The sequence below is a fragment of the Pavona decussata genome, unplaced genomic scaffold (genome assembly GCF_977016875.1).
Source record: "Pavona decussata unplaced genomic scaffold, jaPavDecu1.1 SCAFFOLD_238, whole genome shotgun sequence".
Lineage (NCBI taxonomy): Eukaryota > Metazoa > Cnidaria > Anthozoa > Scleractinia > Agariciidae > Pavona > Pavona decussata.
Window position 1 is genome coordinate 855,001 of NW_028145643.1, and position 122,500 is coordinate 977,500.

Here is a 122,500-nt window from a genome sequence, read left to right on the forward strand (position 1 = left end):
TTTCTCTGGTTTTAAAGCACGTGGGTTACATTTCAAAACATGGGTTACATTTCATGAATAGTTGCAGCATAAAAACGTCAGCATTGCAGAAGCCACGCAAATGGCAATAATGAGGAGTAGTTTACTGTGTCACGCTTAAAGACACGACCGCTAGGTAAAGAAGAAGACATGAAATAGTGATTGGCTCAGTTATTCAGTTGAAATCGGAGATCACGTAACATTAAATTCACGCTTACATCAACTCTGACAAACTCCGTTCCAAGGCTGTTAGTGGATAGAAATATCAGGCTGTCATTGGTTCCTGGTTTTGCCTTCATCTTTAGCGCAACATTAGTTGAGTGTTCACTTGTTATTGGCTGTGGAGCTGGGGCCACCTGACGTCTTTGTCTTGAGGATGATGACGATGACCAAGACCATGATGAAGACGACGATGATGATGAAGATAATGACGCGTCTGGCGTACTCCACGATGTCAATGAATACTGGGAATAACTGTTTTCTAAGTAGTAATTTCCAACAGCAGCTGTACAAAAAAGAAATTAAGAAAAAGAAATAAAAGGAACTCAAGTCATTCATTTTGATTGGCTATGCTGAGTTACAGGCTGAACGTTAAATTAATGAAATAATTTTCCTAAATATCATTATTTTGTGCCTAACCTCCATGATCAATATGGCGCGGAATTATTCAATGCGCCTGTAAACCAAAACGATGACAAAGTCATGACCCATTCAAATTGAAGACATTTCTGTGGCCAGGGAAGACAGTTCAAGCTGACTAGATTCCTGTAATCCTCACAGTCTTTTCCAGGCTTAATTTTAATCTTGATCCCAACGTTACACTTTAATCCCTAACCTCAATTACAGAATAAATCTGAATTTTAAACTAATTTGTCTCATTTTCAAGTTTCTCAATTTCATTTTCAATCTTAATTTCAATTTTAATCTCAATGTCAAACTCAATCCTAAAAACTTCAAATCCAACTCAGTCGTAGCTCAATCTCAATTTTCTCTTAATCGCAATCTCGATGTCAATTTCAATCTTAATTTAAATTCTTTTAAACACAATCTTAATCCTAATCTTAATTTCATTTTCAACTGACTTTCAATCTCAATGCCAATTGCAGTTTTCTCAATCTTAATCTCAATTTCAATTTCAATTCTCTTAAAAAATCTCAATCTCAATCTTGATCACCGTTATCTCAATCTCAGCCAACATCTTTCAGCCTTACATGCGGAATACAACAGATTTGTTTAGAGGCCCTCAATGAGGAAGATCATCTAAAATCGTAAACTGGCTATTTTGTCATGAGTGCATATGCTAAATAACTTGTAATTGTCTTATCCTAAAGCTTCTCACGTTGTAAATTTCGGCCCTTCGAGTTTGGATTCCTAACTATTGCTGCAACCTTGTTGAGAGATTATATGTTGATCACAATGCCCACTTACTTGTCAAACAGTCCTGCCCCGAGTATCCCACATCACAGACACACACGCTCTTCTTGGTCAGGTACGGTTCACAGTATCCGTTATTATTACAGTAGGGGCACATCTCAGCTTTCTGGCAGCCCACGCGAGAATTCAAAACTTTCAGTGGTGTTTTAAGGTCGTACATATGTTGGTTGTTGGTTATCCTTCGTATACAGCCATCGAATCCCGTATAGTTCAGATTGGGATAAGAAATGCCTGGGTTCTCTACACCTCCGATTTGAAGCGGCCAAAGGCTGTTCAGGTAACTGAAAGTGACCAGATACAGTGGAATTAAACGAGGAAAGAGTTTTAAACTCTTTCATAAGGCATTAAAAATTCTCCTTTTAATAAAAACCGGATATTATATCTCCAGGCTTCTGTCCTTTTTCAAGGGTATCTAAAACTTAAAACAGTTTTTTTTGGGTACAACTGGACTCTTCGGATAATTTGGAAGGACAAAATCAGTACTAGTACACTAACAGTAAACTCGAAATATAACGTACACTTGATGCTCTAAGAGAAAGCGATACTTACTAGTTCTTTCCTCTCACTTTTCCTGTTATCTTACAGCCACTTTCATCTTCCACCAGCTCATCGCCTAATTGTGTCAATCGTGCATTCTTGCATCGGTCGACAATTAACGTGATCATCTAACGAATAACAGCAATTTATAGGTAAATTCACATTTCGTTGCAGAGCAGATCTTGGTGAATAACATATATGTGTTGTATTGTATTTTATTTTATTGCAACAATAGTTCATTTTTGACAGTCTTCACGATCAACTGATGTGACGCAGGTAAAGCGTTATATATTTTATACTACATTTTCTAAGCCTAATGCAGGGTCGTTAACCATGTATCGGGACATTTTGCACGTTATGTCATTAAGGAGCAAAGCGAAAAGCAAAAGTATTACAAATAAAATAACCACATCACTTAATACAAGTTTTTTTCTGCGTTATCATCAAGTCCTTATGTCTTTGGGGAAGCACGGATGGCGGAGTGGTGGGAACACTCGCCTCCCACCAATGTAGCCTAGGTTCGATTCCTGGACTCGGCGTCATATGTGGGTTGAGTTTGTTTTTGGTTTTCGTCTTTCCTCCGAGTGGTTTTCCCCTCTCCTCAAAAAACAACATTTCCAAATTCCAATTAGATCTGAAAAGTGCCCCCAATTAGTGCTCTGCGCTGAATCCATTGGCACTTAAATAAAGTGATTTATTTATTTTAAATTTAGTTTTGCTTTGAACTGTGATAGATTGTTCACGTTAGCTACCTTATTTGAGATGAATTTGAACTTGGTCGAGAGTAGAAAACCGCGGATGCATCCTGCACTAATTTTTATAACACCATACCTTTAACTCCTGCCGCACTTCAATATGATGCCATTCTCCATCATCCAGGCTGGCACCACGAGACATGGTAAGTATTAAAGGCTCGGCTCCTAAGGATATGACGACACGGATGAACCCACCATACAGCACAATGGCCATGAAATCACGTGACTCGCCTGCAAGCACTGCAAAAGGAAAACCAATGATGTCACTGCAGGACACAATCAAGACTCTCTCTTGCTCACAATATGAGCAGCTCCCAGTTGGCTTGATAGCTCAGTTGGTAGAGCACTGCACTGGCATCGCACCGGAATCCTGTTCAAGCGTGAATTTTTTTCAGGCTTTCTTTTCGCAACTGCTTAAGTTGCGTACTAACTGCGAGGATCTTTCTTCTATTTAACCTTTCATCCGCAGTTCAATATATGATGTTTCATATATTCATATTCACTCTCTCTTGCTGTACGTTCTTTAGTGGTTATGGTATTGGTATTATGGCATAGTAATGTTTATGGTATTATGGTATGGTAATGGTAATCTTGCATCCCAGATCTTAGGTTTGATATCGTGGGGTAAATTTTATGGCCTGACCGTTCAATTAAATGTTGTGGGGCACTGCTTTCCGATGTGTAAAACGAGTTGACAGATTGTTCTTCAATAAAGAGACAGGCAAAGAGTTTCATTCCTTATTTTTCTTGATACTGTTAGAAAGGGATGGAATAAAGTGACATGTCTATCCTTTTATCACAAAATAGTGATTTTGTTATACAAGGTGTGTTAAACGGGCAGTGCACCCAGTTTTGGTGCATCTTTAAATCTTTCTCTGAGAAATTGCTTGGTATTTTTAGACAGAAGGTTCTTTATCAAATATTTGAGCAGTTTTGAACAAAATACAGCAAAATCTCTGTGAAAACGCCCCTTTAATAACAAACATGTACTCAGTTAAAACATGAGCAGCAGTGCTTTATCGGGATTTAAAGCCACTAGGCGCAGCCGAGTGGTTTTAAACCCAATAAAACACGTGCTGCTCGTGTTTTAAACGGCTTCAAAAACATTCCTGGAAAAGAGTGTGTCAAGAGAGTTCATAATAATGATGCTTTTGTGTAAGTTAGAAATTAGCATACGAGAAAAACATTAAACACCGCATACTGATATGGAGGAGGTTTTATCGGGTTTTAAAACCACTGCACGCGATGTTTTATCGACCATTTGATAGGTCAATGAGCTTATGAATTATCAATGAGTTTTTGAATGATATTTAATGCAGGAGACCATCATGAAGGAACGAACCTTCGACCAAAGGCCCTTGATAAAGTAAAAGTCCATCTGGTACAGATGTTGTAAACTCCAGCTGCACGACGCTCCTTTCGTACGCCACAAGCGTCTGGAGCCAGATGTAAGATGTCCCCAGACCTCCCTCAAACGTGCGCGTCGTTTCCTGGCATTGAGGCCCGGTGACGAGACCATCGAACTTGTGTTCACATTTGCATATAAAACCTACATGAAATAAATTGAGAAATGAAGATGTCATCAAAAGCGGACACGTGATGCATCCTTTTATATTTCTTTCCATTTATATACTGCCGTGACCTACAGAACGCTTTATTAAAGGCCCACATTCACCCAAGATGTATTGCGCGCCGCTAGGAACAGTTTTCATATATGAACCCCCCCCCCCCCTTTATTTGAGCAGGAGTCGAGTGAGAAAGCAATAAGCGATCACGAATATTCTTTCCCTCCAGCACTAGTCGTAGAGGAAACCCGCATGAACTGCTTGAGTTCGTACAGCCAATAAGATCACGTGTTTGGACAATAGAGCATTTCAAAACAAAAACAAACGACCGCAATGATTCTTGGGTGAAGGTGGGCCTTTAAACAACCGCGAAAAGCCCGTATATCGCAGGGATTCAATTCATTCTGGCTGCCTAATCACTTAGCAAAACTGAATATCTTCACAAAAACATTATTGATGCTAGTAGGCTTGTTTACCTGTTTTGTCCCCTTCTGTTATCACTAGTTATGTAATCCTTTTTTAAAACTTTTATTTAATTGATGTAGGATTTTATTGTCTTTATTGTCGCGTCTTTTTGTCTTTAGCTGTTGTTGTTTTGCATTTTAATTTAAGTAGATAAATTATGATCATCCGGGTGAGTGTAGTCCTGAGAAGGACTGTTTGTGGTGACTTTGATTGACGTTTCGACAACCTGGGCGGAAGTCATCTTCAGAGACTCTGAAGATGACTTCCGCTCATGTTGTTGAAACGTCAGTCAAAGTCACCACAAACAGTCCTTCTCAGGACTACACTCAACCGGATGATCATAATTTACATACTTATGACATGACTCCTGGGTTCAAACCATTTACAATTTCATTTTAATTTAGAAGTTTATCTTGCTGTAGGACACGTTGTATCGCTAGTAGTGTTCTCTAGTCGTTTCGCTGTGGTTTTAAGATTTTTGTTCTGTAAAATCACTGATAAGATACGTTTGTTTTTTCTAGTTTAGTTTGGGTTTTCATGTTCATTTAATTGTATTTCGTTTCTTTTAACTTTATTTATTTCTTTTTATTTCAAAGAACTGCTGCGGGGCAACTTTTCCTCGTGTAGGAAATGAGTGATTAGTATACGGTGAATTCAAGAACAGAAAGTGTGCTGAGTTGATTGCCGGCGGCTACACCGTCTCTCTTTAGAGAAGATTCAAGACGCGAGTTGTAAAGTCACGTCGGAGTCCAACACGAAAAGCAGTCAGTCAGGGAGCTTACTCCTCATGCAACACGGAAACAAACTGGGTATGCCAAACCACTTGCATTAGCAAAGGGGTGGGGGGTCGCTGGGTGTGTTTTCTCGCTGTAGTATATAACAAATTTTTGGCTTACTTGTGACTGCAGTATTTAAAACCCCAGGCCTTAGAGAATCGTGCACCTATTTCGTCTGGAAAGTTTGTGTTAGCAAGTGAAATGCTAATATTATTCTTGTAATAGGACAAAAAAACATACAAGAAAATGCCTTAAAGGTGCCGAAAAAAATAACGCTAGTGAAATAATTAGGTCCACTGATGCGCATGAAAACAGATTGTGGTAATGGTTTCATAAGGACTCACACACTGCATTGGCCAAGCACGAACCACCGACTTTCGAATCTTCAGACATGGAGAGTTCGATCCAAAACCAAAAAAGCGAACGCACCTCCAGAAAAACTAAGGTAACAACGCAGGAAAAGGAGAATTTGTAATAGTGAAAACAATACAAACCTTCTGGTTGTACATCATGACATATTCCATTATTGAGACAAGGTTTGTCTGCGCATGTCCGCGGAAGCGATTTTATAAGGGACTCGTACGTGGCTTCCAGCTTCAGGTCAATTGACACAAACGTCAAAGATACTGGGGGCGCGGGAAACTGGCCGTAATCACCGCTGATCACAGTAAATGCATATCCAGCTTGCACTTTGTTTTGGCAGGCACCTGTTTTGTTGGCTTCTTGAGCGCACTTGTCGATTCCAAAAGCACTAACTGTTAAACCTAGAATTGATAAGGAAAGCAGCATCAGTAATCATCCGGGTGAACAAGAATGCGACCACCATGCTTCCGTTAAAATATTATCAAGCTATTTGATATCTACAGTTTACGGGTGGTGAGTGAAAAATCTATACTGATTAGAGCAGACGGTTCCGTCTATTTTCTCGCCGGCTCTCTTAATAGAACATTGTCCGTTGACGACTTTTTTCCCTTAACTACTTAACTTTTAAGTACGTGACCGAGATTGTCTTTCTTCAATGAAATCTCTCATCCCCAGTTTAAATATACTTCACACACTTCTATAAAACTCCTATAAGGAAGTTCTTGCCCTGGACTCAACACAAGCGGTTTTAGAGGGGGTCGGCGGAGTAATATCTAGAAAACTAAAAAATAAACAACAACATTATATTCAGTTGTGACTGCGGACTCACCAATTTGTTGCAGAGATGCCCTATTTTCCAGCAGCTTTGTAAGGACATCTGTTGAGCTCATGAACTTAGAGGGATATAGAATGTTTCTGACCGCAAATTGTACGTTAATAGCATGATTGTTCACCAAATCCCTTTGAATGCTAAATATAAACACATCTGATGGAGCGCTAACGCCTCCAAGATTGGCCGTGAAGAACCTTGGTAACACTGTGTCCAGAATAGAATAATAGTCACCAACAAAGATGGTTTCTTTATGGATGTTCACGAACTGTACTGTACTGCTCATGCGCACGGCTACCTGGGAAATATTTTGAACGATGACGTAGATAGCAGAAAATGCAACCTTAGGTTGTGCCACATTTCTGTTCTTCTCTGTTATCTTTACAAAAAGACCGTAGAAGCCGATGGGAATGTCTTTTGGTGCAGACAAATTTCCTGTCCTAGTATCAATTGTAAAATAAGATCCAGGATTCTGGCTTGCAATTTGATAGCCGTTTTGATCCACTTCAAAGTCATTGTCTTGGTAGTAGGCTTTGCCTATTACACCGCCTGCAAACTGCCCCTGATACGCGTTCAACACGATTGTCATTGAAGCGTTAAAAGGCTCGTTATTGTTGATGGAGTCTTTAATTTGGATGTACACAATGGTGAGATTAGACATGGATGGATTACCACTGTCCGTCGCTTCCACCCATATTTCCCATTCTTGTTTTTCTTCGTATTTGAACATCCCATTAGAGTATATTTCTGCTGTGTTAGGCCTTACAACGAAGTTGTCATTAACTGTACCATTAATTATCCTGTAAGAAAACGGAGCGCCATTGGACGGTTCATCCGGGTCATAAGCGTTAAGAGTGACAACAAACTGAGGATCAGCGATATTTTCGAAAATGCTTCCTACGTAGAAAGGTGGGACGAAATGCGGTCCATTGTCATTGACGTCCAGAACTGTGACTGTTACGACACAAATGTCAAAGAGTCCATCTTCATCTTTGGCTACTATTTCTAAAGTGTAGGTATCCAGTGTCTCGCGGTCTAGTGCTGCTGTCGTGTATAAAATTCCCAAATGTCGGTCATTTGGATCCGATTTGACATCAAAGATGTCTGCGCGATCCCCGAATATAACTTCAAAAAACAGCGGCGTCTCGATGGCTGTGTCGCCATCCGTGGTTGTGAGAGTCAACAGAGATGTTCCAATGGCTACATTTTCGTAAATGGAGGTAAGATAATTGTCTGGTTCAAACACCGGGGGATGATCATTAGCGTCCAGTATGGTGATATCCACAGTTGCAAGTTCCGAGGTTGTCATCTGGGGAATTCCTTGGTCAGATACGTTAATCTTCAGGGTGTAACTGCTCTTTGATTCAAAGTCCAATGCACCTGAAACCATGATCTGTCCAGTAGAAGGGTCGATATAAAACGCATAAGGCTCGTTACCAGCCACGATGGTGAACTCAAACTTGGCATTGAATCCGATGTCACCGTCCGTAGCATTGACAGTGGTGACGTAAAATCCAGGAAAGGCGTTTTCCGGCACAGAAGTACTATACTCCTTGGGATTAAACTGCGGTTGGTGATCATTGGCATCTTGTATTTTTATGGTCACGACTGTAGTTCCACTGAGCTCGGGCACGCCATGGTCAGTCGCCCTGATAGTGATGTTATATTCGTTATCTTCCTCCTCCCTGTCAAATGTCGTTCTGGTGGATATAAGCGCTGTTGTTTCGTCAACTGCAAATCTTCCCTCGCTATCGTCATCTAAAGTATACCTTATCTTGGTGTTGCCGCGTGTTGAAGGGTCATCTTCATCTACGGCCTGTACCACAATCACGCTTGTCCCCGTGGGTTTGTTTTCTTCTACCGTGCCGATATACGGTGGGTTTGGGAAATACGGAGCTTTGTCGTTGAAATCAACGACAACAATCTTTAAGCAAAGAAAAGATATTGCAATGTGTAAGAAAAGAGAATCAGACTAAACTGGTTTGAAGGGGTAAAACCATTTGTCCCCGCCAAGAGTAAATATGGGGTCCCAAATTTCAACCTGTCCTTGCTTTGTAAAGATCTGGCCCTTACCCGTTGTGCCAGGGACCTAGGAGTGATTTTTGATGATCAGCTTACCTTCAGTGATCATACTGTTAAGACCGTGTCATCCTGTATGTCAAGCCTGACCCAAATAAATCCTGCCAAGCATGCTTTCGACAAAGACTTACTCGTAACCATAATTAAGGGTTTAGTTTTCAGTAAAATGTTTTATTGTTAAAGCGTATGGTCAAACACTTCCGTTACTAATATCAACAAGTTACAGGCTATTCAGAACTCTGCTGCCCGCATAGTGACCAGATCAAGAAAATTCGACCATATTACAACAGCTTAAACAGCTTCGTTGGATGCCAGTTAAATACTATTTAGTTTATTTGACGCCTTATTGACATTTAAGTGCATGAACGGTATGGCACCGAGTAACCTTGGTTCCAGATTTAACAAGAGGGGCATGATTAGAGGCCGCTCGACTCGCAATGCAAATTTACTGGACATACCACGCCATAAGACTGCTACGGGCCAGCGAAGCTTTTTATACCGCGCAGTAACCATTTGGAATAACTTACCTAGTGATATAAAATTGAGCTTCTCAACGAACATTTTAAGCGCAAGTTAATAAATTATCTTCTAACGAGTCGATTTTAATTTTTTTTTAATATTTTATTTTTAACATTATTATTATTTTTTCTTTTAAATTGCATTGTAATTATTGTAATTATTAGATAGTTTTTAGGCTCTGAAAAGCCCCCCCCCCCCCCCCCCCCGGGAGAGTTTAATAAATTATTGTATTGTATTATTCCTCGCGGAGCGAGGTTAATAAATTTGTCCGGCCGAGCCGGCCCGAGCGGCGCTAAGCCGAGCGAATGCGAGCGAAAAGTATATTTATATATATGTTTATATTTTTGAAGGTGTCCGCACTGTTGCCTAGCAACAGTGAAAAACAAAGTATGAATGACGTCAGACTGTCTGGCGTCATCTGGAGCAAAATTTGCATACATCGGGAAAAAAAAGCGTGCATGATCAAATTTCAACTGCAATGTTTATCAATATTCACTGGATACAGAACTATCTCTCAAGAATCTTTTCCCTTTCTTTTAGAAATCTTTTTTGTGAAAGATTGCATTGAAGAAATTACACGTTTTGTGGCCGCGGTAAAATAATTTTCCGTGGGAAATAAATTCATCAAACACGACAGCGCTGCATGCCCGTTGTACATTACGTCGCGTCAGAAATAGATTTTCAACCGCAAACTAGCCTGTGGAACTACGACAAGACCATGCTCATCAAAAAATCCTATGCCCCATTTAATCTCCTCATTTGATGCTGCAATACGAGTAAAGAGGGCTTTCCACCCAGCCCCAGCTTCGCGAGGTTTTGCGAGTCACGTATTTCTAGTTGTATTGTCTTCGTTCGTCCCAAGTAGTCCAAAAGGTACCGTTTCTGTTGAATAAATAAAGTGAGGCATAGCCTTGCGACCATCTTTTTTTGATCGTGCTCAACTTTGCCTTCGTGTAGACAATTCGCTACCTTAAAACCTGTCCGACCTTCTTGAAAACACGACCAAATTATCAATCAAGTGACGAATCCTGATCAGATATAACTAAGTACGCCTTCCACTACTGTATAGAAAAACGAAAATAGAGCACATAACTGGTGTTAACCATACCACACCTTAATTCCAGCCACTCCAATGTGCTTTCCATCTGAAGCTAGGACTGTGAAATACAATACCGGCGTCTTTTCTCTGTCCAGCGGTGTTCCTCCAATGTGTATGTCCCCAGTCCTCCTCCCAATAGTAAAGTACTGCTGACCCACTTGGTCCAAGGAATATGTAATGTCTTCTTGTGTGGTGTCGATGTCACTGGCAGACACAGTAAGTATAACTAGGTTCGGATTCCGTGGACTGCCTTCCAGAACTGTCGCCTGGTAACGAAGCTGGTTGAACACTGGTGCGTTGTCATTGACGTCACGCACCTAACAGCCAATGACAACAAACAAACAAACAAAAGCATTTAATCTCTTTTGTTTTGCTTATTGGTAAAATAGTAACAGATATTCTGTCATTGCCATGTCGCTTTACTTGCTGTCACACCTAACTGGGAGCCTTAGCAACAATAACGACGACGACGGAAGCGGCTAAACATCGGTTGCGCCCTTCCGTGAGATTCCCCTTGTAAAATTAATACATGTTTAATTTCCTTTTTTCTTCGCCGTATACCCTGGAAATATAAAAATAAAAGTGTCAAGACAAGGACCTCTATCAGATAGAGTTTGAACCTTTGCGCCGTTTATACTGTGTTAATGTCATCCAGATAAAAATTTCCTTCTTGGAAAAGAATCATCAATATGGTAAAAGAACGACAAGGCAAATAGAATTCCAAAGCTTCGTACTTGTTGAAAATTGACGACAACTAATATTTTTCTCATTACTTGAACACAATAGTTACCAGGAAACCTCCTTACTTTGATGGAAACTGTTGCAGGTTGGCTGATTGATCTGCCATCTGTTGCCATGACTGTAAGGGTGTACTCCTTAGTAGTTTCATAGTCCAGTCTGTTTTCAGTAATAAGTTCTCCTCCAATGGGAGAAATCTTATTTATTACAGTAAATGCATGCCCTTGATTTCCTTCCGAAATAAAAAAATTCACTCTTGTATTGAGACCAATGTCACCGTCTGTAACGGTGAAGAAATGTAAAACTTCACCCAGAGGAACATCTTCATTAACTGCTAGAGAATACTCCGTAGGTTCAAACGTTGGTCCCACATCGTTATCATCAACGACCTCGATGTCCACAAACGTGCTAGACTTCAATGGTGGATTTCCTTTATCACTCGCTTCTACAACTAGAAGAAAGTGGGACTGCTCCGCGATCTCACGATCAAATGGTTCTGTAGTACTTATGACACCCGTGACGGGATCAATGGTGAAATACTGATGGTCCGATTTCTGAACGATGGAGTAAGTGATCTAAAAAGAAAAACAAAAATCTTATTGATGTGGTATGTCCAGAAATGCATGCTAATAAGATGCATGAACTGTATGATAGACATCACAAGCTAGGTGTACCCTAACCTTAACTCTTACTAAATCACTAATAATTCTGTTAAACATGAAGTCATATGAAAATGACAAAAAGTTCTGTCTTATACACAGTACTCAAACTCGGGGCTAGGTTTATTTTTGGACATAAATGACACATCTTTCAGATTTTTCTAGCGTACAACACCAGTCACTGAACTGATTTTCATGTTTTTTTTTTTTTTCAGCTTGAGAAAAGATTCTGGGATCGTCCTTGTTAAACGAGAAGAACAGATCAAATAGTATTAATTCAAACTCTTTGAAACTTAACGACGACGTGAAAGTATATTGTCTATCTATAGACTGGAGGAGTCGGACAAGGTGACTCCTGCAAGAAAGGAAAAGGGTTTGAAAGTCCATCGTACACGCATGCTCTGTTTTAAGAGTAACTCCTCTTAAGTTATCCTTAGATCAATCGAATGCAGATCGTAGGAAAGCGTTGTAAACAAAAGTGACTTCCTGATGAAAGCGGTGTTATCAGTTATCAAGGGGAGCAGCCGTGTGGTAACCCCTCGTGGAAAACGATGACATGACTATGACATAATACCCAAACCGTGGCGCGCTAAAATAAAAAAAAATTGTCAACGTTGTATATTATAGTATTTCACTACGAGGTCACTCTTATTAAAGGGGAAGTATCATGGGGATTTGATCTCTTTTGTTAAAAATGGTGAAATAAGACCTTCACTTTGCTACAAAATAATTCTAGAGCAACTAGAGGAGAGAAATCAACTCAGTTCTTGAAAGGAACAACTCGTACACTGTTCTAGCGCATTTTGGAAACAAAAATAAGAAAAACTTGAAAAACATTAGCCTAACATTTTTCAAGTTTCAATCCATTCCGACCTACTCTGTCTCTAGCCAGAGGCACTAATCGACAGTTTTATTACACTGGGGTGATAATTTATAACAAAACTAGACAATTATTTTTTTTGTTTCTGTTGACAGACAAACATTTTAGGGTTTTAAAATGACATCAAATTATCGTGATACTTCCCCTTTAATGTTGGCTTCTAATACCAGCCAGGGGTCTTGTTGCTGCCGGCATTGATCATGACTAGTCTTCAATAAGATAAAATGTCAGTGAAACAATGCGTGTATTGGGCATGGTGGTACAGAAAAGCATGAATGAAATAAAATAATTCCCTTAGTTATCTTCTCTTGGCAAGTTACTCATACATTACCTCAGCCGCTGAACCTCCGTCGGCGTCATCGGCGCGAACATGAATGACTGGCGTACCTGCAGGCGAATTCTCGAGAACTCTGCCGTCGTAACTTTCCGTTCGGAAAATTGGCGAGTTGTCATTTAAATCTTTGACTTCGATCTCAACAAGGCAAGTAGAGAACAGTTGATCACTCTCGCGAGCTCGGAACTGCATTCGATATATCTCGCCCATTTCGTGATCGAACGATTTCCCTCCTGAAAGGATTCTTCCGTTTGTGGGCTCGATATGGAAATACTCAGAGGCATCTGCCCAAGTCCACATAGGAATGTATCTTAAATCTTTGTTATTCATAGAATTTGCCACGAGTTGTACAATGAACGTATCTGCCAACAAATAAAGAAGATAAATATACTATTTAGAATTACACAGAGTAGCCGTTCTTAAAATTACCACAGTGTTTCTAGATCTAGCAAGATTTTGTGGAACGATGAAGAGTCGCAGTTTGCTTTACTTATATTTCAAATGCGGATCTGGAGATCAAGCAACAGAAACAACGGCTAACGAGAGCAACAACAACAACAACAACAACAATAACAATAACAATAACAATAACAATAACAATAACAATAACAATAACAATAACAATAACAATAACAATAACAATAACAATAACAATAACAATAACAATAACAATAACAATAACAATAACAATAACAACAATAACAAAAACAACAGGAAACAAAACAAAACAAAACAAAAGATAGCAAACACTGACCCAATCAAAATGTGTCAGTGAAAGTAAAATTGATATTTCCACGTGGCAAGTCGACCTTTCAGCAGATCATTGGTCGATTACATTTTTGCACTTCCCTTTCCCTTATATTATTACCCTGGAATGACGGCGTATTTCATCGAGAAGAAAACTGAATGAACTTGGCTTAAACCCAGTCGCAAACCTGCCATCACAACTCCCAAAATGTAGTGAACGACAGTGAGGCTCCATGGGAAACTATATGAAAAACTTCAGGATCAACAGTTATGGAGGACACAATTATAGAGATTAAGCACCACGTTTACGACAAACGACAAGCGTAAGACTCGCATTCATGTTTTCTAGAAAAATATGAGTACATAGATGACAATAGTTTAAAATAATCCTGGCCTTTGGAGCTAACCGGAAACTACTCAAATTTACTGAGAAACTGACAACAGCGAGTGCTTAATGTAGGCTAAACATGGTCACGTGGTAATTTCTGCCGTTTGCCGCAAACGTGGTGCTTAGTCTCTCTAACGTAGGTAAATCTAGGATCAGGGTATGTTGGCGAGAAGTGTTCTCCCTGGTAAACCTCCACGACCACTAAGTTAATATGAAGTAATAAAACTGATGAAAACGCCTTCCATACATAATTAGACTTTATTATGTGTGCCATTAATTTTGATTATCTTCGCTCTGGTGAAAGGTTAACACTCAAAACGTCAGCACTCGAATCTCTTTGCGGTGGCCAATTTATCTTTAGTTATCAACTCTGCTGATACACCAAACATTCATTTCTATCCCCCAACGATGCAGCACCGCAGTTTCTTTAGAAACTTACCCTCTTATCCGTTTGGTAAAATCACAGTTATGTGTGACTATAAAGCAGAGAGTATAAGAAGAGAAATTAAGCCGGCTTCCGACATAGCAACCCACGGATTTTTAGGCAAGATTATTCAATGCAATCACTCTGAAGAACAAAAGGGAACGATCCCGGCTGTGAAATATGAATAAAATTATTCAGATTAAGTTATGCATACGCTGTTTGTTAGTCACCGTTAACTTTGCAGGCATACCTGGCTTGCTATTTTCATTTATGCTGCCTCTGAACACTGACTGTGTGAACTTAGGAGGTTGCAGGTCTGTAACAAAAATGCGAATTTTCGTTTCTCGTCTACCGTAATTCGTTTCTCCCACTGTCATAGGCTCTGTATTCGACGCTTCCACGTGATAATTCAGTTCTCCAACGAACGACTTTAATGATACTTTGGTTGATATTACTCCTTTCTCGGAGATATCAAACTTGTCGTTAACTTCGGTGAAGCGGTATGCGACTTTGCTGTTGATTTCTGAATCCAAGTCAAAGGCATGGACCGTCATAATCGAAGTTCCAATGCTTGCGTCTTGCCACACACTTCCTTCGTATTGATGTGTTTTGAAAAAAGGATAATTGTCATTGACGTCTTCGATTGTGACAATGATCTTGCAGTACCTGAGAATATGATAATTCCGCAAAAACATGAGACGCACTACAAGCATTTACTAAATACGAAAATCATATTGTGAGAGTTGATTCGATTGCTAAATCAATACTTTTATAAACTCTTAATAATAAATTCACGAGATAACTGCAGCTGAAAGAAAAAAAACCCACTGATCTCCGTAGACACTGCAAAGACCATCGCGTTATATTTCAACCAAATTTCACATTTATTTGATAACCAGTCATGATCAATACCTGAGGAGTCGCTCAGACGAGCTGCGCCCATGACCTCCATCCTCAGCTTTAATAACAACCGAGTAGCTCGGCGTATTTTCGCGATCAAAGCTCACCGCACTCCGTATCACACCAGTGGTGTTGTCAATCTCAAAGTGTTCATCACCGTGCACAATGCTGTATTCAACTTCCCCGTTTTTCCCACGATCTTTGTCCGTGGCCAGCACCTGTGTCACCCGTTGTCCTGCTGGGAGGTTTTCGGTAACGTTAACATTCTCGCACTTTTGAAACTCAGGCCGATTGTTGTTCTTGTCTTTGATGGAAATAATGAGTTTGGTGTCACTGTAGGATTCTGAATCTCTTGCTCGAATAGTCAAAGTGTATTCCCACGGCTGACTGGGAAGACTTCGTTGTAGGGATATGATACCAGTACTGGAATCTATCTGGAAAGGTCCGCTTCCGGCTACGATAGAGTAAGTTAGAGTCTGGTGATCAGGGTCATGTGCAACCACTGCTCCTAGTCCCTTTCCAACTGTTGCTTCTTCGTCGATGGTAAGTCTGTACTCTGAAAGTTCAAAGTGAGGTTTATTGTCATTTGCGTTTGTCAGTGTGATATTGACCAACGCGAAATCGGATTTGGTATTGTTTATCAAAGTGTCTGAAACCTCAATTTGAAAAACAAGATTTTTCTTGACTTCAAAGTCTAAAGACCTCGTATTGGAAATGACTCCAGTGTCAGGATCAACAGTGAAATGCTCGGGGTCTATGACTGAGTAAAACAAATGTCCTGATGTACACCTGCAGTCCAGGCTACAATCACAGTCTGTAGCACTCACGGTCAATATTGGAGTCCCAACAGCCACGTCTTCTTGTACAGTCGCTTTGTACGATCCTTTCTCAAACACCGGATAATAATCATTAGCATTCAACACTAAGATCTTTACTTTGACGGTAGATGTAAGCCCCATGGGAATTAGTTCCATTGCCTCGACAACCAGGTTATACACTTTAGCTTGAGTTTCGTAGTCCAACAAAAAGTTAAGTTTAATTTCGCCGTTCTCGGCAACTTTAAACTTGTTATCGGAATTGCCTTCCAGAATAGTGTATCCGATCCTGCTTCCAGAAACGCTGACAGCGGAGATCCTCCCGATGACTGTTCCGCCTTTGGCATCTTCCGGTACCTCAAACCTATAGCCATCGTCGTGAAAATCAATGAATCTTGGAGGCAGCTGCCCTACGTCTAATCTCACTTTGACAGGAGTGTTTTGGCGTCGAGGGATTCCGTAATCGAATGAACGTAAGTCTAAATCATATTGATTCTTTGTTAATTCACCGCCAACTTCAATGGTATCATCCAACGGATTGATACCAAATGGAGTGTCAGTAGACATCAGTTGATAACCTGCCAGTCCATTTGGTCCGCTATCCGCATCAGACACTTGTAATTTAAAAGCTGCTGCACCGGCTCGTGAGTTGCCATTGAGCCTTGAGTGTCTCACTTTCATTTCAAATCTGGGGTCGTTATCGTTTACGTCTTCCACGGAAATTTCCACGTCAATGTCATTGGACATCGGACGCGAATTTGTCCAGCCTTGCTCTCTGATCGTCAAAACATACTTGGCTTGTGTTTCAAAGTCTAGCTCTCTTGCTAGTTGAAGTATTCCTTCTCCGTCCACCCTGAAAGGCGAATCCTCTGGGTACAGGATGGACATTTTGCCACCAGGAATGTATCTAGGGATCTCAGCTACTGTTCTTCCAACGCGTGCGTTTTCCGGAACTGTTACAGCCATTGTGGGTTGACCCGAATTATAATTTGCAAAGGCTAGACGCACTGGTGTGGTGACTTTATTAGGAGGATCGGTATTATCTGTAGCTTCTACATTGAACGATAAAGTCGATAGTGGTTCAATTGCCCTTTTGCCTGGTATACTATCTACCAATGACTTCTTTGCGCGAATAATGCCCTCGTTATCAATTAAGAAGAACGCTTCTGCCTCGGGAGACAGCTTGTATTCCATGGATGAATCCTTGTCAAGATCATAGGCTTCTATTTGCGTCACTTCATCGCCTTTGCGGATACCCGCCTCCACTTTCCGATCAATCTGCCCATTAACGGAGTCAATAAAGAACGGACTGTTGTCATTGATGTCTTGAACATTTATAGTGACGCTAACGTCCGCAGCTCGTCCCTTGATGTCGCAAGCTCTGACGTGTAGTTTGTACTGCGAGGACTTCTCATAGTCCAGCTCTTGTGACGTCACTAGATCGCCCGAGAATGGATCAATCTGGATGACCCCATCCTCGTTTCCTGACAGTATTTGGTAAATGACGTATTCAGTTGTGGCTGCAGCCACGGAGACAATCTTATTTCCGGCTTGAAGACCCTCTGTTATGTTAAAACTCAATGATGACTCTGGATATTGTGGGGGACCATCCGGTGGAAACAAATTTACAAGAACCGTCGCTGAATCTTTTTTACTTACATCCTTTTCATTAGAAGCCTCAACAGTGAGAGTAAAACTCTCTTGAGCGACAGACGCTACTGACCGATTGCCGAGCGTGATTAGTCCATTTGTACTGTCTATTACAAATATACCGTCCTTATTTCCCCCTGTAATGTTGTAGTACATCAGACTGTTGACACCACTGTCCAGGTCTGTTGCCGAGGTCTGAATTACACGATCTCCTGGTTGAGCGTTGGCTGGTATTGACACTTGATACGAGGTGGTTGAATATCGTGGTGGGTTATCATTGATATCCAAGACTATGATAATCAGCTTGGTAATATCTGAAAGAAAAGGCGATATTGTAACCTTATTTAAAGTTGTAAGAAAGGCTGTCCTGTGGTGTTTTATAAAAGGGTTATTTTCTAACAACATAATGCACCAAATAAAATCCTGAACTTTTCAAAATAATTGTTTTCAAAGAATTCTCTGTTGCGTACTTTATGGAGGAAAGAAGAGTTTGGTTTGGTTACTGTTTTGGTGCTCTTTTTCCGGGTTGTAGAGGTGGGTGGTGGGTGAGGGGGGAGAGGGGGGGGGGGGGAGTTAGTTGAAATGCTGTCTAATGTCTGACTTTGAATCTGAAAGATGTAACATTTGACTGACCTAACCTGATGCTATACTGCCATTCTAAAACAATACGCTGTACACTATGTTATATAAATTGGTGCCATCCTCGCAATGTTTTTATTATTCCTACCGGCCTTCTGCAGTTCGGGAAGTCCGTTGTCTTGAGCTTTGATATAAAGCACATGCTCAGCAACTTTTTCACGATCCAGCGGTCTCTTAAGTTTGACCATGCCCGAGCTAGGATCTATCGCAAAGACATCCTTGCTTTCATCCATGACTGTTTGTAGAATGGAGTACGTCAAACGGCCATTGTCTCCGTTGTCACCGTCTGTGGCTGTCAGCAGTCTCAAATTTGACTCAACAACTGTATAAGAATAAGAATAGAAAGTGAACTGAGCCGACAGCAGTTGCTTACTCTGTAATTGTATCAAATTTGAAACCAGAGTTAAGTTTGTTCAGTTTTCGATAGCAGTGGCCCATCCTAGCCATCCATAGCCACTGATTTGTGCAAAAACGAAATGCATATGTGCATATTAGTCCTTCTCACGGCCCCATTCTATATTACATCTTGATTATTGTGGGGACTTTCAGCAAAGCTCGCAGGTAACCTAATAAATCATTATTAAAAAATGATTTTTGCCCCAGTCTGCACACTTCCATCCACTGGAAGTACTAGTTTTGTTACGGGTATCCGGTTTTCACTCCACCAAGCAAATTTCTTGGCCAGACATCTGAACTTCATTAATTCATTTCATTAAGTATCCTTTGGGCATCAGGGTGACATGCTTACTTATGTAAGCTATTGATGTAAACGAACTTGCCGTGCATACATTCAACGCATGCGTCGCGGCCAAAATGACGCCCAACAGAATTTAATAGACCTTATTCACTTTGTTGTTTTGTAGCCCCATTACCGATCACGTGACGTTACTCTAGGGAGTAGTCTCTTTTAGAAGTAGTCATATTTACGCTGGCATATATTCTTTACTTGCAAGAAGACAAAGGATCGATTCTCCTGAGAATGCCATACGGTTTTTAATGGGTAATTAGTATATAGAGCGAATAAGGTCTATTGCGTCACGCAAAAAGTCAAAAGATTGCATCCTGAGCTATCCTATCACACAGTCGAGTTTCTTGTCATTTGAATACATTTGTTTTGTTTTAAGCAAGTACTAAAGTTCTGAAAAGAATACTTGGTGTGACTTGTTGGGATGTTTGTTTTGTTATTATGTTTGAAATCGATAACCTGAGTTTTCTATAGCTTCCAATAAGCTGTGTTAGAGCTCGACCTCGATCGACCACCGTGGTACGTGCATCATGGTTAGTAGACGTGGAGGCCAAAACCGTATATTAAAAAACTTTATCTCAGTCTCTGTTCTTTTTAGTTCTAATGTCCTTACGTAAAAGAAAAATTTCTACTTTCAGAACGTTCCAGTTACTGTAACTGTTTTATTTTTTTCTCGCCGTTTTAGGGGTGTTTTCGGTCGTTTTCCAAGTAGAGTGATAAGGTAGGTATATAAAGATTACGTCTCCTCGCGAGGATGGAGTTTTGGGCTGTAGAGAGAAAGATTAATTCGATCAGTTGATGATGGCGGGTTTCATCGAGAAAACCATTTGTAAGAAAACCACCAGGGAATGAGAGTCAGTGACGATTCAATCTCACATAAAACGTGGGGAAGTGTTACGGGGATTTGGTGTCATTTCAAAAAACCCTGAACATTTTTCTATCAACAGAAACCTAAACAAATGGTTCAGTTTAATTTTTGTTGTAAACTACCACTGCAGTGTACTAAAACTGTCGATAAGTGCCTCTGGTCACAGATGGACTGTACTGGAATGAATTACAAGTTGAAAAAGTACCACGTTTTTGTTGGCGTATTGAGCTGGAGCAGATTATGAGTAGGTCCTTCTAAGAAGTCAGTTGATTTCTCTTTCTCGGTGTTCTAGTATTATTTTGTAACTTGGAGAATGTATTGTGGTATCATTTTTACTCGAAAGGTCATAATTCCCATGGCCCTTCCCCTTTGAAAGGTAGACAATTCTTGTGGTCTTTTATCAAGCTTTCTTTAAAATTATTTCATGCTCATTGGGTCATCAACTGCCTTGGTTGCTTTAAGCAGTCTATGGTGAAAAACATTTGGACTTTGATTGGTAGTTGATCATGATAGAGAAGCCAAAATGTCAAAAGTATAAAAGTGGGGGCATAATAAGTTTCAAGTAATTCATTGAAATATCAACAAACCCTTATCCTCGGGAAGCTCAATGACGTAGAGCGACTTCTCAAAAGTAGGAGCATAGTCATTGACGTCAGATATCGTGAGTTTAACAACGGTGGTATCGTTCTTGTTGTGACGGGACACCATTACGGAGAGCTCATACGAGGGCACACTCTCGCGATCCAGAGGTTGGGCCACGCTAATAACACCCAAGTAGTCAATGCAGAACATGTTATCTTGGTTTCCTTGTATGAAGGAGTACTTCAGCAGTGCACTGGAGTCATCATAGTCCGCTTTAATATCCAGCACAGAGGTGCCAACTGGACTGTTTTCACTGATGATCTTAACGTACTCATCTTGTTTGAATGTTGGGGGCTTGCTGGTGTCCAGCACTGTGATTTGAATCGTTGTTGCGCTTTCTTTTCCACCTCCATCCGTGGCTTTTACGACCAGCATATAACTACTTCTATCTGAAAACCTAAAGCCAGACATAGAGCAATGAGGCACAGAGATATACAGATAGACGTTAGAGACCCTAACACAGACAAGGCTTTCTGTTATGGCTAACTAGAACCAAACTCGTGGTGGAGTTGAAAACAGCACTTGTCAGTTTCCCCGTGCCCATGTTCACACTATTGTAGATGACGAATTTTCGTTATCGAGAAGCCTGCATTTTATCACGTTTATCAACTGAATACAGTAAAACGTTTACATACTTGATTTCTTTATTGGTCTTTAGTTCGCCTGTGTTTCTGTTGAGGGAAAATGGTATATTGGTAGAAGGACTGCTAGCAGCTTCATAAATGGTGTACGTTATTTCGCCAGATGTTTCCACGGTGTCCTTGTCTATTGCTGACACCTGTGAAGGGTGACATTCAATTACATACTGAAACATACAGGAAATATTTGTTTTTGGTACCTTCAATTGTTTTGTTGTTTCCTACTGTGATTTCTCACAAACCGGCCATTACTCTGGTAAAGTTACACTAGGGCAAAGTAGACAAAATCCTCAAAGTGTTGAGGTATTCGTTGCATTCAGAGAGCCAGGAAGGAATGGTATGATTTTTGGTGCGATTATCCGCGTTCGTTTTTGCAAAAGCATGGATTTTCTGTTTTGTTTGAGATCGAGAATATAAAACTTGTAAAATGCAACTTGTCAAGGAAGACATGTTCATATTTGGTTGAGTTGCCGCTGCTTATTTTAAGGCATCATTCTTTCAAATGGTAACTTGAACTTTTCTCCAAGTGGTATTTGTCCCCAATATTCTTTTTTGCAATGAGCTTTTGATTCATAGCTAAGAATTTGTGCAAAAACAAACAGACAAACAAACAAACAAACAATACAGTTAACGGTGATTTCGTGAAACTTCTTTGTTTCGTGTCACGAGAAAGTAGACATTTGATTGTGAGACTGCATTTGATTGTAGTAAGCGTTGCCACAGAAAGTTGACAGAAACAAGTCAGTCATTTGCAGTTGAAAACAGGAGCTATGTTGAAGACCTGATTACATAATTTACTTTCTTTGTAAATAGTGGGCGCATAGAAAAAAATCGTTTTAGAGCAAAATTATTGATAGAAATAAAAATGTATGCTTATTCATTCATTTCAGATTTATGCACCTGTACAACTGTAGTAGCGCTTGGTGTATAACTTTCAATGGCGATCTGAACAACAGATTGGTAAAGAAGGAATCTGGGGCTGTTATCATTAACATCCGTCACTGTAACGTCGCCTGAAACGTCGGCTGTTACATCCGGGACATTGTTGGAGGACGGTAAGGTTGCCCGGATGATCAAATTGTAGGACGTTATTGTTTCATAATCCAGTCCCTGTGCTAAGGTAATTGTTCCACTGTCTGGATTGATTTTGAAATTATTTGTTGAACCTCTCCCAACCAAGGAATATTTAATTCCGACATCAGATCCGGAGCGCGAAGCTTTCACAGTAAACACCGTGGAACCAATTGGAGCGTCCTCAGGTAGAGATTTGGAGTAACTTGCACTTTCAAATGTCACAGGAACGAAAAGTGGGTTGATCACAGAGATTTTAAGTGATACTTCACTCTCCTTTGGTTGGTTAGTACCTAGGTGAGAAAAAAAGGAAGTATAAAGATTAGAGGATTGAGTGATCTCACTATGTGCACTGCCATTGCATATATTGTAAGATAAACGTACCTTTGGCTAGCATTGATGATAACCCATCCATAGGAGCTTAAACTGAGATGTAATTTTGTGAATTTCTCACACCAAATAATCATTAACAAAATCTGCTCGTCATAGACAATTTTCCTCATCCACCCTACTATTTATGCTACTGGAGGGATGCACCGATGACTCACAGAATCACTTGCCAGTATTTTCTTTTTAACTCTTACACTGTAATTTTTTTAAGTTATAATTATTTTATTTCAGGACCTCCCTGAAAACCCCCAAGGTGAGCGGAGCCTCCTGACTAAATATTATTATTATTATTTTTATTATTATTAGTAAACATTTTTTTATTTCCTTTGTTTTCAACGCAGAGTGAATATATTTTTTTAATAAATATTTTAATGCTTCACGTTAAACATGTTTATTCATATACCACAACAATTTGGATACGAGAATTTTATGCAATGCTTAAAACAAGAGCAGCAGTGTTTTATCGGGATTTAAAACCACGAGGCGCAGCCGAGTGGTTTTAAACCCGATAAAACACGTGCTGCAAGTTTTTTTGAACGGCTTCAAAGACATTTCTGGAAAAGCGTGTGTCAAGAGAGTTCATAACAATGATGCTTTTGTGAACGTTGGAAATTAGCATACGAGAAAAACATTAAACACCGCATACTAATAAAGAAGAGGTTTTATCGGATATAAAACCACTGCACGTGATGTTTTATCGACCATTTGATAGGTCAATGGGCTTATGAATTATTAATAAGTTTTTTTGCTGAAAATGTACATAATTTTTAGGGGTGCATAGGGTTGTGTTAAGAGTTGGTCATTTTTAATAAAGCTTATATTTATTATTTGAAAAAAGTATTATTATTATTATTATTATTATTATTATCATTATTATTATTATTATTATAGCAATATGCAAACATTTGGATGCTATGTCCCTAAAAACGTACATAGGGCGCGAACGTAGCCTATGACGCCTGTCTAAAACGATGCAGCTCGATATTAATACCTTTGATTAAAAACTCACCAATAGACCAAAAAAAAAAGTTAAAAGTGCTTCTAACTCAAATGTTCCTAAAACCAACTCACTGCTAAAACCAGCGCTGCAACGAATATCACTATAAAAGTCCTAATATCACATCAGAATTTTAAAAGTACGAGCAATTTGTAAACTGTGTGACAGAATCACTTTCTGTATCCGCCTCAGCATCGATCTGGAAACTAAAACTTATTTTCTACTGAAAGAACATGAGATAGTATTCAGAACTAACTTCAGGTCCCTTCAGGCCCCAGTTTATTTAAAGAGTGGATATAGTTTTATCCAGCCCATTGAAAATATTATTTTGAGTACATTTTATCTGCTGGATAACGACTTATCCACTCTTTGAACAACTGCGTCCAAGTTATCAAGGCCGTTGTCGATACTTGGTCACCGCTCCTCTCGTTGACCGATGAGATAATTGTTAATATTACCTATTTCTTTGGCTTTGACCGTGAAGTTGTACAGTGTATTTTGTGGCAAATTGGAGGAAGTGGTACGTAGTATGTCGTGATTGTCTATTCGGAAGCTGTCGAAAGAACGAAAAGAATACAAGAAAGTTAAACAACTTGTAAATAACAAAACATCACTTCGAAATCAGGGCGGGTTTGTCGCGTCGCATTTTCAAGGATGGGTACATGTGCGATTTTGCTCGCGCTGGCGAAACTACGTTTTCGAAAAAATCGCATTACCTTTGCAAGCAAAAATAAAGCTCGTGGAGCCTGTGTTGTTTAGGGTAGAGAGATACTATGGCCGCTGATTAGGTCGTAGAGATCTGTACTTCGTTCAGCTTTTACATAATGTTTTTGAAAAGTTTGGGAAGTTGCTCTTTGATTCTGTTGTGATATCAGGTACAAGTACAAACCTGCTGAGATCCTCTGGTGCACCTCCCGAAAGAAGCTCCAAAACAATTCCAGCACTCCCCTGGGTATCCCTGTCAGAAGCAACAACCTGTAGCAAACTAGTTCCCGTGGGAGTGGTGGTCGGTACCGTCACCCAGTAAGAAGATTGTGAGAACTCAGGGGGGTAGTCATTAGTGTCGGTAATTATTACTGTCACAGATGCCGAGCCAAATAAGTTTCGTTGTTTGTTGTTTGTGACACGGACTTGGAAGTTGAATTCTCGGTCGGGGAGTTGGACAAAGTTTTTAATCACGCGTAACTGACATTCTGAGTTCATGCGCTCGACTCTGAAATGGTCGAGAATTTCCACTTTCGTGATGTCCTCGAGTGTGCAGTCAAAATCAGCCAGACGTTTTCCATCAGTCAAGAAGCGAAACCCGTCGGTATTGTCAACAAGTAGCTTAGTTCCTGCAGCCACATTCTCCTGAGTTGTAATCTCATAACTGTTTTTCCGGAAAATTGGCGGGCCGTCTTCGTTTTCTATCGTCACCCTCACTGTCGTTAAGGCTGCTTTCAGGGAACTTTCACTCTTTGCTTGGACTCGAATATCGTAGCCTTTCTCAATCATGTAGTTGAAAGAAACCTTCACGGAAAACATTCCTATTAAAAAAATAGAACAAAAGGTAAAATTCTACAACCTATCGACATGCGGCAAATTGAAGACAAAATTCGAAAGTAACATTCTTTCCACACGTCTGAGTATATTCTGAAACTTGTTTGCTCTGCTAAAATCGGAGAGCAGAGCTTAGAAAAATCTAGTCCACTCAAAGTAAGTTGACGACGTAAAAAAAAAAGTTACAATCACGTGATATACGCCTGTAAAAAAAATTATAAAAGGTATACAATAGACCGTTTAAGAAGGCCAATCTCGTACCCAGAGTCCTCAGGCCTTTTGGTCAGCGAGTAGGCGCCAGGAGAGACTCTAGAGAATTCGAAAAAAAATTAAATTTTCTGATTGGCTGCTCTGTATAAGCTCCGTCACGGCTTCCATTGTTTTACCGCAAAAATCTTGCGGTCATAAAATTCCAGTACCCCAGAGTCTCTCCTGGCGACCGACCGCTGGCCAAAGAGCCTCAGGACTCTGGGTACGAGATTGCAAGAAGGCTGCAAAGGCATGGCGTTTTTTCGCCTGCATTTCACAACAGCCAAATGAGCACACTGAAATCGCAAGATAGTCAAACTGATTTTAAAAGTGATAAAAAGTGGCATATAATTTAGAAAGCATTACAAAAAGGAAAGTGGGATTTAAATAGGGATGATCAAAGGAAAACATCGTTGGCAAAGACCAAACATGTGAGTCTGCCGGCGAAAGATATTTTCATTTAAAACTATAACTAAATCGATTTGTCACGGTCTTGGTTTCTTAAGGCCTGGTTATTAGTATAGTGACAACCAATTAAATCTCTTATTTATTCCCTGTGCGGGTTAGAACACAACACACACCTGCAACTTTAGTAAAGCCAATCATTTTTAATTATAGCAAAAAAAATAATTATTGACCATTATTTCGTCTCAACAAAATCCCCAGGAAAGATTTCTAGGGCGTAGATTGGTTTTCAACTTGAAGTGACGACTTAAAACCCAATTCAATTTATCATAAAGTAACAAGTCCATGCTTAATCTGTATTGTCTTCTGTAAAACGACAGCTTTGGAAAATAGCCTGGTTCTATTAAATATAAACTGAAACAAATAATTCACTCAAACTCCCTTGTTCTATGAACTATATTTAATTTTAAGTTGATTGGATTAGTGTCTGCGGGTTTTGGAAGTGTAACCAATCGTTTTTGGCGAAGCTCGGAAACGGAAAATGTCTGTTTGCTTGATTACTCTTCACAGATTTGAAATATTTGTCGAATTTCCTTTTGGGAAGGTTGAAAGCCAGACAAGGTCCATTTGAAATAAGTAACTCGGTTAATTAGTCAGTCCTTATCTTGGGCGTCTTCCACCTTAAAGTTACATGTTCGACTCTGCGAGAGGTAAATGTTGCAACACTTGTGGTTCATCTGGCAATTTCCCCAATTTGTCGCAACGAAGTTTCAAAATTCATTCTAAAATTTTCAATTACTTTATGTACGATTTTTAATAAATCTCCTTAAAAACGCAAGCCTCCTCTGGGTATTAATCTTATTCTCCTTTTCGATACTAACAATATTTCATGCCCGTCTTCCGGTAAGCAATCGTCTAGCAATGCAACAAGAAGCCTTGCGTTTAGTCTCCCGCCGGCCCCATAAAAGTCTTACTACCCGAGAGAATTGAACAAGTCTACTGACAAAAGTCCATGATATAGTAAGCCTCTACTTAATTTTTGTATTTGACGATGGCCTTTGATGAACATTAGTTTCATATCCAGACAAGGCGTAAGTCAAGGTGAGTTTGTTAGGTAGAGAGGTCACAAATTATGGCATAACAGGTGAATTCGGACAATTAACCACAAGAAATGTGCTAAAACGGATAAGGCCATGGATAAATTAATTAAGAGACAATTATACAAAAGAAGCCTTGATTGCTGATTCGACATACAGTATCACGGTAGAAACTCTCTTTAATCGAAAAGACAAAAATATCGGAATGAGGTACAATGCGTAAGGTTCAATGATGCCAAAGGAGCCGCCTTAGCCTGCTTTTCGATTCCGTCACCAACTAGTTTTTTGGAATAAAGAACGGGACTATTTGTTATCAATTTTTTTATTTTAATCCCGGGAGGTTATTTCTCGTTTCTTAGGAATACTATTCAGATTTTAGTTTATGAATAAGGCAGCAACAAAAATAATTATTTACACTTACCGGTAACCGGATCAATTTCAAATTTCTCGTCCAGTCCTATGGCTGTTATTGAATATCTCACTGCTCCATTGCTTCCAGTTGCTGCAATGCACAACAAGTTCGGTACCCTGCCCTGTCCTTCTTTCAGAGACACTCCATAAGATGGCTTCTGAAATTTGGGAACTGAATTGCGCGCGCTGGTGACGTTAATTCTCACAATAGCTTTGGATGACTTTCCACCTCCGTCATTTGCTATCACATACAGGAGAAATTCCCTGTCGCCTGTTGCTCGGTCAAGAACTCGCTTTGTCCTTATCACACCAGTATTAGATTCCATTTCAAAAACCGAATCAAAATTTAAAATGTCGTATGTCACCACTGGGTCATCTTTATCTATAGCATGAATAACAGTAACAAACGTCCCCTTAGGGCTCCCCTCAGGAACAGTTGCGTCATAAGCCGGTTTGGTAAAGTCTGGGTAGGCGTCATCTACATTTGTTATGTCAATTGTGAGGTAAAGATGAGAATGGCGTGGAAGTTTCTCTTTGTTTCTCGCCTCTATTATCATATCATAAACTGCATGTGTTTCTCTGTCCAATGGGGAAGCAGTTTTCATCACTCCTGTGGCCTCGTCTACCTCGAAGTACGGCAGCCCAGAACCGGAGATTGCCGAGTACACGACACCTTTACTCGTACTGGAATCGGACATTACCGAAGCTTGAAACACAGATTTCCCGACTTCCGAGTTTTCTGCAACCCTTATAACTTGTATAGGATCACTGAACACAGGATAGGTCTGAGAAAAATCTAAATCTTCAACTTCAATCTTAACCTCAGCTTGCGCTTGTTTTGAAGGGTTTCCCTGATCTTGAACTTTTACCGTCAACGTGTATGTCTGGACATTGAGTTCTTTATTTACTGATAAAACACCGCTGAATGTATCGACGCTAAATTCTCCAGAAGCGCTGACCAATGAATACCGCAGGTCACTGTTGGAGCCTGGAGGATCCTCGTCCACTGCAAAGATGACACCAAGACTTCCCTTTACTGGAAATGACTTGTGAATTGTAAAGTGATATGGTGCATGAGGGAAAAATGGTGCCGTGTTTTCTTTTGAGTCGCTCGGAGATGCAGGGAAGGGAAAATTGAGGATATCTTGAGGTACAGTTATAGTAACAGAAGTTGATGTCTCTTTGCTAGGATTCCCAGCATCACGCGCCACAACAGTCAATTGATGCAAGCGTTGTTCACTCTGGGAGTAGTCCAGCTCGCGAACAAGCGTTATTACTCCTGTAAAAGCATTGATTACGAAAAAATTTGAAAGAGTTTGAAAAAAATAATAAACTTGTCCACTTACTCCCTCGTCTTGATCTGTAGCTTGAACTTTAAACAGTGGCATCATCTTCGGCGTGTCTTCACTTATTGTGCGCTCGTAACTGCTTTTATCAAAGACGGGTGCATGGTCATTCACCTCCTCAATCAATACCCTGATTGTCGTTTGCGCAGTTAATGCCGGGTTCCCCATATCTTCAGCTTCAACTACCAGTGTCATATAGGGCGTAGTTTTGCCTCGCTGTATCGGTTTACTCGTTGCTTTCAATTGCAAAAAGCTTTTCTCACCTACATCTCGTTTTTCCGCCTTTAGATATCCTTTCTCGTTGCCTTTGATGATTTTATAAGCTCGTATCCCCGAGGTATCTCGCTCCTCAGCATGGCACTTTGCCAAACCCATGACAATTGTATTTTCAGGTGAATTTTCCTTAATTGTTCCACGGTACGATTCAAACGCGAATACGGGCGGAAAGTTATTCACGTCCAAAACTTTAACTCTCAGTGTAGTTGCCAATCCTCCGTTTGTCTCCTTTCTTTGTTTTTTAACGATTGTTAAGTCGTACTCGTTCGGTTTTCCTTTCTCGTAAATAAGCGGCTGGACTGTTGTTATAACTCCCAAAGGTGAGACCTTGAATAATAAGACTTTGTCGAGTGAATCTCCTTTCTGAGCGAAGAATAATGTATATTCGTCTCCACCCGTGGGTAGGGGTAGCCTGTCGTAAACTGTGTAACCGCCAGGTTTTCCTTCCGGGACGTTAACTTCAATGAGGTTCCTCCACTGCGCACTTACGTAAAAAGACAAGTGCCAAAAAATCAGAAACACGGCTTTGTTTTTGGATCGGGACATCATTGTTCAGATACAAAGTTTGATTTAAATGCCCCAAAACATGTCATGCAACTCATCCACCGATCTTGTTTGAGGACTTTCCTTTACTCCTTAAAGAAATCAGAAAAAATGCTGTTCCTTCGAATTGCGTCCTCTGAGATTATTTTGCATGACGGGTGATGAAAGTGAAGCAATCGCGTGGGAACTGTTTAACTAACGAATCATTTGATACCGCTGTGCTGGCCGTTTAGTTACACCCCTCTGCGGTTTTTTGTAGCAAAGTGTTTTATCTCCGAAATACTAGTTTCAACCTGCAGACATACGTTTTGCTTCTGTTGTCCGTGTCTGGGTATCCATGTTACGAATTTCGCAATCCGTAATTTAGTTCCCTCCAAATCAAAACACTGACTGGAAATAATTCCGTTAGCTTGGTCGGCATTGTTTATACTCCATCCTCGCTTGTTTGCTGCTAGGATTTGCTACGCAGACACAACGCCCTAGTTTTCCTAACGATGGCAGGTAATTCTTGCTAGTGATTGGTTAATTTTCGTTTGTGAGTGATTTGTGGTGGCTTTTCGCTTGGCAAAAGCGTGTAAACAAAGCAGGTGGAATAGCTTTCCAGACGCAAATAGTCGTGATTCATTTTCAGGCTATAAAGGCCTACGTCCCAGAATTTCTTTATATCAGTAAATTCATAGCATCTTAGTTCACCGAGTAATACGGTTGAACTTTGAATAAATCTATTGCGGTCGATCAAATATGCCAATTGTGTCACCTAATTTAATTCGTTGTCTTTCCCAGGTTTCTTCACCCAATCTCGTTTAATTTAAAGGTTCGCGGCACTTTCTTGTAAATTTGATTAAGACGACTTCTCGTATAATTGTAAAGATTTTCTTTTCCGAAATGGGTTCTTTTAAAAACAGACGGTCAAATATAATCCACTATATTAAACAATTATTGCGGTCATCCACCCCGCTGATACTTTTGTATAATATTATTTCAAGGTTAAATAGCCGACCTTTAAAACGCTCGCCTTCAGCGGGTTAATGCATTTAGTACAAGGTTCAAGGAGGGAAAATGAAAAAGCTAGACGACGATTTTAAGGCCAATCTAAGATTTTATAGGATTGGCATTCATTACTGAAATATTCTTCCTGGTTAAACAACTTTGGTATTGCTTGGAGAAAATAAAGCCACAAAAGTCTTTAGTTAAAATTTAACACAAGCAATAATTGATTCGATAAAAGCGACTGGACTGAGATTTTTCCACCAAATATTTCACTAGATTCCAGTTGTGAATGGTGTGGATTCAAACCAAAAAACATTTGCAGTCAGTAGTCACAACAATAGGCCATTTACGAGTTGGTTTGAACTTCATTATGAAAGCGACGCTTCGTGCATAGTTTTTGACATATTACATGCAAACAAAACAAACTTTCACATGAAAAGTTCTGCACTTAGCACTTAGCCTCGCTTTCATAATGAGATTCAAAGCAACTCGGAAACGGCCTATTTAAAGAAATCATCCACTAATGAAGTGAGATTTCGACGGCATTTCGATAAAATTATTTTAATTTTAAGTAGGAAACCTCTCTGCAATTTATTTGCAAAGCTTTTACGTTAGACAACACAATCAGAACTGGTATCAGCAATTTCTAAATTTTGTAGTCTGACCCCTAAAGGTGAAAAATCTGACAAATTAAAGGTATAATACGTGAATTTCGAGTTTGTTACTGTAATGCTAGTGTTCCGACAGTTTTGCGTGGGTGTTTTAATTCGTTGTTTCTACTAAAATAACACTGTCAAAAAGAACGCGAAACTGATTAAATCCGTCAAAATTAATCCGCAGAAAGGAAGCGTAAATATGTTTTTACACTAGAAATCAATGCGTCCACCCGGATAGATAATAGGGAGCTTAAGCAACGACGACGGCGACGGCAACGACAATGCCGCAAGGCAAAAGGTTCAACGAGCAAAAACAATCGCTCTGTACGTGCGTTTTACATTTTGGTACATTTCTTTGCCGTCCTCTGCAAAACAACAAAGTGAAATGACCACATTTAGGGTTATGTGGAGAACGTGAAAGCACGACAGTGAACTTTTCATTTACCTTCTTTAACTTGTACGACACTCCTACCAATTCGGTTCCCGGATAGTTCGCCATTTTTGTAAAGTTGAGCGAGTTGAAATAATCGCGTAGTAGCATAAATGAAATAAAGTTATATTTTCAGGTGACGTTTCGTTGCCGTTGCCGTCGTCGTTGCTTAAACTCCCTAATGCGTCTGTTACGTTATAAGTCTGGTTATAAAAACGAGTAAAAGACGCAACATTCGTCTAGACGAACTATCTTCCGTTGTGCGTCGTTCAAAACGCACACAACGTCTTTATACTAGAGACGTATAACCAGACGTATAATGTTACAGACCATTAGCCGTCTGGACGGATTATGCACGTCCTTTAGTATAAAAACGGCCAATGTAGCCCACACTTCAGACCCGTAACCAGTTTAGAGGCATCCAAACCAATGAGTTTCCTCAGCAAACAAGTCCAAATTCAACATAATCAAAACTTTTGGAATTTAGCTAAAAACTTTCCATGAAAAATATTTTAGAATGATGTTAAAGAGATTTTCAACTCGTGTGAAACATTCTGCCGATCGTTACGGACATGATGGCTACTAATTAATGTCAGATAACGTATTTTTGTTTAAAAAATTTAAATTGCTGCACGAGATAACTGTTGTAGTTTCTAGTATTCGCTACGTGTTCATCCAGTAACATTAACAGTTGTAAATCTTTGCCCAGGTAGTTTCTTTGCAGTCTACAATATTTGACAATGCCTGAAAGTTTTAATCTCTTGCCGCTCTTATACCAAGTAATACCAAGTACATTTGCTGTTGTAACCAATAGCAGAGAGTCAAGCTTACGATTGAAGTCACTACCCCGCTGCTCATCCGAGAACCGTTACTAAGTAAACAGCTGACGAATGCATTTCGTAATTCGCTTATAAAGAAAATGCGGTGATCGTGAGGTACCTGTAATTCTTACGCTTCTGAGGTGAAATAAATAGAGACGCCCAAGGAAAGCTATGGAGGGCAATCATCATATCATCAATCAGCCCCCTAGAACAGTGGGATTTGGAGTAGAAGATCCCTAATAAAAAATACGCCAGATCGAAAGGGGTTACTCAAAACACAGAAAAGGTGGGGAATAAAGTAGCTTCTCCCCCTGCGCGGTCCCTAACTCAAGCTTTCGATAGAGATCACTCCTTTTGGTGGATAGTACCTATAAAGTTAACAATAAACAATTGGTTTCAGTTCAGAATTCGTTTTTAAAGAAAATGCCGCGATCATTAGGTACCGCCTAGGTCTTATGAGATGCCCGCGGAAAACTGTGGAAAGGATCAGAAATGTTTAAAGTTCTGTATGACTGGGACTGGTACTGAAAACAATTATCAAGTCAGCTGTAGGGAAAGGCCTGGGACCAGAGTCACGAGGTCTTCCTCACAAAAGATGTAATCAGTACTGTTTCTTGACAAAAGTTTATTGTTGTTTTATCAATAGCCTATTAAATAAGTGAATGATCATCGCAGTTGTGTACGCAACTTAAGTATTTACGCAAAGAAAGCCTAAGAAAAAATTCCGGCTTGAGTTTTTGTTTTCAGGCATTTTTTTTCATTTATTCCACATCCATTAGCCTAGTACTGGTAATAATCAAGGATTAGGGGGTGCATTCAATGATCTTGATCCCAGGCTCTCTCTCCTTTGCCAAGTTGGTGACGATGTCATCCGCCCCAAGATCCATTCATTCGTTGAGAAGAAGAAACAGACTAGATTTATGGTTCCCTACTTCCTGTTTTGGACCAGGGCAATGACTGTCTAATATGGAGATTTGAGTGATACTGTACTTGTTGTACAAGTTATTTTTAACATTTTTATTCACTCGTAGGAACCTTGAAATTTATGAGGTACAAGAATTGTAAATGGAAAAATGATAACCTTAATAAAACGGTAAGCTAAATCGAAATGTTAAAAACTGAATACCGTTCATGTACTGCATGTAATTTGGTTGTGAAGAATAAAGAGAGGTACGGGCTTAATAACTTTTTTCCTCTGTGAGGGGGGCCTATTAGAGAGGCTTAATAGAGAGTTTACGGTAAGAAATAATGGACACCCATCCTGGAATTTGCATCGCTTGTGTACGGGTGAACTTATTTTTTGGCAGTTCCTGCAAAATCATATTAACATCAATGAATTACTAATCTGTTATCGTTTTCTTTCTCTCTTGCATTTGCCCTCTGGGTCGTGACTCGGAATTTCTTGTGTGTTATTAAGCAAAGGGTCTTCCTGTGCACTTCCTGCTTTTCTCAGAAATACTATGTTGGGCCGATATCATGAAAGCGAATACTGAAGCTCTAGGATGTTTTGCCGCTGAAAAAACCCATTTTCAGACATTGCTTTCTCGGTCTTCAATAACAGTATTCCAGCTACACTAGCGCAAACAACAACTGGAATTATTACAGGCTTCGACCATCTAGAATGTTCCCTCAAATGAATAACAAGAGACTCTTTATAAACTAGACAAGGAGGACTAAGGCTATGTCTGCACTATACTGGATAGCTCTTGTGCTGGCACCAAAAACATATCGGATAGGGCTTTCGTTCACACAAAACGCCGATTTCGGATCGAATTTTGTGCCGGGGCGATACTGCGCTGCTTAGGTCTTGAAAGTGAATCATCACATTTCGGATAGGTTTTCGTGACACGTTCTTGAGAAGCGTGAACACAGAATCGAACCGAAACGGAAGTGGAAAGATGGCGGCATTGTTGAAGTTTTGGGCCACTTGTGTTCACACCAGGCCAAAATATTTTTCACAACGGCCTAAAAGGCTACCCAGCATAGTGTAGACATAGCCTAAGCATGATCGATACAGGACGCTCTAGAACATTCTTGCGCATTATTTACACTACATCCGACTTTTCCCGGAATTGCTATGTTGGGCCGATATCAAAGCGAACGCTAAGCCTCAAAGATGTTTTGCCGCAAAAAAACTCGTTTTGAAACATTGGTTTCTCGGTTTGAAGTGCCAATTGTTTTGTTATATTTGCATTAAGTTGTCAGAATTCAGTGAATTGATGTAAGGCGGTCGCCTTGATCCAATCAAGTTTGGATGCATAACCACGATTTGACCTTAAGTCTACAGGCCATCACTTAATTCGAGCGACTTTGAACGTGTAACGTGCTTGTTGTTTTTGTCATGGATGAAGATCCTGAGGCTTTACAACTCGTCGGTGACAACAACAGACCAACGGTAGGAGAAGCAGTTTGTTGCTAGCAATATTAGTTAATATTAATCACTGTATTAGTATCTGTAGTTAATCAAGGGCCACCCAGCGGCTTATTTCGGTGGATATCTGTTTATATTTGGATATAGTCGTTAAAAAATCTGCAGTTCCTTCGGCAAAATATCAGCTAAAAATCCCATAATACTGGAAAACCTATTCCTTTCGTTTTCGAAGGGGCAGATATGTCGATAAAATACGTGAAAACGTCAGCTAGCAATGATTTTCGTGAACCAACCGAACAGCAAGTCAATTCGGGGAATAAAATTCCGTTTCCTAGAAACGTTCTGCAACTTTAATTGTTTTTAGCTAAAGCATCCGAAGAGATCAAATGTGTCTTTAAAAGGGCACAAAACGATCTGGGAACACAGGAGACAACATTTGGAGTATTTCGCTTAAAACCTTTTCGCTGGGGTCCCCTGATTGGTGCTTGGTAACCTTTGCAACTAGCATCAAACACTGATTAAACATCGGTCAGTGTAAAATGCAGACTGCAGACTGCAGACTGCAGACTGGGGGTAAAATGCAGACTAAACTATAAAGACTATCTTTTTAAAGTTACACGTAAAACATTCGAAGTGATTTTGGTCTGTATAGAAAGTTAATAAGAAAGTGTAGAATTCCAAAAAGATACATGTAGCGTTGTAAGCGAAAAATGAATTTGAGGCTTGCGAAAAAAACTTAGGATTTCATTGCGTGACTTTTGGGGACGGCGCCCTACTTCTTCCAATACTTTCAAAAATTATTTCTCCATGAATTCGCTTCGAAATAAAGAGAAAAACCGCTCAACAAGATTTTTAAATGTTTTAGTATTGAAAAAAAAAAATGCATTTGACGATGTGCTTTCGAAATACAGCTGTTTCGACAAAGGTTGTCCAAAATAAGCGTAAAAGCGTACGCGACAATGCCGAAAGGCAGCCTGGGAAATACCCAATAAATACCCAAATACATCCCCAAATACCCAGTAATTTTCAATAAAAGCTCAGAATCCATATTGTCCACCATCTCAAGTCTTCCTTGTACGGTCGAGGCATTATGGATTCTGAGCTTTCATTGAAATTTATCGGGTATTTCCCAAACTACCTTTCGGCAGTGTCGCGTACGCTTTTACGCTTTTTTGGACAACCTTTGTCGAAACAGCTATATATCGGTGAATTTTAAAGTGCGCGGATATTTGGATGCATTTTACTACCGTCCCCCGTGTATTAATTACGTTGTAAACAAACCGAGTACAGAAAACTCAAAAATTCGTATCTCGGTAAATATATGTCCTATCGAGCTCATTTTAATCTCTATAGAAAGCTGAGTAAATCTAGAATTCAAATATGAAAAGATTTCTGTTGCGCAGATAACGAGAAAGGAATTTAGCGCTTGCGAAAAAATCGTAGAAAATGAAAACAGTTCTCGCGGTTTAAAATGAATGAATACTTTCCGGGATACAACCTGCCCAACCGAACAAAATTTAATTTAATTTAGTCTGCATTTTACCCCTGATCTGCAGTGTTCAGTCTGCATTTTACCCCCAGTCTGCAGTTTGCAGTCTGCAGTCTGCAGTCTGCATTTTACACTGACCGGATTGAACATCGCCGGTCAGGCATCAACTAAATTGAATCGAAATACGTTAGACAATTCCCGTTACAAACTTTGTGCATTAAATGTACTTTATTCTCTTGGGTTCCCTGATCAAATTCATTTTTGCACCAACCCCCGATGCGGAGGATGGACTAAGCATCGGAACTAGTCTTGTGGAATCCCCATGAAAGAACTCTTCAGTGGAGATTACATTTATTCAAGTTTTAATCAGGCCGATCTTGCTCTTTTAAAAGTTGTCCTCCCGTAGTCACTCGAGACAACGCGGTTATATCAGCATGCATCTTGTTTCCATTGATCTGTACATAATTTTTAGGATGTAAATCGTGAGAATTTGTTCAAACATTAACATCACGAAATTTACGTTGGTGATAACATCATCTATTCTCATGACGTTTATGCATGTTTGATCAAGTTTTGATGCAGATTCTCTCAACTCTCTTTTTTTACAGCTTTTCACCGCAGTGATCGCTAAACGACTCTTTTATGGTCTTCTGGCTTTTCTTTATATCCTCTTGCAGCTGTTCAGATTGGCATGTTTGGTAATGTTCGCAATATTTGTGGCGGATTGCACGTTATACCACAATTCATCAAGTGTTGACTGCAAGAATTTTACAGTTTATGACGTACCCATGTGTGATGGTTACTGCTGGAAGACTTTATGGCTGACTTGCTCAATTTTAACATCAATCATCTGCATTTTTTTGTTGAATGAGAAGTTCCTGCCTGAATTGAGACCAGTACCATACACTGTGATATTAAAGTGTCTCATTTGGAAGCCATATTTTTGGTCTCTTAACAGTATGACAGTTGCTGTCACTGTATACGACGGCTTGATAATGAAACAAAACCAAGACGCGAGGATCCCCATTGAAATCTTCGTGATTGTCTCCAAGGTTTTCACTTTGTATTTAATATACCAGCTGAATTTTACCTATCCTCCTTCTAAGACGAAGGGCTTTAGCTTTACTTCAAGAGCTTTATATTTCATCAGTCTGTTGATTTTCGTCCTGGACAATCTGTGCAAGGCCTTGGTGTTATCAGCTCAAGTCGCCTTTAAGTTTTACACAATAAACCCCTCTGCACCTAAACCACTGACCATAATTGATCTAATGCTGATGATAATAAACGCTTCCTTGTACTACAGCTTTCTTCAGTTCTTCTGGCTGAAGCTTTTCATAGGTGACAAGGATATACTGACCGTGAATAAACAGAATTTTGTGGACTAACAGGACGATGCGGTTTAAAATTATCAGGCATAAAAGAATTATCACTCTTAAAATAGTATTGCCAACTCATGATTAAGAGAACTGACAATATGATTAGCCACGGAGGATTTAAGTTAGGGGTGGGGTACGCAACCGTTGAATTGGTAAATGAAAGTAAAGGTGGTAGTTATAGCTGACCAGGCACTACAGACTGGCTTTGTAAATTAGCTACACTCGATTGCAAAAACGTTGACACCTGCAAAGCATAAACCGTAAACGATGAGGCCCAATGGCTTTATGGGTATAAGTGTACTAAAGTTATTTGCATATTATTCTATTCTCGTGCGACGGTTGATGACCAAAATTAGTTGCGCGTGGTGAATGATGGAAACTGTACTGTCCAAGCTTTCCTTAAAGTGTCCATGTTGGCCAACGGGGGCCAATTTGAGTGATATACAATTCGCGATTTGCTTAAGTCTAAAACAGGCAGTTAACTTAAGCAATATTTGGTAGAAAATTATTCGGAAGAATTAAGTCAGCACTGTATTTTCTTCTTGCAAAGAATGAGAATGGTAAATTATTGATTATGGAAATGAGGTTATTGTTTAAACACTACCCACAAATCCGTTGGGTCTCATCGTTCACGGTTTATGCTTTTTAGGTGTCAACGTTTTTGCAATCGAGTGTATATTTATTTAGTTTTCATGCCACAATTCTCATTATCTGCTAATTCGAATGGCAGAAAAGATCTTATTTTATTGATGGATGATTGGTATGTATGAAATACATACCAATAAGGTTCTAGCCACAGGATTTGTATCACTCGTGTACGGGCGATCTTGTTTACTCGCAGTTTAAAATCATAGTGACATTTCCCAAACCACTAATCTTTTTATCGTTCGCTCATGTCTCTGAATTTCTTTGTTTACTCTGGTCGTTTATTTTGAGTCTTTCTGTGCATGCGCACTTCCGACTTTTCACGGAAATTTTAATTTAGGCCGCCGGATATGAAAGCGAATGCTGAAGCTCGAAGATGTCTCAAAACTAGCATTGCTTTCTTGGTCTTTTAAAGTGCGATTTGGTTGTTTCAGTTGCATTAGGTTGTCAGAGTTCAGTTATCATTAATAAAATTCAGCTAAGACGGTCGCTTGTTTCAATTGAACACTTAGTGGATGCAAATTCACTGATTTGACCCGACGTCTACAGGCCATCACTTTCGAGCGGCTTTAAAAATGTAACGTGCTTGTGGTTTTTGTCATGGATGAAGATCCTGAGGCTTTACAACTCGTCGGTGACAACAACAGGCCAAGGGTAGGTGAAGCAGTACCAGTTTTGTCGGTCGCAATTAATATTATCACTGTATTGTTATCCGTAGTTAGTGTTTTGCGACTGGCATCGAAATATCGATCAGGCATCAACTCAGTTAAATCGAGTTATCTTAATTCAGACAATTCCCTTTCGAAACTCCATGTAAAGTCCCTACGTCAGATAGACTTAACGACTTAACATCGGCACTAGCTTGTCAGTGTGGAATATGGAAGAACGCTTCAATCGTGTTCAGTGGTGGTCACATTTGTATCAAAGAAAATGCTGATTACAATTTTGTTCTTTTAAAGGTTGTCTCCTCGGAGTCTAGCCTCCAGAGACGCGCCTTGGTTCATTTACGTGAATATCTGTCCTGATGACAGTCGACAGTCTTAGAAATTCAGATTAACTGTGATGGAAAACTAAATTATCGTTGGTGAAATGTTACTTCTGTCAGAATGTCGTGGCAGGGAAAATGAATCCCTTTCGTTTTCGAAGCGAGAAAAACAGTTTCTAGTGCAAAATAAAGCAAGCTAAGATTTCCGGAAAGCCAAAAGTGGCGCATAAATTCGGGGGAAGCACCTAAACAATCCTGGCCAACAGACCTGTGTATAAACAGAATTTTGTGGACGCTTCAGGATGAAAGAGTACATACAGGACGATGCGGTTTAAAATTGTGAGACAAGATCAATTATCAGGCTAAAATTCAGTAGCCGACTGACTCATGACTAACTGGCTATATAACTGGTGGGATTTAAGTTTTGGAGTGGAGTTGGCTACCGCTGAATTTATAAACATTTTCATTAGTTGCTTAATTAAATTCAGTATATTGTAAATGGAAATCCTAATGAAATAAAATAAATATAAATAAAATAAGAGGCTCGGTAGGCTTATGTTCTACAGATCTTGTCAATACGCTATGTTAGCTTTTTATGCCACGATCCTCATTATCTGGGGCCAGTTGTTCAAAGGCCGCATAACGTTATCCCGTGGATAAGTCACTATCCGACAGTTTCAATCTGGGAAAAGATTTCAGTATTTCCTCTTGTACAAGCGAATATGCACACTCTAACCACAGTTAAGTTTGGGAGTGTACGAAAATCGTGGACAACGTTGACCGTGAAGTATATTTTAGACCCTGAATAGTGCCTTATCCAGCGGATAAAGTTATCCGGCTTTTAAACAACTGGGGCCTGAACTACTTACAGTTGTCTGACTGATCGATAATTAAAATAATTTTCCATTCTTTTCTCGTTTTTATGCTTGTTTTATGATGAATGGAATTGTAAATATTTAAAAATTTTAGTTGTCTTTTGTTTATCGTAGCATACCTGTAAACTAGCTCACAGCTATCTGAGCTGTATTTTTAGATTAGCGTACTGACCACGTTAATTACGTTGTTGTTGTTGTTGTTGTTGCGAAAACAAAAAAAAACCTGCGACGCAAAAGTTTTTATTAAAAACTAGATCATTGTATAATGAAATTCCAGGGATTTGATTGGCTTAGCGGCCATGATAGATGAGCCATTATACCATGCCCGAGAAATAGAGACCATTAAATTGTCTTCTGTTTGTTCTTGTAGAGCGAGATTAGCAAGATCCAGCAATATTTATTGATTGTTTTTAATAAGGCAATTGTTCCATTCGGACTTGTTGGATATGAGATGATTATCGCCAGGTCGAAGCTTCGCGCATTGTTGGCTATCTATCATCTCATATCCAACGCTCGCTCATGAAATAATTGTTAATTATTATTATTAAGATTCTTTTATTTATTTATTTATTTATTTATTTATTTATTTACTTTTATAATGACAATACTTACAATACTTATTACTAAACTTACAGTACTAGTAAAATTTATTATACATACTACAATACAATACTTACACAACTTACAGTACTACCACTGAATATTTACAGGTACTTACAATATTCACAATGGAGTAATCCTTAGTGACAGAAAAAGTTGCAAAATAATTGTTAATTATACACCGGCCATGCCGGAGAAAAAACGGCCATTAAATCGACTTGTTCCCTTTTTCTTTCAAAATGATATCAGTGAGATGTAGCAATACTTCTTGTGATTAATGAAATAATTATCCCGCTCGCCCTGGTTGGACATAAGATGATTTATAGCCAAGTCACTAGCCGCAATGGCAACTAGCGGGTTCCGGGGACATCTAGGCTCCCTCGCAGCTGTTTTAGTGTCGTCAGGCAACGCTCCCTAAAACAGCTGCGAGGGATCGATTTTTGTACCGGGGCGATGCTGCGCTGCTTAGGTCTTGAAAGTGAATCGTCACATTTCGAATAGGTTTTCGTGACACTTAATTCTTGAGCCGTGTGTGAACAGATACTCGAACCGAAATGGAAGTCTACGATGAGGAGCGAGGATTGGATTCTGGTGGAAAGATGATTTGGCGGCGGTTATGGACCACTTCTGTTCACACCAGGCTGGAGTATTTTTCACAACGGCATAACTCCTGTTATCCTACATAGTGAATAAATAGCCTAACCATGACACAGGACACTCTAGAACGTTCTTAAGCATTATTTACACTACATCCGACTTAGCCTACCTTAGGGGACTCGTATTACCTCCTCCACACTATGCGAGTCCCCTAAAAACGACTGCGTGGGGGCTACATCCGACTTTTCCCGGAAATCTATGTTGGGCTGATATCAAAGCAAACGCTAAACCTCAAAGATCTTTTGCAGCAAAGAACTCGTTCTGAAACATTGATTTCTCGTATATTTGCATTAAGTTGTCAGAATTCAGTGAATTGATGCTAAGGCGGTCGCCTTGATCCAATTGAATATTGGATGCATAACCACGATTCGACGTTAAGTCTTTAGGTCATCACTTAATTCGAACTGCTTTGAGCGTGTAACGTGCTTGTTGTTTTTGTCATGGATGAAGATCCTGAGGCTGTGCAACTCGCCGGTGACAACAACAGACCAACGGTAGGTGAAGCAATTTGTTGTTAGCAATATTAATCACTGTATTCGTATCTATAGTTAGTCGAAGGCCACCCTGCAGCGGCTGATTTCGGTGGATACCTGTTCAGATTCGGGTATAGTCGTTAAAATATCTGCAGTTTCTTCGGCAAATTGTCGGCTAAAAATCCCATAACACTGGAAAACCAATTCCTTTCGTTTTGGAAGGGGCAGATATGTCGATAAAATACGTTAAAACGCCAGCTAGCAATGATTTTCATAAACCAACAACAGCAAGTCAATTCGAGGAATAAAATCCCGTTTCCTCAGAAACGTTCTGCAACTTTAATTTTCAGCTAAAGCATTCGAAGAGATCAATCTGTATAAGTTTACACAAATATGTTTTTACAAGGCCACAAAAGACCTGGGAACACAGGAGATAACATTTTGAGAATTTCGCTAAAAAGCTTCTCGTTGGGGTCCGCTGGTTAGTGCTTAGGTAACTCAATATGCAACTAGCATCAAACACTGATTGAATATCGCCGGTCAGACATAAACTAACTTGAATCTACATAACTAAGACAATTCCCGTTAAAAACTTTATGCATGTAATGTACGTTTTTCTCTGGTTCTCTGATTATAACCATTTTTGTACCGACCCCCGATGCGGGGAATGGACTAAACATCGGAACTGAGTCTTGTGGAATCCCCGCAATGAAAGAACTCTTCAGAGGAGATAACATTTATGCAAGTTTTATTCTGGCTTAATTAAATTAAGCCTCATTTGTCTTCTCGTAGTCATTCGAGACAATGTAGTTATATCAGCATACACCTTCTCTCCACTGATCTCTACATAATTTTTATGATGTAAGTTGTGAGAATTTGTTCAAACGCTAACATCACGAAGTTACCTTTGTTGATAACATCATCTATTCTCATAAAAAGGAAATTTTTTTGGTGTTTGTGTGTGTGCGTGTGTGCGGGTGATGCATTAGTATTGTAAGTAGTGTAAGCATTGTAATTATTATTAGTCCGGTGAGCATTGAAAGAATGGTATTGTTAGTATAGCTAGTATTGTTAGTAGTGCAAGTATAGTGAATATTGTTAGTAGTATTTAGTATTATTAGAAGTGTTTAGTACTGTAAACATTTAATATATGTCTGTAAGGCAAATGGAAAAAAAATCGTCTATTCTAATGACGTTTATATTTGATCAAGTTTTGATGCAGATTCTCTCAATTCTCTTTTTTGACAGCTTTGCACCGCAGTGATTGCCGAACGACTTTTTTATGGTCTTCTGGCTTTTCTTTATATCCTCTTCCAGCTGTTTAGATTGGCATGTTTGGTAATGTTTGCAATATTTGAGGCGGATTGCACGTTATACCACAATTCATCAAGTGTTGACTGCAAGAATTTTGCACTTTATGATGTACCCATGTGTGATGGTTACTGCTGGAAGACTTTATGGCTGACTAGCTCAATTTTAACATCAATCATCTGCATTTTTTTGTTGAATGAGAAGTTCCTGCCTGAATTGAGACCAGTACCATACACTTCGATTTTAAAGTGTCTCATTGGCAAACCATATTTTTGGTCTCTTAACTGCATGACAGTTGCTGCCATTTTAGACGACAGCTTGATAATGTATCAAAACAAAGACGCGAGGATCCCCATTGAATGTCTCGTGATCTTCTCCAAGGTTTGGACTTTGTGTTTAATATACCAGCTGAACTTTACCTTTCCTCCTTCTAGGGCGAAGCATTTCCGCACTACTTCAAGAGCTCTATATTGTCTCACTTTATCGATTTTCGCCCTGGACAATTTGTGCAAGGCCTTGATGGAATCAACTCAAGTAGCATTTAAGTTTTACACAGTGAACCACGACGCATCTAAACCGCTGGTCATAATTGATGTAATGTTGATGTTAATAGAGGTTTCCTTGTACTACAGCTTTGTTCAGTTCTTCTGGCTGAAGCTTTTCATAGGTGACAAGGATATACTGACTGTGAATAAACAGAATTTTGTGGACTTACAGGATGATGCGGTTTGATATTGTTTGACATAAAAGAATTATTACTCCAAAACGAGTACTCCCATATATTGTCAAACAACAGTTTTGTTAACAATACTTAACAATACTATACTTGATGAGATAATGGTTACACATTTATTAGTTACCCCTAACAGGGAAGGGGAAGGGAGTAAAGGACCCATTGGAATCCTTGGAATGTTCAACATATATATTTTATAGACTTGTCCTTTTTTAGCAATTATTGAATGAAGTTTTTTTGCAAGCTAGTATTGTAAAGTTTTTCCTCTGTTTGTTTATCAGTGAAAATAACTATAAACGATATGATTCACTGGGAAGTATAATTTTTATGCTTAAACCTGCTGGCTACCACAAATTTCTTGTTAATATTTACCAGTAATAATAATAATAATAATAATAATAATAATAATAATAATAATAATAATAATAATAATAATAATAATAATAATATAAAAATTTATATAGTGCAACTTTCCATTAAAGATGATCAAGTGCATTTAAAATATGTGAAAGGATAACAGAAAAAGAATAAATATATAATTCTTACAGTCTTCTTTTTGGTGATTTTTTTATTGAATATCCACTCTTGCAATAACTGTGTTTACAATCTAATAATAGCAATAATAATAATAATAATAATAATAATAATAATAATAATAATAATAATAATAATAATAATAATAATAATAACTAATTATAATAATAATAATAATAATTAATGATGATGATTATTATTATTATCATCATCGTAGAGAATTAATATTTTGCCTGTTTAAATGAATTAAAAAGGGAAACATTTTTAAAGTGGGTAATTGGTTTTAGTGTTCTTTGTGTTAAACTTATTTAAATAATTACATAAAGAAATGATAGGAGGGGTCGTTTTCACCAAATTATTCAGTAAAATCCATCCACTGCCAAAATAATTATGTTAGTAAATTTTCGAATTACAAGTGGAGTGTTTGACAAGGATATATGATGAAAGTGCTCGCTTTCTGCACAAGGCTGTGCAAGCATCATCTGCAGGTCATATGCCACACAAACTGGGGGTACTTGGCTTCCATGTTCATGTACAACAGGTACACTTGCAGAAGAATGAAATCGAGCAAATCAGTGACCTCCTGTATCTCCTCAATAATAGCGTCCCAATTGAACCCTTTAAGGAAGACTTGGTGTTCTTCCTTATAACATAATTATAACACGGAAGGTCACACCACTGCTCATCTATTTTTTATTTGCCAACAACTAGTTCTTTCACACTTTGCAACAGCATCATTGCTTTGGCCTTTCAACAGGAATATTTGTCTGCAAGGGAACCTACAGTTTCCTTGTCTCATAATTCTTCAATAGAGCATTAATGTACAGCACATCTACAGAGTACAATTAAACTAACATTTACCTTTAAATTTTTGCCATCTTAATTTTAAACTCAGTGTACATTATAATTATGTTTAGTTATATAAAAACTCTAAGCAATATAACAACTTTTGTATATTTTTAAGATTGAGGGGGCTTAAAATTCATAAGCCTCATGGTTTCTTTTATTGAGCCACTTAAGTTTTTATTTATTTGTTTGTCTGTGTACGTGTGGGAAATAAATAAATGTAAAGATATTTAAGGTACTTCTGCATTTCGAAGTCCAGCTTCAGGCTTCGGTATTTTCTACCTGTTTTTTGAATGGTCAAGATGAGTGGCTCTTCACTGTCACAATGTGTTGACTTTCTTGCAGAGGAGATGGTTGCAAGTAACAGACAACAAGTCTTTATTCTCTGCATTCGTGTCTGTAGTTAGTCAAGGGCCACCCAACGGCTTATTTCGGTGGATACTGATCTGTTCAGATTCGGATATAGTTGTCAAAAAAATCTTCAGTTTCCTCGGCAAAATATTAGCTGAAAATCTCGTAACACTGGAAAACTAATTTTTTTTCGTTTTTGAAGGGGCAGATATGTCGTTAAAATGCGTAAAAACGTCAGCTAGCAATGATTTTCGAAAAACTCACAACGGCAATTTAATTCGGGGAATAAAATTCCGTTTCCTAGAAACGTTCTGCAACTTTAATTTTCAGCTAAAGCATCAGAAGAAATCAATCTGTATTAGCTTACAAAAATATGTCTTTAACAGGCCACACAGGAGACAACAATTTGAGCATTTCACTTAAACCTTCTATTGTGGTCCCCTGCCTAGTTATTTCTGAGGTAACTTTTGCAACTAGCATCAAACACCGGTCGAATATGTCAATTTTTAAGCAAAAATTAGTTAAAATTTCAGGGGTCAAAGGGTTAACTTGAGCCTGAATAAAACTTGAATAAATGTAATCTTCACTGAAGAGTTCTTTCATGGGGATTCCACAAGACTAGTTCCGATGTTTAGTCCATCCTCCGCATTGGGAGTCGGTGCAAAAATAATTATAATCAGGGAACCAGAGAAAAACGTATATTTAATGCATAAAGTTTGTAACGGGAATTGTCTAAGTTATTTCGATTACATTTACATGTAAGCCTCTTTTTCTTTTAAAAGTTGTCTTCCCGCAGACAACGCAGTTATATCAGCATACATCTTCTATCCACCGATCTCTACATAATTTTTATGATGAAAGTTGCGAGAATTTGTTCAAACGCTAACATCACGAAATTTACCTTTAGTGATAACATCATCTATTCTCATGACGTTTATGCATGTTTGATCAAGTTTTGATGCAGATTCTCATAACTCTCTTCTTTTACAGCTTTGCACCGCAGTGATTGCCAAACGACTTTTTTATGGTCTTCTGGCTTTTCTTTGTATCCTCTTCCAGCTGTTCAGATTGGCATGTTTTGTAATGTTTGCAATATTTGAGGCAGATTGCACGTTATACCACGATTCATCAAGTGTTGTCTGCAAGAATTTTACAGTTTATGACGTACCCATGTGTGATGGTTACTGCTGGAAGACTTTATGGCTGACTTGCTCAATACTTACATCATTCTTCTGCATTTGTTTGTTGAATCAGTTTGTCCTGCCTGAATTGAGACCAGTGGGATGTACTGTAGTATTAAAGTGTCTCATTTGCAAGCCATATTTTTGGTCTTTTAACATCACAACAGTTGTTGTCATTGCATACGACGGCTTGATAATGAAACAAAACCAAGACGCGAGGATCCCCATTGAAATCTTCGTGATTGTCTCCAAGGTTTTCACTTTGTATTTAATATACCAGCTGAATTTTACCTATCCTCCTTCTAAGACAAAGGGCTTTAGCTTTACTTCAAGAGCTTTATATTTTATCACTCTGTTGATTTTCGTCCTGGACAATCTGTGCAAGGCCTTGGCGGTATCAGCTGCAGTAGCATTTAAGGTTTACACAGTAAACCCCACTGCGCCTAAACCACTGACCATAATTGATCTAATGCTGATGGTAATAAACGCTTCCTTGTACTACAGCTTTCTTCAGTTCTATTGGCTGAAGCTTTTCATAGGTGACAAGAACATACTGAGTATGTATAAACAGAACTTAGCGGACACTTCAGGGGTAAGAGAACACTGTATACCAGACGAGGATCTAGACGGAGGGGAGGGAGGGTCCGGACCTCCTCCCCCACACCCCCAAACCTGAGCTTTTATTATTTTTGTTATTGAAATAGTGTTTTCCAGGGGTGATGCAGGTTTTGTTTTTAAATTTTTACAACTAAACGATCGCAATGAGTATTATTATGTGACAACAACAACAAAACCAAAACAAAAACAAAAAAGAACTTGTGTGGCACCTCTCTCTCTCTCTCATTTCGACTAAAGCCTACAACTTTATGTCAAGCGTGTTGATATGCTTCAATTGATACTGCAGCTTCAACCTGCTTTCACCGTCCTCGCTTCTTTCAGAGTTGGAAAGTGCCAATACTTTTAGAAACAGCTAATGTCAAGTTCATCATAACCAAGAAATCTCATCGAGTATCTGAAATTATAATGCTGAGAGGTTAGATATCCAAAGATAAGGGTCTTACCTACAACTGTTTTCACACCGACTCCCCGTCAGTTCTGTTGAAGCTGAGCAATGATTTTTCAGTTTACAAAGAATCAAGTCGTAATGATCTTCGAAACAGGATGTTCGAAGAGCGCCTGTCGGGAGTTACTTCAATGCACATTCATCGCGACGTTGACTTCATTTAATATTGATGACATTTGGGCCGAGTTTACATCTAATGCAAGCACAAGAGAAAAATGTTTCACACCTCTGTGTGACTAGAACTCTGTGACATTTGACATTTAAAGGTAAAGTACACTTGAAGATATTATATTAGCTGTGAAAGTTTCTACAGTAAATCTAATGTTAAGTTTGGACCCCATCATTCTCAAACTTAGTAGTCCCGACTCATGATTAAGAATATTAGCTAGGCAGGATTTATGTTTGGGGTGGGGTAGGCGACCGCTGAACTGGTAAATAAAAGTAAAGATGGTTGTTATAGCCGGCCAGTTACCGCAGACTGGCTTTGTAAATAAGTTATGTTTATTTAGTTTCATGCCACAGTCCTCATTATCTGCTATTACCACTACTTACAGTTGAACCTGACATTAATAATTAATAAGAAATTAATATTTGTATGGCGCAAATTAACATGTGCATATGATCAAATGCGCATAAAGTTCTTATTTTATAGACGGCTGATTTGCAAAGAATAACACTCAGCGATGCGATGAGACTCCCCGTTCCCCTTCATTCAATGTTACTTTGAAGGCCGGATGATGACCCAGCCTATTTTCAGCGGTGGACCAAACGTCGCTTGGAAATATAAGTTCTCGTTACTTGTACTACTTCACAATTATTTCAATTCGTTCAACTTGTAAATTGTGGCTGAACTATCCAGTAATAGAAATGGTGGGAACGGCGTTCAAGTTGAGACAGAGAATGAAAAATTTAACCCCTGAACCCTTGAATTTGGTAGGGTTCACGTTTTCGTTTGGCCGAGGACGGCGAAGAAATGAGCCAAAATTTAAAACGCACTTTCAGGGCCTTTGTTTTTCTCATTAAAGGGGCAGTGTCACCTATTTTAATGTTACTTTGAGTGGCCAAAAAACATACTTCAATCGATGGAATCGTTAAAATAATGGTTCAGTTTTGTTAACAATAACACTATGAGTGCAGAGAAACTAGTTTTAGTTATGTTTGGCTGCGAATGGCTCGGATGGAAATGGATTGCAACTTGAAAAAATTGGCCAGTTTTTTCAAGTTCTTCTGGTATATTTTAGAGAAATCACCAAAAAACCAATGATAGTTAGTTCTTCCTTGTAGAAATCCCTTAAGGTTTTTTCCCCCGGTTTTCTAAAGCAATTTCATGTTAACAAAGACGTTGCCATCCCCGTAGTAGCTTCTTAAACTCCCTAATGCCTTGTGGAGGGGGGAGGGGTGAGTTGTTGATGGATCACTATAGCAGTCGAATTTGTAGGTCGGTGATACGTTTCTTAACAGTTTTGTCCAAGATTGTAGTTCCAGTTCAATAACTAGGATACTAAAACAATGTTTGTTTAGTTGCTTTGTTCCTTTTATTATTTGTTCATTCCTTTGTATATTGTTTGATAGTTTATTAGTTCTTTAATCATACACGCAAAACAATTTAATGACGGGAATCGCGCACTGAGTCTCACCGTAATGAGCTCAAAAACACCACGTTACGTTATTTTGTGCAGCATGATTATAGTACAAAATTACTTGACTAAGAATGGCGACGCATATCCTAAAAGTAGCTAGGTGTATTAATTGGGGGTTATATGCTAATTAAAAGGCTGGATAAACAATCAGTTTATCACCTTTTGTCGTGAGTACATGCCTTAAACACCACGTTAATGGTCTTCAATGAATACCTGTTACAAGTCTCTGGCAAAGGATATGCAATATAGATCTTAGTCTGACAAATAGCTTCCTTCTACCTACTAATTGTTATTTTCGTAATATTTTTACCGTAAATTACCGATATTTTTTGATGTTATTTATCACGTTATAAAACAGATGTCACAAGCAATGTACATTGTTTTCATTATTTTGGCATTGTTTGCACGGATGTAGTTTTGAAGGCTAATTTGAATTCTCGTTTGACTTGGTGTCTTGTTAATGTACTCCACTTCAGAGAAATCGTGCAGGTTAGTTCTTTGCTGAATTTTGAATTTTTGTTTGCTAGAGCTTGCTGAGCCACGTCATTTTAAAAGCTGAAGTTGTTTAATTGATTTAATTATTTTTGCCACACAAAGAAATTACAAGACACAATAAAATAATTTAAATTAAATTACAAAGAAAACGTGGTGAGGAGACCGAGAAGAAACTAGAGAACTTATGCGTGATTCGGCCTCCCGATTAAACTAAGTTGACTACAAATGATTAATTAAGCTACTTACATGGCACAAGAAATTAAATTAATAAGCTTGAAAACCAGGTGTTTTTCATAGTTTTTAGTTATCGATTTCTTAATGGCTTAAATTAAATTATAGGTGATGATTTCGCTGTCAAGGGAATTATAAAATTTGGGTCCTTGGAAAAAGATAGAAAATTTCTTAATATTTGTACGACAGTAAGGTACTATCAGGCATGAAAGTTTCTAGATTGTGGGTGTGAAATTGGTTGCTGTTTGTTAGCTCAAACAATAAACGAACACTATCTTTAGTGATACGAAGTTCAATAAAGTTCACGCTATCGATTCATCTTGCTGTTGAAGTGTGACTTTGTTTGCTTGGCGATGCGTATTGTTCTCAATTTTCTATCAGTCCTCAAATCTCGTAAGCAGAAAATTTGTGACTTTGTTCTGTGAACGGTAGTGATGTTAAAGATTCACATTAGTGGAGAGCGACCTCTTGCAATCAGATCAGAGATAGAAATTAACTACTAAGAATTCCTGACTATTAAATTTACTTAGTTCCGTCTAATGCAAAATGAATCATGAATCCGCTTTCTTTGACGTAAGCGCCGGGTAGTCCGTTCCTTCCATTGTTTATCTACCGGTCCTGATTTCAGTGATTTTTTTTCTAAAATTAAAATCTAATGCCATTCAGGTGACAAAATGTCTTTGTATATTGCATTGTTTGGGGTAGTTTGCATTAGGATTATTAGACCCTTAATAAGCCACTCCCAGTGAACTCAAGGCTGCTTTATTTAAAGTTATGTTACGGTTCAGTTGCAACGGTTGAATCGTTTGCTGTACCTCCGCTTACTTTGTAATTTACATTCAGTATATCTCGTCAGTACCTACGTTGTAACTTTATATTTAACATATGGCTTATCGCAGTGGTTATATGCTGTAACTCAGTTTATTCCGCATATCTCTTTATTCCGCATATCTCTGAACCTGTTTGTATTAAAACCCGATTGCTTGCGGCGGCTGCGTCCATGAGTTATTATGTTGTTTGTGTTTATACATATAACAGCAATATTTTATATTCGGCTGAGCGAAGCGATAGAGAATAGAAGGCTTATTCTTTTGTCTCAAATGTTAAACAATATAGTTGTCCATTTGGGATGTGACTGGATGAACCGTCAAACTGTTTGTCTTTATTTGATGACAGCTAATTCACTTTCCTTCAGGAGGCTCGGGACAATTGTCTTTTTCAATCATGAGAAAGGCCCATATTGTTTCACTGAAAAATCGTTTAATGTCCCGTGGAGTAGTAGACTCGCACTATAAGTCATTTATCCAAATTTCGTGCGTGAAGTGAAATACAAAGTTGTTGTTGAACAAGAAAGAGTGAAAGATGTCGGTCGACCTGATTGCAACCATACCAAGCTTTCTTTGGTTGCTCAGCTTGTTATTTATCATTACAGCGCTTATTTACTGGATGGGTGTCTCAAACTATTCTCTGATAAGTCATGTCCGTCTACCGGGACCGAAACCTTGGCCTTATGTTGGGAACCTCTTCGACGCCATGTACAAACATGGCGGCTTGCACAAAGCTTTTATGGCGTATAACAAGGAATACGGCAAGGTTTACAAGATGTACCTGGGTAGGGATCCTATCATAGTTGTCTCAGATGTAGAGATGCTCAAGCAGATTTTGGTGACGGATTTTGAGAAATTCAGAAACAGGCCAGAGTTTATCAGCGGGAATGCTCCACTTAACAAAGGATTGTTCGGTGCAAGAGATAACGACTGGAAGCGCGCTCGTTCAATTTTGACCCCGACATTCAGTGCGTCCAAACTGAAGGAGATCGTACCCATCATCGAAGAGGCAATCGAAATTCTGCTGCCAAAGTTCGAACAGTTTGCAAAGGAAGGTTGGTGTCAAAACTGTCTTATTCCGTTCCTTATGTGTAAAGTACGGTAGCTGAAATTGGATGCTTACCGGTCATTTCGCTACAAAGTGACTCGTTTCGCAACACCGCAGTTTAGTCGATTCGCTACATTTTAAAATTGACATATTCTCTAATATTTGAGCTCAATTTCATGTATTCCTGACGCTAATAGTGTGAGATACAGAAACAGCTCAGATAATTTTTCACACGAGCTCACTTTAAGAATGAAAAATAATCCCAGTTTTTACTTAACGATGGAGCGAAACGATACCAAAGGATACCAACTGGAAGCCCATCAGATGGTTTCGGTGAAACATCCACCCAAAACTGCTTTTAACCCCGTCTGAGTACCCTATTTTTTGTAGTGAAATGTCACATCCATTGGAGCTTTATAAAATTGATGCTTAAGCAGCCTTAAAATGGTCTTGAGACCCAGATAACTTTGTTTCAAGTATTTTGCATGGCTTTTCTCGTTGGACGGCTACTGAGGTATTTCGAGGTCATATATCTATGAATGCGACTGACCCAAACCTCGCTCAACCAAGACTAAAACAAGATGCCCCTCTAATGGCATTACACGGAATGCTTAATGTAGCCCCAATTATTCCCCATTGTATGTTTCGTAGATATTTAAAAAATATCCTCCCTTGGCCATTGAAATAATTGTCTGAATGGTTTTATTCAGATATATTGCGTGATACTTATCGTTGTGTTACTAGGAATCATACCAGAAATAACTATGCAATAACGTCATGACCCCGCTGAACTGGTCTGGCCTCCTCTAGCTCTAATCCGTCGCGTTGATCATTCGATCTGTTTTTTAAAGCGGATTTTCTTTACTGTGAACTCTCCCAATTTCCGCCGTTTCAACTGTCGAGTACTACCTAGAAGTTATTATTTCGATTTACTGCTTGAAAAAGGTTGGTTTTCTCTCTGAAAACGGCAGATCCGGAGTCTTAAATTCAGACACGTGGCCGCCATTGAACGAAAACAACTTTTCCAAATGATGATTTGCTTTGACGTCACACAAGTAGAGATGAGTGGGTCCCCTCCCTCGTGATATACGCGCAGATTATGGAGTTTGATTGGGCCGCTTTTGTTCAAGACAATCAAAACAATAGATCCCTTCTGGGAGAGGGAAGAATTTAATCTAGTTTTAATGAATAAATCAAATGATAATTTGACGTCACACAGAAGTGATGAGTGGGTCCCCTCTCTCGTGATATGTGCCTGAAAAATAGATTTTGATTGGGTCGCTTCTGTTGAAGACAATCAGAACAAAATATCCTTACTAGGGGAGGACAGAGTTTAATGCATAAATTAATGTGCACATTTGCGACACCGATGAAAAAAAAGATACCCGACCGAAACCTAGACACGTCATGCCCTGCGGGCATTCCGTGTAAAAATAGGTAAAGTGTACAAATAAAAATCTCAAAATAAGAACGCCCCCGCACCAAACACGTTAGGCTACAGACAACCTTGTTAAATTGATATGATGTCGATGTCAGTTTCACCAGAAAAATATGTTTTTTTAGAAAACTGCATCGCAGCTATTGTTTCTAAACCTGTGTTAGTTTAAGTACACCATCACAGATTCTCCTGGGGCCAGATTTGGGAAGGGCTTCCAAGGGCAGTGATAACTCTGAAAGAAAACGGCTGCAAATATGATTTAGACGGTGGAACGCTACACCATGATTCTCGAGAAGATTCCTGAGCGTCTACTGGCTCAGTATCACTGGTGGTTAAACGACATGAAGCATCAAGAATACCTCGAAACCTTGAAAGACTGGGTCTCTGTGGAAGCGGCGTACCAAATTCAAGCCACCGAGAAAAAGCATGGAATTGCACTTAAGGACGGTGCCTACTAATACCGAAGTATTTTTGTCCGGTTTATGACTTTGCGGGAAAAGCAGATCTCAGCAAGGGCTATTGAAATCCAAAAAGAAAATTGGGGGTAACCATGCATTTTTCAAATTATTTCTGAAAAATGCATGGTTGCCCCCAATTTTCTTATGAGATACCAAAAGCATTTGCTAAGTTCTGCTTTATCCGTATAGTTTTAAACCGCGCAAAAATAATCCGGTATTAGTAGGCACCACCTATAGGAAACCCGGTATCTCGAGATGCGCAGAACGTATGCGCAATAACAATAGTAGGCACCGTCCTTAATAACCAGGTTGAACGACAAAGAAATAGAAGGAACCCTCAAAGCTTCTTCGGTCAAAGCGGTGGGAGTAAATATCAAGAAGTGTTACACATGTACCGGCAGGTAACCATCCGTTGTGGAAATGTGATGCGTTTTGGAAACTATCCAACGAGGAGAACGACTAAACAATTTGGACTTTCCTTGGAAAATCTTGTTCAAGGAGCAAACAGTGCAACGTTAAAGGGTGCAGAGGAAACCATCACCATCTACTTAACTATGACAAGATGCCACCGGTCGAATCTCGCTTACTACCAGAAGCAGAACCGTACGTTAATTGTCCGACCACACCCATCCAGATACAGAACATAGTTGGTGAAAGATCAGACTGAAGTAACCATGCAGGGGAATAGTGCTCAAAGTTCAGTTACCTTGGAAACGTACGAAGAACACGAGTGACAACAGGAAGTGACACTTCGAACAGTCACGATTATCTTAAAGAATGGATCAAGAAGAGTCCTCGTAAACTGCCTGTTAGACAAAGGGAGCGATACAACCTACGTTAATGAAAACGTCGTGGAAGAACTTGGTCTAGGAGGAAAGAAATAACAGATTACAGTCAAGGTTGCAAATGATCAGAGTATTCGTTTCCTCTTAGGGACTGTCAAGATTGGCCTGGAGAGTACTGACAGTCGCGACGAAACGGAGACAGCAATCAAAACGTCAGACAGGACCTGCAGCGGTTTGAAAGCTGTAAACTGGGTGAGGATCCAAGACAAGTGGAATCACTTAAGAAGAATTCCATTCTTAAAGCAAGGAGGCAAGAGGAAACCAAATTCACTTCCTTCTTGGAGCAGACCATTTCGAAGTTGACGTACTCAATGAAGGAAGTAACGGGACGACCGACTACAGGAATACGAAGATGGGATAGTCACTGTTCGGCTCATAGCATCCAAGACTCGCTTGGCGCCGGTAAAAGCTATCAGCATTCCAATGCTTGTACTCATGGGGGCTCTTATCGGAATGACACTGACCAAGCAAGGTGGCCCTGCGCTCGATATCACAACTGATGGAGTCACTTACGGGGTGGACAGCGTAAATGTGGGATCTGGATTCGGGGACAGAGCCTGGAATACAAGCCCTTTGTCGCTCACAGGGCCGGTGAGATTCACGAACAGTCCAACCCCGAGCAATGGCGCTATGTCCCAGGCCATGAAAATCCAGCAGTCCTTTGCACCAGGGGAATAACCGCACGCGAGTTAGCCGTGAGTGAAAGATGGTGGAACGGGCCAGAATTTCAACATTGCCCAGAAGCAGAATGACCAAACTGTAAATTTGACAAACCGTCCCGCGAAGCAATGAAGTAGCTAAAATCCGCGCCGAGACCGAACAACGAGGCTTCAACGAGTTTCAACGCCATTCACCAGGTGCCCGCTGAAAACGAAGCCGACGCGCGCAAGACTAAAGACAACGACTGGCGTCTAGATCCCAAAAGATACTTCAAGTGGTATACAGCTAAGTTGAAAGGGGAGCCAGAGTTCGGACTGTGACTAATGCGCGTGAGAAGCTGGGAGCAACGATTCATCAACATTTCCGGAGACCGCTGAATCAAAGAGAACTGGGGAAGCTTACCGCTGCTGAATTGCAAACGATAGAAGGAAAATCATCAAGGAAGCATAAAGAAATGCATTCGAAGCTGAAATCCGTGCCTTGGAAAACAATCAGCCCCTGCCGCGAAGCCGTTTTCTTTTACCGTTGACGCCAGTTTTACCATGAAAATGACGGACATCGTATGGGCGTTAACTACACCATAAAGCGCATTCGAGAAAAATTCTTGGTTATTTACGTTCGTCAGGAAGTTAAACAAACAAACAAAGATTGCAGTGAGTGTGTCAGACGTTTCAAGGTGCAGCCAGTCCAGCAGCAAATGGCTCCCGTTGCCACACATACGTCTTCAGATGACAACAAGACCCTTCACGAATTGCGCAGTGGAATTCGCCGGTCCATACCTTCCAGTTAAAGGGCGTGGAAGGACTCGGTGCACACGATACCTATGCTTGTTTCTATTCCTGCAGACCCACTGTTGCATTTGTAAATGACTACCTAACTAGAGACCGGACTTTCCTGAATGCCTTTCTGTGAATGGCAGCACCGAGAGGATGGCCGACAAAGGTCCGGCAATCGGACCAATTTCGTTGGAGCAGAGAAGATCAAAGAGTAGGTCAGCCAGCAAGACCACGATCAAATTCAACCTATGACGTCCAATCATGGTGTAGACTGGCATTTTAATCCTCCAGTAGCTCCACATTTCGGTGGAGTTTTCGAAGGCATGATCAAGTCAGCAAAACGGGACATCTCCAGCGTCCTTAAGGTTACCGGATACCTTCGAGAGTCGTTTTTTTGCCAAAAAAAATTTGAGGCCAAATTAGACATTACTAGTCTCGCTTCATTTTCAAAAAAAAAATATTACAAATCTTGAGGCGTGCGTGAATTATCAACAAGAAACTTTTTTCAAGTGAAATTCTATCACCCGCCAGAGTGCTATAAGCCAATTAAAATGTGTCAGCGTCAGGGCTTCCCGTGATGTTTTTCGCGGTAAAACATCCGGAGTCGTTCATTTCATGTCGCCTCTCTTCCTTTTGTTTACACGTGCAACTTGTGATTTATTCACACCAAGTTTTCGCTTCTGTTCGTTTTGCGTATCGTGTATGGCGAAATATAAGAAAGAAAAGAGTCCGTGGTTGAAAACTAAGAAGAAAACTGGTCCTAAGAAAAAGAAGAAGAAAGTTTCCGATGAAGGATGGCGAAAAACTCTTGCCGAAACCGCATAAGCGCGTAGCGCATAAGCCCAGGCACAATAATCGATATATCGAGTTTTTTGAGGCCCTTTCCCTCCCCACATATTGCGCTCAACGCTGGCCTCCAGGTTGCGGGTGAAAATATCTCCATCAAACCTGCAAAGCAGAAAAACTCGGATATTGAACTGCAAGCTTGCGACGGCAATTTTTCACATGGATAATGGTATATATAAATAGTCCTTCAACGTATCCCAGTGATCGCATTTCTGCCTGCAGCTGTTCTTCTGGATCGATGGGGCTCACCGTAAAGGCCACTGCAGTTTTCCTTTTCTTCGAAGAATTTTTTCTCCCCGGCATTTCGCAAGGAAATCCGAGAAATTCTGACTGGTAATAGAACTGTAGTCACGCACTCAACTATTTTCCGGCGCGACACCAGTAATCTCAGGGGACTGAGCAGTAGGTCTCCTGTAATTCTATTGGCTTTCGACGTTGGCGGCATCCACAGTGTTGAAATATGGCGCAGCAAGGGCGTGACCTTTAGAAGCGCAAAAAACCTACTTTGTTTTTACGCGAGTGTGCTTTCTCTAAAGTAATATATATGGTACATGGATTTGACGGATTGCCTTGAAATTTGACCCGAAGATTCCCAAGACACCGAGCAAAAAAAAACTGCGTGAGGGATTTCCGTTTTGTAAAATTGATTTCCCGCAATGGCCTTCGTCGTAAAACGTATCGGTGAGTTTTTGATCATCAAAATTGACAGTAAAATTACGAAGCAACCAATAGGAATATCGAAAAAGCCTCACACCGTTTTGAAGATTAATGCCTTGTGACGGATATGATGCAGTAGTTTTGATTCATCGGTCGAATTCCATACCTGATAAATTCGCTCAAAGAGGCATCAGTCGTTTTGGGCTTTTGGGACGCACTCTCCTTAGGGCTAGAAAAAATCAAAGCGAAATAATTTTTACGGGATAGTACATTTCATTAGCATTGTACTGATATAAAGTTTATGGTTGTTGCATTTAAGACAGCGAGCAAACATTTTTTTCGCGAAGGACACCCGTAAAGGTATCCGGTAACCTTAAAGAAGCCGATATCAACGATGAAGAGTTACAAACTACGTTTGTTGGGGTTGAAAGTCTAATGAATTCGAGGCCGCTCACCGTCTTTAGCGGGGACCCCAATTCCGAGCTATTGGTTATACCGAATCATTTTCTTATTGGCCAGATGGGCGGTGATTTCATCCCTGGAAGCGTTGATACAGCGGCAATCAATCCGCAGAGGCGCTGGAGACGAGTGCAAGAGTTGATCCGGCGGGTATGGCGGCGATGGATGAAGGAGTACCTCCCAAATATTAGTTCCCGGCGCAGGTGGTTCTCTCCTGCGGTTGATCTTAAAGTCGGAGCTGTCGTCATGGTGATCGATCCAAACACAGCCAGGCGAGAATGGACAGTTGGGAGAATCGAATGCACGTACCCAGGGCGCGATGATCTCGTGAGGGTAGTTGACGTGCGAGTTGGAGACAAGGTCCTCAAGAGGCCAATCTCAAGAATTTCCCCCCTAGAAATCGCAAGCTGTGATAAATGAACATTGACTTCGTTAACACTGAATACAATGTTGCATTTGGTGTGTTTTGTAAGCGAATTTCAAGTTAAACCCCTTCAATTACGTTTAAGAGGTTTTCAGTTAACGTGACAGATAATGCGTGACTCTCGTTTACTTATTAACTTGTTAAGTGAGACCGAAAAAACTTTGTACCCGTGCTTAGAACGGAGATCGTCAAGACAAACGTAGATCGTGAATGTTTTAATCGTGTTAAAATAAAAGCAATAGTTGGAAGTGAATTATTCGTGTGTTGGATCGAAAACCCGTACCGTACCGTTAACAAAACTGTGTAACATGCTCACATATTAACCATGGCAATTCCTTTCTTGTATTTTAGAAAAGAGCGTGGACGTTTCCAAAGCCTATAGTCAGTTCTAGCTTGATGTCATTCTTTCTGTTGGTTTTGGACTCAAAACGGACATTCAAACCAATCCAGATCCAGAGCTGAAGGAGAAGCTTCTATCAGTGTTCTACGTGCCAGTGTATATTCGAGCGTTGTCTATGTTTCCTCTCTTTCGCCAAGTGCGGAAAATCTTCCATTTGAATCCCCTTCAGCATGTCTCGTATATGGCAAAACTGGCAAAAGAGGTTCTGAACTTAAGTAGAAGAGGCTTATCAGGACGGAGAGACCTGGTACAACTCATGTTAGAGGTAGAGGAGGTTAATGACAACGAAGTCAGGCAAATGACAGATGAAGAAATCATTGGTCAGTGTATTGTGTTCTTCGCGGCGGGCTCGGATACAACCGGGGCTACTCTAGCTTTCACAGCTTACTACCTCGCCCATCATCCGGATGTACAGGAGAAACTGCTCCGTGAAATAGATGACGCAGTCAGGTCTCGCGGGGATGAGTCAACGTATAAATTCGTGCAAAGCCTTGAATATCTTGAGCGAGTGATCTGTGAAGTGCTTCGCCTTGCCACAGTTGGCTATGTGAATGTTCGTGAGTGTATGGAGACGTGTGTAATCGGAGGAGTGGATTTTCCTGCTGGGGTCAGCGTATATATTCCATCATTTGTCATTCACCGCAATCCTGAGTTTTGGCCTGAGGTAAAGAAATTTAACTGAAGGCAAAATATCACCGAAGTAGTCGTTTTTTTCTTCTTGCCACATCCCGGGTGTGCCTATGCGTGAGGTATTGGCCAAAGCGCTGGGCTGTGTGGTCTGATCGTTGCTTTCAGATGGTTTTTACAAATACAGAGGTTACCGTATTTTGCTTGGTTTATAACTATGCGTGAAAAGATGATCCATACCAAGGGGTATTGAAATCCAAAAAGAAAATTGAGTGTAACTACGCATATTGCGGAGACAATCAAACAGTAATAATCCGTTTAAAAAGCTTAAAAAATACATTACAATGAATAAATAATAAAGCAAGGAATATTCGATCTATGTCAATCAGCCATATCTTCACATAAGATCACTGTAAAAAAATCTGTTATATGTGACAATTTTTTTTAACTTGAAGCTTAATTATTTGTGAAAAATGAGTGGCTACGCCCAATTTTCTCTTTGGATATCAATATCCCGTCGTAAGACCGTCTTTTCCTACATAGTCATAAGCCGCACAAAAATATCTTTGAATTCGTAGGCATCGGCGTTAAAATCTCAGTTCCGAGATGCGTAGAAGGTATGGGAAGTAAACAGAGGCACCGTCATTGATGATAAATCAAACATCCCGTATACCTTCGAGAAGTAAATTGTCGGAAGTAGACGAAGTATCAGTCAGCACTAATATTGATTGTAATCCATCCTTTTAATCATGGAAAAGGTTCCCTGGATTTTACCAGCTAGCTCCATACTTAATTATGCTAATTATGTGTGTTATTGTTGTTTTGCAGCCTGAAAAATTTGACCCAGACCGCTTCCTTCCAGAACTGATCAGCGAGCGGCCAGCGTTCTCGTACTTGCCATTCGGCCTGGGACCTAAACAATGCATTGGAATCAGATTGGCTCAATTAGAGCTTAAGATGGTACTGGTTAAAATTCTGCAGAAGGTGAAATTTGAGAAGAGAATGGATAGCACTGAAAAACTGGAGTTTCGTGCGGCCACCATCCTACAACCACGTGGCCCTGTTGCCATCAAAGTCGTGGCGCGATTACGTGATAAGGACAACAACAACTAGAACTCTTGCTCATACTGGCAGTACAAATAATTGCGCGTGTGTTATAAATTCTCGACCCCATAGCTTTCTGACTAGACTGCAATGCAAAAAAGATAAGGATTCTGGGATCAAGAATATTACTCAGTACTGTTTGTGAAAATACACACTTTTGTAGCGTTTAGAACATATGACCAAGCCCAATTTCGTATAATATCAGAGCTGATACACCGCTTACCGCTTTGCCAGGCTAATGGATAGTAAGGTATTGTGATTAGAATGTGTTATCAGCCTTTCGTTGATGTATCACTGTAGCGGTGGAATTTGTAGATCGACAAAACGTTTCTTAACAGTTTTGTTCAAGAATGTGGTTCCAGTTCAGAATACCGAGGATACGAGAACAGTGTTTGGTTAGTGGCTTTGTCCCTTTTATTATTCCTTTGGATATTGTTTGATAGTTTATTATTTCTTTTATCATATACGCAAAACAATTTAATGACGGGGATCGCGTACTAAGTCTGACCATAATTAGCTCAAAAACGCCACGTTGCATTATTTTGTGCAACACGATTATAGTGCAAAATTACCTACGTATGGCGACGCATATCCTAAAAATAGCTAGGCGTGAAAATTGGAGCTGTATACTAATTAAAAAAGAGTTTGGACAAAGTGTTTTTGTCACCTTTTGTCGTGAGTATACATGCCTTAAACACCGCTTTTTAAAATGGACTTTAATGGACACTTGTTACAAGTATCTGGCAAAGGATATGCACTGATAAAGATCTTAGTCTGACAAATAACTTCCCGTTACATGCTAATTGTTATTTTCGTAATATTTTAACTGTAAATTACCGACATTATGAATGTTATTTATCACGGTATAAAACAGATGTCACAAGCAATGTACTTTACTTTGGTGTTGTTTGCATGGCTGTAGTTTTGAAGGATAGGTTGAATTCCCGGTTCACGGTTGGCTTCGCCTTGTTGATGTACCTCACTTCAGAGAGGTCTTGCAGGTTAGTTCTTTGTTGAATGATTACTTTGCTGAACTTTCATTCACTAGAACTTGCTGAGTCATGTCACTCTTCAGTTAAGCTGAAGCTGTATCAACAAACTGAATAAACGAATGTTAATACGATGCTCCACAAAGTTGACAATATCATTCCACCTTGTTTTCTTATGTGTGTCTTTGTTTGTTTGCCTGGAGGTGTATATTGTTCTCAATCTGCAGTTGATTTCCTATCGGTCCTCAAATCCCCTTAGCAGAACAGTTTTGACTTTGTTCTGTGAAGAAAGTTTTGTTAAATTCACATTAAGTGGAGAGCGACCTCTTGGAACAAGATCAGAACGTAAGAAACAACTGAGTATTCTTGACCATTAAATTCACTTAATTCCGTCTAATGCCAAATGGATAATACCTTGTTTAACGTTTGACCTTCCATTGTTTATCTACCACCCTGATTTGAGTGATTTATGTTCTGAAATTAAAATCTAATGCCACATTGTTTGGGAAAATTCGCATTGGATTTATTTGACCCATTACAAGCCACTCCTTGGGAATATCACATGCACCACTTCACGACGACCAGTTATACTTGAGGCTGCTTTATTCACGGTTATTTTAGGGTTCTGTGTGTAGATATTTTACGCCTATTTTTCCACTTGTATCGGGATTACATTGTTTTCTCTACCTCCCCTTACCTTGTAATATTCATTCAGTATAACTCGTTAGTACTTACGTTATGAATTACATTTAGGTTACTCTAGTGCTTATATTGTTACTTTTAATTCGCATTTGGCTCGTCTCAGTGGTTATGTTGTAACTTTTATTTCGCACATCTCTCTGCCTGTTTGCAATAAACTCGATTGCTTACGGCTCCTTCCATGACTTATTATGTTGTTTGTGTTCATACTTATAATAGAAATATTTTCTGTTCAGCTCAGTGAAGCGAAAGAGAGTAGAAGACTTATTGATATTCTTTTGTTTCAGATGTTAGACAAAATAATTGTCCATTTGGGATATGTGGTTGAATGAACCGTCAAACTATTGTCAACATTTGATTGCAGCAGCTAATTCACTTTCCTCCAGGAAGTTCGCTTTCATAGGTTAGCCTCGCTTTCATATTGAGGTTCAAAGCAACTCGGAAATTGTCTATTGTTATAGGCCTCGCTTATATAGGTATGCTTCTAGAATGTTCCGTCAAATGAATTACAAGAGAATATTTATAAACTAGCAGTTCTCATTGAGAAGTGAGTGCTGCCGTTTAAGGTGTTTTTGAATGCAAATACGACAATGGGAATTTTAACAAAAATATAACTTATTTTATTTGCAAAATAACATGGTTACACGTATGTTCTTTGCGTATAACATTAACAAGTAACTATTAGTGTTCCTAAGGCTTTTTGTTGGGATTATGCTTGTAGCAATTGCTAAAAGTGGTAAAGAAAAATATTGATTAACGAAAACGGAAGGCGTATTAAACGAATAACAATGTCTAACGCAACATGTAATAATAAGGGCTTTTTAACTGATTCTTAGAACGATTAGTAACACTTTCTTTTGTCTATCTAGCGCAACGTGGAAATAAACTAAATACTTGGCGATCTCCATGACATGAGATGTCATCGATATTTGTTTGTGTCCATAAATCGACGGAATTCGATCGATTGAAAAGCAAAGCTGCACGTGACATAAATGCACACTGTCGGCCTCTAGAAAGCTCACTGAAAGCTTCATGACCTTGATGAATGCTTCCTCGAATAGAAGTAATCATAATAGATCAGCAAAGAGTGCCAAAACTCACTCGTAAACAGCGAAACCTTGACTCTGATCAACTGTATTTATATCTTGCTGCGAGCACATGCGATTTTCCGCTGAGCGAGCACGATTTTCCGCTGAGCAAGCACATGTCAATTTTTCTTATAAGACAGCTGCTGATTGGCTAGAATTGGCTGCGCCATAAACAGGATTTCTGATTGGCTGTTTCTTAATGCGAACGATGATTCGAACGGTCGAACCAAACCGTCGAACCAAAATTTCTCGATGGCTTCAAGAATATGAAGGCTGCCTATTGGCAGCAACTAGACAAGGACGACTAACGTTATGTCTGCACTATACCGTATAGCTCTTGTGCTGCACCAAAAACATATCGGATAGGCTTTCGCTCACACACAAAACGCCGATTTCGGATCGATTTTTGTGCCGGGGCGATGCTGCGCTGCTTAGGTCTTGAAAGAGAATCGTCACATTTCGGATAGGTTTTACGTGACACTTTCTTGAGTAGCCGCACCCTGGGTACCAGAGGTTTTCTCGCGTGCGACGAGGAGCATTTGTTGTTTTCGGCGGAAGGTCAAAGACACGCGCGGCGAATTCACGCGGTCACTTTGAAGACTCGAAACAAGAAACCGCGCATGAAAAGCCTCTGGCACCCAGGGTAGAATAAACGAAACGGAAGTCAACAACGAGGAGCGAAGATTGGATTCTAGTGGAAAGATGGCGGCATTATTCAAGTTTTGGGCCACTTCTGTTCACACCAGGCCGGAGTATTTTTCACAATGGCATAAAAGGCTATCCAGCATAGTGTAGACATAGCCTAAGCATGATCGATACATACAGGACGCTCTGGAACATTCTTAAGCATTATTTACACTACATCCGACTTTTCCAGGAAATGGACCGATATCAAAGCGAACGCTCAACCTCAAAGATGCTTTGCCGCAAAAAGACTCGTTTTGAAACATTTGTTTCTCGGTTTGAAGTGCAAATTTGTTGTTATATTTGCATCAAGTTACCTGAATTCAGTGAATTGATGCTAAGGTGGTCGCCTTGATCCAATTGGAGTTTGTTTATTGTGCGTATCAATTCCAAGCCCGAGTCAAGTTCGAGTCACGAGTCAAGTTCGAGTCAGGTTCCGCTTCTTCTCAGTGTTTTCTTTTTCCTTTTGCTTCGTTTTTGTCTTTATCAAAGGTTGTGATTATGAATCTTGCTTTCATAATGATGTACCAACTGATGTAGGAAGCATTAAACATGAACGAGATATTATTGTCAATGCGATCGCGAGAATTTAAAATTGGTACCAAATTAACCACAGTCCTCATTCATTCTCGCCATCTATAATTTCCCTGAAGGGGTTTGTCCAATGTTGATGGTGATTAAAGCTTCAGTCACTATGCCTTGTGAAACCCATGAGTTGGGAAAATTAAAAATTTCTGTGGCCGTCTACATTTGCCCGCGCAGGGTAACCCACCATTTTCTCAGTCGTGGAAATGGGATCTCTGCTTCAGGTGTATGCAGCTACAGGTCTTAATCTTCCTAGGAAATTCATGAACACTAAGGGATGTCCTATATATCTTCCACAGTAGCAGCGAGTGGCTCTAGCGAAGTCGATAACGAAAAATGTTGCAAGCCTGCAAGTTAATTTTTTCCGTTTACCACTAGCACATCATTATATAAAGAGAGTAACAACCAGAAGACCTAAGAAGAAGGGAAAATAAGAGAAAAATAAAAGTTGGACCCTGACTCGAACTTGTCTCGTGACTCGAACTTGACTCGGGCTCGAGTTTGACTCGTGCTACGAGTAAGCTAATCCAATTGAACATGTTGATGCAAATCCACTGATTTGACCCGAAGTTAGCTACAGGCCATCACTTCATTCGAGCAGCTTCGAACGTGTAACGTGCTTGTGGGTTTTGTCATGGATGAAGATCCTGAGGCTGCACCACTCGTCGGTGTCAACAACAGGCCAAGGGTAGGTGAAGCAGATTTTTGTTAGCAATATGAATCAATCACCCAGCGGCTTATTTCGGTGGAAATCTGTTCAGATTCGGATATAGTCGTTAAAAGCTGCAGTTTCTTCGGAGAAATGTAAGCTGAAAATCCCATAACACTGGAAAACCAATTCCTTTTGTTTTCAAAGGGGCAGATGTCGTTAAAATGCGTAAAAAACGTCAGCTAGCAATAATTTTCGAAACCAACAACAGCAAGTCAATTCGGGGAATAAAATTCCGTTTCCTAGAAACGTTCTGGGAAGTTAATTTTCAGCTAAAGCATCCGAAGAGATCAATCTGTATTAGCTTACACCACGGTGTCTTTAAAAGGGCACAAAACGATCTGGAAACGCAAGAGACAACATTTTGAGTATTTAATTCGCTTAAAACCTTCTCGTTGGGGTCCCCTGCATGGTTAGTGCTTAGGTAACTTACAACTGATCAAAAACTGATCGAACACCGCCGATCAGGCATCAACTAAATTGAATCGAAATAAGTAGTATAGGAGTTGACGGTATGAATTCATTTTTAAAAATGTTCTTGTACAGTGCCAACTCGTATACTACTTGTTCATCCGTTGGACCTAAAAAAATGAAACTATATGTTTTTCAAAATTTGAAATGCGTTTGAATATTTACGTAATCGAATAGCGTGACATTCTCAGAAAACAGGAAGTTGATGATGTAATACGGTAGGGACTTTCCCAAAGAAGTTGATTATCAAACAGCTATATAGTGCATAAATAAGTCATATGACAGTGGTGTGATTTTTAACTCGTGAATGCGAACGGCTTTTTTACTCGTGAATGCAAACAGCTATTGTATAAACTAGTAGTAATCAAAGATTAATAAGTGCGTTCGAAGTTCAATGAATTTAGCTAAAATCATACAAAAACAGAGGAGGAAATTAGTTGAGAGATTAAATGAGAAAGACGAAGTATTTAAAGAGCAACATGAACAATAGCAACTTTAATAGTGAAATCCAAATATGTAACCAAAGATGTCTATCTACTTAGTTACAATGTAGTTTAGATACTGATTGTGGGAGACTAACTTTTGTAACAGTAACATGAATGATAGTAACTTGAATAGTTACAAGGGATTGGTTAGTTGCAAGGAAAAAAATGTAACAAAACATGTTAGTCTACTCAGTATCTTGAAAAACTGAAAATGATAGAGTAGATTTTATAACAAGAACATGAGGCTATGATGAAGTTCAAAATGCTATGAAAATTAGATTTTTCCATGTCTAAACGTTTTGTGTCTGTGTGTCATAGCATTGTTTAACAATTTTTCTTAACTTAACAGTAACCTGGATGATACTAACTCGATTAGTCACAAGGTAAAATGCAATAATTAAAACATGTCAATCTACTCATTTACAATGTAGTTCAGATACTAAATGAGTGAGACTAATTTTTGTAACGGTAACATGAATAATAGTAAATTGAATAGTTTCAAGAAAGTTATGAAGTTGGTAATGTTATGAAACTTTTTGCAATGTTTAAAAGTTCTGGTGTTTGGATGTCATACCATACTTTAACAAAAAAATTTTAATAGTAACATGAATAGTAACTTGAATAGTTGCATGGGATTGGTTAGTTGCAAGAGAAAATGTAAAAAAACATGTCAATCTACTCAGTATCTTGAAAAACTGAAAGAGATAGACTAAATTTTATAACAACAACTGGAACATGAAGCTGTGATGAAGTTCAAAATGCTATGAAACTTAGATTTTTTTCCATATCTAAATATTTCGTGTTTGTGTGTCATAGCATTGTTTAACTATTTTTCTTATCTTAACAGTAACCAGGGCCGGGTTGTTCAAAGCGCGATTAAGCAAACCCAGGGTTAGCGTCAATTTTTATTCCAGTTAAATTAATAACCAAAAGAGATTTTCTTAAGGATTCTTGGTCTTTAGTTTTATTTTTCAATTTGACTTAGTGTGGAGATTATAATTAGCTTTTGAAATCTTTTTAAACAAAAGAGATTAAATCTTTGATTAAGCTTTAATCGTGGGTTAGCAGTAATCGTCTTTTGAACAACTGGGCCCTGGATGATACTAACTTGATTAGTCACAAGGTAAAATGCAATAATTAAAACATGAGAATCTACTCATTTACAATGCAGTTCAGATACTAAATGAGTGAGACTAATTTTTCTAACAGTAACATGAATAATAGTAAATGGAATAGTTTCAAGAAAGTTTAATATGAAATTCAAAAATTAAGTGCTATAAAAGTTTTTGCAATATCTAAAAGTTTTAGTGTTTGTATCTCATAGCATGAATTATTAGTAACTTAAATAGTTACTAGAGAGTGGTTTGTTACAAGGGAAAATGCAACAAAACATGTTAAATAGCAATTTTTTCAATGTCCACAAGTTTTCGCGTTTGCATGTCAAAGCATACTTTAACTGTGTCTAGGTTTAAGACAGCCTCTGTGATTTCTTCCGCTGTTGTTTCATTTGCAATTAAGTGACAAATTGAAAACAACTTTGGCACTGCTTCTTGATAAACCTGTAGCTGAAGCTTCTGCAGTGGTTGTTTGGAGTTTTGGATATGGATCTTGAGTGTCCACTTTACACTGCAGCTGGTTGCCTTTTGTGTTACTTTGCAGTTATCGCAGACTGCAATTTTTCCCTTGATTGTAACTTTTTTTGAACATGAACAACAACAGTTGTATTTGGTGACACTGCTTATTCCTAGTATTTCTCCAATGGTTTCTGTTGTTGTTGAGATGTCACTGACTTCAGGTAATGTATGTTTGAAGGGTTCAGCGTCCTTGATGGTGTATAAATTATCTTGTTTTGGTGTGTTCAAGTATCTTTGATTCTGAGATACTTTCATTCTCAAGTTGTTGAAGAAATAGGTGGACTGTGGTGTGACGCTGTCAACATGCTCACCCCAGAAAATAACTTTTATGTAGCCAGATGGATCAACTATATAGCCTTCCTGTTTTTTGACAGGAGAATCTTGGATGACTATAGTTTTGGTCGCAGTTAGATGTGATATTGTTGGCCGGGGTCGACAGCACACGCACTAATGATAGCTCAATGAACTCAACACAGTCTTTATTCCTCAGTCCTGATCGACCACGAGGGATTTCTACAATAACAACCGTTCTGGGTAGCCCGGATGAAGTTGCCCTCAGAGAGGGCCTGAGTACAAGCAATGGGCCAACATCCCCCCGTCTTTGAAAAGAAAAGAAAAAATAAACGGGATAGTTCTAAGGGGCACAGATTGCCTTGGCAATTACAGCATTTCTAGTCGGTTGTGACTGCTATTAGAAAGTAACTGTGTAGCCCAAATGTTAATGGCGAGCATTACTTGAGTTCATAGTCTTTAAACCTAGTTGGTGGTTTGGGCAAGTATTACTTAAGTTCATAGTCTTTAAACCGAGTTGGTGGTTTGATGAGTCTTGTGCGTGTCCTCACTTCAGGATGGTGATCCTGGGGTGTGTTAGTGGACAGCTTACTTGTGCCCATGTCAGGCGTGCTTGCTTCTTGTTGTGGTGGTGGGGGGGGGGGGGGGGGAGTGTCGAGACCCGGGCCACTATTACTTGTGTCTAACTTGGGTAGTGGCTGCTGTGGAGGTTGGTCAATGGGCGTGGTCAGCACTGATCCTTGGGGATTGAAGGTAGGTGCCAAGTTGTGTCCCGTTGTAAGCAGGAGTGTAGGTGGAGTGTAGCGTGAGGTAGGAGGGGGAGGTGCTGCACGCCTGATGTGTATCCGATTCCTTCGAATGGTGCTGCTTGGCGTTTTTATGGTGTATGACCTGGAATGGCGTTGGTCAGTTACACAGCCATATGCCCATGGGGTGCCTTGTTTGCTAGTCGGCGGACGTGCATATACAAATTCACCAATGTTGATAGCATTGTGCTCTGGGCCGGCAGTCTTGTCGTAGTAGGCTTTACTGGCGTTGCGTTTGGCCTTGATCTCGGTTGATATGGTGTCGCAGTTGATCAACATTGGTTCTAAAAGGTGGTCAGGCGTTGGGAGTGATGTTCGTGTCCGACGGCTCAACATACGTTGGGCAGGAGAGTAAGTGTGGCCTTTGGGGGGTGTGTTCCTATAGTTAAGCAAGGCGATTTGGAAGTCATCTGATTTCTTTAGCATGGACTCCGACACTTTCACTGCCGCTTCCGCTCGACCGTTGCCTTGGGAATGGTAGGGGCTGGAGGTGGTATGTGTGAACCCATATTGAGAAGCAAAGTCCATGTAGTCCTTGCTGGCAAATTGCGGACCGTTGTCCGTGTGACAGATACGGGGAATGCCGAACCTGGCAAAGTGGGCTTTGGTTTTGCTGATAACGGTTGTGGCTAAGGTGTCATCAAGTTCATCCACTTCAATCCAATCAGAGAAGTGGCATACTGTTACGAGGTAGGCTTTCTGTGTATGTATGAAGATGTCTTGGCTTATGATCTGCCATGGTAGTGTTGGGATCGGGAGCGATCTCATAGGTTCTTTTGTTGACGTCGAGCCATACTGTGCACAGGTACTACAGTTGTTGCACATATCAAAGACTGCTTGTCGCATCCCCGGCCAGAATAATACTTCCCGTGCCATGCGTATATTTGACTCAGGACCAAAGTGGTTTGCATGGATTTTGAGCAGCATCTCAGCTTGCATGGATTGTGGTATCATCACTTGTGCTCCTTTGTAGATAAGGCCATTGTCGATCGTGAGCTCATCCCGGTAAGGCCAGTATGGCTGTAGTGGTTGTGGTACCTGGTTTCTGCTGTCCGGCCAGCCTTGAACGATTGTGGTCATTAGTTTGGAGAGGTGTTCATCCTTTTTGGTCTCATCGCGTAGGCGAGATTCGGTGGTTTCTGTCAGACGTGGGTTGTGTATGCCGGAGTCCTCTGTGAGTTCAGCCCTGAAGACTTCGAAGCCTGTGACGCGGGCGTATACTGGGGTAGGCAGTGCGGCTCTCGAAAGGGTGTCAGCCAGGTGGAGTGAGGTTCCCTTCTTGTATTTAATGGTGAAGCGGTATCTCTGCATGAGCATTTTCTGTAGCCGCGCTGGTGCTTTGTGTAGGGGCTTTTTGCAGATGGTCTCAAGTGGCTGATGGTCGGTGTGGACTTCTATGTCTGATTTTCCATACAGCCAGTGGTCGAATTTTCCGAATGCGTTGCAAATGGCTAAGCACTCTTTCTCTATTTGTGAGTATCGTTGTTCGGTGGCGTTGAGGCTGTTTGATGTGTATGCTACAGGTTGTAGGCGTCCTTCACTATTCGGCTGGAGGAGGGCAGCGCCCACGCCAACCTCACTTGCATCAACTTGAAGTGTCACCGGTTTGTTGAGGTCATAGTATTGGAGCACTGGTACAGTGGAAATGAGGTGTTTAGCTTTCTGAAAATGCGTCATCTTGTGCTTGTGCCCACATAAAGGGGGTATCTGACTGGGTGAGTTGGGTGAGAGGTCTGATAGTGTTACTGAGGTTGGGGCAATAGGGTGAGAGGTAGTTGGCCATCCCCACGAATCTCTGTACGCCTGCTTTGTTTTGGGGTGGGGCCATTGTCGTGATTGCTGCTATCTTGTCTGGGTCTCCTTGCATTCCTTGGTCAGTTATGATGTTGCCCATGAACTTGACTTGTTTCAGTTTGAACTGTAGTTTGTTCTGATTTAGGTTTATGTTCTTCTGTGAGCAGCGCTCCATAAGGGCAACAAACTGGCGGTCATGGTCTTGCTCGGCTTCTTGGTAATTTGAACCTTCTCCAAAGACGAGGATGTCATCTGCGATACACAGGATGCCTTCAAGGCCCTCTAGAGCGGACATCAGGCGTTTCTGAAATTCCTCCGGGGCACTTGAGACACCAAATGGAAGCCGTAGCCATCGGTATCTCCCGTAGGATGTATGCATTGTTGTCATGAGTGACGATGCTTCATCAAGGGGTACGTGCAGGAAGCCTTCTCTAACATCGACTAGTGAGAAGCATTTGGCATGGCAGAGTTTGTGAAGTTGCTCAGACAGTGTGGGCATCTGGTATACTGGTCGCAGAATGCCCTTATTAATTGTTTGGCTGGGGTCAATGCAGAGCCTTGTTTTCTTTGGTGTCTCTTGTGAGGGAAAATATTTCGTCTGCTTTGATGATGATGAGCCCCAGTGTCTCACAGTCGGACCCAGAGAGAAGGGCTGGTTTGTCCAACATGACGTCTCGAGGGAGTACCTGGAATGTGAGTGTTTCGTATCTGCTGTTTCGTTCGCATAGGAGGTCGATCTGCCCCAATGGTTTCAGTGGCTGGGCGTCGCCGTAGGGGTGGAGGAGGTAAGGTGACTTTGTTAGCTTCATGTTTGGCATCAGCCTGAGAAGGGTGTCTTCAGACAGGGTATTGCAGGTGGCGGCGGTGTCTATCTGAAATGTCATTGGGATGAATTTGTTCCCAGTTGCAGATATTGGCAGGGTAACAAAGTACTTTTTCTTTGCGGAGTCTGTGCGGACACTGTGTATTTGCCGTGTTTCCAGGGAGTAGCACTGTTCTTGGTAGTCATCAGTGTAGTATTCTACAGGGAGGTGATCATTGGCGGTGTGTAGCAGATGTACGTTCTGTTTTCGGGGGGGTACCGGTTGGGGCCGATCACGAGGGGTTCTGTCGCCTCGGCCTCTGCCCTGAGCTTGCCATTGAGTAGTTTTCCGCGGTTGTGCTTGTTGGGGGGAGGGCCCTGTTTCAAGACAAACTCTGGAAAAGTGGTCGTTAATCCCACATTTTGTGCACGTTTTGCCATTGGCAGGGCATGTTTTCCAGGGGTGGGGTCCTCGTCGGTCCCCGCACCAAAAACAGGTTCCAGGCTCCCGCTTTAATTTCATTTGTTTGTGGCTAATCCAGTTCACTTGTTCTTCAATTCCTTTTGTGGCGTCTGTAATGAGTTTGTTCGCTTTCTGAGCCGACTCAAGGGCCTTGGCTTCGGCTACGACGTCTTGCATGCTCTTAGGCGTTCCATCCGACTTTAAGTGCGTTTTCAGTAACTCAGCTCTCATTGTGTCATCGTGTAGCCCAAAAACGAATTTATCGCGGCACATTTCGTCTGTCGACGTGTTGTAGGAGCATAGGCTGCCTGCCTGTCTGACTTTAACCTCCCATTCTTGAACGGATTCATGTGGGCTTTGTTGAGCGTGCCAGAATTTGAATCTGTCTGCCAGCAGGGAGCTTCCGATAGATCCAGTGTAATGAAGTCGTAACTTGTCGATCCAGATCCATGGTTTTCCCCTATCATCAGCTGCGATCTGCGGTTCAATGGTGTAGCGGATCACCTGCAAAGCTTCGTCTGGCATTGCCGATCGCAACGCCGATATTTCTAGCAAAGGTTTCTTGTAATAGTCCGCTCTCTCCGTGACCGGGTTTTTCGCCAGGTTTCTGTAGTCTGCTTGAATGCAGTAATCGTGAAATCTAATTCCCGCCGAGTTTCAATTCAGGTCGTTTGAGGTTCGCCATCTTTGTTTGACGACTTGTCTGCGATTGTATCGTTTGGTGTGCGTTTAAGCTCCGTGAATGTTTTCTTTGTCGATTTGTCGGGCCGATCCCACTATTCTGACACCATGTTGGCCGGGGTCGACAGCACACGCACTAATGATAGCTCAATGAACTCAACACAGTCTTTATTCCTCAGTCCTGATCGACCACGAGGGATTTCTACAATAACAACCGTTCTGGGTAGCCCGGATGAAGTTGCCCTCAGAGAGGGCCTGAGTACAAGCAATGGGCCAACAATATCTTTCCTTTTATTGACACTAGCTGTTGTGGTGCTACTTTTGACAAGGATGCAATTGATGTGACATCATCTTGTGCTTTGTATGGAAAATCAGCTGTTGTTGAAGTGATGGTTGTGTTCCTGTTTATTACTACATCACTTCGTCCATACTTATTGCTGATGTTAAAATTTGAAATTTTAACCGGTGATCTTTGTGCGGCCATTGCATCAAGAGTTTCCTTCTTTTCAGTTGCAAAGCATACACTGCCAATGAGATCTTTCTCTGTCTGAAGGTGGCAGTTAAAGTAGCTTGTTGGTCCAGATTTTTTTACTGGTGAGACATTATGCACAAAGCAAGTTATGTCTTGTTTTTCTGTAGGAGGAGGTAAAAAGATATTTAGATTAATGTAATAAATTTGGCATGGATGGGATTACTGCATAAGGTAGCTTGTGTTATTTGAAAAAAACATATGTGTAGATACTAGTCTCCTTGTTTCATGTACTGTAAATCCTCTATTAAGCCCCCAGGGGGCTTATTGTTTTAAGGCGCATGGGGGGGGGGGGGGGGGCTAAATAGAAAGGTAGGGCTTAATAGAAGGGGAAGTGTTAAAATTTAGCAAAACAGGAGCAGTTCACCACTCATTAATTACTGTAATTAAGATTATTTTTAGTACAAATAACAGTGATATTTTGGCCAAAGTTCGCCACCAACATGCAAGAGGTGTGGGAAAAATAAATTGCATCATATAACTACATGAGAACATTAAAGGGTGACAAAAGTGATAGGAAACAGTGTACATCTAATACCTAGATGTTCAAAATAATATGTTTTATTAATGAGAGCATATAGAGCAGGTAAGGTTATAAAATGATTTTAAAACAAGAAGCATTAGTTTAATAGAAGAAAGGAACGTATAACCATAATATTTAAGTATGACCGGGAGATACATACCTGAAGCCATATTAGATCTCAGGCTTGTCTGTCGAAAAAAAAAATAATAAGGATGTATACAGATGTTTTAGGAGGGTGTTTAAAATACCTTTAAACCCTAGTTAATACAACACTCTGAAACATTACATGGAACTTTGCTTTAAATGTAGTTGGAAAGTGAACTATTTATAACCATAAAAAAAAAATCATTTATGTATGCATGTGTTGAAGGCCGTATAATCAATTTATTCTAATTAATCAATTTTGGGTGCTGTACTGTTGTGAGTGACTTTGTTCGCATCACTCAACTTGGGATCAATTTATGTTTGCTAGATTATATAGCCTGCTTTCTTCTTCAAGTCTATATTTAAATTAGTGGATTTCTTAAGACTCTTAAGTCTTTCAAAAGTCATTGGTTCAATAATACAAGATGAAAGTGTTTTCACTCTGCTTATAGCTACATATGAAATGCCTGCAGTAGTTTCAGTCTGACCAATGTCAATCCATGCTTTTGGCAGTGTTAACCCTTGGCTCTTGTGTATTGTGATTGCCCAAGCAAGTTTGAGAGGCAACTGTTGTCTCTCATGTAAACCATCTAGTGTCTGTGAGGTTATTGTTATTGGGCATATAGGCACACATCGTGGAATGCTATCACTGATAGATGGACCTCTATACTCATTAAATTTTACTATGACAGCGACAGGCAAGTCTGGTGGTTGCTGGTTGTTTGCATAGATGAAATCTTCAACCGTTCCAGTTGCACCGTTACAAAGTCCAACATCTATCCATAGGTTCATGGTAAGCATTACATGTGCACCTTTTGCAAGGAAAATGGTCGGTTGTAAACCTGACATGTCATCCGAACTTGCTTTCTTAGCTATATCACTAGAGTGACGTGCAGTGATGCAGGCTATTGGCTGATGAAGTTCTGATAACTGTTCAAAGTTATAATTAGCAACTTCTTCATTGCTGAAATAGAGCCTAGTGGCATCTTGAAACTCATTCACGTTCAATGCTATGGAAGGCTGTCTTGCCAAAAGAAGTTTCCAATCTTGCTCATTAGAATCTCCTGTGCGAAGGCGTATGAGTAAATCTCTAAACTGAGCTTGCTGTTGATTTAAGCCTTGAACCCTCTGGTTTACTGACAGTTTTACAACATTGCCAAACATGTGATAAGCTAAATAGCCTTGTTCACCTGTAGAACTGGAGGGTCTCGAATGATATAATGGCTTATCTGCCACTGGAGGCAATTGAGCTGGGTCACCAACTAATATCATGGATTTACCACCAAATACTTCGTCATTTTTGCCTGTTGCTTGTCGGCAGCGTCTATCAATCCAGCCAAACAATGTTTGTCCTAGCATAGAGTATTCATCAATTAGGATATAACTGATATCTTTCAGCTTGGTTTGTAATGTGACAAGCCCTTGTCCTGTTAATTCTTTGTTATGTCTTGGGCCAACAGGAAATTTTAATAGTGAATGGATTGTACATCCGTTTATGTTAAATGAAGCTTTGCCAGTTGTGGCAGTCACTGCACAAGAGTGTTGGAGCAGGTTTCGGATGGCATTAATGAGGTAACTTTTCCCTGTACCGGCAACTCCAAGTATAATAAGAAGCAATGGATCTTTAGGGCAAGCTTGTTCAGAATGTGCTTTCACCATATTGTAGGCATGTCTTTGCATGTCACTGAATGTATTAACATCAATATTTTGTTGTTGCAAACCCAAGGTAGAATCCAAAGTATCTTTCTTAGTTTTTATCCAGGATGGCATTTCCTGTATTAAGTGATTTGCATACTTAATCTTGTCATTTTGCCAGTCATAATCAGGCTGAGAGGTTTGTTGTGTTATATTATCTTGGTTAACAAAATACCCAGGTATGAGATCTGCTAAATCCATCCACTCTTCACGCTGTGGAAGCTCTTCTGAAGAGTGCTCTATATTTGGTTCCTCTTCTGTGTTATTCTGTACACTTTGTAGTTTTTCATACCAGTCCGGAACATGCTCTTCAGCATATGGTGTTTGTAGAAATTCCTTCCATTTGGTGATGTATATTTCATCAGTGCCTTCCTGACAATCCCAGGCATTGTCTTGTGTAGTATGCCAAGGTTTGTGCTTAAGAGCTACTGACTGTAAATATCAAAAATCCCACGACAAAGAGGAAATTTCAGATTTCATTTTATTTCACCTAAATGTTCCCTTTGGTAAACTATTTTCAAAAATCACAATCAAAAGTTCCATCGCTCTTTCGTTTTTCTAAAAATTAGAAAAGTTGAATTTACGGATTCACGCCCGATTCAGCCCTCCGGAAAAACGGGAAAATCGTGCATCTTTAGCAGCCTCGCACACATCAACGATAACTACTCCCGTTTTTCTATCTCGGCTGCAAGTAAATCTTTCTATTATCTCTCGTTTAGTGTAAAAATGAAGTCGCAAGTCTTATTTTTAATGTACTAATTCACTAGTTGAAGACAGCGACCTTCGAGGGTTAGATTTCGAATTGAAATTAGGGCCGATTTCAGAGGCCTATATCTGTCCCGGCATATGTTTTCTGGAGCAAAACTATAGGTGAAGTCTAACCTTAATCCTTCCTTTTCACGCTCTCGAAGTGCCTTTTTTGGCCCGCTAAAAGCGAAGTATCCAGAATAAAAAGTGTGCAGGGTATTTTGACTAGTTCGATGGCTCGCTGTCACGATTACCGTCACGTAAATCACTTAACTAAATCCATCCACTCATCTAAAGTTAACGTTTTTTTGTCCTCAACGACAAATCTCGAAGGCAGGTATTTAATATTTCAGTTCCTTTACAATACCACGTCATTATTTCAAATTTTGAAAGTAATAAATATTAGAAACCGATCCACCGTGGGACTCGATCTACATGATAAATTTTGCCGACATATTTTAAGCGCCCGTCATAAACGTTGATGTCGCACTATACAAACTTCCTTTCAAATCTCACCAAATTAACTATTATACTCTTGCTATCTACATCAAAAAAATATTTCAAAAGAAAAATGGCTCATCTTCAAGACATCTACTAGCTTTCTGTGTCAATTTATAGAGTTGAAACACAACAACAACGTATTCACATACCGCACAGGCAATCACGGCTTAATTAAATTTTATATCCGAAAATACAAAAAAAAGCTTTGTACTCTACGTGCTGTAATTAGTATTTGTTTTATCTACTCAATGACAGAGGGCTTACCTCACTTTCTTAACTGTTTGACTGTAAAGTTGTATTATAAAGCGACAAGATTATTTGCATTTCTACTAAAGAATATACTATCCATAATCGAATCCTGAAGGAACTAATTATAGAACTCTGACTGATTGTCTCACCACTAAACAGGAACGTATTCGTTTCCTTTGGTCGATTTTATGACTCTTGAACCCCATTTAACACTGCTGAAAATCCGTTAGTTATGCTTATCTGCAGGTTAAATCAGCACATGGCACGGTCGTTTTCATTTGATGCCGTTTGTGATTAGCGTGACACAAAGGTCAGTTCCGGTAGCGCGGGGAAATACAGCTAAACTGAGCTAAGTTTCCTTCCACCAGTGAACTAAACCCTAACTGAAAAACAGTTTTTGAGTTTAAAAATCCAGGTATGATGTCGTATCTGTTATTTTATCTTTCATTTTGATCTTCTGTTCTCTTTGTTCCCCTTTAATTACGGGCTCAGTAAACGGAAGTAACGGGAACTAAGGTGGAGGGGGGAATATAAGCGGAATATAAGCCGGTGTGTTTCTTCTTACTGACCCTTATTTATGGGAGAATTTTGGGTTTCTTTCCGAGTTTCGTATTGGAGTCTCCAGTTCGAAGTTCTCTGATACGTAACTGAAGATTTCCAAGTCAGTTCCAGGCCTGTGCCGTTCTTCACCACTGCACAGATACTACCCTGGTCATTTTCTATGGTTGTTCAAGCAAGAGCCATGAAAGGATCTCTTGTCGGGCAGTGGTATTTGTAATATCCCTCGCAGCCGTTCTGTGTCTTGTCACGTAACGCTCTATCTGCTTCTTTTTGAGATTTCTGGACGTCGTCATCCACAGGATGATATTTATACCCTCGCGGGTTTTGTCGCAAGCAGGACGCGAAAAGAAGGAACTGGTTTGCTGCACTGTGAGAAATTCCGAAGTTTTAAAGAGAAGTTTCCCATTCGGAACACCAGACGCCTCATTTCCTTAGCTACCGCTTTCGGATATTTGCGGTCTTGAAAATCATCAATACATAAATACCCACCACCAACACCCCCCACACCCCGGCCCCGTTCCGACCGCCTCCTTCTCAGTTCAAATAGAGACTGAGTTTTAAGGTTTCCATTTAATCAAGAATTGGAGACCATCACAAGAATCGGTCAGTTTAAAGCAGATGCTCGAAATTACTAAGAACGTTGTTCAAAAGTTGCTCCATAATCCGTGTATGATTTTTTGATTTTTTTTCTTTAAAACCTTAAAAAGCTCCAACAAACTTTAAGACGTTCCTAAGTACTCAACTAAACAAAGGTTTATTTTATTTCACTGTTCCTTGGCTCCTGAGCTGTTCATGACTTGCTAGCTAAACGAGATACATTTTTTCATTCAAGAACAATTGCCAAATATGCTCACAAGCTTAAGACCACTACAACCCCCATCCCCTTCCAATCGAATTGTTACTCAATTTTTTGCCCTAAATTCTCTCATAACAACAACAACAACAACAAAAAAAAAACAAAAGCCAAGAAAATAGCAAATGAAACCCGCCAATTTTCGACAAGAAATTGCAAAAAACAGTGCCCCACCATACCCCAGCCAAACCCCCACCCCCGCCCCCCCCCCCCTCTCACCACCACCACGTACCACTTTACTTTACTTCCGTTAATGAGCCCGTAATTAAAGGGACAAAAAAGAGAGCAAAAGATCAAAATGAAAGATAAAATACAGATACGGGGAATTTTAACTCAAAAACTGATTTTTCAGTAAGGATTTAGTTCACTGGTGGAAGGAAACTTAGCTCAGTTTGGTTGTATCCCCCCGCGCTACCGGAAGTGATCTTTGTGTCACGCTAATCACAAACGGCATCAGATGAAAACGACCGTGCCATGTGCTGATTACCCTGCGAGCAGAGGCCCTTCGATCTTCCTAGGTTTTTCAGCAGTGTTGAATGGGGTTCAAGAATCATAAAATCGACCGAAGGAAACGAATACGTTCCTGTTTAGTGGTGAGACAATCAGTCAGAGTATTCCTGTTCTATAATTAGTTCCTTCAGGATTCGATTATGGATAGTATATTCTTTAGTAGAAATGCAAATAATCTTGTCGCTTTATAATACAATTTTACAGTCAAACAGTTAAGAAAGCGAGGTAAGCCCTCTGTCATTGAGTAGATAAAACAAATACTAATTACAGCACGTAGAGTACAAAGCTCTTTTTGTATTTTCGGATATAAAATTTAATTAAGCCGTGATTGCCTGTGCGGTATGTGAATACGTTGTTGTTGTGTTTCAACTCTATAAATTGACACAGAAAGCTAGTAGATGTCTTGAAGATGAGCCATTTTTCTTTTGAAATATTTTTTTGATGTAGATAGCAAGAGTATAATAGTTAATTTGGTGAGATTTGAAAGGAAGTTTGTATAGTGCGACATCAACGTTTATGACGGGCGCTTAAAATATGTCGGCAAAATTTATCATGTAGATCGAGTCCCACGGTGGATCGGTTTCTAATATTTATTACTTTCAAAATTTGAAATAATGACGTGGTATTGTAAAGGAACTGAAATATTAAATACCTGCCTTCGAGATTTGTCGTTGAGGACAAAAAAACGTTAACTTTAGATGAGTGGATGGATTTAGTTAAGTGATTTACGTGACGGTAATCGTGACAGCGAGCCATCGAACTAGTCAAAATACCCTGCACACTTTTTATTCTGGATACTTCGCTTTTAGCGGGCCAAAAAAGGCACTTCGAGAGCGTGAAAAGGAAGGATTAAGGTTAGACTTCACCTATAGTTTTGCTCCAGAAAACATATGCCGGGACAGATATAGGCCTCTGAAATCGGCCCTAATTTCAATTCGAAATCTAACCCTCGAAGGTCGCTGTCTTCAACTAGTGAATTAGTACATTAAAAATAAGACTTGCGACTTCATTTTTACACTAAACGAGAGATAATAGAAAGATTTACTTGCAGCCGAGATAGAAAAACGGGAGTAGTTATCGTTGATGTGTGCGAGGCTGCTAAAGATGCACGATTTTCCCGTTTTTCCGGAGGGCTGAATCGGGCGTGAATCCGTAAATTCAACTTTTCTAATTTTTAGAAAAACGAAAGAGCGATGGAACTTTTGATTGTGATTTTTGAAAATAGTTTACCAAAGGGAACATTTAGGTGAAATAAAATGAAATCTGAAATTTCCTCTTTGTCGTGGGATTTTTGATATTTACGGTCAGTAACTCTTAAGTAACTGATATTTGCAATAAAGTCCAAAATTTGGACCTTTTGAATTGGAAGAAAATACTGGAAAAACTCTGGGAATCATGTTATGAGGCTGAACTGTTAGTTTGTTGTTGACAAGTTTGTATTTTGTTGCAAAATGAATGAAATTAAGAGCCATTATATCTGGGATGGTTTGAATATATTTTTCCCTTTTAGCGTAAGTATCAAGCAATGAGTCATTGGTTACAGTATCTCCATCATTTGTTATAGTTTTGATTCTACATGAACCATTTAGACTAATAGGTACCACATTAAATGATGAGCTGACAAGTTTCAGTGACATGAGATGATGTATAGTCTCTTGTGCAGAGAAGTCACGTTGGCCAAGTGACTTCATTATCACTTTTTTTATCAATTTTGTAGGGTTGCTATTGTTGTTGCAATTACGGACAATAGAATTAAATGCAAGTTTCATTACAGGTGACTTTGGTTCACCTTTTGAAGCATATTTTGCAAGGTATTCAACACATGCATGATAATCAATGATCACTTGAATATCACAGTGTTTGCCCTCCAGCCTTGAAGCTGAAGTCGTTGGTGATTATTGAGTCTGCTATCATTCCTCTTTGTTATGATCTTTGCTTTGTATTGAGTGCTTCCATCCTTTGTATGAATGGGCTCAAACTTTAGTTTTGTATTAACACAAGGTTCAAATGGAAACTTAAATCTACATTTCAGTTCTGTTTCGTTTTGTTTCTTTCTAAGACAATAGTTTGTACTACAGCGAGTGTGCCTTTGTACAGTATTCAACAAATCAACATAATCTTGTTCAGAGTCTTGTAAACTTACAAGGTCCTTGTGACGCTTTTGACAAGGATGAATAGAGGGCTTCACCCATGTGCCATTATTGGTGGATTTGGATTATATGTAGACAATAACCAATCTACATACTGACAAACTACCTGGGAAGCCTTTTTCCCATCCACTATCTGTTGATTGAGTTCTAGTATATTGACTTGCTCAGCTGTATTAGTGGACATTTCAGCCAAATAGCCTTTTAGAGCTGTTTCTTAGAGTTTACATAAACCTGGATCATTTTTCAGCTTTGCTACACCATGACAATGTATACTACCTCTAGCTTGATATTCAAATCTGTACCAGTGCCACTCAGCATCTAGTGAATTGTATAACCAGTATTTAATAAAACTTTCTAAACGCTGTGTAAAGAACCAGTCTGTAATATGAGGATTGTTAATCACATTCTGCCGTTTGTTGTCAGTTGAATTATTACTGACTGAGTTGCCAAAAATTGCATGAAGTTCAGGCCAATGCATATCAGCAGAGGAGAATGTGAAAAAGAATGTTGGAGCTCCAGCATGGGCTATTATTGCTTTTAAATCTTCTTTAGCTTTGTGCCAATAAGCATTAGAACCAGTAATGTTACTAAGATAGCGTGATATCTTAGATATAAACATACTTGTGTTATTGCTAGTTGCCATTTGCCGCAGCTCTTCAGCAGTCAAATGAGCTTCTCCTGGGTTTTGTTTTAGGAACATGCCTGTCTGTTGCAGAATACGTTTTCTTTGTATCATATTCAACGCCCAGCAACCAAATCTGGGGTGAGTAGCAAAGCGATATACCCATTTGTCGTTTTCTCCAAACTTTAAAAGGTGCTTTACTCTTTCTCCGAGTGGTATATCTCGGCGTAATGATGGGTTAGTAGGATCACCCTTACCATCTGGAAATAATGTTGGGAAAGCCATTGTTGCTAAAAAGGGAGTTACATACTCGTTTAATGGTTCACTGCCAACTGTTGGCCAGGGCAAGTGATTAGAATCATTAGACAATTGTTGGCGCACAGCTTCTATTTCTTGTTGCTGACACTCTGGAATAGGCAGAAAACTACTCATTTCAGTACCCTCATTATAAACAATGTCATCTTCATTTTGAGGACCTAAGTCAGGTTCACATGTGGCATCCAAATCTATATTCTCTGTTTCAACCGAGAGAAGACCGTGTGGAACACCATGTTCTGGTAAAGAATTTAAAGAATTTTGATTGATGGTTATGTCCTTGTAGTGTGAGTTATTATTAACAAGCCATTGTAGTGCATCAGCTACATTTTGCCTTCGCACTGTCACATCTTTAAAACTGTTCTCTTTACCTTTCATCTTAACAACAATAACAGATAGATCTTTTGGGTATCTAGGCAGAGAATGTGCTAGTTCAGCTATATCCTGAGGCAAATTGATACAGTGGCCTGAATAGCCCCTTTGTCCACCAGGTTTTATGTAAACTCGCATAACAGGAAGTGCACGTGCAATAAGCATTTCTTCTACTTGGGTTAACCCCTGCAGTTGTAAAGGTACTAATGATGGCACCATGTCATTTTCCTTAGAAAACTTTTTTGGTTGTTGTTTATCTCGTAAGCACCTCTGACACTGGTAGTGATCAACCTTCCTTGGACTGGATTTCAATGGCCATGCTTCAAAACAGACAGTGCATTGGCAAACTGAATACTGATTGGACTTATGAAAATCGTTCATGTTATTTTGTGCATGTTTTTGTTCGTGAACTAGACCAGCAGAGCTCTCTTTTTGTCCTGCAGAAATTGTTTGAGACCTTTTATAACTGGCTCTCCTATTTGCAAGTCTCTCTTTTCGCTTTTCAACACTGAGTTTCTTCAGACGTTCTTTTTCTATAAGAGTCTTTGTAACTTTTTAGTCTCTCTTTTTGCTTTTCAACAGTTTCTTCAGACACTCTTTTTCTATAAGTGTCTCTCTTATTTTTAAGTCTCTCTTTTCGCTTTTCAGCAGTTTCTTCAGACATTGTTTTTCTATAAGTGCCTCTCTTATCTTCAAGTCTGCTTGCCCTTTCATTAGCTGTTTCTGTATATTTGACTCTTTTCATGTAATTTCTGTGCTTAAGAAGTCTACCATGTCTGTTTTCATTGGTTTCTGATAATTTTCTCTTTATGCATGTGAGTTTGTTTTTATATCTACTGTTTTTGTCAGTCAATGTTGAAACATAATGCAACTCGTTAATATATCCAATAAATATTGTCTTTCGTCCATCCTGATCAGCAACAGGAGTTAAGATTGTACTTTCAGGTGAATTTATATTAGACTGTGTGATATGAATGACACAGTTGTATGCATTGGCCACAGCTTGCATTATGATGTTATCACACCATGTGCCTTGTTTTGACATTTGTTGAATATAGTTATTCCAGTGATCATTAGAAATGCTTTCAATATACATTTCTGGGTAACTCTGTAAATGGCCAATTCCAGCCATACGAATTTCAAGATGCAAGTCAGCAGTCCTATACAGTTGGTGCGAAACTGATTTAAAGAAACAATCCCCAAATCCACCTACATCATGTGGTATAAGTCCTATGAGACGAAGCCTTTCAGTTAAACAATCCCATGGTAAAACATGACTAACAGCATTCTCAGGAGACATACCTCCATTTAATTTTGAATTATCATTATGAGTTTGAGGAAAGCTTTTTCCACCAGAATTCATTAAATCTGCCACACGGATATGTGTTTGTCTACAGTTACATGTAGAATAGTTATCTGTTGTTGTAAATTTTCTTTTCTGTATGTTCATGTAAAAAACAAATTTACTATAATAATGATCATTGGTATACCAGAATTTCCAGGTGTTGTGATAAAAGAACTGTCTGGAAGATGTTGTCTTACAAAAGACTTGATTCTATTCCTAGACTTCGTATTACTTAGTGCCTTCAGAATTATTTTAACAGGAACGCGAGATGGTTCCCTGTCCCTTTTCCTCTGACAATTCACTCTTTTCTTACGAACTTCAACATTTTCAGAAATAGTTACACTATGATTTTCAATTCTCTCAGAAGAATAACTTGTCAAAGCCTTATCATGATCTTGTGAACTACAATCACCACTTATCAGCCCGGTAACCATTTGACTTTTGTCACTTTTCATTTGGCGCAATGGCCATCGAGCAGAATGACTCGGTTTATTTGCTTTGTGACCACAACGGGTCATTTGGCGCAATGGCCACCGAGTACAATGACTCGGTTTGTTTGGTTTGTATTTGTGACCGCTATGGGTCAAAGCACAATGGCTTGGTAGATTTGCTTTGAGACAACTTTGTGTCAGAGTTATCGGTTGATTTGCTTTGTTGTTCGGCAAATTCGAGGACATCAATTCAAAGCAGGAGAGCAGCGAAGGTCTTCGGTTTGTTGTAGTTCGGGCAACGCCGACATCGGGCTTTCTGCATGCTCTTGGAGTACTAAAAAGTTTCCTGGTAAGGCTTTGACAAGTTGAAGCGATGAACTTTTTAAGAAACATCGCATGAAGTTTGAGAAAAATAAATGAACTTACCGAATAATCCAAAGATATCCACGGAGGCGACACGGACGCACGAGGAGCTTGCACTCGCACGAGGTATAGTTGCGTGCGCACTCGCACAAGGTATAGTTGCTTGCGCATAAAAATAGTTGTGTGCGCATGTCCACCAGGTGAGTCCGCAATTTCTTTGGCCGGCTATTGGGCTTAAAATTCGTGCGCGCGCTTAATAATTATTCAAAATGGCGCAGATTTTGAACATCGCCCGTCCAAGTAACCAAAAATCTCGAATCTTCACGCCTGGCATGCACAGGTATCCCATCGACCACAGGATCCCCAAAGATTACGAGGCGTTCTCCTAACGTCGAACGCAATAAGTCATATGACAGTGGTGTGATTTTAACTCGTGAATGCGAACAGCTTTTTTTAAACTTGTGAATGCAAACAGCTATTGTATAAATAAGTCATATGACAGTGGTGTGATTTTTAACTCGTGACTGCGCGTATGCACAATGAACGAGTTATCGTGATGTGGGCTGAATTTCACTCGCTCGATCAGCTATAAAATATATATATCAATTTAATCGGAACTTAATCAAAATCATAAATTATTCATGAGTATGCGTATAGTGCATGTAATTCACCATCAGCCGCCATTACGGGACAAAAAACAAGGACGCAAAATCAACTCAACGAATAACGTATTCTTAAAAGAAAACAGCTTGTATGTGTGTTGTCTGCTAACTCCTTCCATTGGCCGAAACTAGGGGGCAACCTTCCTTCCAGAATGGATATTTTCTAAAGTTCGACTTCGATTAACCTCCCTCGCAGACGCTCTTTTGGCTCTTCTTGTTGGGGAGGAAAGATTGCCTGACGAGCCTTAAGAGCATCTACGAGAGAGGCTACACTTCGATAGGCGGTTCTGCTCGTTTCAGCAAACATCAAAAGCAAACATGAAAACCTTCAAAGGAGCTTACCGTATTAATCCGAGGAAACGACGTAACTGAAAGAATACGATATTCCACAGTGCGATAAACCCCTTTTCGGTGTCAAACGTAATCGATAAGATCAGGACGTAAACACTGAATTTACACACAGCCGAACAAAACATTTATTGGGTATTTCCCAGACTACCGTTTCGGCATTGTGGCGTACGCTTTTACGCTTTTTTGGACAACCTTTGTCGAAACAGCTGTATTTATATCCGAGAAATCTCAAAAGCTTCTGGCACAGGAAACCCAGGCTATTCACATACGCAGCCTGAAATGGTCTTCTGTGAAGCCACCATAATGCATTACCGCAATGCGGGATGACGTCCACGAATCCTTGTAGCGTAGTGTCATGCGAGTACCGCGTTTAATACGGCTACCACTATATTCACTTCTGCATTCACGAGTTGGCTCACAGGAGCCTTTGATTTAAACCAATAAAATGATTACACAAAATTTCCACATCTTGAATAAAAATTCTGTGCAACTTCCACAGCTTGTGTAAAAATCTGTGAAATATGCCGCTTACTTTTAGACAGTTGCAAAGTCGCCATGATAATTGTTTAGATAACATTGAAGAATTTACACTATGTGGAATCTATGCAATCCTATATCATGAACCTATGTAAAGGATACATCCCATTCAATATTTTGAATAATCAACAGAATGAAATGATCATAAATTTACTTTTAACTGCATTTTACGACTTTTGTTCTTTAGATCTCTACATTTGACAAAATAACTGTGTTTCCTTAAATCAAATTGTCACAAAAATTGTCACTAATCAAACCAAAATATAACTAGAAAACTGCTAAAGTGTTATGGGTATCTGTACAAGTTAAAGAATCTTTCTTTTCATGAGGCATTGTTTCCTTAATATTAATTTTCTTTTTTTTTGACAATCATTTATACAATGCTGTTCACAATATTTGGTTATTATATAATTGATATGATATTGACGCTGATATATTGATTTTTTTGAATTTATATAAATTTTGATGAAAATAGATATATTCAATAACCATATCATATTGATAAACTTGACCACCGTTTTCACAAACATTTTTTCATTTTCATATTGTTAGAACATAATCCATCTCTTTTTCACAAAATATTCATCAATTTTTTCATCACAAAATGGACATATTATTTCATCTATTTTACTATGAATGTCTGAATTAAAATATCTATATTTAGTATATACCACACAAGTGAATAGTGCCTTTCGCGCGCGCTAATTGGCTAGCTCGGAGGTGATAAGCCAAGTACTATTCACCTCCGAGCAACCGAAGAGAAACAAGATGGCTTCCCGTTTCGCCACGGTCACTAAAGAGGAATTTATTTAGATAAACGAGGCGGCTGTTACAAAAAATACAAAAATGGCAACAAAGTTTAGATTGACGGCATTAAATGGTGACTTATTTAATCTTTCCAACCTCGCATTCTAAGGCGAAAAATGAAACTACAATGCCTTGTTTACGAAAACAGCCGAGCACTTTAACAGCAATATAAAGAATGAAACATCTAATGTTTTGCAGCATGGTTTCAAAATCAAGACAAACTTCACACAACAATCGAAGAAATGACACCTTAGCAACTAAATAAGTGCCCCGAAAAGTTTTTCATTGTTTGCAAGAAAGCGAGACGGAACTTTCTACATGACAAGAAATCGCTTACCGCGCGGGGTGCGAGATTGTAAAATTTCCCACCATTTGTCGGTATACTGTCAAAAATAAAGGAATTTTTTTGGCCTTCTAGTTCAGTATTCAGCTTGTGCGGTATATACTAAAACAATAATTCACCTCAGTGTCGGTGAAAGTGGTGGATATTCACCTCGCTCGGTAAATATCCACCACTATTTTCGACTACTTCGGTGAATAATTGTTAAATATATATAATAAATATAAATCTAAAATGTTTAATAATAATATAAACAATAAATAATATGCAAAATATATGTATAAATCCATTACAAGTACACGTTTTGAACAAATATGGATATAACCCAAATACTTTAACAAAGCAATATTGTCGTGAAATTATCTTAGAATTACGAGCGTTAATACGCAAATTACAAAAACACCTTTCATATCTTAAAAATAATGCAAAACATCCGAATCAAAAAAGGATAATAATATGCCAATTTGAGATACTTATGTTATCTGAATACAGAGACAAGAGAGTGTGTTGATAGGTGAATATAGAAGACCGTTTTACAAAATCGATTTCGATAGACCACGACCTGGATTCCCATCTTCCTGTGATCACGCTATGGTGAATCGATTATTCATCGCACTTCAATGTTGATAAACGTATAGTTTCATATTTTAAGACCCAACAGATGAAAATGTAGTATACAAGTTGGAGTTGAGAGATCATTTTAAAATGATCTCGTACCGCCAAATCCTATACTACTGAAATAACTTTTCCCGTTACAAACTTCGTGCATAAAAAATACTTCCTTTCTCTGGTTCCCTCAGTTATTATCATTTTTGCACCGACTCCCAATGTGCAGGATGGACTAAACATTGGAACTAATCTTGTGGAATCCCCATGAGGGAACTTTCCATTGGAGATTACATTTGTTGAAGTTTCATTCAGGCTCAAGTTAAGCCTCTTTTTCTTTTAAAAGTTACACTCCCCCGGGGCAATCGAGTTAAACGTGGTTCTATTCACCATACATCTCTCCACCGAACTCTAAGTGTATTTTTTGGTGCTTTTTGGGAGAATTTATTCAAACGTTAACATCAGAAAATTTACCTTTGACGATAACATCATTTATTCTACAATCATAGACAAAAGGGTTAAGAAACTGTCAGTCAATCTCCAAATTAGGGCTCTACAATGATACGTCAACAACACAGCAGCCCCTCCCCCTCATCAATGTTGTGCTGCCGCTGAAAAAAGGCTGGGTCATCGTCCGCCCTTGAAAGCAACATTGAGTTAGGGGGAGGGGGAAGTGAAGGCTTGGTACTTTGCAGGCGGTGTTCTCTTTAAGGTAGATTGAAATATATGTGCAAAATTCGCAGTTTTCTTGACGAGTTTTGTCCACGATTGTAGCCCTCATGACGTTTATGTTTGATCAAATTTTGATGTAGTTTATCTCAACTCTCTTCTTTGACAGCTTCGCACGGTGATTGCCGAACGACGTTTTTGTGGTCTTCTGGCCCTTGTGTATATTCTCTTCCAGCTGTTCAGATTGGCGTGTTTAGTACCTTCCGCAATTTTAAGTTTTGATTGCATTTTGAACAATATCTCAAATACAAGTTTATTGGCTTCAGATTCACCCATATGTCTTGCTTCCTACAGTTGGGATATCGTATGGCTAACTTGCTCAATTTTAACATCAATCATCTGGATCTGTTTGTTGAATCAGAAGGTCCTTCCTGAATTGAGACCAGTGGGATACACTGTGGCATTGAAGTGTCTCATTTCCAAGCCACACTTTTGGTCTCTTAACTGCATGACAGTTATTGTTACTATATACGATTTTTACGCGATGAGGTGGCAACAGAACGAACTACAGATGGCTTCTTTATTTCTCCTGACCTGCTACAAGCCTATGACTTTGTGTTTAATATACCAGCTGAACTTTGCGTATCCTCCATCTAAGGCGAGGGATTTTCGCTTCACTTCAATAGCTGGATATTTCATCACCTTAACAATTTTTTTCCTGGAAAATCTGTCAAAAGTCGTGTCTTTTACAGTCTTTGTAGCGTCTAAGGTGGCAGTAAAAGGCTGGTCGGACATACTTGAATGCCTAATTTCGACGGTAATAAGCATTGTCTTGTACAACAGCTTTCTTCAGTTCTTCTGGCAGAAGATTTTCTTAGGTGACAAGGATATACTGAGCCTGTATAATCAGAATATTGCGGACACTTCAGGGATAAGAGAACACTACGTACCAGACGAGGATCCAGAGGGAGGGGAGGGAGGGTCCAGACCTCTTTCCCCACACCCCTAAACTTGAGCTTTTATTATTATTGTTATTTTAATAGTTTTTCCAGGGGTGATTAAGGTTTTGTTTCTAAAATTTTTACAACTAAACGATCGTATTGAGTATTATTATGTGGTCGTTTGAGTGTTATTTGTTTCCCATTATTTCTGAGTGGAATGCCTGTAATTAAGAATTGGTTCATGCTTAGCATGCGTGTATCGAGTTATGGATGCATGCGTGAAGTTGGGAGAACACGAGAGAAGGGTAAGAGTTGCTTGAGGCATAGCCTAGAGCAACTCTAACTTCTTGAGTGCTCTCCAAACTTCCCAAGCGTATCCATAACTTGATATACGCACAGCTAAAAGCATGAACCAATTATTTTGTAACATAGTGACAACAAAGTATCAAAAAGTACTACGCGGAAAACAGGTTTTATTTGTGATTGATTACAAAATTCTCTCAATGCGCTGTACTGAAAAACAAACGTTCTTATCAGCTGTTTACAAACACGCCACAATGGTATGGTCTGAACGAGAACGTTTCATCTGAAATTGTCAATGACAATTTGCTGCTTAGAATTAGTTTGTACAAACTAAAACTAAGCGACGGAAACCCGAGTTTGTCTGCAGGTTGCACACGTCATTTTATGGACGCACGGCCGTGCGTATGTTGAGAAATGTACCATGATGAAGCCAGTAGGAATTACATAGGGAAGCGCGCGCGCTAAGTTATAATAGGGTGTTACCTACAACTGTTTTCACACCAACTCCCCGTCAGTTCTGCTGAAGCTGAGCAATCATTTTTCATTTTACAAAGAATCAATATGTACTAATCTCCGAAACAGGATGTTCGATGAACGCCTGTCGGGACTTACTTCAATGCATATTCATCGCGATGTTGACTTCATTTAATATTGACGACATTTGGACCGAGTTTATTTCCAAAACAAGCACAAGAGAAAAATGTTTCACAGCTCTGTGTGACTAGAACTCTGTGATACTTTACATTTAAAGGTAAAGTATACCCGAAGGTATTATATTAGCTGTGAAAGTTTCTACAGTATATCTAATGTTAAGTTTGCCCCCCCTCCCCCCCATAAAAATTCCTAGAACCACTCTGCGTACAGAACAATGCAGTTTCAAATTGCCAAACATAAAACAATTATCATTCTAAAACTTAATAGTCCCGATTCATGATTAAGAATATTGGCTAGGCAGGATTTATGTTTGGGCGGGGAAGGCGACCGCTGAACTGGTAGCTAAAAGTAAGCAGGCTCGTAGCGGGGGGAGGGGCAGGGGGGTGCTTGAGCCCCCACCAGAATTTTTGGAAGTTAAAAAGCAATGTGCCCAAAAATATATAATTAAAACAAATTAACGTTGAATTCTGACGCTGCAAGTGCCTTTTCACCACCTCCTTTTCACCACCTGTCAGTTTCCTTCGCTAACAGGCATTCCTATCTTGTGAATCGGAAATAAGAATCAAAATGGATTGAAATCAACCAATCTGAAGCCGTGAAAGCTGTCGAAATAAACTACTTGTTTGCTAAGACATCCGCTCATTTTAAGCAATACAAATATCCTTAATTTATAACAATTTAGTGTTCCCCCGTTGTCACACAAAAAAGCCACACAAATATGTCCTCAAGACCAGAGAAAAAAAAAATTCTCCTGCAGTCGGATTCGTACTGCCCGATTTCAAATTCCAAATTTTTCATCGTTTGTCTACGTCCGCCTTCAAACGTGAAATTAAGAAACTTCACATCACCGTAGTCCACGTTAAAGAAAAGGCAAAAACATGTACCTAAGAGTGTGATGCAGGTGCAAAGTTATTGTTTTACTTACTAAATCTACCGGGTTTTTTTACGTTCCCGTTGCATCTTAAACTCCCAAATCAGTCTGTTTTTGAGTGACGGGGGGGGGGGGGGGGGGTAATTTTGGTTCACCATTTTGCTAAGCCCCCTCAGTTGTTTTAGCCTTGCTACGGGCCTGAGTAAGGGTGGTTGTTATAGCCGGCCAGGTACTACAGATTGGCTTTGTAAGTAAGTTATGTTTATTTAGTTTCATGCCACAGTCCTCATTATCTGCTTTTGCCATACTTACAGTTGAACCTGACATAAAGGTTCTTATTGCTGCCGCAGCGAGGGAGCCTGAAGCGACCGAGCAAGGCAGCAACTCTAATCGGCACAGAAATATACTTATGGGGCCTTGCGAGAGCTTTCTTGCAAAATGCAAAGGATTGTGGTCGCGCAAAGATCAAAGGAAAAAGGAATTGTCGTTAATTTTGTGGGCACCACAATGCAACGCGCTGCTTTGCTTTTTCCAGTTTCGGACAGAGCAAGGGAGAGAAATCAAGGTGAGTATTTTTCGTCGTTTTGAATGCCCCTGATTTTGCAGAATGTTTCTACTTCGTTTATATTTTCTAAACTGAATCTCTTTTAATTTCAGAACGCAATATATTTGCAATTTCAGCGTCAGGTATATCCTCGAGAACCCTCGAGGTAAAAGTGAAGGCAAATTCTTGAAAGTTATGTTGTTGATTACGTAAGCTTATCTGCGTTGATTATTTCCAACTTTGTTCATTTTTAAATACAAAACGTAGGCACTCAAGCTACGTACTTACACTATAATTTGAACACTACCTCATGCGAAAAGCAAATAATGCATACAAGTACTGTATTTGTAGAAGAATCATTCATGTTTAGCCATGTTTTAGAACTCTCGAAGCCGGCGCGCCGAAATCGCTGAGACAGCGTATTTAATTCCAATCGTGCAATCTTCTGATTATATTTTTTTTCAGCTGGGCAAAACTGCATTTTAGCTCAGATCAAGTCATGAATATGTGAATAACATACGCATTTCAAATGTTTTACTGAATGTTAGTCGTTTTCAATGACATGCTTGACATGTAAACAACATTTTTTTTTCTATCAGTTTTTTATTTACGCGAATCATTGTATTCACTGCAAGGTCAGTAAACTTTAGTTTTCCATTGCTTCGTTTAGTGTGAATTTTCACACTTCGTTCTTAACTTGATCACTTGGTGTATGTTTATACGCCTCGTTCCAAACTTGATCTCTTGGTGTTTGTTTATACGCCCCGTAAAACAAAAGTTAGATTCATTATCTTACCAGATATTAAACAAGTGCAAGAGGAAACAACATTTCAAATGTCCGATATTTTTAGCCTTGTATGTCACGCTGTTTCACGGGTTTTATGTAATCACTCTAATAGAGGGCGTTTTAGAAACGCTCACTACTTAGTAACAGTAAGTATAACTCAGAAGTCTGTTCCACCGTTAAGTAAAATCACACTACAATTTATTGTATATTTAACTGACAGTTTCAAACAAATACAATTGTAAGTTCTGTTTCCTTTGTACTTTCAACATGTCATTAAATACACATTTCCGTTGTTTTACACGTTTCTTGTCATCACTGTGTTTTCCGGTTTCAAATGAGCACCATGGGTCATTTTCAACTCTTTCAACCTCCCCTTCTTATTCTCTTCATAACAGCAGTCACCTGCCTCCCCAAGGCAGCATTCACTGCCGTTCCGGTATACTAGTTTTATAGACGGCTGGTTTGCAAAGGATCAACACTCAGTGCGGGCAGCGATGCGATGAGACTCCCTCTCCCCTCTCCATTCAATGTTGCTTTGAAGGCCGGATGATGACCCAGCCTTTTTCAGCGGTGGACCAAACGTCGCTTGAAAATATAAGTTCGCGTTACTTGTACTACTTCACGATTATTTCAATTTGTTCAACTTGTAAAGTGTGGCTGAACTATCCAGTAACAGAACAGGTGGCAGCGTTCACGTTTTCGTTTGGCCAAGGACGGCGAAGAAATGTACCAAAATTTAAAACACACTTTCAGGACCCTTGTTTGTCTCATTAAAGGGGCAGTGTCTATGGAGGGGGAATTGGGACAAAAATGTAATTGAATCGAGTTTCATGCCATTGAACCATTAACGCCATGCCACCGAATCATACATCATTCTATCCGACAATATGCTTCATGTCATTGGATCGGACTTCATTTTATTGGATCATATGTCATTCTATCGGATTATACACTTCATGTCATTGGATCGGACTTCATGTCATTGGATCAGAAACGTCATTCCATCGGGCCAGCGGCTTATTGAAAAAAGTTTGTTTCCCAGAGTACTTTTCCAGATACGTAACAGCAATATGGCGGCTCACCTGCAGGGTCAACATCGAACAGCACAAGAACTTATAGAAAGCAACATGAAAACGGTACTTCTTGATGTTATGAATCAACTGGCTTGCAATGCAGATCTTGATTATGGCTTGTATTCTTGGTTTTCAGATGACGTCATAGAAAACTGAAATTCATAACTAAACACAATTTTGGGTTTTTATCTTCATCACATATAAAAAAATCTAAATTTCCATCGGCTTGCTTGTTTTCAGCCGGATAGCATTCTTTGTTTTGAAAATAGAGCAGTTTGAATTTTAGATTTTTGCGCAGTGCGTGACAGAAGGATTGCTGCTCTAAACATGTCACGTACATGAAAACATCGATTCACCTCGTGTTTTTTTAGTTCTGATCAGCTAACATGTAATAGAAGCGTTAATGTCAATGTGTGAAAGTTCAGCAGAGAGAAGAAAGGCTTTGAAATAGCCAAGGTAAACTCCAGATGTTTTTGCTGGTTTCCGGCCGCCATGTTGGTGCCCATCAGACGGGGCACCAACATGGCGTCCCATACTAAACTCTGTAATTTTCCGTGGTACATTTTCTCGAATAACTCGATTAGGAGATATCGCACAGCCCTGTGGCTTTCACACGTTGTTTATGTATCACTCTTCTACAACATATCAATTTCTTGACTTTACCTATTGAATGGCTGAGGATTTTATTTTTTCACTTGCGTGACGATGTGTGAGGTGAAAACCACCCATAAGATGGAGTGGTTATGCTCGCTGGTTTTGAGGCTTGGGGGAACGTTTGAAGCAGCTCTCCTTCCAAAGTTACGTCAAGCCCATAATCTCATTTCACTTATGATTAGGATAATAATAGAAATGACAGGCCTGCACGGCTCACTGCGTTATGTGGTGTACATTTTTATGAACGCTGCCTTTATATTTTTGCCCTAACGAGCATGTCCTTAAGAGATTGTCCTCTCTTGTAGGCTATAATTGGCGGATTTTTGAACATGTTTCTCAGCAAAGGCTGATTTTGTATGAGCTTCCAGTTTTGCATCAATATATTTTTAAGGTTACGCACCGATGGGTGGTACGTTGTAACAAAAGGCAAGATTTGTTTACGAGTTTTTTTCTTTTGCTGAAGAGCCGATTGTCTTCCGGCGAAGTTGACTTCTGATAACGTTGTCTGTATCATCTTGTGGGGGTATCTGCGCGCTACGAGGCGCGATTTAAATTTGGAGATACTTTTTTTGAACGTTGTTTCAGATGAATTTGTTGTCAGTAGTCTGAGTGCTTTGCCTTAAATAAAACCTCTTTTAACACCCAAGGGATGGCTCGAGGTAAAATGTGTATACTGAAAGGTTTCAGTAGGCTTGTAATGTGTACGGATGTCAAGGATCGATTCATTTCTGAAACGTTCTCCTTTAAAAATTATTGTGCCGAGAAAGCTTGTCTCGTTCTCTGAAATTTCGGCCGTAAATTTAATAGTAGGATGAAATTTGTTAGCAAGCTTGTTACATCCATTGATACTAAGATAGTATCTTGAGAGACGTTTGTCTTTTCTATGAAGTTTACGAAATCCGTTGTATCTTTTAGATACGATCTCTGTTTTTGTGCGATGAGCTGAAGTAATTTATCCACAAAAGATGATAATCTTTCTGTGGGGCCTTCACAGCCCGAAATTATCGGTCTTCTGACCGGATTTGGTTTGTGGATCTTAGTAAGGGTTTGAGAAAACCATTTCTTTGTCATGTCATCAATGAAGTTATTTTGATGCAATTGTACGACAAGCTCGTGAACTCTTTGTGATGTTTCCACCGTCATGGGATTTTGGAGAGGTTTATAATGTTCTCTGTTTTCGAGTTGAATTTGAGCTTCTTGTATTTTATCGCATTTATTCTTGATGACAGTTGTTGTGCCTTTGTCTGCTTTTTTGTAGAACGATGTTAGCGTTCTTTTTCAGCTCTGTGAGAGTTTTATATTCATTGTGTGACAGGTTATAACTTCATTGATGACATGACAACGAAATGGTTTTCTCAAACGCGAGATCCGCCAAGAATACCAATATTTTACACCCTTACTAAGATCCACAAACCAAATCCGGTCGGAAGACCGATAATTTCGGGCTGTGAAGGCCCCACAGAAAGATTATTATCTGTTTGAGTGTTACTTTGAGTGGCCAAAAAACATACTTCAATCGATGGAATCGTTAAAATAATGGTTTAGTTTTGTTAACAATAACACTATGAGTGCAGAGAAACTAGTTTTAGTTATGTTTGGCTGCGAATGGCTCGAATGGAAATGGATTGCAACTTGAGTTCTCGTGCATGTTAGAGAAGTCGCTAAAAACCAATTATAGTTAGTTCTTCCTTGCAGAAATCCCTAAAGGTTTTTTTTCCCGGTGTTCTAAAGCAATTTCATGTTAACAAAGACATTGCCATCCCCGTAGTAGCTTCTTAAACTCCCTAATGCCTTGTGGAGGGGGGAGGGGTGAGTTGTTGATGTATCACTATAGCAGTCGAATTTGTAGGTCGGTGATACGTTTCTTAACAGTTTTGTTCAAGATTGTAGTTCCAGTTCAATAACTAGGATACTAAAACAATGTTTGTTTAGTTGCTTTGTTCCTTTTATTATTTTTTCATTCCTTTGTATATTGTTTGATAGTTTATTAGTTCTTTAATCATACACGGAAAACAATTTAATGACGGGAATCGCGTACTGAGTCTCACCGTAATGAGCTCAAAAACACCACGTTACGTTATTTTGTGCAGCATGATTATAGTGCAAAATTACCTGACCACGAATGGCGACGCATATCCTAAAAATAGCTAGGTGTATTAATTGGGGGTTATATGCTAATTAAAAGGCGGGCTAAACAATCAGTTTATCACCTTTTGTCGTGAGTACATGCCTTAAACACCACGTTAATGGTCTTCAATGAATACCTGTTACAAGTCTCTGGCAAAGGATATGCAATATAGATCTTAGTCTGACAAATAGCTTCCTTCTACCTACTAATTGTTATTTTCGTTATATTTTTACCATAAATTACGTTATAAAACAGATGTCACAAGCAATGTACATTGTTTTCATTATTTTGGCATTGTTTGCACGGATGTAGTTTTGAAGGCTAATTTGAATTCTCGTTTGACTTGGTGTCTTGTTAATGTACTCCACTTCAGAGAAATCGTGCAGGTTAGTTCTTTGCTGAATTTTGAATTTTTGTTTGCTAGAGCTTGCTGAGCCACGTCATTCTAAAAGCTGAAGTTGTTTAATTGATTTAATTATTTTTGCCACACAAAGAAATTACAAGACACAATAAAATAATTTAAATTAAATTACAAAGAAAACGTGGTGAGGAGACCGAGAAGAAACTAGAGAACTTATGCGTGATTCGGCCTCCCGATTAAACTAAGTTGACTACAAATGATTAATTAAGCTACTTACATGGCGCAAGAAATTAAATTAATAAGCTTGAAAACCACGTGTTTTTCATAGTTTTTAGTTATCGATTTCTTAATGGCTTAAATTAAATTATAGGTGATGATTTCGCTGTCAAGGGAATTATAAAATTTGGGTCCTTGGAAAAAGATAGAAAATTTCTTAATATTTGTACGACAGTAAGGTACTATCAGGCATGAGAGTTTCTAGATTGTGGGTGTGAAATTGGTTGCTGTTTGTTAGCTCAAACAATAAACGAACACTATCTTTAGTGATACGAAGTTCAATAAAGTTCACGCTATCGATTCATCTTGCTGTTGAAGTGTGACTTTGTTTGCTTGGCGATGCGTATTGTTCTCAATTTTCTATCAGTCCTCAAATCTCGTAAGCAGAAAATTTGTGACTTCTGTGAACGGTAGTGATGTTAAAGATTCACATTAGTGGAGAGCGACCTCTTGCAATCAGATCAGAGATAGAAATTAACTACTAAGAATTCCTGACTATTAAATTTACTTAGTTCCGTCTAATGCAAAATGAATCATGAATCCGCTTTCTTTGACGTAAGCGCCGGGTAGTCCGTTCCTTCCATTGTTTATCTACCGGTCCTGATTTCAGTGATTTATTTTCTAAAATTAAAATCTAATGCCATTCAGGTGACAAAATGTCTTTGTATATTGCATTGTTTGGGGTAGTTTGCATTAGGATTATTAGACCCTTAATAAGCCACTCCCTGTGAACTCAAGGCTGCTTTATTTAAAGTCATGTTACGGTTCAGTTGCAACGGTTGAATCGTTTGCTCTACCTCCGCTTACTTTGTAATTTACATTCAGTATATCTCGTCAGTACCTACGTTGTAACTTTATATTTAACATATGGCTTATCGCAGTGGTTATATGCTGTAACTCAGTTTATTCCGCATATCTCTTTATTCCGCATATCTCTGAACCTGTTTGTATTAAAACCCGATTGCTTGCGGCGGCTGCGTCCATGAGTTATTATGTTGTTTGTGTTTATACATATAACAGCAATATTTTATATTCGGCTGAGCGAAGCGATAGAGAATAGAAGGCTTATTCTTTTGTCTCAAATGTTAAACAATATAGTTGTCCATTTGGGATGTGACTGGATGAACCGTCAAACTGTTTGTCTTTATTTGATGACAGCTAATTCACTTTCCTTCAGGAGGCTCGGGACAATTGTCTTTTTCAATCATGAGAAAGGCCCATATTGTTTCACTGAAAAATCGTTTAATGTCCCGTGGAGTAGTAGACTCGCACTATAAGTCATTTATCCAAATTTCGTGCGTGAAGTGAAATACAAAGTTGTTGTTGAACAAGAAAGAGTGAAAGATGTCGGTCGACCTGATTGCAACCATACCAAGCTTTCTTTGGTTGCTCAGCTTGTTATTTATCATTACAGCGCTTATTTACTGGATGGGTGTCTCAAACTATTCTCTGATAAGTCATGTCCGTCTACCGGGACCGAAACCTTGGCCTTATGTTGGGAACCTCTTCGACGCCATGTACAAACATGGCGGCTTGCACAAAGCTTTTATGGCGTATAACAAGGAATACGGCAAGGTTTACAAGATGTACCTGGGTAGGGATCCTATCATAGTTGTCTCAGATGTAGAGATGCTCAAGCAGATTTTGGTGACGGATTTTGAGAAATTCAGAAACAGGCCAGAGTTTATCAGCGGGAATGCTCCACTTAACAAAGGATTGTTCGGTGCAAGAGATAACGACTGGAAGCGCGCTCGTTCAATTTTGACCCCGACATTCAGTGCGTCCAAACTGAAGGAGATCGTACCCATCATCGAAGAGGCAATCGAAATTCTGCTGCCAAAGTTCGAACAGTTTGCAAAGGAAGGTTGGTGTCAAAACTGTCTTATTCTGTTCCTTATGTGTAAAGTACGGTAGCTGAAATTGGATGCTTACCGGTCATTTCGCTACAAAGTCGTTTCGCAACACCGCAGTTTAGTCGATTCGCTACATTTTAAAATTGACATATTCTCTAATATTTGAGTTCAATTTCATGTATTCCTGACGCTAATAGTGTGAGATACAGAAACAGCTCAGATAATTTTTCACACGAGCTCACTTTAAGAATGAAAAATAATCCCAGTTTTTACTTAACGATGGAGCGAAACGATACCAAAGGATACCAACTGGAAGCCCATCAGATGGTTTCGGTGAAACATCCACCCAAAACTGCTTTTAACCCCGTCTGAGTACCCTATTTTTTGTAGTGAAATGTCACATCCATTGGAGCTTTATAAAATTGATGCTTAAGCAGCCTTAAAATGGTCTTGAGACCCAGATAACTTTGTTTTAAGTATTTTGCATGGCTTTTCTCGTTGGACGGCTACTGAGGTATTTCGAGGTCATTTATCTATGAATGCGACTGACCCAAACCTCGCTCAACCAAGACTAAAAAAATAGGTAAAATGTACAAATAAAAATCTCAAAATAAGAACGCCCCCGCACCAAACACGTTAGGCTACAGACAACCTTGTTAAATTGATATGATGTCGATGTCAGTTTCACCAGAAAAATATGTTTTTTTAGAAAACTGCATCGCAGCTATTGTTTCTAAACCTGTGTTAGTTTAAGTACACCATCACAGATTCTCCTGGGGCCAGATTTGGGAAGGGCTTCCAAGGGCAGTGATAACTCTGAAAGAAAACGGCTGCAAATATGATTTAGACGGTGGAACGCTACACCATGATTCTCGAGAAGATTCCTGAGCGTCTACTGGCTCAGTGTCACTGGTGGTTAAACGACATCAAGCATCAAGAATACCTCGAAACCTTGAAAGACTGGGTCTCTGTGGAAGCGGCGTACCAAATTCAAGCCACCGAGAAAAAGCATGGAATTGCACTTAAGGACGGTGCCTACTAATACCGAAGTATTTTTGTCCGGTTTATGACTTTGCGGGAAAAGCAGATCTCAGCAAGGGCTATTGAAATCCAAAAAGAAAATTGGGGGTAACCATGCATTTTTCAAATTATTTCTGAAAAATGCATGGTTGCCCCCAATTTTCTTATGAGATACCAAAAGCATTTGCTAAGTTCTGCTTTATCCGTATAGTTTTAAACCGCGCAAAAATAATCCGGTATTAGTAGGCACCACCTATAGGAAACCCGGTATCTCGAGATGCGCAGAACGTATGCGCAATAACAATAGTAGGCACCGTCCTTAATAACCAGGTTGAACGACAAAGAAATAGAAGGAACCCTCAAAGCTTCTTCGGTCAAAGCGGTGGGAGTAAATATCAAGAAGTGTTACACATGTACCGGCAGGTAACCATCCGTTGTGGAAATGTGATGCGTTTTGGAAACTATCCAACGAGGAGAACGACTAAACAATTTGGACTTTCCTTGGAAAATCTTGTTCAAGGAGCAAACAGTGCAACGTTAAAGGGTGCAGAGGAAACCATCACCATCTACTTAACTATGACAAGATGCCACCGGTCGAATCTCGCTTACTACCAGAAGCAGAACCGTACGTTAATTGTCCGACCACACCCACCCAGATACAGAACATAGTTGGTGAAAGATCAGACTGAAGTAACCATGCAGGGAAATAGTGCTCAAAGTTCAGTTACCTTGGAAACGTACGAAGAACACGAGTGACAACAGGAAGTGACACTTCGAACAGTCACGATTATCTTAAAGAATGGATCAAGAAGAGTCCTCGTAAACTGCCTGTTAGACAAAGGGAGCGATACAACCTACGTTAATGAAAACGTCGTGGAAGAACTTGGTCTAGGAGGAAAGACATAACAGATTACAGTCAAGGTTGCAAATGATCAGAGTATTCGTTTCCTCTTAGGGACTGTGAAGATTGGCCTGGAGAGTACTGACAGTCGCGACGAAACGGAGACAGCAATCAAAACGTCAGACAGGACCTGCAGCGGTTTGAAAGCTGTAAACTGGGTGAGGATCCAAGACAAGTGGAATCACTTAAGAAGAATTCCATTCTTAAAGCAAGGAGGCAAGAGGAAACCAAATTCACTTCCTTCTTGGAGCAGACCATTTCGAAGTTGACGTACTCAATGAAGGAAGTAACGGGACGACCGACTACAGGAATACGAAGATGGGATAGTCACTGTTCGGCTCATAGCATCCAAGACTCGCTTGGCGCCGGTAAAAGCTATCAGCATTCCAATGCTTGTACTCATGGGGGCTCTTATCGGAATGACACTGACCAAGCAAGGTGGCCCTGCGCTCGATATCACAACTGATGGAGTCACTTACGGGGTGGACAGCGTAAATGTGGGATCTGGATTCGGGGACAGAGCCTGGAATACAAGCCCTTTGTCGCTCACAGGGCCGGTGAGATTCACGAAAAGTCCAACCCCGAGCAATGGCGCTATGTCCCAGGCCATGAAAATCCAGCAGACCTTCGCACCAGGGGAATAACCGAACGCGAGTTAGCCGTGAGTGAAAGATGGTGGAACGGGCCAGAATTTCAACATTGCCCAGAAGCAGAATGACCAAACTGTAAATTTGACAAACCGTCCCGCGAAGCAATGAAGTAGCTAAAATCCGCGCCGAGACCGAACAACGAGGCTTCAACGAGTTTCAACGCCATTCACCAGGTGGCCGCTGAAAACGAAGCCGACGCGCGCAAGACTAAAGACAACGACTGGCGTCTAGATCCCAAAAGATACTTCAAGTGGTATAGAGCTAAGTTGAAAGGGGAGCCAGAGTTCGGACTGTGACTAATGCGCGTGAGAAGCTGGGAGCAAAGATTCATCAACAATTCCCGGAGACCGCTGAATCAAAGAGAACTGGGGAAGCTTACCGCTGCGGAATTGCAAACGACAGAAGGAAAATCATCAAGGAAGCACAAAGAAATGCATTCGAAGCTGAACTTCGTGCCTTGGAAAACAATCAGCCCCTGCCGCGAAGACGTTCTCTTTTACCGTTGACGCCAGTTTTACCATGAAAATGATGGACATTGTATGGGCGTTAACTACACCATAAAGCACATTCGAGAAAAATTCTTGGTTATTTACGTTTGTCAGGAAGTTAAACGGACAAACAAAGATTGCAGTGAGTGTGTCAGACGTTTCAAGGTGCCGCCAGTCCAAAAGCAAATGACTCCGTTGCCACACATACTCAGATGACAACAAGACCCTTCACGAGTTACGCAGTGGACTTCGCCGGTCCATACCTTTCAGTTAAAGGGCGTGGAAGGACTCGGTGCACACGATACCTCTGCTTGTTTCTATTCCTGCAGACCCACTGTTGCATTTGTAAATGACTACCTAACTAGAGACCGGACTTTCCTGAATGCCTTTGTGTGAATGGCAGCACCGAGAGGATGGCCGTCAACGGTCTGGCAATCGAACCAATTTCGTTGGAGCAGAGAAGGAGATCAAACAGTTGGTCAGTCAGCTAGACCACGATCAAATTCAACGTATGAAGTCCAATCATGGTGTAGACTCGCATTTTAATCCTCCAGTAGCTCCACATTTCGGTGGAGTTTTCGAAGGCATGATTAAGTCAGCAAAACGGGCCATCTCCTGCGTCCTTAAGGTTACCGGATACCTTCGAGAGTCGTTTTTTTGCCAAAAAAAATTTGAGGCCAAATTAAACATTACTAGTCTCGCTTCATTTTCAAAAAAATATATATATATTACAAATCTTGAGGCGTGCGTGAATTATCAACAAGAAACGTTTCTTAAGTGAAATTCTATCACCCGCCAGAGTGTTTTAAGCCAATTAAAATGTGTCAGCGTCAGGGCTTCCCGTGATGTTTTTCGCGGTAAAACATCCGGAGTCGTTCATTTCATGTCGCCTCTCTTCCTTTTGTTTACGTTTGCAACTTGTGATTTATTCACACCAAGTTTTCGCTTCTGTTCGTTTTGCGTATCATGTATGGCGAAATATAAGAAAGAAAAGAGTCCGTGGTTGAAAACTAAGAAGAAAACTGGTCCTAAGAAAAAGAAGAAGAAAGTTTCCAATGAAGGATGGCAAAAAAGTCTTGCCGAAACCGCATAAGCGCGTAGCGCATAAGCCCAGGTACAATAATCGATATATCGAGTTCTTTGAGGCTCTTCCCCCCCCCCCCCCCCCCACATATTGCACCCAACACTGGCCTCCAGGTTGCGGGTGAAAATATCTCCATCAAACCTACAAAGCAGAAAAACTCGGATATTGAACTGCAAGCTTGCGACGGCAATTTATTCACATGGATAATGGTATATATAAATAGTCCTTCAACGTACCCCAGTGATCGCATTTCTGCCTGCAGCTGTTGTTCCGGATCGATGGGGCTCACCGTCGAGGCCATTGCAGTTTTCCTTTTCTTCGAAGAATTTTTCCCCCCGGCATTTCGCAAGGAAATCCGAGAAATTCTGACTGGTAATAGAACTGCAGTCACGCACTCAACTATTTTCCGGCGCTACACCAGTAATCTCAGGGGACTGAGCAGTAGGTCTCCTGTAATTCTATTGGCTTTCGACGTCGGCTGCATCCACAGTGTTGAAATATGGTGCAGCAAGGGTCTGAAATGTTTGTTAACCTTTAGAAGCGCAAAAAACCTACTTTGTTTTTACGCGAGTGTGCTTTCTTTAAAGTAATATAAATGGTACACGGATTTGACGGATTGCCTTGAAATTTGGCCCGAAGATTCCCAAGACACCGAGCAAACAAACCATGTGAGGAATTTCCGTTTTGTAAAATTGATCTCCCGCAATGGCCTTCGTCGTAAAACGTATCGGTGAGTTTTTGATCATCAAAATTGACGGTAAAATTGCGAAGCAACCAATAGGAATATCGAAAAAGCCTCACACGCCTATGAAGATTAATGCCTTGTGACTGATATGATGCAGTAGTTTTGATTCAGCAGTCGAATTCCATACCCGATAAATTCGCTCAAAGAGACATCAGTCGTTTTGGGCTTTAGGGAGGCACTCTCCCTAGGGCTAGAAAAAAATCAAAGCGAAATATTTTTTACCGGAGAGTACATTTCATTAGCTTTGTACTGATATAAAGTTTATGGTTGTTGCATTTTTAAAAGACAACGAGCAAACATTTTTTTTCGCAATGGACAACCGCGAAGGTATCCGGTAACCTTAAAGAAGCCGATATCAACGATGAAGAGTTACAAACAACGTTTGTTCGGGTTGAAAGTCTGATGAATTCGAGGCCGCTCACCGTCGTAAGCAGGGACCCCAATGCCGAGCTATTGGTTATAACGAATCATTTTTTTATTGGCCAGATGGGCGGTGATTTCATCCCTGGAAGCGTTGATACAACAGCGTTCAATCCGCGGAGGCGCTGGAGACGAGTGCAAGAGTTGATCCGGCGGGTATGGCGGCGATGGATGAAGGAGTACCTCCCACATATTAGTTCCCGGCGCAGGTGGTTCTCTCCTGCGGTTGATCTTAAAGTCGGAGCTGTCGTCATGGTGATCGATCCAAACACAGCCAGGCGGGAATGGACAGTTCGGAGAATAGAATGCACGTACCCAGGGCGCGATGACCTCGTGAGGATAGTTGACGTGCGAGTTGGAGACAAGGTCCTCAAGAGGCCAATCTCAAGAATTCCCCCCCCCCCCCCCTAGAAATCGCAAGCTGTGATAAATGAACATTGACTTCGTTAACTCTGAATACAATGTTGCATTTTGTGTGTTTTGTAAGCGAATTTCAAGTTAAACCCCTTCAATTCGGGAGGGAAAGATGTTTAAGAGGTTTCAGTTAGCGTGAGAGATAATGCGTGACTCTCTTGTTAAGTGAGATCGAAAAAACTTTGTAACCGTGCTTAGACGGGGAGATCGTCAAGACAAACGTAGATGGTGAAAGTTTTGATCGTGTTAAAAATAAAAGAAAGAGTTGGAAGTGAATTATTCGTGTGTTGGATCGGAAACCCGTACCGTACCGTACCGTACCGTTAACAAAACTGTGTAACATGCTCACATATTAACCCTGGCAATTCCTTTCTTGTATTTTAGAAAAGAGCGTGGACGTTTCCAAAGCTTACAGTCAGTTCTCGCTTGATGTCATTCTTTCGGTTGGTTTTGGACTCAAAGCGGACATTCAAACCAATCCAGACCCAGAGCTGAAGGAGAAGCTTCTATCGGTGTTCTACGTGCCAGTGTATATTCGAGCGTTGTCTATGTTTCCTCTCTTTCGCCAAGTGCGGAAAATCTTCCACTTGAATCCCATTCAGCATGTCTCGTATATGGCAAAACTGGCAAAAGAGGTTCTAAACTTAAGGAGAAGAGGCTTATCAGGACGGAGAGACCTGGTGCAACTCATGTTAGAAGCAGAGGAGGTTACCGACAACGAAGTCAGGCAAATGACAGATGAAGAAATCATTGGTCAGTGTATTGTGTTCTTCGCGGCGGGCTCGGATACAACCGGGGCTACTCTGGCTTTCACTGCTTACTACCTCGCCCATCATCCGGATGTACAGGAGAAACTGCTGCGTGAAATAGACGACGCAGTCAGGTCTCGCGGGGATGAGTCAACGTATTAATTCGTGCAAAGCCTTGAATATCTTGAGCGAGTGATCTGTGAAGTGCTTCGCCTTGCCACAGTTGGCTATGTGAATGTTCGTGAGTGCATGGAGACGTGTGTAATCGGAGGAGTGGATTTCCCTGCTGGAGTCAGCGTATATATTCCATCATTTGTCATTCACCGCAATCCTGAGTTTTGGCCTGAGGTAACGAAATTTAACTGAAGGCAAAATATCACCAAAGTAGTTGTTTTTTTTTATTGTAAGCCATCCTTTCAATCATGGAAAAGGTTCCCTGGATTTTACTAGCTAGCTCCATACTTAATTATGCTAATTGTATGTGTTACCGTTGTTTTGTAGCCTGAAAAATTTGACCCAGACCGCTTCCTTCCAGAACTGATCAGTGAGCGGCCAGCGTTCTCGTACTTGCCATTCGGCCTGGGACCTAAACAATGCATTGGAATCAGATTGGCTCAATTGGAGCTTAAGATGGTACTGGTTAAAATTCTGCAGAAGGTGAAATTTGAGAAGAGAATGGATAGCACTGAAAAACTGGAGTTCCGTGCGGCCACCATCTTACAACCACGTGGCCCTGTTGCCATCAAAGTCGTGGCGCGATCACGTGATAAGGACAACAACAACTAGAACTCTTGCTCACACTGACAGTACAAATAATTGCGCATGTGTTATAAATTCTCGACCCCATAGCTTTCTGACTAGACTGCAGTGCAAAAATAAAGGATTCTGGGATCAAGAATATTACTTATTACTGTTTGTGAAAATACACACTTTTGTAGCGTTTAGAACATATGACCAAGCCCAATTTCGTATAACATCAAAACTGACTCACCGCTTACCGCTTTGCCAGGCTAATGGATAGTAAGGTATTGTGGTTAGAATGTGTTATCAGCCTCTCGTTGATGTATCACTGTAGCGGTGGAAGTTGTAGATCGACAAAACGTTTCTTAACAGTTTTGTTCAAGATTGTGGTTCCAGTTCAGAATACCGAGGATACGAGAACAGTGTTTGGTTAGTTGCTTTGCCCCTTTTATTATTCCTTTGAATATTGTTTGATAGTTTATTTCTTTTGTCATACACGCAAAACAATTTAGTGACGGGGATCGCGTACTAAGTCTGACCGTAATGAGCTCAAAAACGCCACGTTACATTATTTTGTGCAACATGATTATAGTGCAAAATTACCTACGTATGGCGACGCATATCCTAAAAATAGCTAGGCGTGAAAATTGGAGCTGTATACTAATTAAAAAAGAGTTTAGACAAAGCGTTTTTGTTACCTTTTGTCGTTAGTATACATGCCTTAAACACCGCTTTAATGGACTTTAATGGACACTTGTTACAAGTATCTGGCGAAGGATATGCACTGATAAAGATCTTAGTCTGACAAATAACTTCCCGTTACATGCTAATTGTTATTTTCGTAATATTTTTACTGTAAATTACCGACATTATGAATGTTATTTATCACGGTATAAAACAGATGCCACAAGCAATGTACTTTAGTTTGGTGTTGTTTGCATGGCTGCAGTTTTGAAGGATAGGTTGAATTCCCGGTTCACGGTTGGCTTCGCCTTGTTGATGTACCTCACTTCAGAGAGGTCTTGCAGGTTAGTTCTTTGTTGAATGATTACTCTGCTGAACTTTCATTCACTAGAACTTGCTGAGTCATGTCACTCTTCAGTTAAGCTGAAGCTGTATCAACAAACTGAATAAACGAATGTTAATACGATGCTCCACAAAGTTGACAATATCATTCCACCTTGTTTTTTTAAGTGTGTCTTTGTTTGTTTGCCTGGAGGTGTATATTGTTCTCAATCTGCAGTTGATTTCCTATCGGTCCTCAAATCCCCTTAGCAGAACAGTTTTGACTTTGTTCTGTGAAGAAAGTTTTGTTAAATTCACATTAAGTGGAGAGCGACCTCTTGGAACAAGATCAGAACGTAAGATACAACTGAGTATTCTTGACCATTAAATTCACTTAATTCCGTCTAATGCCAAATGGATGATACCTTGTTTAACGTTTGACCTTCCATTGTTTATCTACCACCCTGATTTGAGTGAATTATGTTCTAAAATTAAAATCCAATGCCACATTGTTTGGGAAAATTCGCATTGGATTTATTTGACCCATTACAAGCCACTCCTTGGGAATATCACATGCACCACTTCACGACGACCAGTTATACTTGAGGCTGCTTTATTCACGTTTATTTTAGGGTTCTGTGTGTAGATATTTTACGCCTATTTTTCCACTTGTATCGGGATTACATTGTTTTCCCTACCTCCCCTTACCTTGTAATATTCATTCAGTATAACTCGTTAGTACTTACGTTATAAATTACATTTAGGTTATTCTAGTGCTTATATTGTTACTTTTAATTCGCATTTGGCTCGTCTCAGTGGTTATGTTGTAGCTTTTATTTCGCACATCTCTCTGCCTGTTTGCAATAACTGACTCGATTGCTTACGGCTCCTTCCATGACTTATTATGTTGTTTGTGTTCATACTTATAATAGAAATATTTTCTGTTCAGCTCAGTGAAGGGAAAGAGAATAGAAGACTTATTTATATTCTTTTGTCTCAAATGTTAGACAAAATAATCGTCCATTTGGGAAATGTGGTTGGATGAACCGTCAAACTATTTGTCAACATTTGATTTCACTTTCCTCCAGGAGGTTCGGGACAATTGTCTTTTTCAATCACGAGAAAGGCCCATATTGTTTCACTGAAAAATCGTTTAGTGTCCCGTGGAGTAGTAGACTCACACTATTAGTCATTCATCAAAATTTCGTGCGTGAAGTGAAATACAAAGTTGTTGTTGAACAAGAAAGAGTGAAAAATGTTGGTCGACCTGATTGCAATCATACCAAGCTTTCTTTGGTTGCTCAGCTTGTTATTCATCATTACAGCGCTTATTTACTGGATGGGTGTCTCAAACTATTCTCTGATAAGTCATGTCCGTCTACCGGGACCGAAACCTTGGCCTTATGTTGGGAACCTCTTCGACGCTATGTACAAACATGGTGGCTTGCACAAAGCTTTTATGGAGTATGACAAGGAATACGGCAAGGTTTACAAGATGTACCTGGGTAGGGATCCCATCATAGTTGTCTCAGATGTAGAGATGCTCAAGCAGATTTTGGTGACGGATTTTGAGAAATTCAGAAACAGGCCAGAGCTTTTATCCGGGAATGCTCCACTTAACAAAGGTCTATTCGGGGCAAGAGATGGCGACTGGAAGCGCGCTCGTTCAATTTTGACCCCGACATTCAGCGCTTCCAAACTGAAGGAGATTGTACCCATCATCGAAGAGGCAATCGAGATTCTGCTGCCAAAGTTCGAACAGTTTGCAAAGGAAGGTTGGTGTCAAAACTGTTTTATTCCGTTCCTTATGTGTAAGTACGGTAGCTGAAATTGGATGCTTACCGGTCATTTCGCTAGAAAGTAGTTTCGCGACACCTCATTTTAGTCGATCCGCTACATTTTAAAATTGAAATATACTCTAATATTTGAGCTCAATTTCATGTACTCCTGACGCTAACAGTGTGAAATACAGAAACAGCTAAGATACCTTTTCACACGAACTCACTTTAAGAATGAAAAATAATCACAGTTTTTACTTAACGGTGGAGCAAAACGACAGGATACCAAATGGAAGCCCATCATATGGTTCCGGTGAAACATCCACCTAAAACTGCTTTTAACCCCGTCTGAGTACCCTATTTTTTGTAGTGAAATGTCACATCCATTGGAGTTTTATAAAATTGATGCTTAAACAGCCTTAAAATGGTCTTGAGACCCAGATAACTTTGTTTTAAGTATTTTGCATGACTTTTCCCGTTGAACGGCTACTGAGGTATTTCGAGGTCAGTTATCTATGAATGCGACTGACCCAAGCCTCGCTCAACCAAGACTAAAAAAAAAATGGGTAAAATGTAAAAATAAACATCTCAAAATAAGAACGCCCCCGCACCAAACACCTTAGGCTACAGACAACCTTGTTAGATTGATATCATGATGTCAATGTCAGTTTCACCAGAAAAATATGATTTTTTAGGAAACTGTATCACAGCTATTGTTTTTAAACGCGTGTTAGTTTGAGTACACCAACACAGATTCTCCTGGGGCCAGATTCGGAAAGGCCTTCCAAGTGTCTACATAGCCTGTAGGAATGAAGCATAGATAACTGCTCCACTTTCCTAAAGTTTCCTATTCTGATCCGTTTTCTCCCTGAAAATCTGGTTCCCTCTTGGGCCGCCCCCTTATTACGTTGACCAGGCGTTTGGGGATACTACGAATTGCTTCAGAAACCGGGATAAGCTCCGTCCGTATGGGTGCCTTCGTAGTCAGATACTAGTACCTAATATGTTGTTTGAGTTGGGGTGACACACCTTGTTACCCTGTGGGTTTCTTAAGGAAGACCTTAAATAACAAGGACTGGAACCTGATTTCAGAGCCCAGCGGTTTTCGCGAAAACATGGGTTTGGTAGGGGTGCCCATTCTCGCGGGCTCACAAACCTGGTTCCAGTCCTTATTATTTGGTTTTCAGTTAGCGTGACTTATAATGCGTGACTCTCGTTTACTTATAAACTTGTTACGTAAGACCGAAAGAACTTTGTGACCGCGCTTAAAACGGAGATCGTCGAGACAAACGTAGATCGTGAAAGTTTTCATCGTGTTAAAATAAAAAAAGGACTTGGACGTGAATTATTCGTGTTGGATCGGAAACCCGTACCGTACCGTTAACAACATTTGGTCCTTCGTAGCCGGATCTACAAATTTACCACCGAAGTCTCCGAACCGAAGGATTTAAAATCACTTGCAATTACTGCAAGAATTGGGAGCGTTTCCGTCTTAATGGTAATGCTTACGTGTTTGTGTTAAGTCATGAGGGCATTTTCCTCAAGAAATGACCAGCGACAATGAAAACATTGGAGAACTGACCAAAGACAACGGTAGACATTGCAGGATTCAAGAGTTCAAGTTGACGAAGAGAAACGCGAAGTCCTCGATGACAAGTCTTTTACGAATTGGCTGTCGTGATCGCGGAGAAAGATACGCAACAGGGCGAGATAAAGGATCTGTTGGTTCCAATCAACGTATAGAAAGATTAAACAGAGAGAATGGTAAAGTCGGAATTGCTGAGAAGGTCAGTGACGAAGCTGACGACCTCAACGAGCAAGTTGACCGCGAAACTAGCGCAGTGCGCTCTGCGCTTGCGTCGCTCGCGAAAAAGGGATCAGTACCTAACAAGCTCAATCGCTGATAGCCTGGATGGCTAAATGTCACAGAAAAGGAGACAGAAAGAAAGAGCAGAATTTGAAGCTCGTCTTCGCAAAGATGAACTGGAAAAGGAAATTGAGTGGAAGCGAGAAAAATTAGAACGTGAACATAGTGAGCTTAAAGCGGTGAAAGATGAATTAGTTAAAAGGCACAAGGAACTTGAGGAAGAGATGGACCATGAGTTAGGCGTACCGATTGTAAAAAACGAGCCTTCGAACGAAGTGATCGAACAAAACCTGCAAAACGTCAACAAAGGATTACAGGGATCTCGTTCCTTTGGAAGTACAGAATGTGTGAAGGAAATGATTAAACCGCAACTTCCGGTCAGTGGCATGGCAGGCAAACCTAGTAATCCTGTGGCTTCCGTTATCTCGACGCAAGGACAGTTGGTCAGAATTCGTTTCCCGATCTGTTCAGGTAGCAAGATAGATTTTCAGAAGAGGAACGCTGCATTTTCCGGTTGCGTGGACCAGACCTCACTATCGCCGCAGTTTAAGATGCTCCGTTTGGAGGCGTATCTTGCCGGTGAGGCTGCTGGCACTGTAAAGGATCTGGGATACTCTCATGAGGCGTACGAGGCAGCCAAAGCACGCTTATTTCGCAATTACGGAAGTAGTCGTAGGCAGCTGTAGTCTCATCTTGAAGAACTCAGAAAGATGAAACCGTTTCGTGACAACAAGGCAAAGGAATTAGAGACTTTTGCCGACGTGCTCGAAGGCACTGTGATAACTCTGAAAGAAACCGGCCGCGAATCTGACTTAGACGGTGGAACGCTACACCATGATTCTCGAAAAGATTCCTGAGTGCCTACTGGCTCAGTATTACCGGTAGTTAAACGACAACAGGGATTTCTTTGTGAAAATCCAAATCCGTGGAAGAACCCGGTCTAGAAGGCAAGAAAGAACAGATTACAGTCAAGGTAAGCTGTTGCGAATGATCTGAGTATCCGTTTCCTCTCAGGAACTGTCAAGATTGGCCTGGAGAGTACTGACAGTCGCGTGGACACGGAGATAACAGTCAAAACGTCTGACAGGAGCTGCGGCGGTTTGAAGGCTGTAAACCGGGTGAAGATCCAAGCTAGACAATTGGAACCACTTAAGAGGAATTCCATTCCCAAAGCTGGCAAGAGGAAGCTAAATTGACTTGTTTCTTGGAGCAGACCACTTCCAGTTGATCTACTCAATGAAGGAGGTAATGGGACTACCGACTAAGCCCTGTGCCAGACTTTGTCCGTTAGGCTGTACAGCGGAAAGATTAAAGAACTTGACACAAAAGGACATAACTTCACTAGATTTCCCCACACATTCCGCCTCCAGATCGAAGAAAACAGGCCTGTTGTTGCAGAGAACGACAATTCAGAATTAAATAGTCTGCTTTAACGCTTCTGGGATCTCGAAAGCATCGGCATCGTGACTACCGAACCACTGATGACCCCGGAAGTCAAGTTAGTGTGGAATAAAGTGAGAAAGTCTTTGAAGTTTGACGGTGACATTACGAAGTCGCTGTCCCGTGGAGAGACGACACACCACAATTGCCCAAAACCCTACCGATGGCAAAAAAATTAGTTTCCACAGAGAGAAGGTTGCTTAAGAATAAAGAAGTTTCCGTGGCAAATCAACATGTGCTGAATGATGGTATGGAGAAACGGTACATTCGATTCGTCGCGAGCCACTCGATGAACTGAAGCCTGAATGCGAGTAGTTGCTTCCACACTTTCTAGTAGTGCGGCCAGGGAAAGCTACTACCCAGGTGCGAATATAGTGTTTGACGGTTGAGTGCCCTTCGAAGAAAGGAGTTTGAACACGGAATCTCTGACCGGTCCCAAGCTCCAAAGCGATATGTTCGATATCCTTGCCAAGTTTTCAAAAGAGTTTGTAGCCCTTTTCGGCAGCATCAGCCAAATACACCATCAACTAGTGTGACGAGAAGAAGATAGACCCTTACATCGTTTCCTGTGGCGTGATGTGGATCTTCGCAAGGATCCAGAAGTTTATGGATTCCTCCGTTTCGTATTTGGTGGCTGCTACTGTCCCTTCTGCACACAGTTTACCTGGCAGAAACATGCTGAAATACACCAAGAAGCGTACCCACTAGAAGCAAATGCAGTGATGAAGCACTCCTTCGTGGATGGCCCCATGCCATCACCGGAATCGGTTGAGAAGGCCATGCAAAACCCGACGACAACAGACAGATACGGGCGACAGAGCTGGGTTCTAAGTGAGGAAATTGGTGTCAAACGATACAGAGGTGTTAGCCGACGTTCAAAAGAAGATCGTGCTTTTGAAGTGGACCTGGAGAAGAATCAGTTGCCTGTAACAAAAACGCTGAGTGTGTCCTGGACTGCGTGTGATGACTAGTTCCTGTTTAAATATTCGCCGCCTTCAACAGACTTCGAGTATACGAAACGAAATGATCCTGAAGAAAACAGCAACCTTGTTAGATCCACTGGGTTTCTTATCTCCTTTTGTCGTTAAGGCAAAATTGCTGATGCAACAGACGTGGTTACAAGCATTGGAATGGGACGAAGTTCTCCCTCCCGAGCAGAAAGAACAGTGGAAGAGCTGGTTAAGGAAGCTACTTGAAGAAATAAAAGTTCCCCGTGGTCTGAAAAACGGAAGCAAGCAAGTAACCTCTGTCAGCTTACACACATTTACAGACGCCTCCCAGAAAGCCTATTCTGTGGCCTTGTACCATCGGCAGGAGTACAAAGATTGGATGGTCACTGTTCGGCTCATAGCATCCAACACTCGCTTGGAGCCGGTAAAAGCTATCAATGTTCCAAGGCTTGAGCTCATGGGGGCTCTTATCGTACTGAGACTGACCAAGCAAGTTGGCTCAGCGCTCGACATCACGACTGATGGAGTCACTTCCTGGGTGGAGAGCGAAAATGTGGGATTCTGGATTCGGAGACAGAGCCGGGAATACAAGCCCTTGGTCGCTCAACGAGTCGGCGGGATTCACAAACAATCCAACCCCGAGCAATGGCGCCATGTCCCAGGCCATAAACGTCCAGCAGACCTTTGTACATGGAGAATAACTGCACGCGAATTAGCCGTTAGTGAAAGTTGGTGGAATGGGCCAGAGTTTCTACATCGCCCGGAAGCAAAATGGCCAATCGGTAGATTTGACAAACCGTCCCGCAAAACAATGAAGGAGCTAAAATCCGCGCTAAGACCGAACAATGAGGCTTCAACGGCTTTCAACGTCATTCACCAGGTGGCCACTGAAAACGAAGCCGACGCAGGCAAGACTAAAGACAACGAGTGGCGTCTAGATCCCTCAAGATACTCCAAGTGGTATAGAGCTAACTTGAAACGGGAGCCAGAGTTCGGACTGTAACTGATTCGCGTGAGGAGCTGGGTGCGACGTTTCTTCAACAATTCCCGGAGATTGCAGAATCAAAGAGAACTGGGGAAGCTTACCGCTGCGGAACTGCAAACGACAGAAGGAAAATCATCAAAAAAATACAAAGAAATGCATTCGAAGCTGAAATCCGTGCAAAACAATCAGCCCCTACCGCGAATAAGTTCACTTTTACAGTTGAAGCCAGTTATGATCGAGGGGACCCTGCGTTCAAATACTATGCGATATTCGACCGATCTTTCAGCCGAGGTGAAGGTTTTCGGTTATTCTGCCGAAGAAAAACCATGTCACAAAACTGATCGTCAAGTTTTACCATGAAAGTACTAGTGACGGACATCGTATGGGCGTTAACTACACCATAAACTACATTCGAGAAAAGTGCTTGGTTATTCACGTTCGTCAGGAAGTAATACGGACAAATAAAGATTGCAGTGAGTGTGTCAGACATTTCAAGGTGCGGCCAGTCCAACAGTAAATGGCTCCATTGCCACAGATACGTCTCCAGATGACAACAAGACCATTCTCAAATTGCGCAGTGGACTTCACCGGACCATACCTTACAGTTCAAGGGCGTGGAAGGACTCTGTAAACGATACCTCTGCTTGTTCCTATACCTGCAGACCCACTGTTGTCATTTGGAAATGGCTACCTCACTAGAGATCGTAGCTTTCCTGAATGCCTTTGTGCGAATTGCAGCACGGAGAGGATGACCGACAAAGCTGTTGAGTGACAATGGGACCAATTTCGTTGATAAAGAGAAAGAGATCAAAGAATTGGTCAGTCAGCTACACCACGATCAAATTCAACGTATGAAGTCCAATCATGGTTTAGACTGGCATTTTAATCCTCCACTAGCTCCACATTTCAGTGGAGTTTTCGAAAGCATGATCAAGTCAGCAAAACAGGCCATCTCCTGCGTCCTTAAAAAAGCCGATATTAACGATGAATAGTTGCAAACAACGTTTGTTGGGGTTCAAAGTCTGATGAACTCGAGGCCGCTCACCGTCGTGAGCGAGAACCCCAATGCCGAGCCAGTGCTTACACCGAATAATTATCTTATTGGCCAGATGGGTGGTGATTTAATTCCTGAGAACGTTGATACAACAGCGTTCAATCCGCGGAGGCGTTGAAGACGAGTGCAAGAGTTGACCCGGCATGTATGGCGGCGATGGATGAAGGAGTACTTCCCACATATTGGTTCCCCGAGCAAGTGGTTCTCTCCTGTAGTTATTCTTAAATTAAAGTCGGAGATGTCGTCATGGTGATTGATCCAAACACAGCGAGGCGGGAATGGAAAATTGGGAGAATCGAATGTACGTATCCAGGGCGAGATGATATCGTGAAGGTTGTTGATGTGCGAGTTGAAGACAAGGTCCTCAGGAGGCCAATCTCAAGTCAGAGCCCTTCATTTCGGGAGGGGAAGATGTTTAAGATGTTTTAAGTTAGCGTATCAGATAATGCGTGACTCGTTTACTTATTAACTTGTTGTGTGAAACCGAAAGAACTTTGTAACTGTGCATAGAAAGGAGATTGTGGAGACAAACGTAGATCGTGAAAGTTTTCAGCCTGTACGGTACCCTTAACAACACTGTGTAACGTGCAAACTTATTAACCATGGCAATTCCTTTCTTGTATTTTAGAAAAGAGCGTGGACGTTTCCAAAGCTTACAGTCAGTTCTCGCTTGATGTCATTCTTTCGGTTGGTTTTGGACTCAAAGCGGACATTCAAACCAATCCAGATCCAGAACTGAAGGAGAAGCTTCTATCAGTGTTCTACGTGCCAGTGTATATTCGAGCGTTGTCCATGTTTCCTTTCTGTCGCCAAGTGAGGAAAATCTTCCACTTGAATCCCATTCAGCATGTCTCGTATTTGGCAAAACTGGCAAAAGAGGTTCTGAACTTAAGGAGAAGAGGCTTATCAGGACGGAGAGACCTGGTGCAACTCATGTTAGAAGCAGAGGAGGTTACTGACAACGAAGTCAGACAAATGACAGATGAAGAAATCATTGGTCAGTGTCTTGTGTTCTTCGCGGCGGGCTCGGATACAACCGGGGCTACTCTAGCTTTCACAGCTTACTACCTCGCCCATCATCCGGATGTACAGGAGAAACTGCTCCGTGAAATAGATGACGCAGTCAGGTCTCGCGGGGATGAGTCAACGTATAAATTCGTGCAAAGCCTTGAATATCTTGAGCGAGTGATCTGCGAAGTGCTTCGCCTTGCCACAGTTGGCTATGTGAATGTTCGTGAGTGCATGGAGACGTGTGTAATCGGAGGAGTGGATTTTCCTGTTGGAGTCAGCGTATATATTCCATCATTTGTCATTCACCGCAATCTTGAGTTTTGGCCTGAGGTAAAGAAATTTAACTGAAGGCAAAATATCACCGAAGTAGTTGTTTTTTATTTTTGCCACAGCCGGGGTGTGCGCATGCGTGAGGTATTGGGCATACTGCTGAGCTGTGTAGTATGACCATTGCTTTTACAGAGGTTACCGTATTTTTACTTGGTTTATAACTATGCGTGAAAAGGAGATCCATAGCAAGGGCTATTGGAATCCAAAAAAAAATTGAGTGTAACTACGCATATTGCGGGGACAGTTAAACAATAATAATCTGTTTTAAAATACATTACAATAGTATGGTAAAACAAAAAGCAGGGAATGTTCGTATTAAGTGAATCAGCCATATTTTCACATAGGATCACTGTAAAAAAACACACAAACAAAAAACTGTTATATGTGATACAAATTGAAGCTTAATTATCTGTGAAAAATGAGTTGTTACAGCCAATTTTCTCTTTGGATATCAATATCCCGTCGTAAGATCTTCTTTTCCTACATAGTCATAAGCTGCACAAAATTATCTTTGAATTGGTAGGCATCGGCGTTAAGAATCCCAGTTCCGAGATGCGCAGAGGCACCGTCATTGATGATAAATGAAACATCCCGTATACCTTCGACAAAATAAATTGTCGGAAGTAGATGGCCGGTATCAGTCAGCACCAATATTGATTGTAAGGCATCCTTTCAATCATGGAAAAGGTTCCCCGGATTTTACGAGCTAGCTCCATACTTAATTATGCTAATTGTGCGTGTTACTTTTGTTTTGCAGCCTGAAAATTTTGACCCAGACCGCTTCCTTCCAGAACTGGTCAGTGAGCGGCCAGCGTTCTCGTACATGCCATTCGGCCTGGGACCTAAACAATGTATTGGAATCAGACTGGCTCAATTGGAGCTTAAAATGGTACTGGTAAAAATTCTGCAGAAGGTGAAATTTGAGAAGAGAATGGACAGCACTGAAAAATTAGAGTTCCGTGCGGCCATGATCTTACATCCCCGTGACCCTATTGTCATCAAAGTCGTGGCACGATCACGTGACAAGGACAACAACAACTAGAACTCTTGTTCAAATTTACAAATAATTGCGCGTGGGTTATAGATTCTCGACGCCATAGCTTTCTGACCAGACTGCAGTGCAAAAGAAAAGGATTCTGGGATCAAGAATGATATTACTCACTACTGTTTGTGAAAATACACACTGTAGCGTTTAGAACATATTTGTATTTTTATAGTGGAAAGCATTTAGATACCCAAAGTTAGTTTTACAGGCATTCCACTAGGAAATAACGGAAACAAATAATGAAATTGAACATAACAAGTTAAAATTCCCAACTGGCAGGAGGCAAACCAGCTGACTATACACAAGCGTGGCTTGTACCCGGGGCCTCCGGGTTTCAAGTCCAGCGCCCTAAAACGCTGGGTCACGCCTCCTCCTTGAAGCATATGCCGGACCAAGCCCAATTTCGTAAAATATCAGAATTAATTTACCGCTTACTGCAAGTTTGCCAGGCTAATGGATAGTAAGGTATTGTGGTTAGAATGCGCTATTAACCGTAAAATCTAGGGTATTGTAATAAAAAAAAACATACTCCAATATACTGAAATGAGAAAACACTCCCTGTTCTTTTTTCATATAATATAAATAACGTATTCTCAGTTCATGATCCGAAGGTATTGAAAAAGTCCCTTGGTAATCAAGGAACCAATAGTTTTTTAAGCCTGCTGTTGTTGGGGTGGTTCTGGTCAGCTAGCCCACGCAGAGTAGGCCTCCTTGGTAGTCTTTTGTGGAGAATGGTAACGACGGAGAGGTAGCCTTGATTTGCAAGCTGGAGAGAAAAATGAGCGAGGAAAACTCTCCTTAGTTTTTTGGTGGCTCGCGTCGGTTGATTTTCAACAAAGCGGAGGAAAGCCAGAGAAAATATGACTGAAAATCAAGTTTATTGGAGTGTTGACCAGAGTCCTTTAGTAGGCTTCGTACAGGTCCACATATTTGGATAATCAGGGCTGATACCCTTTGGCTGCTAAGTTAGCAATCGTTGCTTTGCCAACCTTGTTCAGATTATCACCGACAACTGAAACTGTGGCATGGGGGGATAGGTGTTTAAGTAGATAAGGAAGTTAGTTTCCAAAGAAACTGTGGGGCTGCGTCAGTGGGGAGTAGAAAAGAATGTTTTGGTTTTATCAAGAGTTGAAAATAACTAGCGGTAAGCCACCGTAAAGAGTACTTGCACTAGCACTCGAATCTCTTTATGGTGGCCAATTTACCTCTAGTTATCAACTCCGTTCATAAAGCCAAGTTGATTAAATGGAGAAGGAAAAAGGGAAATTGAACGCGCTTTCTCCCTCCTCCACGCTCCCCTCGCTTCGCGCGCGGACTCTATTCCCTCTTCCCTCTTTTTTTAGCTTGCTGCGTGACGTCAAGTTTGTAAGTTATTATGACTGATAAATCTTGCATTTTATTACAACGGGGCAGGGGTCCATTTTTCAATTCCCCCCCCCCCCCCCCCCTTCGAAATTTTGAGCCCTATTTTCGTGAATTTGATTGCTGGTTAGCCTGCAAAATTTTTCGGAGGTACGACCGGAAATACGTCTGCTGTTCGCAGGCTAATTGCTGGTAGTCCTTAGTACAAGCTACCTAAATCTGTTTGAGTTACTATTGCAAACTTTATTAGCTTTCAAACAATGGCCGTTTTTATGCTAGAGGACGCATTATCCGTCTGGACGAACTTGGGCAAACATTTGTTGTTCGTCTGGTCTCTAGTATAAAGATGGGCACAAGACGCACCATCCGTCTGAACGAACTATTTTCCGTTGTGCGTCGTTCAAGACGAATAACGGAAGATGATTCTTCCAGATACATCGGTCGAGTGCCTATTGAGTCTTCGACTATTACTCTTAATTTTGAACTCCAAAAAATGTGTACATTTTAATAAAAGGAGGAGACAAACTTGAGCAAGCCGTGCGAGTACGCCATATTTGCTGAAAGTTTATGTACAGCCCAACGAGTGACCAATGGAACGTGCGAGTGCATGCGCGCACTCACGAGTTAAAAAGTCTAAAAACGTCATTTAGAAATGCACAGTGATCTACGTTGTTTGATCTATTCCAGGATTATTCCAACTCGGTCAACTTGTACAATGTGGCCTAACAATCCCGGAACTGAGTTGGTGCCAAAGTGTGCTCTCGTTCTCTACAAAACTCTGAATTTGATCATTTCATATCCTTGTTTTGCAGAATACGTCTAACATACAACGTGTTTTGTCGATTGGCAGTCAGACTCGAGTCAGACGTTGTTGTTTTCTGCGCCCTGGTGACATTGGCGAGATTTTTGAATCACGTTTACGGCAAACGGCAAACGTGAGATTTGCAGCGTTTATATTTTCTTGAAACAAGATGCCTGCTATACTGGCATTACGCGTGATGCTGGGGCTGATTCATTTATTCCAACTGTATGCTTCGCCGATTGATAAACTTATCCTTGCTAATGGAATAGTTTGAGTCACGACGATCGCGTTACGTTGTTTTCCGTGTGTCACGCGACTCAGACTATCAGCGGAAATTTGTCAAATTCCATTACGATAACGTAAGCTTCTCAATGACCTCTTTTCTGTCTCGCGTCGTGGCCTAAGACTGTCAAACAAAGCACGATTCCTTCACTAAGAACTCACCAATTTCCACCGTTTTACGTGTCGGGTGCTTCTTAGAAGTTATTCTTTCGATTTACCGCTTCAAAATGGTGAAATTTCCCTTTGAAAACGGCACACTTGAGTCCAGAATATGTTAAAACAATATGGCGCGACTTAATCCGTCTTTAATAAATATATCAAATGATGCATTGACGTCACACAGGTAGGGGTGAGTGGGTCCCCTCCCTCGCGATATAAGCGACAAGAATGGATTTTGATTGGCCTGCTGTTGTTGAAGACAATCAGAACAATACATCCCGAGTAGGAGAGGGGAGAGTTTAATGAATAAACAAGATGCCTGCTATACTGGCATTACGCGAGATGCTGGGGCTGATTCATTTATTCCAACTGTATGCTTCGCCGATTGATAAAACTATCCTTGCTAATGGAATAGTTTGAGTCACGACGATCGCGTTACGTTGTTTTCCGTGTGTTACGCGACTCAGACTATCAGCGGAAATTTGTCAAATTCCATTACGATAACGTAAGCTTCTCAATGACCTCTTTTCAGTCTCGCGTCGTGGTCTAAGACTGTCAAACAAAGCACGATTCCTTCACTAAGAACTCACCAATTTCCACCGTTTTACGTGTCGGGTGCTTCTTAGAAGTTATTCTTTCGATTTGCCGCTTCAAAATGGTGAAATTTCCCTTTGAAAACGGCACACTTGAGTCCAGAACATGTTAAAACAATATGGCGCGACTTAATCCGTCTTTAATAAATATATCAAATGATGCATTGACGTCACACAGGTAGGGGTGGGTGGGTCCCCTCCCTCACGATATAAGCGACAAGAATGGATTTTGATTGGCCTGCTTTTGTTGAAGACAATCAAAACAATACATCCCGAGTAGGAGAGGGGAGAGTTTAATGAATAAATTAATGTACCGATTTGTGTATACGACGAAGAAAAAAAAAAAGAAATCGACCCGTTTTAAGACACGGTATGCCCCCTCAGGGCATCCCGCGTAATTAATGTACCGATTTGTGACTACGAGGAAGAAAAAAAAGAAATCGACCCGTTTTTAGACACGGTATGCCCCTTCAGGGCATCCCGCGTAAAAATTAAATACATAAATGAGAATTCCGACCTTTCGTGATAAACCTGGAAACAGCGAGCATATGGTCACGTGGTTATTTCTGCCGTTTGCCGTAAACGTTATTTTTAATATAATCTCTCTATTCACGAGTCACTCCCTTGGCTGAACTAAACACGTAAAGTTATTTTCTTAAGCATACCTTCTGGGCCAACATTTTCCTTCTTGTGCGAGTGATTCTTTGCCCTCTCTGACCCAGTCCACCGCTGTATAGGCAAACAAAATGGCGACGACGAAAGGTTCTGCGTTGCCTTGCTACAAATCTACCAGACTATGTCTTTTACACTGTTGACATGCTACGTCGTGGACTCATGGCAACTCTAGAGTCCTTGAATTTCAATAATTTGGCTCTTCGCTCTCTTCCAGTCGACAAAAACGCCCAAAATGTTGTGAGGCAAGTCGAGGGTGCTTGCTTCACTCTTGTTGAACCAACACCGGTTAC

The 122,500-nt window shown here is 40.3% G+C and overlaps 9 protein-coding genes, 1 long non-coding RNA gene and 2 pseudogenes across 12 annotated transcripts in view; 8 read left to right on the forward strand and 4 right to left on the reverse strand.

Annotated features, from left to right (window-relative positions):
* The window catches only part of LOC146457634 (protocadherin-like protein), a 40,740-nt gene extending 10,586 nt beyond the window's left edge, over positions 1–30,154 (reverse strand). Inside the window, exons 1-19 of the mRNA XM_085091648.1 lie at positions 27,676–30,154; positions 24,854–25,490; positions 24,423–24,517; positions 22,407–22,870; positions 21,504–21,646; positions 20,814–21,265; positions 18,702–18,935; positions 15,522–18,288; positions 14,860–15,275; positions 13,048–13,412; positions 11,246–11,752; positions 10,454–10,756; positions 6,743–8,666; positions 6,045–6,314; positions 4,087–4,293; positions 2,821–2,984; positions 2,002–2,117; positions 1,447–1,733; positions 237–523 (exon numbers count right to left, since the gene is read on the reverse strand). Of these exons, the coding sequence (XP_084947774.1) occupies positions 237–523; positions 1,447–1,733; positions 2,002–2,117; positions 2,821–2,984; positions 4,087–4,293; positions 6,045–6,314; positions 6,743–8,666; positions 10,454–10,756; positions 11,246–11,752; positions 13,048–13,412; positions 14,860–15,275; positions 15,522–18,288; positions 18,702–18,935; positions 20,814–21,265; positions 21,504–21,646; positions 22,407–22,870; positions 24,423–24,517; positions 24,854–25,490; positions 27,676–29,836 (11,799 nt within the window). The 5' untranslated portion in view covers positions 29,837–30,154. The remainder of the gene's footprint in view (positions 1–236; positions 524–1,446; positions 1,734–2,001; positions 2,118–2,820; positions 2,985–4,086; positions 4,294–6,044; positions 6,315–6,742; positions 8,667–10,453; positions 10,757–11,245; positions 11,753–13,047; positions 13,413–14,859; positions 15,276–15,521; positions 18,289–18,701; positions 18,936–20,813; positions 21,266–21,503; positions 21,647–22,406; positions 22,871–24,422; positions 24,518–24,853; positions 25,491–27,675) is intronic.
* A 4,468-nt stretch (positions 30,155–34,622) lies between these two features.
* LOC146457635 (uncharacterized) lies at positions 34,623–38,160 on the forward strand. Its single transcript, XM_085091613.1, has 2 exons — positions 34,623–35,122; positions 37,196–38,160. Exons 1-2 carry the CDS (start codon positions 35,069–35,071, stop codon positions 37,970–37,972), a joined length of 831 nt encoding a protein of 276 aa, XP_084947739.1. The 5' UTR covers positions 34,623–35,068; the 3' UTR covers positions 37,973–38,160.
* An 806-nt stretch (positions 38,161–38,966) lies between these two features.
* LOC146457636 (uncharacterized) lies at positions 38,967–49,388 on the forward strand. Its single transcript, XM_085091609.1, has 3 exons — positions 38,967–39,065; positions 39,121–39,262; positions 46,964–49,388. The coding sequence occupies exons 2-3, from the start codon at positions 39,209–39,211 to the stop codon at positions 47,828–47,830; spliced, it is 921 nt and encodes a 306-aa protein (XP_084947735.1). The 5' UTR covers positions 38,967–39,065; positions 39,121–39,208; the 3' UTR covers positions 47,831–49,388.
* On the forward strand, positions 41,369–44,553 carry LOC146457637 (uncharacterized). Its single transcript, XM_085091612.1, has 2 exons — positions 41,369–42,219; positions 43,447–44,553. Exons 1-2 carry the CDS (start codon positions 42,166–42,168, stop codon positions 44,239–44,241), a joined length of 849 nt encoding a protein of 282 aa, XP_084947738.1. The 5' UTR covers positions 41,369–42,165; the 3' UTR covers positions 44,242–44,553.
* Positions 49,389–51,530: 2,142 nt separating the features above from the next.
* LOC146457638 (cytochrome P450 3A2-like) lies at positions 51,531–62,439 on the forward strand (annotated as a pseudogene). Its single transcript, XR_014858407.1, has 3 exons — positions 51,531–52,465; positions 59,373–60,085; positions 60,877–62,439. The product of XR_014858407.1 is annotated as a cytochrome P450 3A2-like (transcript).
* A 3,316-nt stretch (positions 62,440–65,755) lies between these two features.
* LOC146457639 (uncharacterized) lies at positions 65,756–90,336 on the forward strand. The gene is made up of 2 exons (XM_085091610.1): positions 65,756–65,885; positions 89,385–90,336. The coding sequence occupies exons 1-2, from the start codon at positions 65,832–65,834 to the stop codon at positions 90,222–90,224; spliced, it is 894 nt and encodes a 297-aa protein (XP_084947736.1). The 5' UTR covers positions 65,756–65,831; the 3' UTR covers positions 90,225–90,336.
* Positions 71,933–73,274, reverse strand: LOC146457640 (uncharacterized). The gene has a single exon (XM_085091700.1). It carries the CDS (start codon positions 73,175–73,177, stop codon positions 71,933–71,935), a length of 1,245 nt encoding a protein of 414 aa, XP_084947826.1. The 5' UTR covers positions 73,178–73,274.
* Positions 74,840–85,444, reverse strand: LOC146457641 (uncharacterized; annotated as a pseudogene).
* A 6,355-nt stretch (positions 90,337–96,691) lies between the features above and the next one.
* Positions 96,692–108,713, reverse strand: LOC146457642 (uncharacterized). Its single transcript, XR_014858409.1, has 2 exons — positions 107,696–108,713; positions 96,692–97,372 (listed from the first exon to the last, which is right to left on the reverse strand). It is a non-coding gene; the product is annotated as an uncharacterized LOC146457642 (long non-coding RNA).
* LOC146457643 (cytochrome P450 3A2-like) lies at positions 98,848–107,702 on the forward strand. The gene is made up of 3 exons (XM_085091608.1): positions 98,848–99,671; positions 105,767–106,479; positions 106,633–107,702. The coding sequence occupies exons 1-2, from the start codon at positions 99,152–99,154 to the stop codon at positions 106,291–106,293; spliced, it is 1,047 nt and encodes a 348-aa protein (XP_084947734.1). The 5' UTR covers positions 98,848–99,151; the 3' UTR covers positions 106,294–106,479; positions 106,633–107,702.
* Positions 108,714–108,956: 243 nt separating the features above from the next.
* LOC146457644 (cytochrome P450 3A2-like) lies at positions 108,957–118,891 on the forward strand. Its single transcript, XM_085091606.1, has 3 exons — positions 108,957–109,652; positions 116,580–117,292; positions 118,050–118,891. The coding sequence occupies exons 1-3, from the start codon at positions 109,133–109,135 to the stop codon at positions 118,332–118,334; spliced, it is 1,518 nt and encodes a 505-aa protein (XP_084947732.1). The 5' UTR covers positions 108,957–109,132; the 3' UTR covers positions 118,335–118,891.
* A 3,370-nt stretch (positions 118,892–122,261) lies between these two features.
* The window catches only part of LOC146457645 (protein adenylyltransferase SelO, mitochondrial-like), a 52,200-nt gene continuing 51,961 nt past the window's right edge, over positions 122,262–122,500 (forward strand). The window contains exon 1 of one of the 2 annotated variants that reach the window (XM_085091602.1): positions 122,262–122,500. This exon is cut by the window's right edge and continues 195 nt beyond it. In XM_085091602.1, the coding sequence (XP_084947728.1) occupies positions 122,352–122,500 (149 nt within the window). In that variant the 5' untranslated portion in view covers positions 122,262–122,351. The other variant, XM_085091603.1, reaches the window with a different exon arrangement.

Excerpts from the sequence above, each read along its gene's own strand:
- LOC146457636 (XM_085091609.1), top strand. The coding sequence starts at position 39,209 with ATGGATGAAGATCCTGAGGCTTTACAACTCGTCGGTGACAACAACAGG. Across the intron at positions 39,263-46,963 it reads GTGACAACAACAGGCCAAGG|CTTTGCACCGCAGTGATTGC; the intron begins GTAGGTGAAGCA and ends CTTCTTTTACAG.
- LOC146457637 (XM_085091612.1), top strand. The coding sequence starts at position 42,166 with ATGGATGAAGATCCTGAGGCTGTGCAACTCGCCGGTGACAACAACAGA. Across the intron at positions 42,220-43,446 it reads GTGACAACAACAGACCAACG|CTTTGCACCGCAGTGATTGC; the intron begins GTAGGTGAAGCA and ends CTTTTTTGACAG.
- LOC146457635 (XM_085091613.1), top strand. The coding sequence starts at position 35,069 with ATGGATGAAGATCCTGAGGCTTTACAACTCGTCGGTGACAACAACAGA. Across the intron at positions 35,123-37,195 it reads GTGACAACAACAGACCAACG|CTTTTCACCGCAGTGATCGC; the intron begins GTAGGAGAAGCA and ends CTTTTTTTACAG.
- LOC146457639 (XM_085091610.1), top strand. The coding sequence starts at position 65,832 with ATGGATGAAGATCCTGAGGCTGCACCACTCGTCGGTGTCAACAACAGG. Across the intron at positions 65,886-89,384 it reads GTGTCAACAACAGGCCAAGG|CTTCGCACGGTGATTGCCGA; the intron begins GTAGGTGAAGCA and ends CTTCTTTGACAG.
- LOC146457643 (XM_085091608.1), top strand. The coding sequence starts at position 99,152 with ATGTCGGTCGACCTGATTGCAACCATACCAAGCTTTCTTTGGTTGCTC. Across the intron at positions 99,672-105,766 it reads CGAACAGTTTGCAAAGGAAG|AAAAGAGCGTGGACGTTTCC; the intron begins GTTGGTGTCAAA and ends CTTGTATTTTAG.
- LOC146457640 (XM_085091700.1), bottom strand. The coding sequence starts at position 73,177 with ATGCCAGACGAAGCTTTGCAGGTGATCCGCTACACCATTGAACCGCAG.
- LOC146457644 (XM_085091606.1), top strand. The coding sequence starts at position 109,133 with ATGTTGGTCGACCTGATTGCAATCATACCAAGCTTTCTTTGGTTGCTC. Across the intron at positions 109,653-116,579 it reads CGAACAGTTTGCAAAGGAAG|AAAAGAGCGTGGACGTTTCC; the intron begins GTTGGTGTCAAA and ends CTTGTATTTTAG. Across the intron at positions 117,293-118,049 it reads ATCTTGAGTTTTGGCCTGAG|CCTGAAAATTTTGACCCAGA; the intron begins GTAAAGAAATTT and ends TTTGTTTTGCAG.